The sequence below is a fragment of the Etheostoma cragini genome, chromosome 7, assembly GCF_013103735.1.
Source record: "Etheostoma cragini isolate CJK2018 chromosome 7, CSU_Ecrag_1.0, whole genome shotgun sequence".
In the NCBI taxonomy this organism is placed as follows: Eukaryota; Metazoa; Chordata; class Actinopteri; order Perciformes; family Percidae; genus Etheostoma; species Etheostoma cragini.
In genome coordinates, this window is record NC_048413.1 from 10,669,180 (window position 1) to 10,808,823 (window position 139,644).

Genomic DNA, 139,644 nt, shown 5'->3' on the forward strand with positions numbered 1-139,644 from the left:
AACAAATTAGTTGTTCTACAATGGAACTTAATGGAACAGCAACATCATTGCCAAAATTAATTCCACCTGTGTTTTTCCTCCTATAGTCAAAATGTCTGCTTTGGAAGTGCAATGCTTGGGTTTCCCTAGTTCCAAAAATTAACAAAAATTACGTGCTCCAGTAACTCTGAGGAGGGCCCCTGTTAAAGATCTTAGGTCTAAATACACAATTTCTCAGAATGAATTCCTCTTATCCAGGCATCCTGTCGTGCTTGCTGTCTATCTCATACCCCGGCGTTTACTTGTTTTTCAAATGACAAATTGGGCAGCGGCCCCTATTGGGCGATCATTCACCACATCCAGTTGCGCACGACTTGGTGACATCAGTGGGGTCGAGGGCTCCCAAAAAATGACTCCAGCGTTGGTGTGACGACAGTAACCGGTAAGTATAAAGGCTGAGACGGAAAGTTATCTGCTTATACCTCCAGACTGGCCTTTACGGCTAACCAACCGCTGAGGCTGAAACAACTCATCACTGTGCGCTCAACTGACGCTGGGAAAGAGGAGACTTTGGATCCTACCCAGGTAAGTCAGTCGCACCTCAAAAGAAACCCTTTACCAAAATATAATGTCTAATGGGTTGATTGCTCTGCTTCTGGGTGGGTCACATTTATTGTGTGTTATTCGAATTTTCGATTGTTATTTTAGACAGCGTGAGATTCAGTTTACATCTATTTGTTCTGTAAGTTTAAAATGCTTTGGTAATTACAGTATTCCATTTGTTTCCATGCAGGCTGACTTGTTTGAGGATTTTATATAAAGTTGTCACTGGTCAGAATAAAGGAAAGCAGTCAGTTGAAAAAAAACTCTTAACAAGCTGAAAAAAAATGAAATTTTGCACTGGACCAACTTTCTCCTCCGAATCTTTTACACGTCTTGTCAGAAGAAAAAAACAAACTCCGGGTCTCGATACTTTAACTATTTTAAGCCATGTTTAGATAGTTCTCTTATATAGTATGTCCCATCTCTTTCTCTCAACAGACTACCCACTAAATTACCATGAAATCGACATGTCTGCTCATCTTGGCTTCCCTCGTGGTCTGCAACTTGACAGTGTGTGGAGGACAGGGCGTCCCCGCTGAGGACGAGACGGACGGAAGGACCCTAGACGACATCATACTAGAGAGAGCAGAAAGTATCCTGTTACGGTCCATTCTCAAAAAGATCCAGGATGAAAACGGCAGAAACGGTGCGTAAATGTTTGATCAATTCTACAAGCAACGACTGATTTAATGCAAAATAGTACCAAACAATATTTGCCATCAAAGTAAATTTCCCATTCGAGTTCAATTTGTCATTGACATCTGGGCTATTTGTCTCATTTTAAAAACTAAGTCTTTAACTAAAGTTCTAAACAACGTTCCAAGTCGTGCTGAGCTTTACGCTCTAGATAATTACAATATTCAAAAAAATAATGAAACATGAAAATGGGCAAATAATCTTTTTACAATTTGTTATGATTCAAGGAAGATGGACCACCAACATTCGTTTGTGCGCAATTTACGCACGGCATAGATAAGCTGGGGAAACGCTTTTTTGGCAGTAAATGAATATTAAACTAGTCTTTGGGCTACTTGAAGTAGGCTAAATCATCTTTTCCTTTCTCCAGAGGGATCTTCCTCTCTGGCAGAATGGGTAACGAAACGACAGCATCCTGGTAAGAGATACAGCGAGGACTTTGAGAAGCGCCAGCATCCGGGGAGGAGAGAAGAAGACGAGGATGAACAGTACTTGGATGTTCAAAGGAGACAGCACCCGGGTAAGCGCGAAGATGAAATGCACTCGTTCATGGAGCTCCAGAAAAGGCAGCACCCGGGAAAGCGCTTCACGACGGGACAGATTTCCGAAAACCCCGTAATGTTCATGAGTGAACTTTCAAAACGTCAGCACCCGGGAAAGCGATACCTGGTGCTGCACAGCAAACGCCAGCACCCAGGTAAGCGTCATCCCGAGGACGAGGACGATGATGGGGAGTGGGATGCGGACGCGGATGGAGACGAAGACCTGGTTGAGTTGGAAAAGCGTCAGCACCCCGGAAAACGCTTTTGGGATAACTCCATTCCGGATTTAGAGACAAGCAGTCCGTGTGATGTATTGGACCCTACGAGCTGCAGAAAGACCAGTTTGCTGCTCGACTTTTTAGACAACATCAACAAGAGTCATGTCGAGGAGAAGAGACAACACCCGGGTAAAAGGATTGCACCCGAGGAGGATTTAGTGGAAGAGTAAATTAAACACAAGGCTGGTGTGCGTTTACTGCAGTATTGTAAACAAATAAATATGTGACCATAATGAATTATTAAAAATGAAAAAATACTTTACATCATTTAAACGTTTGTGCCACCGTTTTTTTTTTTTGGTCAACGGTTACTGTATAACCATTACAACACATTTATCTGCTGTTTGTTTCTTTGGAAAGCTTGTGCGTAATTTTGCTCCAAACTGACTATCGTTGTATCATTTTCATTAGAGTGCGTTCCAAATGTTGAACTTTATTTATAAGTTATTATTATAATTACATATTTATTGCGTTAATTAGGCTACTTATGTTAAAAACCAAGTCAAAGAATGAAAGCATTAGTCTACTGGCGTTTGCGATGTTGCCTCTGTGAGGCAACACAGCTTGTCAGTACAGTACATGCTTTTATCAATGAAAGGGGCTAACGTTTACAGCTTTGCAAAATGAAATCCATTCATTGATTGATTTGTGTTTTATTGTTTTCTACTTAAATATAATGAATATAACGCAGCAAATAAAATGTGCCATTGATTATTTTCCAACATCTTATTGCATGCATTAAGTTTATTTAACTTAATGTTGTGAATTAACAGCTACCTTTGCCTTAAAGTCAATCGCCAGTGTTTTTTGTTGGACAATAAAACGCATTGGTAAAAATGTTTGCTTTAGTTGCAGTAATTCATGTCTTAGATGCACTATTAAAACTCTATTAAACTGTTTATCCAACCCAACAGGTCTAATTAGTGTGTAGTGCAACAAAACAGTCCCTCTGTTTTAGTCTAATCTAGACTGATTAATGCAATTCAACAGCAGACACGATGTCAGTTGTATCCTCTTCTCACTTTAATTGGGCTTATCCCAACAAAGCAGCTGCAAAGGCGTGATCAATGTGTAAATTATTCGTCAAGCACATGAGTTAGAACTGGAGATTTCATAGAGAACCTCCACTGAAGCGCACACACAACTTTCAACTCCAGCGACAGTAATCCAGTGGATAAACAAACCATTACATGCAGGGGAAAATGCAAATGATCCAATATACATGATGAACTATTGCAGATGCACAAATTAGTTTAGACGACATGAAATGGCTTAAGGACAAAGATAAGCAATGACAAATTCATAATTTACATGTAATTTAGTGAGATTCTTTAGGAGTTTCTTCTATGTTTAGGCCATATTTAATGTCTTTAAAAGGTACATAAGACTATATGTGGATGTGAAAGTGATATGTACACACCCCAGCACACACACTTCAATTATTCTGTGGATAGTGTAGTTGAGTGGTTTCAAACATGTTAGGTTTGTGACCCCTCAAAAAAAAGTGTACTTGGGTCTGCTCATCACCAATTACGTCTTTTTGTGGATGTTGTTGGATTTTTCTGGATTTTTTAATGTCTTGAAAATGGTAAAACTATCCAGGATGTTACAATACAAAAGCAAAAATGGTATACAATGATTTACTTTAAACATTTTACGTATTTGTTTTTCATTCCTCTACATTCAATCATCTTTAGATTTATGTACCTGACCCCCAAGACTGAGAAAGGCTGAGATAGTCCAACCAATCAATTAGCTGACTAACTAAGTGGCTCAGGGCATAAATGAGCTTTGGGTCCCCATGGACTTTATGACTCATGCAGATGCCATGCTACACATGGCATCTTAACTGTGTAAAATGTACATACTGTCCATAACACTATAAACGGAAATATTCAATAAGTCTTGAAACAAGATTTTCACGGGGATACTCTCCACTCTCCCACTGCCTTAGGGGTTGGATAATAATGCAAGAATCTACTTTAGTCTCTAATCATTTCAGGTCCTTTTGTAGAGCATACTGAACAAATTTGCAATTAATTCAATTGTCCCAAACCATTGACACACATTGAACCAGAGGCCCTCTGTGGCTGTTTCCTGCTTTGCATACCAACCGTAGCCCACAGCAAGCACACTAAATTTTTTGTTCAGCATGAGCCGCTCGTGTTCATGTCTCAGTGACTGAAAGCCTGGGCCATTTAGTTCACTCCTAATCAGCCGACAGAAAACAAAAAGCAGAATCAAACAAATAAGAAGCACAGAAACTCAACGACACGATGCCAAATGATATATATGCTACTCAAGCATTGGGGTCCAGAGCTGGGATGGCAGTGTCCACAGCAGGTGAGGGGACGGCTTCCGGAATGGACCGAAGATTCCGTTTGGGATGATACGGAAGTTAGAAGTGAATGAAAGGATGGCGGGAAGTGATTAGTCGAGGCGAAATCATAAAGAAAAGTTCTGGTCCAAATCAGAAAATTATTACTTGCAGGCAGGGGCGTAACACAAAATTCTGAAACCCCCTAGAAAGGCAATTTCTATGAGACCCTCCCCGCATCCACAGCTATTCATTCTAGCATCTTTATGGTTCATCGTCACATGAGGGCCCTGGGTACTCAGAATGTACTCAGCAAGTTGTGGGTGAAATAGAAGCTCCGGGTCAAATCAGAATGTCAAGTAATATTCTGGAAAGACCTATTCCCTAAATTAACTTCAAGGTAGGGGCTCATTGAAGCACTCTTAGATGAAAGAGAGTTGGTATGTCTGATATTTGATCATTTAGTTGCATACAAGAGAGCCCAAGCAGTGGTGGGAAGAACAACAAAAGAGTTGGACAGTGAAACTGGGAGAACTGCCTCAAAAGCAAAAGTGTGGAATATGATTCAGAGGATACGCAGGAACAGAAGGGAATATGAGTAGGATACCCAGTTTTAGATTATGAAGCAAAAGCAGAAGTAAAAATATAAGCTACAGACAGGGAGGAATCTGAAATGATGGTGAAACTATTTTTTCAGATATCCTACATAGTTCAGTGGATTTGACTGAGTAAGGAAGTAGAGGGGAAATAGAAATATCCAGGAGCATTGCAAAGAAGCAGCCCTGGGTTTTTAAGCAATCAATTTGCCAGTTAGTTTAGTGCAAATGAAAATAGCTATTTAAATCAGATAATAGTCTATGTATCCAGATAAAGTTGAAATCTGTCCTGTAGTGTTGAGAGATCTTGATGGGGCTTTTACAGAAACGTTTTGTTCTCTGTAACATGTTGATTGGAGGAATGAAGGTTGCCAAAAGCATGGAATGAGGCTATAATAACTGGGGTCACCTCTATGTTCCCAGAGTCCTCACTGTGAGAGATTTGAAAGGGCTATCGTCGCATTTCAAATTGCAAAAGAACAAACGGAGCAGCATTAATGCCGTTTGAATAGTTAAAAGTCCAGTCAGACACTGTTGAAATATCACAGTAGCCTATAATGTCAACAAAATGTTGCTGTCAAATTTGAGGGTATATGTTTTAAGGAGTATAACAGTAGGTTAGATAAGTAAACTATACTCATAGATGGTTAATATAAACATAACTGACCCATGGAAATATACATTGAACATTTGACCTAGGAAAAAAAACAATAAAGAACACATACACTCTTAGAAAGGTATCCTTTATGTGTCATAGTACAGGTCCTGTATTGTAAAAAAAAAAAACTGAGATTCCCATGTCTTTCTACTATAAAGCAGATACAGGTGCTATATGAATACTCTGTTGTTACCAAAATACAAGCATGAACCTGAAATGGAACATAGAATCCATGTAGATATCCTCCCTAATATTTCCTATAGGATTAATAGGTAGGATTTAATATCTGGACCACCACATTCTGAAGCAGAATATGGCCCAATCATTGTTTTGTGATTGGACTAATACACTGAGGCCCACATTTCGCGTGAGTTTCGTGTCTTTTGTCCCTCTTCTCTTTCCTTACCAACTGAATGCTAATCACACGACCAGGCAGGGCTGCTGCTGCTGCTGCAGCTGGTGTTGTCGAGCTGTCAACCACACAGTTATTATTGGATTGATTTGTAAGTATAACGGATTCATCGTGTTGATTAATCCGTTTGTTTGCCGTGTTATCGCCGAGTTTTGAACAACGTGATTAACTAGAGAAACGATGGCTACAGAAAGCGAGCGCTGCTGTTAGCATATTGCAGCTAACGTTACATTCTCTGCTCAGTCTAACGGCGGCCAACGTTGCATTGAACAATATAGCTTTAGCCGTCGGATAGTTCAATTAGCAAATATCACATAGCGAGTAAAATAGTACTCAATGGCATTTAGAAAAACAACAACAATAACTTATCGTCTAGTTGGGTGTGTTTTTTCGCTGACTGCGTGGACACAGGCTGGAGAGTAAACTGTCAACATTAGCTAGCTGAGGTTGATAAAGGTCCGGTGAAAATGTAGCAGTAAGGTTACGTTCAGTTTTGACGTGCATGAGATGCAGGACACGTATGCAACGTTAAGTTGCTGTAATTGTTGTAAGAAGTTTGATTTTGAAGATTTGTGCAACTTCTCAAACTGTCTGCTGTAACGTTGGGCGGCTGTCAATTTGAACCGTTGTCACAACGTGATATTTAACCTGAGTCTGTACATGTGTAATAACCACACTCGTATTCGGTTATACCAGACATGACAGTATGGATACTTCTCAACTTTACTACCTTCTCCAATAAAGTGTGTATGTCAGATATTGCTGTGGTGCTACCCAGCCCTTTCTACCTCACATGTTTAAATCACATCAAAGTCACAAACATTTAAATCCACGAAAACATCAGGAATTTCCTTTTATGGATTTTGCTTAAAAAAAAAAAAAAAAAGTGTAGCCTCAATGTGCTTTGCCCACTGTTCAGGGTCCCGGGACATTCTCTGGCATGATGGAGCAATTATGGGGTGGGTTGCACACCCCATAACATGTGGACCGAAGCAAAGTCTCCCACCTTGCACCTCTTCTTCCGAAACATAGCCCGCAGCTGTCATGGCCTCCAGTTATCCACCCCCCTTTGAGGGCACAGGTGAAGTGAAGGAGGGCTTTCTTTGCCCGCTGTGCCTGAAGGACCTTCAGTCATTCTACCAACTCCAAGACCACTATGAGGAGGAGCACTCTGGGGATGACCGCCATGTTCGGGGACAACTCAAAAGTGAGTCCAGTTGATTGTACTTGCGGACTCTGCTCACAGCTACAATGCCATTTAAGTCGTACCATGTTATGCAAAACAGAGTCTAAAGGACCAATGACTTTGTATTGACTGTTGTCTTCTTAAAAAGCAGATTAACGAGCACAGTTAGAATTTGATATATAGTGAGTGCACTGCAGTGTTTGACTAGGGGAAATTGTTGCCAGGATGAATTGGCAAAGTATTCTACTGCAGGGAGGGACAGTAGATGAAACAGGAAAAAGATCAAATGTAGAGAGAACGAATCTTGGTTGGAAACAGAGGCATGAAAGAGGGTTAGCTCTCTGATTTGTATGCAGTTGTTCAGATTAATAATGAAACTGGAACGTTGGATGTGGATGTTCTTGTGGACTTGGATGTAGCTGTGCTAATATCTTTTTGTGTGCACAGGTTTGGTCCAAAAGGCAAAGAAAGCAAAAGACAAGCTGTTGAAAAGGGATGGAGATGACAGACCGGATACAGGCAGTTACGAGTCCTTCTACTACGGTGGAGTGGACCCCTACATGTGGGAGCCTCAAGAACTGGGTCAGACTGGAAACTTAGTGGAAATAAATCTTCACTCCACCTTTTTTTTTTTGGCTTGTCATATGACTTTGATCAAATTAATTTAGTATTGATATGGACTAAAAGCGCCTTTAAGCAGCAACCACGTGCAGAACTTTTACAGTTTCCTTTCTCTGCTTTTGTAGGAGCAACCAGAAGTCACCTGGACTTCTTTAAAAAACACCGCGCAGCCAGGATAGATCACTATGTCATTGAGGTCAACAAGCTCATCATTAGGCTGGAAAAAGTATGTTCCTAATACAGTAGCACAAATCACACTTTATTCACACCATAAATCTCTTCCCGCTGTAGTAAAAATGACCCTTAAGATGGCTTAAACTGTGCCAACTTATTTACTATGCAAACTGTTGTTTCAGTTGACATCGTTTGACAGGATCAACTCGGATGCCGCCAAAATCAGAGGTTTGTCCACATTTTCCTTACAACTCTGACTTCTCACAGTGTATGCCAATAGGATCTATTTAATATTGTAAATCAATGCGTGTTTATCCTCCTATATAGCCATTGAGAAGTCAGTGGTGTCATGGGTGAATGACTCGGATGTCCCGCTCTGTCCTGACTGTGGAAACAAGTTCAACATCCGGAACAGGCGACACCACTGTCGTCTCTGTGGGTCCATCATGTGTAGGAAGTGTATGGAGTTTATCCCTTTACCTTTGGCCCGTACGTATGAACAAAACCTGTGCAAACTAAAGGAAATCATCAGATTTCTAGTTGAACTCAAGTTTTGCCATGTGTCTCATAGCTGCAAAATGTTTGCCTTTTATCTGTTCACAGAAAAGCTGATTAACGGGACACGAGAGGCCCTGTGTGTACCTGGAAGCCCCATTCAGTCCCAGTCTCCCCCAGCAGGAGGGGGCAGCAGTGGGATGGGCTCCAGGAGAGGCAGCATCAGCAGCCTGAGCAGCGTTACCTCCATGCTGGAGGAAAAGGACGACGAGAAGATTCGCTGCTGTCACCACTGCATGGACACACTGCTGAAGATACAGCAGAAGTTGGAAGAGAAGGACCGCATGCCGGATGTGGTGAAACTTTACGAGGTTGGCGCATTAGTACATACAGTTAGTATGAAAATGATCTCTAAATGTCTTTTTCTGTTCTCACTAGCCTTGCAGTGGAGGTGGTGTTTTCATTTAAAGCTCTTGAGTTTACACTGTTGTATCGGTCCTGTCATTCAGTGTTTGTCTTTTGGGGTTTCCTGTTGTTCACTTGTTCCACACTTGTCTTCCTGTCAGAGGCTGAGGATGTGCATGGAGAAGGTGGATGAAAAGGCTCCAGAATACATCAGAATGGCAGAGTCGCTCAAGTAAGCCCCATTAAAAAGCAGTTATTTAATAAGACATTTTGGATTTGAGAGTGCGTGCTAACAGTCGCGGCTGGACGCTTTCACAGTGCCGGGGAAACCACGTACAATCTTGACACTGCTGGTGGGCTGAGACTGGAAGTGCAGAAATACTACGAACTAATTGATGCCCTGAGGTAGATGTCAGTCATAAATTACTTCTTCTCTCATTTTTGTGAAATATGGAGTTAAAAAAAAAAAAAAAAAAAGATAAAATGGAGTTCTGTGTTTTTTTTTCTCAGTAAGAAAATTTTAACACTAGGCGCAAAAGATGATCCACCACCGCCTCCAAAGGCCCTCCAGCTGCAGAGGATGATCCGTTATACAGCAACACTATTTGTCCAGGTGAAGTTCAGACAAATCTCAGCATGAAAAAACACATACAGCAAGCCCCATTCAGACAGAATAGTATTACACGCTCAAGAAATACATTTATTACAATGGAGCTCAGTAACATTCTCTCTCCAGTCATCACTCCATTACATTTATACAACTGATACATACTGTATGTCTTTCTCCTTTTGATCCTGAATTCACCCATTCTTCATGCCCCCCTTGTTTTAGGAGAAACTGTTAGGTCTCATGTCTTTGCCCACTAAGGATAAATATGAAGAGCTTAAAGAAAAGAGGAAACAGGAACAAGAGAAGAGACTGCAACAAGAGAGACTGGTGAGATTGTGTACCAATACTTTTCTGTTGATATTTTGTACACAAAACAAGTTACTAAATGTTTTTACTTCATGTATTTTTCTGCTCAACAGGCAACCCAGGAGACACTGAAGAGAAGGCAGGAGTCTGAGAAAAACCGTCAACCTCCCAGTACTAATGGAGAGCTGCCACGGGCCCCTAGAGCTCCACGTGTGACCAAAGCTGGCGGCTGGTTGCCCTCCGCAGACTCCGTCCATGCGTGCAGCGAGCTGGAGGACCCCCTGCTGCAGCAGATTGAGAACATACAGTCATTCCTCCGTCAGGCACGGGAGGCCCAGAAGACAGACGAGGTGGCCATGTTGGAGGAGAACCTACGTCAGCTGCAGGATGAATACGACCAGCAGCAGACCAGCTTGGCCATTGTGCTCTCCCAGAAGCTGGCTGAGGAGGAGAGCTTGCAGCAGGGGGAGCTAAATCGCCTGCAAGCCTGGGAAAGGGAGGAGAGGGAGCATTGGGGCCCCACTGTGCCCACCTCCCAGCTTTCCTTCACCTGGGAGAGGTCTCTAGATATCAGTCCGGCAAGGGGAAGAGAAGAGGAAGACCCTGAAGCAGAGGACCTGACACCAAAAGCTGAGAGGAGTCCGTCCTCTGTGAGAGCATTCCCTGCTCTTACAAGCCAGGAGGAGTCACCTCCTAGGCTGAGGAGCTTAGGGGGGCATATAACCCCCCCTGGTGGTGAAGGACAGACCACTGCCTCCCTTAACCCTTTCGATGAGGAGGACTCTACTCCCATTGAGGAGGATCCATCCAATCCATTCTTTGAGGACATAAAGAGGGAACACAAAGAGGGAAGCAACGGGAAGAAAGAATACAACCCATTTGAGGAAGAGGTCCAGGTGGACCAGGCGGAGACCGTGCCTAGCAACCCTTTTGAGGAGGGTGACGATAGCGACACAGGTAACCCTTTCCAGGAAGCCTCTGGGAATCCTCCAGGAGTCTCGACCAACCCCTTTGACGGGGATGATGATGACGATGAAGTTTTGCCCGATGTGGATATGATAGAGGAGGAACTGCTGCTGCAGCAGATTGACAACATTAGGGCCTACATCTTTGATGCCAAGCTCAGTGGGCGCCTCGACGAGGTGGAGCTCTTGTCAGAGAACCTCAGAGAGCTACAGCACACCCTACAAGAACAGAAGAAAAAGAAGCACTGATACCTCTTCCCCCAAATCCCTGATTACCTGCTACTTCCCAAGTCCTGCAAGGCTAGCTCACGGTACATGACTAATGAGCCCACTGATTTTAGTTTGGGTGAGGTCTGCTGCATCACAAAAAGATTAGGTTAGTCCCAGAATTAAAAATGCACTTGAGCTAAATAGCCTGGAGTGACTCCTTTACTTTCCAAACTTCGTTCTTAACCACTTGTCCTGTACAGGGTCGCAGAGGGCTGGAGCCTTTCCCAGCATGCACAGTCTGAAAGCACTAGTAAACGTCCATTTGTACAGCACGTTGCTGTTGTTAACTCTGTTGTATCAGGGAAAACACGAACAATTGAGGACAGAATAATGCCATTTAAACAATGTTTTTTTTTTAATGGGATAGTCAGATGGTTGTTTGATCCAGTGTGGCTGTAGACGTCAGGATGTATGATCTGGAGCTCTGGCCGAAGCTATAAACAAAGATAAGATTGAATTTTGGCCAAGGGTGAACAAAGGGAAACCAAGCTACTGATGCATGTTTCCAAATGTATCCTTTTAACAAAAATTGCCCTTTTTTTAATTCCATTGATATTAGTGCCCTCTTGTTGTACCAACGACTTTAGTTTGTGGTAATTGAACTTCCTGCTGTTTATTGAACCAATACCAAAGAACCCTCCCATGCATTACTGTTCTACCTGGACCACAAACAACATTCAGACTAAATAACTATCTGATCTTTTCATTAGAAACAAAAGGAATGAGACTTATACGACCATGTTTGGACAGCCTCTCCTTTGAAGGAAACTGATCATAAAACAAGTTATATATTAAAATCTAATCACTAAAATTAGTAATTTTGCTTGTTGTCGCAGAGGCTGTGACCACTTTGTGGCCTAGATTTGTACGCACACGGCACAGAATCATTGTTGTTGCCCGTTAAGTGTCACTCATACTGACTATGACATCTCAGAAAAGCTTTTAATCCTTGATCATACTATAAACCACATGTACATCTGCAAATACAATATGTATGACAAGAGCTGAATAAGTATTTGTTCTAACAGTTGTTTTTTTTTACAGTGAAAGTTGCTTTTTCTGTAACACTGAATGTTGACCTCTCTCTGTTAGGTGACATTTCTGTCAGTATTGTCTTACTGAAGCAGATTCAGATCAGTACTCTTATTCTGTGTATCTTGTCTGTCACGTTGGCCTTGGCATGGTTGCATTTTAGATCTTTTATTTTGTCTTTTAAAAGCATATTCAATGATATGTTGAACCAAGTGAACAAAGTATTTTCCACGTCCTACTGTGCGGCCCCTAAAGGTTGTGATCTTGATAACAGCGGCACTACCGATCCACCTGAGCACTTGGGCTGCATGAGTCGTGTGTCTGCGTTTCTTTAAATTGCTGTTGGCCAAGCTCGTCTTCCAGCTTTTATACATTTGGACATACAAATCAAATCTCATAACTCACCAAGCTCCTGTTCCTGTCAGCCAAGATCTGTATGTAAAGCATGTTACCTGTTCAGTAGTTTCATCTAACAAGGTCATTCAAAGTTTATCCAACCAGCTCTCAACAACATACTAAACACAATCAGCCCCGGCACATCATTAGCAACTCCATGTCAACAAATAAGACACCAATCTGAAAGTCTCACTAAGTTTATCCGTTAAGATCAACTAAACTCTTTAGAGGTCAATGCAACATTTTAGCCAGGATTTTGTTTGTCAGTTAAATTAACACTACATGAATGCCACAAGTATTATCAATTAGTGCTGCTAAGCCTTTATGTGATTAGTCATAGTGCTTTCCTGCCAGTCATAAAGTCTGTATTTCTCTTCATAAACAAAAACAGAGTTTGTATTGTCTGTTGATCTCACACTGCTGATTTTTGATGTCCACAGAAGCTTAACATGCAACAGTAAATGTTTTGTGACAGTGTAAATAACTCGAGGAGCTTCTTCATGTGTATTAGCAGTTGATTTTAGCTAATTTGGTAAAATAATTTAGACACATTTTGTTAACTTTACAAAACTCCATCTCCGCACCAATAAAAAAAAACTCAAATGTTTGTCATGCTTGTCATAAATCGTGTTCAGTCTCAACTTGATACTGCCTCTTGCGTGAAAATACTTAGGATTTCAATTTTCTTAATGACAACTACCGCCACACAGGCAAATAGTTTTTATTTGTTCAGATTGCAGTGTGGATTTGTCAACAACATCACATAAAAACAACCAAGTGTGACATCAAGTTATCCAAACCTACACAGTCATGTCTGCTGCTCACGTGGGCTGGAGGGTCTCAGTCCAGCCAGTGGCGTTCTCACAATGCACAGCATAGTGGGGCCCATTTAGTAACACTAATTTACAACAAAATATGCAATGTGGTAGTCCTTATATAAAATCACCAGTGCCGTATTGTCCGGTTCTCAGCTCCTCACTCATGTGATGCTGCCATCTGGGCACGATATTTGCCCGTCATCTCCTTGGGCAGCGGCGTGTTGCCAGGACACGGCACCTGGCCCTCCACCTCACAGATACACTCCCTCAGACAGTACTTTTTGGGCCCAAAGTTGGCAGGGTTGGATGCCTGCATCTTGGCTCGGGCCTCAGCTTGCAACACCTCTCTGTAAACAGTGAAGGAGTAAAATCGATATATTTATATTCTCTCTAGTCACTGCAGGGAGGGGCCTCTTTCACAGAACACAGTTGGCATGTCATTGTAGGAAAAGCACAGTGGTAAATATAAAACTAATGACGGCTAAATTGCATTTAGCTGCAGCTGTATTGTGCATGCTGGCTCACCATCACACTGTCATGGCTTACTGGAACACTTCAATATGCAGTGCCATCATTTATGTTATTCGTAACTGGGCCTGTCGCAAATAGTCAAATCAATTAATCGCACGAATAAAAAAAATAGCTCGATAATGTTCCGGGCCGTGATAATTTCCATTTGCATGCTTTTTTTTTGTTTTTTTTCCCCTCTTTACCAAAGACACTGGATGACCACTCTCGGTTCCTTGGCATAACGAGGAGTGAAACCTCTTGTCAGTTGCATATGTCTTTGTGTGGTAGAAAGTATCAGCGATGTCCCCCGTGTTCCTCGGCGTCCTGTTTTCTCCCTTTCATTCCAAACCACACAGTTGACAGCCTGCCGGTGGACACAGGCTCGCACATAAACGCCACAGGCTGCTGTGGACTGCTGTAACATTGACTGGTCCAAGCCTTCAGCTGTCCGCTGTCAGTGTGTCAGGGGCTCCCGGACAGTGAGCCGAGACCCCGTTACCTGCTGGATTTCATTGCGCTTTCTTCTGGAAGGCTGGTTAATCACCACTTAATTAGCCTGAGATAAACGCTAGCTATCAGGAAACAGAAGTGATGTGGGGAGCATGCGTGTGCGTGTGCATGTCAGCGCGCACCCGCGAAGCTCCGACCTGCAGAGGAGCAGAAGAAAGCAGCTGCACCTTCGCTAAAATTAAGGCTGAAAACAGAACTATTATGGTCCAGAAATCCTCGCCATGTGGCAGATAGCCACATCTTTAAAATGTCTCTTTCAGTTCCAGTGTTAAATATTCTCTAGAAATAAAAAGGTACTTATCTTTGAAAAACTGCACCTTCATTATTATGTCATTATCATTATTTTAGATGAGAATAGTTTCAGAAAGACAATATTATTGTTAATCGCAATAATTTCTGGGATAAATTATCGTCCAGCAAAATTTGGGACAGGCCTGTTCATGTTATTCCTAACATGAAAGATGATCAGTGCTTTTCCAACTCTGACAAATCTAAATGTCCGCTTGCCCAAATACATTCAGGGTGTGAGTTCAATGATAACACACACACACACACACACACACACACACACACACACACACACACACACACACACACACACACACACACACAACTCTGAATATCTTACTCTGATTTGCCCAAAATCTTCTTGACATGTTGTGAAATTTGTTTGTGGTCCTTCCCTTCCACATCTACTAGAACTTGCTCCCCATCGTCTGCAAAAGAGACCGAGGATATAAACCCAAGCTTGATACAATACATAATAATAATAATATTAATAATAATAATAATAATAATAATAATAATAAACAAGAGTGGAAGGATACACACCCAGGTAGAACTTCAAGAACGGTGATGGTGTCATATTTTTGAACATCATTATTTGAAGCCACTGGTTTTTGTACTGAATCTGAGGAATATTGAAGAACACAAACTTTCTGCGAAACAGAGAAAGTACACGATTTAAAAACAGCTTCACATGAGAGGCAGTCGGACTCTCTTAAAATACATTTTAATACAGGCAAAAACTGCAACACAAGTGGGACATCATTTGGATTTTAACGATTCTGATTCCACATTATGACACATTACTCATGACCTTTGAACAATGTCACATGATTTATCGGCTGTAATAGTGATTATAGTAGTGTGCATGTACACCAAAGCTACCTGTGTTAGGTGTGACTGATGAGAAAAAAGGGGCTGGTAACTTACATTTAACTAACTAAATAACTTACACTTACATTTTATGCATGGAATTTAAAGTGACAGACGCTGTCACTTTAAATTTCAAATTGCATGCATAAAATGCAGCTCCAATAGTTATGTACATATATTGTATAACATAACGTTATTATAATGCTGAATTGAGATTGACAGAATTACGCATGCGCACTGAGCAGACACCGTTTTTTTAGAGTTGTGGTACTCAATCATGTTTGAGTAAGCTAGCTGAGTTAGCTGTTGTTAGCTCTGACCTTGCTCCGTCGCTGAGTTCTCCATGTGTGTTGTAATTGACCGTCATGATCTTCACTCTGTTTTTGAAGATGATGTCGCCTTTCTGGAGATATTCCAGAGTCCTCCGGATCGGAAACCTTCCTTTCATAGGCATTTTAAAGTCTTTTTTGATTTACAAATACCATTTGAAAGCAGCCTGCACCTGGATGTGAGCTAATCGCAGAAGTAGACCGAGGCGCTTGCTGATGACGTCAAACGTCGTTGTCACCCGAAGCCATGGCTTTCTTTAACTGTCTATGCCCGAGCTACCTATAATTTAATTCTTTAATTCGTGCAATCCCAAACAGTTTAATTCTATTTATAAAATAAATAAATACTTAACCTATGATGCACACCATATATCACAGCATCATCGGATGGAATTGAACTAACACACATACATAAAGTGTAACAATAATTTAGAATTTCTCAGGAAGAGAAGTGCCAAGGGGCAAGTTTGATATGGAGATGAAAAATTGAGAACCTAAATTGGAGAAGGATTTGGATCCTTCGTATAAGTATTGTGTTTCTAACAAAGCTAAGGAAGTACACCTCAACATTTGACATAACACATACCCTACTAACCATTTGCCAATTCCTGCATTTTGTGAACAGAATATTGAAAAAATATCTCACCTATTTTTATATGAGTGAGTCTATTTTCAACCCACCAACTTTGTATACTCCTTTAACCTTCAAGATATCATATGTTAATTAATGAATCTATATAATTTAGTTGTTCTGTATGCAAAATTCTATATTCACAAGCAGAAGTTTCTAACTCATCTCCTAATTGTATACCTTTTCTCATAGAATTTAAATCTCTACTGAAGTCACCTAAAACGTTGCATAACCAGAAGAGTATTGTGGATACTGGAGATTTTTTTTTTCCCAAAACCTCCGACTAACCGTACATTTTTGTCTTCTTATATTTTGTTTTTAATGTAACGTTATTTCTCATTTAGTGAGAACTAACATTAGTAGTTTGAGTGAATGAGCCGTATGTTGTGGGGTGATGTTGACTATGTTGTTACCAAAGCTTAAAAAGCCTTTAAATATCTTGGATCATTGTTTCACTTTAGCTGTATCATGCAGATATTGGACATCGTAGACGGACAGATTTTCAGCATGAACAGACTCAGTCATGTTATATTTCATAATTGTTTATTTCTTTCATAATGTGTGGCTTCAGAGAAGCCAGCCTCAGAGACTGGAATGCTGATACAGGAGCTTAGTCTTTAATACATTAGTGTTATATTTTCATCGTGTGAGGTAGAAATGTGGGGCTGTGACAAACTTGAGAAAAACATGAATGTTGTTTCTCAATCTCAATGTTTGAAGAAATACATTTTACATGAGCAGAAAAACCAAGTACATTTACATTGTATAAACTTGTAATCATAGAATACTCAATCCACAAAAAAAAGTGCTAATCCAATATCCTCTTAGTGGGAGTTGCTCATTTTAAATATTTTAAAGCCACAACATTTAAATAAACATTTTCAAATAGCATTTAATAAAATGCACTTAAGCAACTTTTCCATGCACTGCAATGCACTATAAATTTCATAACAATGCTCGTTTTTAGGGCAAACAGCGACAAGATTATAAAACCCGGCTTAAAAACAACATGCACTCATTTTAATGAAACTACATGTACAAAAATCGTTTCACAACAGCGCCTTTATAAAGAGTCTGTATGGGTTTCAAACCCGAAATATTACAATTGACTTTTATTTAACAAGACATAATCATTGTTGACTTCTTTCTGTTATCATTCATGTTGCTGTTGATGCCTATGCTGAACCATTATACAAGAGCCGACGCAAGTCTCAATAAGGTCTTTAAGACGCACTCGAGTCCTAGAAGAACAGGGTTGTTGTTGTTTTTTAAATTAGGGAAACCTGCCCAAAAGTACTTTAAGTACACTTAGTATGCAACAAATTAAAGTTTTTTAGAAAACATAGAAAACCCAAAGTATTAGTCAGCATGAACACGGAGGCTGATTGATGTGCACTTAGAGTACAAATGCAAACACGAGTACAAAAACAGTAGCATAGCTACACATAAGTAACATTTCTGAAACCAAAATCTTAAAATAAAAAATAAAAACTGCCATTGATAAATACACAAAATGCAGAGTGAGAAGCATTGTTATGACACTCATGGGACAGATGGAAATAACAAATTGATTGTCGTAAAGGGAAAAGTGATGAGGTGATTGCACAACTTATATTAGCAACATATTCATGATAATCTAGAAATAAGCGTACCTAAACATAAGCACTCCCAAAGCTAAAATCTCTGAGATGTCATTCAGTATAAAAATCTCAATATGGTCACCTCAACGGGCTAATTCTTGCTTTGTGAATGTGAATTAAAAGTGAAACTGAATGAAATTAGGTCCTGTTGTAATGCACTGTGTGGTAGATAAATGCTATGAAAGATAGTCCATATGAATAAAGATTAAGGATTAGTTCATTGAGGAGTTAGTGTTTGTACCTGATTCTAACTATTATTTAAATGTATTTAATGGTGTCAATTTGAAATTTGAAAAGAGAGACAATCATTGCAGCATGGTACTATTACTCCTATTGTGGTATGACGTTCAGAGAAGTTATACTTAGTCTTTGTAAATGCCTGAATTCTCAATTTAGCAGCACATTCATTCAAATACAAGTTTATGCTGCTCCAATGTTCCAAAATACCAAGATAAACAAATACTTAACAGCTTCAAAGTACACTTTTAAAGTAAGTACTCAGATTTACTTTAGTCTTTAGACTTTTAAATAGGTGAAATTTCACTTTTACATGGAAGATTTCTGTTTGAGCTTGTCGATGCAGCTCATCTGTTATCTGCAAACTAATGCGATATGATGTATGAGATAAATATGAGAGCATGGTAAGGCTTAGATAAGACTACAACAATCTGAAAGGCTCAGGTCAAAAGGTAAAGTACATATGTGATTGGGTTGAAGTGCCATAAAGACATTAAAGGAGATTAGAACAGTTGCAGCTGTGGAGGATTCCTTTTCCATTCAGTACAAAGGTACTGAGTTTAGAGCCAGAAATGTAAGAATGCCACACTGTGTCAGCTCCAGAAAACATTCTAAGTGTCATCCTGGTTTTCTAATCCCCAATTATCTTAATCTACCAAGGATTCCTGAACAACTTTGCACTATGCATCGATACAAAACAAGGGGCGGCTGCAGGACCTTAAACTGGGGTTCAACGGTAATCCCCACGAGACACAAACAACACTACCTGATGTGGAGACTCCCTCATCTTTTATTGAGTTCTGGGTGCTGGAATGATGGGGTGTCATTCTGTAGGGTCAGAGTCCTGGCTGTTATACTCAGCCGTCTCCATCTTGAGGATGTAGGGAATGATGCTGTCAATAGAGACATTACCTATCAGGCCAGTGAAAAAGAGCTCCTCTGTGATGCCCGAGTTCATGAGGCGCAGGGCTGGGAGACGAGTCAGGATACGGGTCAACCTGGGGAAACAGGCACACAACAATTGCCGCAAAGTCATCTTGAGATCTTCAGATGATTCTTATTGTGCATTTACAGCGCCAAAATCTATGTCAGTCAGCTAGACAGACAACTAAATCCTCTGTACCAGTGATTCCCAGCCTTTTTTGTCGGGTGTAGTCCCACAGCAGCATCAGATGAGCTCAAGTACCCCTCAACACCACCCGTCATGTCCCAAATGTATTAGTTTTAATGTATTTTAAACACATAGTGGGTTAGGGTCAGTCTACGTCCTAGATTTGTCTTGGTTCCTTTATTTCTGTATTGGCCAGGCCTGCAATATTACTACTACAACCAATTGGCGTGGATGTGTCAACCAATAACCCACTACTTTTAGCTTTCTATAAGTTGAGCTACTACACAATCCCTCTGGTGCACACAAACTCAAGGTTGGGAATCACTGCCCCGTACCTTAAGCTCTCAAGGAATAGAGAATACTTTTCAGGTTGCTAAGTAGGTGGCACTTAAGGATTGTGAAGATTGAACTACATATCAGGTTAAACCTCTTTTAAACTTACTTTCACAACGATCACCTGTAATTCACTATGGTTTACTGCTACCACTATGGTGGGGAGGATGAGCTGACTGGTTAGACTGGAGGTATGCATGCACCTGTAGGTGTCATCTGGGTAGGTCTTCTGCACGTAGTCCTGCAGCTCCATCAAGGCTTTCTCCTGGAACTTCTCGATCTGCCCGCTGCTGTCCACACCTGGGTGATCTGAGGAAGTCAAACACACAACAGTCGTCCAAACTGCAAATACACGTAATTTATTCAAATCAATTTCACTCTTCCATGGAATTCTTTTTATTTGAATGATAAAAGCTTGAATGTCTATTATTAACTTGACTAAGAAAAGCAAAAACTCTTTGAGGCAGACTCACCAGGGCTGAACAACACTATTGCTTTCAGGTAGGCATATTCGTAGCTGTCAGTCTCCAACCTCGTCATACTGTTACAGAACTCCTGGAACTTCCAAATGTGCTCCATCACCTGCTTCACCCTCTCACCCGAAAGCTTGTCTGGGAGAGAAGAAAACGTTTCGCATATTGAGATTCAAAACTTACTTTAAGCTTTATCTAACTAGGAAAGAAACTTAAACTTAAATAAAAAAAAAAAAAAACATATGAACATCGAAGGTTGTCCCCATTACTGTAAGGTAATGACAGATTTTGTCATCATTTTGTTCTGTGGTATCTGAGCCATTATGTATGAAACAAACACTGATGTAGCACCACATGGGGCTTGTAACTGTAATAAACAAATGTGTAACAATAGAATGGTAAAACACATTATTTTTCAACAATCTAATCAACAAAAACTAAAATGCCACAAGTGTTTGACAAATGGGAGAAACATGGATATAGTCCTCCCTAGACGTTCTTCTACGCTTCTTCTAGTCTGTTAGGATAACACAAAATAAAATCACATTTCTTGACGCCTGGTGTATATGTGTGTGTGTCCTACTGAGAATGGATGACGAGGTCTGTGGTCCATACCATCCTGGATGCTGCTCTGAAGGTGGTTGATGATGGCAGCAAGGATGGTCGACAGGTTCATCTCATGGGCGCACTGAGCAAGACCCAAAGTGAACAGCTCATTCCAGCAGGCTCGCACCAAACTGGTGTTTGCCTCCTGACTGAGAAAAAAAAAGAAATAAATGAGCGTGAGCATGTATATAAAAATGAACTGCATTCCTGGAAGGGGTGAAACTGTATATTGTATTGCATTCTCACCCAAGAGCTGAAAAGGCAGGGATAGAGCGTGCCCAGTGCATGGAGAGAAAGAGAAGTCTAGATGCTGACTCACAGATGTAGTGTACATTCAGATACTCGGGCATGGGGCTGGGCATGGTCAGCTAGATCAAGAAGAAAACATAGAGAAGAACGACATAGGGGAGAGAATTGTATATAAAATATTTGATAAATGATTACCTACAGACGAATGCCAAGGTAAAAAAACAAAAACAAACAAGTGTCTCAATTCCAATTGAAAACAAGCTTCCTGAACAGTGTATGTATGTCTCGACAGAATACAGCTTCACTCAATACACAATTCAAGATTGTATGGTAAACATGCATGTACATGTTTTCATTTTAAGAATTAGCCATATGAATAAAGGCTTTTAAAATATTTTTGTAATTTTATGACCCAGTGGCCTGTTCCCTCGCTTGTTGACAACTAAGTCAATTCGTATCCCGAAATCATAAATAATAAGTATCAAATGTGTGTGTTCTGTGGGCCATTAGCTGTGTAGGTTGACTTCACCCACCTTAAAGCCAACATGGCTGTCTGTGAGCAGTGGTCCTTCCACCTCAATGATGGGGGTCTCCTGGTCTCGACCAATCAGCTGGATGGTTGTTCCACCGACACACGGAGGCTTCTCTGCCAGACTCAGTCCAACCCCTACTTCAGGTGGGTTGAAAACTTTGGCCAGGGTGTCAAAGGCACTGTGCACAACACACAGACACACACCTTACTTTAAATGATCTAATTTGACAGAAAACTCAACAAATTTGTTTAGTTTGTTTGTTTTTTTACTTTTTTGCCTCTGTAGAGATAAACTTTTTTCAATTCAATTTTGAATAATCTGAGCAAGACAATATGAGAATTCACGAGGGGCCTGTTGAAGTGATACCTCTCACAACAAACTCCCCTTCTCTCTGTGCACTGCTGACTGACCGTGTTATCTCGCTGGCAGATTGCTCCTCATGTTGGCTGTCTGAGGTATCACCATTGTTTAGAGTCTCTCTTAGTGAGTCACTCAGGTTTGCCAGTGATGTTACCACATTGGCTAGTGTCCCCAAGTCTCCCTGGCCAGGATCCATCTGAAGACAAATGACACAATACAGATTAAATGTCAGCCTAACTGGGATCCACTATAGACACAAAATAGTGTGTCCTAAACTGGAGCAAAGTACAAAAAATAGTTGAGAATAAGAATGACAGATGCTTCTTTAAGAATAAATCTACGAACAATTTGTTGTTCTAAACCCAGCCCTCTGCAGCTCTATATATTTTTTTTGGTTCATAGTGCCTTTGTATCTTATTGTCAATATCGAGGACACAGTTATCTTGTTTGAATAAACTTTATTGGAACTGTCATTGGACAAACCGACTGGGGTCTCAGTCCTTACGTAGAGTGTGAACATAAAAGTTGCATGTTCTGGCAAAAAGGCAAAATAAAACATGTACTGTGAGTTAACATTCAGTCCAAGATGAATAAAAACAGGTTTGTTTTATTTTTCACTCAAAATACTACACCAACTATAACCGCCTTACAATGCAAGACCAACAAAACCGTCCAATATCTCAGGAGACAGACAGCAACAGAACAGGCAGGCAGCTATATTTACAGGAACTGCAGTAGCAGCTATACCTTTGAGTCAGTGGCCAGCAGCAACGTTCCATCACTTTGGATGACAGGCTGCTGGATATTAACCAGCATGCCCTGGTCCAGCAGGCTGGATCTGCACATGTCACAGAGCATCATCATCATCATAAAAATCCAGTTCACATATCAACAGTGTCAACAGCTGAGCGATAGAACAACAGAGCCTGGGGTTTGTCTGTAGGTCTGTTTCCCACTGACCTGGAGCCATCTGTCTCTGTATCGGAGATGAAGGTTGGCGTGGCGATGAGCGGACTGTTTAGGTCTTTGCGAATGTAGATCTTCTGGGTGGAGGCAGCACAGTTGGCATGCTTCTCTCTGGGCACTACGTCAATGGGCTTTCTCTCACTCTGGACAGCTGAGGACAAACAAAAAAGAAAATATTAGAACTACTTTTTATGTCTATTGCAGGCAAAAAACTAAATTCCAGACTTGGTAAATTATATTTAAGATTACCTTATTTAGCTTTTTGAGGGAATTTCAAGACCAGCAGAGACCCTGATAATACCTGATGTGTTCCTGAGTGTTTTTGTGAACATGTTTTCGTATGGTATCTTGGTTTTGGATGCAAACTCACAGTCAGTTTTCATCCCCATGTTAAGGCATTTCCTCAACCGACAGAACTGGCAGCGATTGCGGTGGTGTTTGTTGATGATGCAGTCCTGTTTACTGCGGCAGCTGTAGGTCAGGTTCTTCCTCACGCTCCGCTTGAAGAAGCCTTTACATCCCTCACAACTGACTGCTCCGTAGTGACGCCCTGAAAACAGAGAAATCCAGTCACAGTGGGGGAGCCACTGTGTGCACGTTTGATTGCTGACAATGTGCAGCATTGACTCAGGTACATGCTACACACCAAGGTAACGGACATGTGTATTGGTGTGTGTGACTGACTTGAACTAAAATGCCTATGGATTCTATTATAGAGCTTGACAGCTTGACAATGATTTTTTCCAATGATGCTAATATTTTCTGTTCTGGGGAATATTTGCAGCACATTTGAAACAACAGCATGCTCTGACAAAGCTTAAAAGGGTGTTGTGGGATGCTTTTGTGGAATAGTCTGAATGAATCGATAAACACATAATGTACACATAATGTACACATGTTGCAATTTAAAAAAGGTACAAAACATTTATTTTTGAAAAGTACCAAAATGAGTAAACTGCTGTTTTTTTCTAGCTAAAGTAAGACATAAATTGGAGTATTATTTTGTATTAATAATTTGTGGTTTGTCTGTTAGATTTATCTTGTTTGACTGTGATTTAGCCAATTTATTTAATTTAGATGTGGTAAAGATTACCACATCTAAATTAAATAAATTGGGTTAGAACCTAAGAAGCCTCAAGCTTTTACTCATCCTTTTTCAAATTAATCAAGTGTTATGTTGAAAATTTGTTGGATGGATATATATATATATATATAAATGTTTTGTTATATGTATATATAACAATTTTTTTTTAAATGTTTTTTATGTTTATATATCTTTTAATAGTTCAAAATAAAGATTTCATTCATTGTTTTCATTAAAAACATTCAGTTACATTTGGCATCAGGATACACGAGTCCAAACACACACAGATCCTTCCATCACGAGGTAATGCAGTTCTAAGCTTTAGTACCTGAAGCCTTGTCCCCACACACCACACAGTACTCCACTGGCTGTGGTCGGCTCAAGTCCCCTGACTGCCCTAACAACCGTTCCATTGACACTGGATCTGTGACAATCTGAAAAGCAATGTCAAACATAGGCCATTAATCTTGTGTTTCGCCTTAAAAACGTCACAATTATGGTAATGACATTGACTGCCAACAATGATCAAGAATAAGACTAAGAAGACGATGCCAATAGTATAAACACTAAGAAGCAGAGGGTGATATTCTGGGGGAACTGTACCTGTATCCTTCCTGGCATCAGGCTGTCTGCAGCAGTGAAGATGAGTTGCTTAGTGTCATGGCTGTCTGGTGAGGCCAGGATGACCTTGCCGGCCCCTGAGCTGTCGGCCGTAGTCAGAATGAACTGCTGTTTGGGAGCACAGGACGGCTTCATTGCTGTCACAATCTGGATCTTCTGACCTGTCTGCTGGTCTGTTACAATCTGAGGGTGTTGGAGATAGAAGAGGGAGACAGGAAGAGAGGGAGGTGAAAATAAATATGCACCATTGGGGTTGAAGTTAAAAAAAGAAAGAAGGCAGAGTGACATTGAAGGTGGGGGAGATAAGTCACATGTTTTAACTTGTTTGTTGCAAATGATAATGCGCAGAAAGAGGACAACATCAACAGGTAGCAGCAGTGTCACCAATAAAGACAAAATACTGTTGAGAGTACAGCAGTTACCTGTATTCTTTGTGGTGTTGTGGCGGGATCAGTGGAGATGACCTGAAAGCGCTGTGGAGACTCACTCATCACTGAGTCTGAAGGAGAGGATGACACCTACATTTTGAAACACATTTCAACCAGCTTAAGACATACTAATTACAATCAATAAGTCTATACACATATATTTTACCTGAATTTTATTATACTATTACACTTTTATGTGAATACAGGTCTGAACTGTCAAGAAAACATCTGTCTATAGAAAGTATGTATCTACGGCAACAAATAAAAGAAGCAGCATTACAGTATTTTAACTTAAATAACGTTTGTATGGGTTATATGGAACAACTCAGACTGCATCGGGAACTTCTCCCTCTTCACGCTCACCTCTGCCTCGCGCTCTGAGTCCGCTTTCTGCTGAGAGAGCAGATTCAGGTTGGTCGTCATGATGATGTCAGGGTCATTAGTGAGGTCTGTTTGGAAAGATGCCACAGACAATCAACCACAAGGGTGCAAACTGTCACAGAAGAGCAGGCCAACGCTACGACAACTTTACTGTATGAACACATGTCAGTGCAGGTGGATCATAGATGACATTGATTGAAATACAAAATTGAATCCGTGATAAAAGTTAATTTCTTCTTGATGATTCATGGGGCAAGATTTGTCTGATTTTATTTCACTTGGACGATGTAGCAGCACAGCACTGTTAAACAACATAATTCTCTAAAAAGAACTGACTACTGTCACAAATAACGTCACTCAAAAAAAAAAAAAAAAAAGGGAAGTGAAAAGCTTTTTAGGCCGTGCAAGAGAAAACTAATATCGGACAGATAATCTACCCTGCAGAGATGTTAAGAGCAGGAATAGGAGTTTAATATTTCAACACAAAGAAGCGGAAAGAAACGGAAATCTGCAAAAAGACTTGCATCCACTTGTGTTTCCAATTGCATTCCAATATGACACTGTAACAAAGGCCAACTGATGTCCCTCCATAGAAATGTGCCACCTTTTATATGAACATCCCTACTTAACATAACGGCAAATTTTCCTGCCCTCTTCGCTTCCAATTTAAGGCAACGACCCTGGTGTGTCACTTTACATGCGACTTTATTCTGATTTTGCAGTCAAAAGCTTTGTACCTCTGCATATTCCCACACAGAGAACAAGCTGACACCACAGAAAAAAGATTTTACGTAATTAGAAAAAAAGATTGCATTAATGTTATAGTTGAACTCTGAGTGTTTGCACTTTTGTTAAATGTATTTCTTTCTATGTAATAGTCTAAAGAGCAAAAGGGGCAACGTGAAAAGAAACAAATCATCAAATGCTAAGTGACCACACATTTTGTAATACAGCTGGCCGAAGTGCATCACATCAGTAAAGAAACACTGTAATAAAGTATTATCCACTGAGGAGATGGGCATCTCCACTACTCAGTCTGTTGGTTCTTGAAAACCAGAAAGAACTGAATATAAATTGTGAGTGACCACAATGCATTTGGGCATCTCCTTTAGCAGAATTAAGTAATAGAATCTACTCCAACCATCAAGTAGCTCCTTGCACTTGAGAGTTTTGACTATATCTTTGCGGATTTGGGATTTTATCAAAACATAATATGACAGCATAAATTGATTAATGTGCCTGCAGTAGCTCCAATGCTACTCCTTTGCTCACTGCCAAAGGGAGGAGCATGCTGCTTCATATTGTTCACCGATTGGTCTAACAGAGTGCCCATCAGTACCTCCCTTTACAAACGCATCACAATACAGAGAACAAAATGGACAATCTGGCAGTCATCCAATAACACTGGAGATGAATCCTTGTGATATATATTCTAGCAATTTTCTTTCCAGACAGTAGAGCAGTCGACTGTTGATGTGCTGGTAGTAAATTTAGGAATGCATCTTTGTTGAATAATGTAATAGTCATGTCAACGCACTTATGTACCCGAGGTGGCAAAGGTAATAGGGTCGAGTTCAACTGCGGCTTTCCTGTTAGCTGTTTAAGCTAGCCTAATACAATCAAACGCAACGACGGCTGCAGCAAGAGCTGGCTGCACCCGTCTCTCCCCCTGGATATGTCATTCTAGCATACAGGGATTGGTTCAGGTTCCAGTTTACAGTAGTGTCACATATTAATAGTTAGTGTAACTGTCTGTTAAGCATATCCGCGTAGCCAGACTCCGCCCAGCGTTTTACGGTCCTTGCCCGTATCCCGAGCTGCCACAGTCGGGCAGGAAGCGAGCTCCGCATCGGCTAGCTAACAAGTTAGCTGGAAGATTAGCTGCGCTCTTTTATCATTCAGTATCTCAGGGAGCTTTCTACGGTTTTCAATCAGGGACTGAGACTTACCTCCAAGAAACGCTGGTCACAGATTTCGGGCTCTCTGCTATTTTATAAAATATTTGTTTTGGTTTTCTTCTGTTAAAGGTCATAGTTCGTGACCCCGCACCGCCAGCGCATTGATGATGGTTGAGTTTTTTTTTTCTCTTTCCTCTCTCTCGTGTCCCCGCGCGCCTCCAACGCCCCCACCCACCCTTGGCGCGAGCCAGACAGAACTGACGTCATCATGTCTGACTGTCTATGGACTTTGTTGTCAAAAATGTACTAACAGACGTATTGGAGACATACTACATAAGCATGGTTTTCATATCTGCTCACTTCGATCAAATATAATAACAAAGCCTGGGAGACTGAGAGAAATTGTGACGACTGCATTACAAGCAAAATCAAGGATGTGTTATAAACAATATAACTTATCTGGTAAAAAAAATGGTTTGAAATGTTATATATTTCTATAATAAATAAATAAAAATCAAGATATGTAACACATCCTTTAGAGAAAAAAGGAGGTAATGGAGGTTTGCAGTTTTGCAACTGTCCTCATCAAGTAAACTACCCTAAATAATATATTTAGAATAGACATCACCCACTAACTGTAACTGAACTTAAATTTACAATTATATTCTTTGCAACTGTGTCATAGTGCAATATAAATCTTTTGTACAATGTATAGTATTCCCCATTTTGCACACACAATGGACAATCTGCACACTATGCATGCACCTTTAAAGGACATATTTTTTGTTGACTTTTTACTCTGTTACTTAATATCTACTTTACTTTTATCTTCTTAAAGATCTTATCTTTATCTTGAATAAGCAAATACATAATCTTTTAACACTCATATCTTTCCAGTTGTGCACTCGGGTAGATCCATTTTCCATGAGAATGACTTCATATTGGCCTTAACCATTTGCTTGCATTTGTATGACCATCTTTTCCATTTTATGGAAACAACCTCAGAAAAAAGGAAGTACCTCCGAATGACCACGAGGTGTCGCCCCTGCACCACCAGGTGTGATAGGACTGGTCCTGAAGCAGAACAACACAGCGCACGACATGCATTTACACATATTCAAATGATTAGTAGCCTACCTAGCTTCCACATTATAGTACGCTCAACAGTCAGGGCGGAAATTGCTTTCATTTGTTTGCGCAGCTGCATATCTCACTTTTGTGAAACGGACTGGGCTGAAGCAGCACACTAGCAGCCAGCTCCTTTTACCGCATCCTCACCGAAACCACTCTCCTCCGGCTGCTTCTGCGCGTTACTGCACCTTTTAGCAAAGGAGACCAAGAACTGAGAAAACGCAAAGCTAGAAGAAGGATTTTAATCAGGGAGACAAGGGAAGGAGGACCGGTGAGAAACAGGCGAGGTGTGGCAGCTACAACGGTCTTAGCTGCGCAGTGGTGGTGGAGGTAGATGATGCTCGGACGGGGAGTATGGGTATGTAAGCCCCGGTTTGGAAAGCGGGGGAGCAGGTTTGGTGTTTTGCCATATCTGTGCGCGGCAATAGCGAGTGCAGCCCTGTTGGCTCTGCTCTTCGTGGACTTCATCGAGTCATGGGTCACCTCCATGAGCATGAACACGGTGGTGGTGGAGCCGCACGCAGGCATCATCCCCCCGCAGAGCGTCCCTCCCACCAGACCAGAGGAGTTCATGCTCATGCCCAGCCCGCTCGTGTGCCAGCGTGCCAAGCCTTATCTCATCACCATGGTTACCTCGGCTCCTGCCAACCAGAGGGCACGCCAAGCCATCAGGAACACATGGGGAGGGGAGGTAGAGGTGAGGGGCCTGCGGGTCATGACCCTATTCATGGTGGGCGTGGCGTCTAACCCTGGACTGGGTAAGCTTCTAATAGAGGAGGCCAGAGAGAGAGGAGACCTGATCCAGGGGCGTTTTCTGGACACCTACTCGAATCTCACCCTAAAAACCCTGTCCTTGCTGGGCTGGGCCCGTCGGTTCTGTCCTCAGGCCCACTTCATGGCAAAAGTGGATGATGACGTCCTGTTTAATCCCAGCGCCCTCCTGCACTACCTAAACAAAAGCCGTAACCCCTACCAACAAGGAGACTTGTACCTTGGCAGGGTGCATCTTCATGTGGCCCCGGACCGTGATCCGGAGAGCAAGCACTACCTCCCTTCAGGGGCCTACCCTCCTTCTGTCTTTCCGGACTACTGCAGTGGTACGGCCTATGTTCTGTCCCGTTCTGCATTGCTCAAGATTTCCCTGGCAGCCTCTGCATCCCCTTTATCCACACCTCTGCCTCCTGAGGATGTGTTTGTTGGTCTGTGTGCCCGGACAGCTGGAGTTCTGCCCTCACACTGCCCACTCTTCTCTGGTGGCCCAGGTGTGCCATACGGACGCTGCTGCTATCAGGCCATGGTGTCCATCCACCACATCCCACCAAGGGAGATGCTGCACTACTGGGCTGATGTCCATACATCCCACCCCTGCTCGTGGCTGAGTCTGCGTGCTTCTCTGGGGCTCTGCAAAGTCAGGGCAATGCTCGGGACAGCTCTGGGGCTGGAACAGGGGTTATGATAAGAAAACTGTATTTATTGGGGCTGGGCCTCGCTTCAGTACTGTGAACAGCACAAGTGCTCTTCTGGCTGTAAAATGTCACTTTATTTTTATAGCTTTATTTTTTCAAACAATATTGTGTATTTAACTGGCTTTTTCTTTGCAGGAAAAAGAATGATCAGCTAGTTGTATGAAGCAGTGTCACAGCTGCCATAAGCTGTCCTTAGACTGTTAACCATCCTTCATTATCACCGACACATACTATAGATGTAGAATAAACAATGCCAAGCTGGCACCGAGGACATACAGCTTCTTAAGTGATTAATGCACAAGTATGTCTAGCACACAAGTCTGGAATCTATAGGATGCTACCCTCACATTAATAACAACTGTTAAGTCTATCACCAGGTACTTCAAGTGTAGATGTTAGTCTATTAAGATGCCTAAATGCATGATGCTTAAATTAATAGTACAATAGATATCAAACCACAGGCTTAGGGAGAAAGTAATACAAAAAGAAATGTATTCGCACTGATTTGTTTGTATTTAAAATGGAAGGGGGGGAGGGGGGGGGGCATCAGGCTTTGTCCTAGCAAAGTTATCCATTGAGGCAGACGATCACCAGAGGAACATTTTTAATATATAATTTTCAATGTGTCGGGATAAAGGTTCAGGCTTCTTGATACACCCACAATGTAAACGAAAAAAAAAGTCTGTGTGTTTACACTCAGGAAATATGTTTGAATCAAATATGGTCAGCAATAAAGTACTCTGTATCTTATGGGAGTGTCACAAAGTTTGTTCCACTTGTTATACCAGTAATAAAGTTTGTTACTGGAAACCTTTTAGTTTCTGGTGTGACTTGTTAGTAATAGCTCAAGCACTTCCTCATATCATCATAGCTGTTTCCCATTCCTTTTACCTCCCTGTTTCTAACGTACAGTCGAGAGAACAAGTATTTTACACACTGCTGAGTTTTCAGGTTTTCCTGCTTACAAAGCTTGTAGAGGTCTGTAATGTTTTTTTTTTAATCATAGGTACACTTTAACTGTGAGACCGAATCTAAAACAAAAATCCAGAAAATCCTCTTTTTAATTATTAATAATTAATTTGCATTTTACTGCATAAGTATTTGATCACCTACCAACCACTAAATATAACTTTGTCCATGCCATAATTATTTTACACAGCCCCACACCCATTGCTTGTGACCATAGGTCAGACAACTCCTACATACACCTGCTGATGAATTAGGTAGGCAGTCTGTGTTATCAGTTCCTGAACTTTGAGTGAACTAAAGTGTTATCAGTGCGTGGGCAAACATTTGGCATGTTTACTACGGTCGGGAATCACCAGAGGCCTCACTGTACGATATTACTGCGATTTTAAACACATTGCAATAATCCGCAATATATTGCAATTTAATAACTTTTAACCAACTTCAATGTCTCTGTTTGTTTACCACACTATGCTCTATCAATCATGTTTACAGTAGAACCCGAACAATAAAGGACTTAAAAGGCTGATGCCAATAGGAATATTTGTTGTTTTTTTTAAACGCAATATGCCAATAAATATTTTTTTTTAAATCCAGAAACGCCTAACAAAACAAACAGATTTCCCTAACATTAGGTATTTGTAGTTGTTTGAGTTCTCAATAAAATTGTTTTATTGTCACAACAGAACAGAGGAACAAGAAAATATCTTAAAGTTCTGATAAATAAAATGTATAAAAATACAAACTGAATATAAGAAACTTAAAGTCCTTTGAACAAAAACACAATAACACACAAAAAAAAAAGTGTTGCCTACAGGGACGTTGTAGAGTGCTGTCTAATTAAAACTGGCCGATATATCGGTCGGGCTCTAGTTTAAAGTCAGCTGTGATCTTGAATAACACTCTGAATTCTGAGGCTTGGCATTATGTTGTTTATTTTAGAACATATTTATAGAAAACATTTGACGCTCACTCAGTTCAGCCACTAAAGCACTCAAAAGTTGGTTTATAAGTAGAGAAAAAAATCAACACTCAACACACACAGATTCTGGACACTTATGCCAGCCATGGCATCCCACATTATCCACCCATGTAGACAGGAATGCTTCAGGCTACAGACATTAAATTGATCTGTTCTTTCACTTCACTCAACATTGATTACAGACCAATGCCACACATGAGAATGACTCTTTATTAGCCGGCTACTTCCAGAATTGTTGCTGTCTGTTTTTTTCCCAGTGGAGTAATGTGTTAAAAAAATGTGTCCTTTATATGAAGTTCAGAGGTCACTCCCACAGAATGTCATTGGGTTTTGGGCTGCACAAAAGGGACTCCTTTACTGTTTTTTAAATCTGTCCAGAGCAGATCTCTGGCTAGATAAAACCGCCTCCTTTTTCTCCCTCTTCTGTCTCTCTTTTTCAATCTTCATTTTGTCCTCTGCAGTTTTCCTGATTACATCCTGGGGGGTAAACAAGTGAAGAGATGAGCCAAACACTGTAGATATAGCAGAAAGATCACAATGGCATTGCAGCATTGCTCTTAATCTTATATTCTGGATTATTTACCCTCTGGTCCTCATGAGCCACTTTTCTCTTGCGCCTTTCAACACTGCCAGTTGAACTACGACCCTTTTTCTTGAACTTGGGAATGAATTTTTCTTTAGCGAGTGGGTCGAAGCCCTGGGAAGACAAAAAATGCTTTTAGAAGGGTTTAAATGGTAATACACATATTATGATCAAGAGTCCGTATTTCAAAATGTACAAGTTTGTATCTGTAAATATAATTTGATGTGTGCCAATAAGATGCTTCCTGACACTGACCAGAGCTTGAACCCGATCTTGGTGCCTTTGCTCAAACGTAGCGCGGTCAACCTGTCCCAGCTCAGTGGGGTCGAGGCTGATGAGCTCTGGCTGGATCTTCTCCAGCAGGGCTTTAACCTCCCACTCCTGCCTCTGTTTTGCACTCCTGTATGGATTTGCATCCAGACCGTCAAAGTTTGGCTCTCCCGCACCTGTAAATGCAAATGAAGGAAGACGGACGTAAAGATGAAAGTTTTGTGTTCATTTTGTGTCTTATTAAGAGCAACATTGATCAGTCCACTTCTACAGGGTAATTTTGGTACTTATCAACCCTATGTTCCCACGCCTCTTTGTCTAAGTGAGTAATGCGGGAAAAGACTGGTTGGCGTTGGACCAGTATTAAGCAAGGACGCTGTAAACGGCAGCCGCACAAACGGCAGATTTGTAATCATGTATAATCAAATGCGCACAGTCAATTTGCATCCACTAAAAGTGTTGTTGTTGCCACTGCAGGGATTCTTTCTTTATAATGTCAGACTCTAAGACTGATAATCTGACCATGTCAGTGGCAAAAGAAGCACTTTTAGTGGACGTAAATTAAAGGTGCGCAATTGGCAGTTAATGTTACATTGCAGCTTGTTTCGCTGCTGCCGACTGCAGAGGTCTCGCTTAATACTTGAACAACTTCAACCAATCAATCAATCGATCGACCAACATTTATTCACTTAGCACTTTACAGCAACCAGCAGGTATCCAACCTTTTTTTTTACATGAAGTAGCAGCTGCAACACATAATTTAACAGTTGGGAGGTCTAACAGCACTAATTCAGCAGGCTTCCTGGCATTTTACAGACAAAGCAAAATAATTGTGGACTCTGAACAGTGCTGACTCAGTGCTGTGACACAATCTTAATTGAACTGGAGTTCTGTTGTAAAAAGGGCGTGTGATTGTATAAAAATTTTTTTTACAAGACCTTAGAAAGAAAAGGCAAATTAGGAACAAGTCTAAAATTAGACAATACTGTGTGGTGAATATGAGGCTTCTGGAAGAGAGGTCTGACCACAGCATGTTTAAAAGGCAGCCGTGACCGAGCCTAAAGTAAGAAAAGAATCAATAAAAGTGAGAGAGTATTAAAGACCTCCTTCACCATCTTGGCAGGAAAAATGTGTAAGGGACCGTTGGTAAGTTTAATGTTTAATTTGCTGCACCACCTCAGTGAGCAACGACAGAGAAATTGGCTCAAACTCTTCAAACACTGTAGAATGCACAAGAGCAGCAGGTTAAAAAACACTCAACTTAATACTGGTGTTTTGTCTGACAGATGCCACTTTATCAGTAAAATAACAAAGAAACTTCATACAGGTAGAGGTTGAAACATTTGTTGCTGGCACATTAGACACAAACATATGGGGAAATAGGGTCCAGGTTGAAAAATACCAAAGTTACCCTTTAAAAATTGTATAATATAAAATGGAGTCAGACCTGGTATGAGCATGCTGGTGAAACCCTCTCCGTGACCCACCCCAAGGACATCCTCAAAGGGACAGAAGTTCATCCCCCAAATTGTTCTTTGAACTCTGTGGGTCATGTAGGGTTTACTCACTGGAGTGTTCCACACGTCTCTATACACCTGCAGGGAGACAACGGTTTCGCAGACACAGATTAGGGGACGTGAGAGTAAAAGTTAAGAGCAGCAGAACTGGCAGCAGCATTGACGTCAATGTCAACGCTTTAATTTGATCAGACGAGCTACTTCGTCGGATCAAGCCTTTCATTCACCATAAAAGAACTTATCTTAACCCAGTAAGCTTCAGTTTGTTGCACGCCGCTGAACAAAATAGAGTGGTGTGCGGCCTTTGGACTTTTTCACAATCTCAATTTGCCTCCAAATGATCAGCAGAATAATCTGGAAGAACGATTATTTCACAAAGAACGTCTCGAACTTTTAAGTGAACCCTTAATTTGTCCTGTTTTTGGAATGGAAAAAAGGGAAAATTAAGGGAAATTTCACAGTTCTAGGTCTTTTCACTGTAGCTTTGTTTTCCCTGTTTCACAGTTCAATAATTTCCAAAAGACAAAAAAGTAGTTGTGTTAAATAATCATAATTTCAATACTGACCAAAATAATCGTGGTTGTGATTTTCTTTTTCCATAATTGAGCCGCCCTGGCTGCCACTATTATATATATTATATAATATTATATATATACTATGAATAATAAAATAGTTGCAGTGCATCACTCCCATTACCTCATTAACTGTAAATGTCCTTCTGTTTGCAAGAAGAGAGGGTGATAATCAATAAATGGAAGAAATACTCAACAAATGTAATAATAATAATACTCACACTCAATAGTGTCATGCAATAACCAACTAGAGGCCCAGAGAACGTATGCAATGCATCCCTTCCTGTGTGCAAGATCATTTTTCAATGACAAATCAGGTTGTGTGTAATGTGGTGGAGGTGATTATGACCTGAACAATGTCTCCTGTGGCAGCAGACAGCAGACCCCTCTGACTCAGGGACAAACAGGAAGCGCCAGCAGGGAGGAAGTAGGACTTGAGGGGCTTGAAGGCTCGAATGTCATACACCTTCAGCTTTTTATCCATACCAGATGTCACCATATATCTGCCAAGAGGAGACAATAACACATTGCTCTCTGGTGGACATTGAAGAAACTGCAGTTTACGGCTCCAACACAAGCTGTAATAGTTATGTCGATAGGGATGCACGATTTGAAGAAAAAGTTACATTGCAATGGTAAAATAATTCACAATACAGCAATGGCGATATGTTGGTATCATGAGTCTAGTTCCAAATGTGCAAAACTACCAAATTAAATAACAAAAAATAAATATTTTAAAACTAGAAATATTTGCCTAACATAACAAATTAAATAAATAAAACAATAAGAAAAATGCAAAGTCTCATTTAAACAATGCATTTTGTATGCCTTTATAACCAATAATATTTAAGATGGGTCTACTATAACAAATAGTGATTAAATTACAAAATATCCTTTGTACAACCCCCTATTAGAGGAAAGGTAGATATAAAATAAAACTTCTGATAGTTACTCACATGACCTAAACATTGAGTGATTGGTCATTTATTTTGTGGAAGTGACATGGGTAGCGTAAGTGAGAATGAGAATGGAAGGTCCCTTGAGTGAGTCAACAAAGGAGAGTGAGCGGTTTCTTAGTGTACAAGTGAAGCTGTGTGAAGCGAGAGGAAAAAGAGATAGCAAAGATGATCTCAAGCGAGTTAACAGTGAACAATTAAAAAACAAGCTTCTCAAAACACGGTGGCTTCATCTGTTGTTAAAACTGTCAGTAAAGTGAAAGCTGGGATCCCCGAAAGAGCATCTGCCTTGGACGGAATGTCTCAGCTGTGCTTCCCAATCCAATCCAATCCACTTTATTTGTATAGCACATTTTACAAACACAAAGTTACCAAAGTGCTGCACAGAAAACTCAAACATACAAAACAATTAATGTAAAACATTGTAAAAACAAAATAAGACCATCTGGTTTAAAAAGATAAAAAAATAGATAAAAATAATAAATACTAAAATACAATAAAACAGTAAGAGCCATCAGAGGACCACACAACTCACATGGAGTTAAAAGCCAAAGAATAAAAATGTGTCTTAAGACGCAAGTCCCAACCACGCTCCGGGAGCCCGAAAAAGATGCAGTCAAGCCAGCTGTCGTTTGTATCTCCGTGGTCAAATCAGCCAACGCTTCAATTATAGTGCACACGTATACTGGTACTTAAATTTATGAAACGCATTCAAGCGGCATACGAGCGACCACTGGTTTGACCGCAGTTAAACAGAAAAGGTGTCATGATGTGGTGACTGCAGTGCACACTGCGACTAGCGTGTCATGCACACAGCACAACTTTAGGTTTAATTAAATCGCACAATGTAATGTAATCGCGATTGGATTAATGGTGCAGCCCTATTTTACAATATGATGTTTTTATTTATTCAGGAATTTTTTTTTTTTTTTACAAACTGTTAACTTTTAACAACCCGGTGTTCGACCTGGGGGACACTAGCACTACAATTCACAGATTATTACAATGGAAAGCTGCATTAATGAAGAACATGCGGTACACTTTATCGATAGATTTGACTCATCTTTGGGTGTTTTGCCAAAAGAATGTCCTGTTATAAAAATATTAATCAAAGTGCCACGCAAGGCCACGTATACAACTAAATCCTTACAAATATGTTGTGGTGGGTGGAAGAAAGGATTTTGTCAATGGTTCAAATTACTTATATCACACCCTCAAAGGCTGGAGTGAAATATTAATTCATTACCTTTATAGTGGAGCTACTGTGAAAACCACCTCTACCTAATGTACACAATTAACCACAGCTTCATACCTCTAAAAGAAATCCAATATCTATGTCCTCTTACATAGGAAGTGTTAAGTTTCAAGGTGACTCACGTGCCCGTCTTGTCTACAGTGAGAGAGCGCACGGCGCCCTGGTGACAGAGCATCTTGACAAGGGCTTCTTTCTGGTTGGGAGCCCAGAGGGTGACCGTGCCGTTGGAGTGGCCGAGGTGGATGATGGCATTATGAGGGTTCTGGCACATCACATCAAGCCGGCCAGTCTTGGTGCAAATGGCTGCCACCTCCTTTCCCACTGACACGTCCAGGTACTGCAAGAAACTTGTAGCACTCTAAAGACAAGAGCAAAAACAGGATCCAATGATAGTTGTCATACTTATAACAATTTGTAAAAATGTAACTAAATATAGTTTTAACCAAAAGGAAAACCTTTATCAATTTAGCGTGTGTAAGATAACATCAGGGTTTGTGGCAAATTCAAAATCCATCAGAAGACAACTTTTTGTTATTGTAGTAATTGATTCAAAATAATCTTGCAATATATAGTGTCCAAAACCTGTAAATACAGTTTGACCCACCGCTGTTGCTAGCAAAAAGTGGTAGGGGAGGAACTGCATACGAAGGACGTCGTTGAATTTGCGGATGCAGTGTAGCTCTATTCCATTGGAGTCATAGATATGGAGCCACTTCTTCTGAGCCACTGCATACATGGCCTCACTATGGAGCCACCTAAACACCCAGACATTGATTTTGGATTATTTACAGAAATTATGTAAACAGTTGCTGGTAGCTGTAGTGTACAAAGTGTTGAGGATGACTTACTTTACATCATTGATAGACTCCATCACGTTTATCTCACACATTAGCTGTTTGGACTGCCAGTCTATACAAGCAACATGCCCTCTCCTCCCACCAAGCAGCAACTGACTGAAGAGAAGAAAACACACATAAACAAAATGTTCACAATTCAAACATTTAAATCAATATAAAAGGTAAAATGACTCATATGTAGCAATAAAGCCACAGAGAGTAAAAATCTGCAAATTACTCAGCATTAAGGAGCTTTTTAGCAACATTTAAATCAAGTCTATTTATATAGCCCAATATCACAAATGATACATGTGTCACATGGGACTTCAGAATCTGCATATGACTCCCTCTGCCCTTAGATCCTCGATTTAGATATGGAAAACTCCCCCAAGTAAGCCCTTTCACAGGGTAGAAAAAAAGAGGACACATTAGGATGAGCCATTGAGGAGAGATCATTCCACCTGAATGGACAGACATGCAATAGATGTCATCGTTTAGCATTTTATATATATTTTTTATTACCGCCCAACTTGTCTGTTGGGCTGAGCCTCAATGCTCTCTTTAACACCGTTTTCAGATGCAGCAGGCAGTTGTTATCAGTGAAAAAGCTCTGAGAAACCCACTGTCTCTTTGTATAAGTATAGAGATTGAGATACTGACCGTCCAGTCTTGCTGTAATCTACTCGATATGGTCCAAACTGAGACAGTTTCAGATCAAAATACTGAAGAGGAAGTGGGACAGAGGAAAAGAATGAATTAATAAAAGGCAAACAACACGGGGAACAAATATTTAAAGCAAAATATTTATAAAGGTGCTTGTGAAATACTTAAAATAAACAAGCTTGCCCCTACTGAACATGCCCCATTTTGTTTGCTTTCCACGATATTGCTTTATTTACTTTTTTATTCAAACATTTAAAACACACTGGATTTATCAAGTTAAGCCCATACAAATGATCTCGTAATAAGTTGATAAATTAGGTTGGAAACCAAAGCTGTGTAGTGCATGGTGCTCCCAGCCATACTAGTAAAACATAGTCATACTTTATTAGGGCAATTGGTGTAAATCAGCATTTAAAGTAGCCCTTACATGCCAGAAGGGAAATCTTCCAACATCTACATTAGCATCCAATCAGTATCCCACCTTTGTCGCAGATGTTATATCCACAACCTCTGCAATATCTTCCTGAGAGATTGTACACGTGTCCTCATCTTCATCTCCTTCTAGAAACCTTAGATTAGAGGAAAACATGTTACAAACAGGATTTTATGCAATGGCTCAAAGGGACATTCTTCATCATTTAATATTTGTCACATCATACACTGTGACACAAGGCAGCCTGCCAGCTTTTAGAACTAATTACCCTGCATCCTCTGGGAGTAAGAGGTCAAAACGAGCAGCTTGTTTCTGGGCCATTTCTGAAGCTTCTTCAGAGCGAGCAATCATGTCTTTGAGCTTGTAATGCTGGCGCCGAGGCTGGGACAACAAGATTAAAAGGAATGAGATGTTAGCTGGTGGCGACAGATAACTTCACCTATTTACTAAAAATTGTCATGGCGACATGTGGGTGCTTACCTTTTTAGTTTTATCCCTCCTCTTAAACTTCTGCAATCTGTCTTCTGGAATAGGAGCAGGCCCAGGGAAAGGGTCAGATTTCTGAGGGAGCATGAACAATAGTCAGAAGACATACACTGGATTTACTTTGTAAAACAAGCATATATGGGTACATTAATGTAAAGCTGGTAGATATATCAATATAATAGTAATACTAGAGTGTGAAAATAGATATTGCTTGGACTCTGGGATAATGCAAGTTTGTGGTACAGCTTGAATAGTATATTCTTACTTTGTAAATACTGGGGTGATGTATTCAAAACTCTCCCAAAAGGTGGTTGGGATCTTTATTAATGAATCTCTGCTGACAGCAATATTTGGAGTAGTTGCTGAAGAAGCTTACATTGCAAAATACAACTTAAATTAGATTGTCTCTACGTCTCTGATCGCTAGACAACTAATTCTTCTGCAGAAGGACGAGGCACACGCACCCACATGATTACGGATGTAATGCAGTTTTTGATAGATCCCCTCTGTAACCTCCTAAAAAACTTTATAAGGCATGTCAGCCATTCATCTCTTCACGTCTAGAACTGCAAACTGAATATGGACATTTTGAGGATGATTGTGTCTCAACTTAATTGCTGCTAAAATGTGCAGCAAATTTAATAAAAATCTATCTGTCCCAAGTAGCTATGCTATAAGGTGTGTTTTTTGATGACAGTTTACATTTTATTTCCTTTTTTCAGTTGCTTCCATTTACAGTCATAGTAACATCAATCTTATTTATTCTGTTTTTCAAAATGTCCTCCTATGCATATGCATATATATATATATATATATATATATATATATATATATATATATATATATATATATATATATATATATATAGTTCCGGTTTATAAACTCACTTGTTCTCTTTTGTGCTGGGATGGGGGTGTTAGATCTGTTGTTTATATTCATACCTTAATCAACTTCAATGCACTGTAACATTACAAGGTTCTTGACTCAACACAAGTTTGGTGTGAAAATTCCATTGTTTCATTCCACAGTAATCCAATATACTAGGCCTGCACGATTAATTGTTATAAAATCACGATCTCGATTCACGATTTAATTTTTAAATAACTTTTTTGATTCTCACTTAATTTTACGAGCCAACTACATCACAAACACTACTACTGTCTTGTGTGAGTTTTAAACACAGACTGTATACACATACTTAGAGCGCTCCCGAGCACTGCAATGCTCTCCCTTCTCTTAATTAAAGCCTCTGTGTTTACAGGCTTGTGATGATGCGCATTGTGCTATAGGAGCCAAAAAATCTATGTTTGGTACTGCCAATTTGTTTTGTTTGTCATAGTTCATATGTTGAATATGATTTGATGAATATAACAATTCATCAAATTGTAAATTTAATGAATTGTTAGCCCGTGAAATTCCTGGCTTTGTATATATATTTTGGATTTGCACCTTATTGTTTTTTTACACCAAAGCCTTTCCTACGTTGTACTGCAACTGCTGCATACCAATTTATCTTGGTTAAATAAAGTTCAGTGTATCTTAATCAGAACCAAAAACAAATACTGAGATATTATATAGATATATTTCCCACTTCCCTGAATGAAAGTGGCACAACAATCACTTCCAGTCTCTTACCCCTGATATAAACTTATTTCCATCTCCTTGATCTTCTTCTTGCTTCCTTTTCTTTGCTTTTTGCTTCTGTCGCGTCTTCTTTTCCAAAGACTGTTCAGTCTGCTCTCCGTCTTTACCCACTTTCTTTTCATTTTCCCCATCCTTCTGCGGCTCCTCCCAGTAACGAGATGTGGGCTATTAAAGAGGAGCAAGCGGCAGCAAGTTAGCAGAGCAACTTTTAGAAACAATACAAACCTTAATGTATTTATTTGTGCCCAGAAACGGGAGTCAGCGCGGCTCGTCCAGGACCCGTACACTAATGTTACACACGCGCCACTTACGTTAGCTGCTCAGTGCTAGCAAAGCTAATGTCACGTACGTTGTGTGTATTTACAAAGCACCGTCCTAATCTTTATTAACTGATAATATTAGAAGTTAGACTCTCTTACTAATGACTTATTCTTAGTTACCTTCTTCTTTTTTCCCACGTGTATATTACCCACCGCTGCCTCGCCGGAAGACGCCATTTTTGTTGTATACGTTTTTCAATTCCTGTGACGATCCCTTCTGTATACGTCACCTCCGGTTAAGCATTGAGTTTTTTTAATTTGGTCAAAATCCCAAACACATTACTGAAAAACACCATTATCAATGACTGATATTCTTCTACCTAATAGTAAGTTTGTTGATCCTACAAATGGTTGACCATAGACATGCTTTTAAAGTCTATAATTTTGGCAAAACAATCTCAATTTTCAAGACACTAACAAGTGACCCTTGGGAAAGGGGTTACATGAAGAGAATGGATACCTCCTTAGAAACCCAACATCTAAGCTAACCAAGAAACAACTACCAGCTCAGTGTTCCAATATCCGCAATCGCAGACTGATCAGAATCAGAATCGGCTTTATTTGCCAGGTATGAGGACAAATATGAGGAATTTTGTTTTGGATTATGCATTGCTCACAATGCGCTTACTCATACAAAAAAACAAAAAACTAAACAAACAAAGAAGGCAAAGTGTGGAGGAGTAAATTATTTTTATGATAAATTATTATTATTTTAATTATGGAGCATAGTGCAAAGGATGCTGGAATAAGTAAGTATTATGTTATTATATAAGTGTTATATTACAACATGAACAGTACGAACAGCTCTGAAATAGAGAATGACAGGAATTGAACCTGACACCGTGAATCAGAAGTCAGCTGTTCATCAGAGAGATGGCTTGTGGAAAGAAACTGTCTCTGAGTCTGTTGGTTTTGGCGTACAGTGCTCTGTAGCGCCTGCCAGAGGGGAGAAGCTGGAACAGGTTGTGTCTGTTTCTGCAGTGATGTTTCCTGCCTGTCTGAAGTGTGAGTTGGTGAGTTGTGGTGTTGGGGAGAGGTGTGACTGTGGCCTTCTCAAACCTACAGTAAAATCCATCCAGCCAGTTCTGAGCACAAGATCAGTAGAGGTTTGGGTCTACCATACCAGACAGGACCCCAGGAGCAGGTTGTAAAGAGGCCCTTTGGACAGTCCAGCCAGACAGAGACTCCAGAAACATCTGAGATCTCTGTCCAGAAGAGCGCACTCCTAGGAAAAGTTAAGATACTGCACAGAACTGGCAGTCTCCCAGGATGGGACGAGTGGGAAATTGTACATAAGGTATATTGAGAAACATGATAGCCCATTGGTTCCCAAACTAGGGTGTGTGTACTCGCAGGGTTAGCCTACATGAAGTAACATAGGGGTCACACAAAAAAGAAATTCATATAAATAATACTATTTTAGAGAATCTTTGGGCTTATAAAGCAGTAGAGTAGCACACGAAGCTGGAGGTTGAAAGCGTGAAGGGGTACATGACTGTAAAAAATTTGGGAAACACTGATATGGCCATAGACTAATTTTTTTTTCTTACACAAACATGTAACGTGAACAAACATTTGTACGAACTGTGAATAATATTTAATGCTATCAAAGAAGCAGAGTTTTTACTTTTGACAAATAACCTTGTTAGTACTCTTTGGTGGACAAACTATGTCATGGGGTAATCACCTCAAACGTGTCTTTAGCATTTCTGGAGGCTACTGCAGTTTCTTGTTAGCCTACTTGTCGGCCGGCACACACTATATAGGCTATTTTTACCAATACTGACTTAAAATGTTGTCCATGTTGCCACTTGTATGTTTTTTTGTTTTGATTAAAGAATAAAACCATTTTTTATAAATTGTTAATCACAAAAAAGAAGGCCCACCAACTTTTTGTACATTTCACTATTTCTATGGATAACACAATAGAGGGTGAAGAGTGCATTCAAGTAAAAATTGTAAAATGCAATAAATTTAAATCTGAAGTACATAAATAAGTCAATAATGTAATGGGGTGTCTTTTGGGTTTTAATTTGTTTTTAAGTAAATACGCTTGCCTTTTGTGCAAGGCAAGGCAAGGCAAGGCAGCTTTATTTGTATAGCACATTTCAGCAACAGGGCAATTCAAAGTGCTTTACACAAAATCAGTTAAACAGATAAAACACGGGTACAAAGTTAAAAATCATAAGCATTATAAACCAATAAAACACATGAATAGACAGTTTAAAACAAAATAGAAACATTAAGACAATGTGTAAAATACAAGAATAAAAGTTACACTGCAGCATAAGAAATTTAAAGAAATGAGCAGTCATTTAAAGACAGACAGCATCAAAAAGAAAGGTCTTCAACCTTGATTTAAAAGAACCGAGAGTAGCAGCGGACCGGCAGCTTTCTGGGAGTTTGTTCCAGATACGAGGAGCATAGAAACTGAAAGCTGCTTCACCCTGTTTAGTTCTGACTCTGGGGACAGAAAGTAGACCTGTCCCAGATGACCTGAGAGGTCTGGGTGGTTCCTAGTGTAGTAGCAGATCAGAAATGTACTCTGGCCCTAAACCATTTAGTGATTTATAAACTAGCAAAAGTACTTTGAAATCAATTCTTTGAGGTACAGGAAGCAAGTGTAAAGACTTCAGAACTGGACTGATGTGATCCAGTTTCTTGGTCTTAGTGAGGACCCGAGCAGCAGCGTTTTGAATCAGCTGCAGCTGTCTAATAGATTTTTTAGGGAGACCTGTAAGGACACCGTTACAGTAGTCAAGTCTACTGAAGATGAAAGCATGGACAAGTTTTTCCAAATCCTGTTGACACATAAGTCCTTTAAGCCTTGATATGTTCTTAGGGTGATAAAAGGCTGACTTTGTAATTGTCTTAATGTGGCTGTTAAAATTCAGGTCTGAGTCCATGACTACACCAAGATTTCTGGCTTTGTCTGTTGTTTTTAATATTGTTGTTTGAAGCTGAGCACAGACTTTTAATCGTTCCTCTTTTGCTCCAAAAACAACCACCTCAGTTTTTCCTTCATTTAATTTCAGAAAGTTCTGGCACATCCAGTCGTTAATTTGTTCAATGCACTTAGTCAGTTTTTGTATTGGACTATAGTCCCCTGGCGATAAGGTTATGTAAATTTGTGTGTTGTCCGCATAACTATGGTAACTCCATATAAAGCACAATATTCCTGGCAAGTTTCAGACACACAGCTAGTCTCCATCTGAAAGTCAATAGTTACAGTAATTTATCCTTGCGTGACATGTTTTAGAAGACTGTTCCTTCCCCTTACACACAAACTCAACTTCCTTTCTCTTATTCTTTAGCCTATGCCAAACATCCAATTTGACTTCTCTAAATCTGGTGTGGGGTTGCTACATATCCGGGGCTGTACAAGGTTGCGAAATATCCATAGCTGGACATTGCCCTTGGTTAAGGCACCTCCCTTATTTGTTTCAACCTCGTGGCCATTTCTCTTCATTGGCAGTATTTTTGAAAATGGGCCAAGACTCTTTATCTACAGTACGCATATCCAGGAGAGGCTGGTTCTATCTAGGACATGCTGTGTCTTTGGACAGAACAGAGCTGTAGATTTAAAAAAGAACACTGCAAAAACATAGTTATTCTTTCCATTTGTTATTAACTCAAAGGCACTGTGAAGTCAAGCGAATGCAACATGTTTTGAGTTGAGACCATGCACACTTTGTTGCTGACATTGCTTAAATGTGCATCCGGTATGTTCTTTGTATCTTTCCTGTTTAAATTCCTGATGCCCCATGTGTTTTACATACCCCAAGAAGTTGAATCTTGACAAATAAATAGGCTATATGATTATATACTACATGTCTCTGTCCATTTAAGAGCCTCAACATCTGGAAAGGGGAGGGACTGGAGAACCATATCACATCTGAGTCTCCTATTACAATGGGGAAAGTGGTATGCAACAAGGAGAGAGGAAGGAAAACTAATTCTTCCGAATTAGAAAATTCCGAGCAGAAGAAAGAGAAAAGTGTCTGAAATACAGCAGAGAAACCAGCAGCATTCAGAATGCCATTGGAGATGGACAAGGTATGTCTTTTCTTATTCAATCTAAAGACTAAACATTTCGTTCAAAACATCTACTTGTGCTTCACTCTCAAGGGGTTCATTTCTTGGTTAACATGTAATGCTCCGGAAAAGAGAATGGACTTGTGGACTGACGTATTTTAAAACGCAACTTATTACTAAATCTTTGAATACACCATGTCCTTTTGTTTAGCTATTTGTTGTTCCTCTCATTTCAAGATGACAAGAGACAAGTAGAAGTTCATTTTTTAACATTCTGTCTTCTGTGTCTGCAAATGACAGTGAACAATCTTTGCATTCTTTTCCACACAGTAATATTGCTGCAGAACCATCACTCACACGCAATGACCACACGCTTTGTATGTTTTTCTTTTCTGTCTTTCTTTTTTTATTAAGCTCTCTCGACCAGAAATATTTGATTTCCATGGAGTCTGCATGACTCACTTTTTCACAGACAACTGGGAGAACGTTCAAAACTTTCAGGCCAGGCCAGATGATATCCTTATTGCAACCTACCCCAAAGCAGGTCAGTCCATATACATTAACAGAAAATATAAATGCTTTATGAGCTCATAAAACATGTGTTTATTGCAGTGAGGTGTTGCGATAGTCTCTCTCTCTCTCTCTCTCTCTCTCTCTCTCTCGCTCTCTCTCTTTCTCTTTCTCTCTCTCTCTTTCAGGAACAACATGGGTCTCTAACATCCTTGACCTGCTGAATTTTGGTCAGACAGAGCATCAGACATCCATCCCAATCTTTGAAAGAGTGCCTTTTTTGGAGCTCATCATCCCAGCTTACGGTTCAGGTTGATCAAACATACTTGTACAGTACATGCATCACAAACTTACACCTTAAGTGTACCGTGCAGGGACTTTTTCTCCTTTTGCTTAAACTTCTTTGAGTATAACTGCTGTATCTGAAAAGTTTCTACGCCTTTTATTAGTTTATTATTAAACTATTAAAACATTTTCCAGAATCAGGGCTTTTGTAAGTGAGGAAATGGGAGTTTGATTTTCTTTCTAATTGGGTGGAGAGCGACACTCCAAACAGCCAAGCAGAAAATTGAAACCCCATATGTAAAATCACGCAACATAAGAACAGCAAACAAATGTACCCATTACTTCTGCCCTGTGAAACTTTGCTTACTGCATCTTTACCTCTTCATTCAGGGAAAGACATGGCAGACAACCTCCTGACTTCTCCTCGAATCATTAAAACTCACTTTCCAATCCAGTTTGTGCCAAAGTCCTTTTGGGAGCAAAACTGCAGGGTCAGTAGTTTGTGTGTTCTTTGCATTGTATCAACTACAAGTAAACCCCCTTCGGTCGCTATTTTCCCCTGGCCCTACCTTGACCCCTGAGACTTTTGCCCCTGCACCCCCGCCCTCTTCACTGCTTTCACCTAAAACCTCCCCTGATCCTCCTTGACCACCCTTGCCCCATCCCTTGAAAGTATCCTGTGCAATGGGCAGAGCTCCAAGCTGTGTTAATTGTACATTTGGAAGGGATGTAAAAAAAGGTGCATGATTCATATCTGAAAAAGCATGCACAACTAGAATAGAATATATAAATAGAATGCCTTTATGGCCATTGCACATTACACAACTACATTTGGTGTGGATTTCCTGATAAAGCACAGTATCATCCCAAACATGCTTGCACGCTTACACACCACATACAGTACGCGCACCTGCCCAGCTGAAAAACTAATAATAAAAAAAGATCAAATTTGAGGCAAGTCAACCACCAGTTACAACAAACACTTGGTGTGTAAAAGTGTACTATGTTTCATTTATTGTTGGTCTTCAGATCATTGAAGTGTTTTCTTCTTCTGCAGATGGTCTACGTGGCACGCAATGCCAAAGACAACATGGTTTCTTATTTTCACTTTGATCGCATGAACCAGATTCAGCCAGAGCCTGGAGAATGGAGCAGCTTCTTCCACAGATTCATGGAAGGAAAGAGTATGTACTGTATGATTATGTCTTTTATTGATACAGAGATGCTTGGATTTTTTTCTGAATATGACAGTGATTTAATGTGTTGTTCTGTTGCTATACAGTGGTGTTTGGATCCTGGTATGACCATGTGAACGGCTGGTGGGAGAAGAAACAGACATACTCAAAACTCCATTACATGTTCTACGAAGATTTGATTGAGGTAATTGAGTTGTTCTGTGTCTCTTCCTACTCAGGCTACCTTTCCTTTCTAGCTGGTAACAGTGCATTGATTGAGACAACTGTGTTTCCAGGATACTGGACGGGAAATAGACAAACTCTGCTCCTTTCTCGGTTTGTCTCGTTCAGTTGAGGAGAAGAACAGAGTTACTAGTGGAGTGCAGTTTGACAGCATGAAAAAGGACAACATGGTGAACTACTCTACGAACTTTGTTATGGACTTCAAAATTTCTCCTTTTATGAGAAAAGGTAAGCTTTGGTGCACAACCTTTTGACATTAATGAACATCCGTTACATTCAAACCATTACCAAATGAATTGAAACAAAAATAAAGACTTTCAGCTCCTTAGAACTTTCTTTGTATTTCTCAGTATGGCTATGTTCAGAATATTGTGTCACTCATGCGCAGAAACTCAAGTTAAAAAAATAAGCCCTCTTCTGAAGAGTCCAGTTTTTTTTTAACAACTGTGTGGAGGAGGGGTGGGTGTTAAGTGCTATCACGGAAGGCTTGTATCATGTGGTTACACCAACAGAATTGTCGTCATTACCCAGAACTCCCCATGGGGCCAACAGAAACTATGCACTCGTTTCAATGAAGAAATAGTTTAAAGGTGCCATGCCACACAGAACTGTTTTTATTTGCATTTTTTGAAGTACGTTAGGTCCATATGTGTTTGTGTTATGTTGTGAATGTGAAAATGAACTGCTACCTCTTCTGTCAGCTCTAGCCAATGAAAAGAAATAAGTGGAGAAATCAGGCCAATTACAAAAGCTGGTTAGTCTGACATCATGTTGCATGAGCAATGAGCATTACTATTCATGAGCTTGGCCTGTTGCACTGGGTAAAGGATGCTGATAACCAGGCTCTCATTGGCTAGCTGCTAGCCAATCAGAGTCTAGCAGCTTAGCTCGTTGAATATTAATGAGAACTGGCACAAATCGAGCTGAGTCTTCCTGCAGGCTTTCTATACCACGCTAGAATGGCTTGAAACAAGGTAACCAAGGCATTTTTGCAACAAAAAAATTGTAAGTCCATGGTAGGACTTGGTAGGCATTACCGCAAAGTATTGAAATATGTGTGGGGGGCACCTTTAAATGTTCGTGAAAAGAAAATCAAATCTTTTAGCTAAAAAAACGAAACAAACAGTGATTCTCTCTGTGGTGCTGCAGGGAAGGTTGGTGACTGGAAGAACCATTTCACTGTGGCCCAGAATGAACAGTTTGATGAAGACTACAAGAAAAAGATGAAGAATTCCACACTTCAGCTCCGCACTGAATTTTAAACAGGACTGGACAGGATGTTTAAAGAGGACATGTGGTCTATTTGTGAAAGACATCTAGTTATTGTTGCCTCTAATGCAGTGATTCTCAAAGTGGGGTTTGTAGCACTCTGCCATGGGGTCCAGGGTTTTCAGATTCATTCATATAAATCATAATGTAGGTGTTTTTTTCCTTTCAAAAGGCTTTACAGCTCCACAAATAACATTTCATATTTCAGGTATTTCATATATAGATTCATTTCATATATTTAAGATTTCTTCAATAACACTAAAATGTAGCAAAAATGCAAATGTAGAAAAAATTAACCAATGTTGTAATTGATTAAAAATCCTTAAATAAAAATGTACTCCTGTTCACCACATTGCCCACATGTCCAGTTTAACTCTTCAGAAGAAGGAAATGTTAATGTGTAATTAAAGATCAGCTATGACTAAACTATTTACAGTAATATTCTCAAATGAGAGCAAGAGATTAGTATCATCAATAAAACAAATACAATTTTTTTTTTTTTTTATCTATAATTTTTATATTTGCAATAAATCAAGAACTCATTTATGTTGTTCATTTTGTTTGTTTTTCTGTGTAAGAGACATCAAATAACAATATGATCAGATAATAGGTAAAAAGAACATAAAAATAACACTTCCCTAACGTTTAGTTACTTGTTTGACCAGTCTAAGCTAACAGAGTAACACAGGGCAGCAGCATGTCAGCGAGTTCTTTTATTACAAAACAAACTGACTTCTTGACACAACCACTGATTTGGGAAATATCTTCTCAGCAGAGTGAGTGGGCTGCTTTGAACTGTAGGTTTTAAAATGTGCTGCATATTAAAGTTATTTGGTAAACTTATATTTGATATAGCAAGTATTTTACCAAGCCATTTTAACATTTTCCAGGATTACTTTTAGCTAAGGTAAATAAAATATTTTAAAATATAGGAGTCAACCAGTGCTTTACTTAAGAACAATTTTGAAGTACTTACTTCACTTGAGTATTACCACTTCCTGCCTCTTTATACTTTTACTCCACTAGGCAACATGGGAAAGATACTAACTACATATATGTGATAAATTTGGTTCAAACTATACAGAATCAGATTGCTCATACACAATATAAATCAACTAATGACTGTGTTATGACCCTTAAGTTCATGCCTAGGGGAAGCTAGGAAGTAACATAAATCAACATACACTACCGATCAAAAGTTTGGGGTCACTTACAAATTTCCATTAAACTCCATTATAGACAGGATACCAGCTGATCTGAGTGGGTGGTTGATCTTTATTGCAATATCTACATTTCCCATTATCAGCAACCATTCATCCAATGTTCCAAATGCTCATTTTGTTTACTAATCTGATATTATTTTAAAAAACTAACTAAGAAAACATTAAACAACCCTTTTGCAATTGTGTAAGCACATAATGTAATCTGGAAACTGCTGCCCTGGTTAAAAAAAACAAGGCAACTGATCTCAGCTGGGATTCTGTCTAGAATGGAGTCCAATGGAAATTTGTGAGTGACCCCAAACTTTTGACCGGTAGTGTACATAAATTATCCTAATTTCACTATCTAATTATATATATACATAAATAAATCCAATCCAATCCACTTCATTTATATGGCACGATTTTAACAAACACAAGGTTTCCAAAGTGCTGCACAAAAAGATAATACAGAATAAATAGATAACACAATAAAAGCACAATAATATATATATATATATATACAGTATATATATATATATATATATATATATATATATATATATATATGTGTATATGTGTGTTTGTGTATGTATATACATACATGCACACACAAATGTAAGATACAATAAAATGGAAAAAATAAAATGCACTGCCGGCATATGGTAAAGGTATACACCAAAGATCATCCCTCTACCTGGTGTTAAAAGCCAAAGAAAAGAGGTGGTTTTAAGAAGAGTTTTAAAATGAGACAGAGAGGAGGCCTGTCTAATGTGCAGGGGCAGCCCATTCCAAAGTTTTGTCCAAATGTTTACATGTTGGCAGGACGTTGTGAAATATTTTGTTCCGTCTTTTGCTGTACGCTTTGTTGGTGAGATGTTTGAGTCACACACATCTCGTCTACATATCAGAAAGACACTCACTCCCGCTTGGTCAGTGGCTGGACGTGGGACAGCTGGGATTTTCTCAAGTAATGAAAATGCGAAAGGGGCCCTGCTGTCAATCATTGTCTTCCAGTGCAAGAGGTGTGTGTCAGGCAGGGAGCTGGGATCATGACCACAAAGCTGAAAGAGTCTGATCAGTGCAGAAAGAAGCAAAGGAAACTGTAAACAAAGTTGTACCTTTTACTATTGATATAGGCAGAAATCTAATTCCATAGTTCAGGGGCGGTTAAATCACATCTGCCAGGGGAGGTGATTAATGTAACAGTAAAGTAAGATTTACTATTAACACAAGTGAAGAAACACACTGGGAGAAGAGGAAAATACAACCAGGAAAGAGCAGTCAGAAACCAAAAGTAACATGGAAAAGGTATGGCTACAGATCATTTTTATTTTTGATAACGTTTGTTTTTTCTCCAAATTATGATTCCTTTCCAGTGGTGTTCAGTTAGACAAGTAGTCAGGAAGAGGTATTCAGATCAAGTATTTAAGTAAAGGTAGCATTACCAGACTGAGAAAATACTCCACTACAAGTTAAAGTCCTGCATTCAAACCTTACTTAAGTAAAAGTAGGTATGTATAACAGCAACTGTAGTTTAATTTAGCGATGCATCAGTATATTTGTAGCGTTGTTGCTTTCCTGTAAGAAACACCTCTTATATAGGAAAAACAAAGTTTTTATGCGTTCAGAAAAACAGCCCTGATTTTGTGACCAATCCACTCTCTGTTCATTTCCGAAGATGTTTTCTTCCTTTTTCGATTCTTAACTTATTGTTGTTTCTCTTCTTTTTTATTTTTATAAGACAATCTGACTTGAGTTTGATTACACAATGATATGTTTGCAGTGCACGTTTTGATTCTGTGCTCTCTTTTTTCCAAAGCTGGCTGTAACGTCTCGACCAGAACTGTTTGATTTTCACGGAGTCTGCATGACTCACTTTTACACAGACAACTGGGAGAACATTCAAAACTTTCACGCCAGGCCAGATGATATACTACTTGCAACATACCCCAAAGCAGGTCAGTTGACACACACATTAACAGGATGTGCTTCGCTTCATACTGTAGTTTGGATTAGATATGTGTATAGAAGTCTACAATGATCTGAATTTATTAACCCAAATTCCCCCTCTGGGAATCATCTTATCTTATTTTTATTTATTGTTTATAGTACTATATTATCTCAGATTTAATAAATTATTGTTTCTTTTAGGAACCACCTGGGTAACCTGCATCCTTGAACTGCTGAATTTTGGTCAGACAGAGGCTCAGACAACCATCCCTATTTATCACAGGGTGCCTACATTGGAGGCCACTGCTTTCTGCAGCCAGGTTGAATTAAATATTGTATACTCAAAATATTACTTAAGTCACAAACATGCAAACCCTTTTATGCCTTTGTGGCAATTCTCAGTCCTGCTTAAATCAGTAAACTAAATTGTTCAAATTGATATACATGTCATTCTGTTGCATTGTATATAGCATATAATATTATTAAATCATTATCATAAGGTTCCCTCAACACAGCTCTCTCAGATTGTTTCCCAATACTTGAAATACAAACGTTATTTTTTATTTTTTGCACTAACACGCACATGTGGCCTGAACGGCATTATCACAGAGAACTTCAGATTAAAACACACAAAGAGAGTGTGACTTTATTCTCTGCTCAGGACGACATTACTCCACCATCTCTTTTCATGGAAAATATTTGTTTACTGCTATATTAATGCTCTAAATGTGCACAGCCCTTTAATAATAATTCATTGGTGAATTTATTGTCATCATGGAATCTGAATGTTTAATGTGTATCTGTATTCTCTTGTAATCACCACAATGTACTATTCACTGATTCACTGTAAACTGTTTTGATAACGTGCAGGATTGGGGCCTTCTCCACCCATGTACAGAGGAACAGACCGTCTGGACAACCTCACTATCTCTCCTCGAATCATTAGACTCACGTTCCAGTCCAGTTTCTGCCAAAATCTTTTTGGGAGCAAAAGTCTAAGGTCACAAAAACTTTTAAATGCTTTTAAAGATTCTTACACATTGTTAAGGAGATTATTCAAACTGCCCACACAACAGTGGTTTGGTTTTTACATAGAGGAATAATCAGACTTAAAACAGATCTTTACTAGGTTTGTGTCTGTCTTACATTCTTGTTATTGTGTTGTAAAAATAGGAACAGCGTTTAACAGCAAATCAATTTAAACACCATGTAGGGTTTTCATTTCATGTGAAGGCTCAATGATGACAAAAGGAAACAGTGATATCAGATGAAGATGCACTACTGATAATGTAAGTGTTTTTCTGTTGTGTGTGTGTGTGTGTGTGTAGATAGTGTACGTGGCCCGCAATGCAAAGGACAGTGTGGTGTCTTATTTCCATATGGAACGCATGACTATATTGCACCCAGAGCCTGGAGACTGGAGCAGCTACCTCCAGAGATTCATGGAGGGAAAAAGTATGAATGAAATACCGTGATTCAGATGCTCGCATTGGAAATGCACAGATTTTCTTCGTATTTCTCAAATGCTTTCATTTATTGTTCTGTTACTTCAGTGGTGTTTGGATCCTGGTTTGACCACGTGAACGGCTGGTGGGAGAAGAAACAGACATACTCAAACATCCATTACATGTTCTATGAAGATCTGATTGAGGTACGTTTTTGCGGGTTGTCTTTTGTGTGTGTGTGTGTGTGTGTGTGTAATTTAGAGTTCTACTAATCAAGTTAGTTTTTCATAACGCTGCTGTAGGTGGTGATAGAGCATATACTAATGCAATATTTTACATTGGACCTCGTTTCCAGGATACAGGACGGGAAATAGACAAACTCTGCTGCTTTCTTGGTTTGTCTCCTTCTGCTGAGGAGAAGGAAATAATCATAGGCAAAGTGTCATTTGATGTCATGAAAAACGACAACACGGTCAACCATTCAAAAGTGAAAGTGTTCGATTTCACAAAGTCTTCCTTCATGAGGAAAGGTACAATACATGTGAGATGACATAAAATCAGATCTCCACCTTCAGCTAAAATATATATATGTACACATACATTTTTTTGGTTCTGCAGGGAAAGTTGGCGACTGGAAGAACCACTTCACTGTGGCGCAGAATGAAAAGTTTGATGAGAACTACAAGCAGAAAATGAAGAATTCTACACTGCAGTTTTGCACTGAAGTTTAGAGGCTGTGCACTGCTGTGCATGTCCTGAACTGTGGTTCATTTGATAAAGATGTTGATTACTGAGTCAGATGATACATTTGATTGATACAGACATTGTCTAATTAGTGTGGTAATTCTTGACTTTCTTGTTTAACCCTTGTTAAATCTCATTTTACTGTGTTCAAAAATCAGTGTTATGCTAGTCATTTTTCTGAACTTATTTAGATTGAGACTGGATTTAAATTGATGCTGAACATAACTAAGTCCAATCAACAACAGTCTCAGGGAAACAATATCAGAGTATATTTAACCATTGTAAAAGATTTAAAAAAAGTTTAAATCTAAATCCCACAATTCTAAGTAGAAGGTAGTAAGCAAATGAGCATTTTTTCAGTGCTTTGGAGGCCTAAATGAATTTAGGATGCAATGAGTGACATAACTCAATATTTTCTAAATCCGCTACGGACAGGCATGTTTTAAAAAGGCACTGCACTAGCTGTAAAATAGCCTACATACAAATAAATAGACTAATAATAAACAGCAATAATAATAATAGGTTTTCTTATTTTTATTTGAATCCACACATGAAATGCAGCAAGGAATACAAGAACAAAAGTTCAATAAGCAAAGTAAACTAATGAATCTAACACTGTACTTCTGCATTGTGACTACAGACTGGATGCAGCACAGTGATTTATTTTCTATGGCACGTACTGCATTTATGGAGGGAACAACACTATGGGTACTGGAAGAACCACCCTGGTTATGAAGTAAAAGAGGTAACAGCAAGTACTGTCAAGTGAAATCATACGGGTTCATAGGAATGTCGACAACAACACAAGGCCATTGTACTGTAAATGCTAACCAAGTAAAGCATCTCACATCACTGGGAGGTACTGCAAGTCACCCTGAAGTAACCGAAAAACAAGTCATGGTATAGCTCTCATCAGGAACAACAATAACACTCAGTTTTTAAAAACAGAATACTTGATATATCACGTTGGAACAAAACTTTTCAAATGTAATTAAGGAAGAGGAGGAAACCACTGACAGATTCAAGTCAATAAATAGACTAAAATATGGTTACATGTGAAGTGTTTTGTGTTTCTTTCCGATACCTTTGTCTTCATTTAATGACAGAATAAAAAAAAAAAGAACAAATCAAAATCCTGCAGATCGTAGTCCGTTTGTTATTTATTAGGCAATCTCTGCGTCATTACTAATCCTGAGCACATCTTGTAACAACCTCTGCAGTGAAGTATTAACTGTCACATCATGTCTTATACTGGACACAGTGTGATGTAGAAAAAACTGTCTGCACAGCTCACACACATAAGCAGTAACACTTCAGATTGTCTTTCACAGTAACCACTACAACTATGTTTCAAATACACCTTTATTCATGAACATCAAAAATAACATTATTTACATTGTTGCTTATACATCATATATTTGAAAGATTTGTTCCTCTTGAGTAGTAAAATACTTCAGTCTAGTGCTCAGGCTTACAGTTAAGTGCTCTGTTGATTTAGGTCTGTTATAAGAGATCTGAGGGTCATGCCAAGCAAGTTTCATGTGGTGCCGCCCTGCAAAGCTGTGTAGCATTTAACATTACATATAAAACTGTCTGAATTGATTCAATGCGACTGAATGGATTGTGGTAATGTCTAATTTTCTTCATCAAATCCTGTAAAAAAGCAGTCGGAGGCTTTAAACGTACACAATTATTGATTGCAAAAGCTTTGTCCTACAACAAAATAACAAGATGAAATGCATTAACCTCACAAGTGAATGCTTAAATCTCATTGTGAAGTTGAGTTACAGCTAACAACCTCAGCAATAGTTTCAGAAGTACAACCATGCATCTGCATGTCTCTGGCCGTTGTTAACTGCCCGTCTCTTTATGCAACCAGGTTCACATTAACATACAAGGCAGACTGGACAACAACAACAGCCGTAGCAGCACATTAAGAGCTTAAAAGTAGTAATCCGAAGCTGAGTCACTATGATACTGTTAAGACGCTATAGAGAGTTAACCCAAATAATGGATTTATATAACCATACGAATATCACGGAACCAAACAAGGTAATGTATGGCACATCTTTACATCACAGAGCCTAATGAATTATGGAACACAGCAAATAAACTCTATGAAAGCAATGACATTCACGATTGAGGATATGCAGACATTTCTTTTCACAGAAACAACAGAAAAGGGACTTTTAAATGTTTGGAGCCACATTTGTCTTTTCAAAAGTATTGAAACTCTCGGTGGTGCTGTTCCCAGACATGCCATTATAAGGACTTGTTGAAATGTACTGTATGTATGGTCACCGTGTATCTGAAGTGACACCAGTGTTATGCAGGTCTGAGTGTTTGAGAGGGCAATAATGCGTGAGTGAGTAAGAGTTGGAAAGAGTTATGAGTGTTGTTCATGTTCATCTGTGCTATATCTCCCAGTTTTACTCCCAGAGTAAAAGGCATATCATATATGTTCCGAAAAACACAGTTGTTAAACCCTTTACCTTTTTAAGATAAAAAGCAACTAGGTGACATCCTTTAAGGTCATCACCAAGAGACACCTTCAAATAGTTTCTCTTCCCTAAAATTAATAATAATAATAATAATAATAATAATAATAATAATTCGTTTTTAGGCAGCTCAATTATCAAATTTTCCCATATTTTTGAACAATATTTGATAACAGGGTGTGTTTGATGTATGTTAATTGGTCCTCATGTCCAAGGTTTGGTTCATAGATCGATAATTTCACTGCTGACACTGGCAGAGTCGTCATGTCGGCTGACCTCCAGGTAACTCCGCGACCCCACCGGCTTCCCAGCCCTGCCCCGCACGCTCTCTGAGTCTGGGGTGATGAACGGCCGCGTGTCGTCCACTCCATCCTCCCCCAGATTCCCCGTTGATGTTCTGGATGGACGAAATGACACAGGACAGGACAATGATGAGGGGACGCTACCTGCCACGTCCCCGGCCCACCTGTGACCCTGGTGAGAGGGCGTGGGGGGAGCAGTCACCTGCCTGCTGGGCACACTGCTGAGAACACTGCCCCCCAGTGGCATGGAAGACTCTGTCGGGGCATCGCTGCTCTCAGAAAGCAGCTGAGGATCACTGTTTCTGCGAAGCCAGGGACCCTGGCTGCCCCCTGATCCCGGGGACGGGTACTGTGAGGTTTGGTTAAAAGGATGAAACAAGCTTCCTCCTCCAAGCAGGTGTTCCCTGTGCAGGGCGTCGTCAATGCTGCGGGTGAGGTCAATGGGAGAGGGGGGGCGCAGATCAAATTCATAAAGAGACAGTGAAGTGTCCCTCTCCTGATCCAGACTGCCACTTACTGAGCGCTGTGGAGGCCGACCCAGCGCTTGCAGTCTCAACAGGGAGCCTGTGGAGCCGTCAGATACGCCTCGTTCTGCAGAGTGGCCTCTATGGTTGCGCCCCCGATTACTGTCTTTGACGCAACGAGGCTGGGCAGTAGGCTGCTCTTGGTTCTGGTTCCTGATCAGACTCTTGCTGATGTCAGCTCCAGGACGCTCCTGGCCAGCCCAGTTGTTAGGCAACTCCCCTGGTCCTCCTCCTCCTCCCATTCCATTACTGTCAGACTTTTTACAGGGTTTCCCCCTCAGGCTCTGGACTATCTTGGACCAGCAAGTGTGTCTTTGAGTGGAGCTTGTAGATTGGCCAGGCGACGGCAGGTCTCCTGCTGCTCTGCCATCTGGTCCATCCTCCTCCCTTCCACTGCAACCTTGAGGCCTCCAGAACACCCAGGAACCCAGAAGTAAGAGGAAGAACCCCCAGGCCAGCTCCAAGAGCCGGGCCCAGAAGTGCACCAGCCACCATCCCCAGTTGAAGCGTGTCCAGTTCCCTAACAGTCCATAGAGCCATAAGGTGGCATGAACATGAAGCCCACAGCACAGTGCCCCCAGAACTGCACAGACCGCCAACACTCTACCCAGGATCACCCCTGTCCTCCTGCTCCCGGTCCAAGCCTTCCTCCCGGCCTCTTCAGGGACTCCGGGATGGGGAATGGAGGGGCAGCGTATACGTGGAAACACATAGCAGAGGAAGCCCAGACAGAGAGCCAGGCCCCAGCATAAAGACAGGACTTGAAGGGTGACGGGCACCACAGGGGACAGGGCTGGGGAAAGCAGATCAGCCGCCAGCAGCAGGGTACACTGCAGCACAGCCAATACAGCCACCAGAGGAGGACGCTCCAAAGTGGAAGGTAACACACTTACTCCTGCCACCCTCATTGCCAGCAGTGCTAGGGCAGCCTGTGTCCACACCAGCAGGTGTAGAGGCAAGTTGTAGAGGACCATGACTGCAGGGCGAGGAAGGAATTTCCTTGTGCCGTAAGGGTCTATTAGAAAGAGAGCTGCCCTAAGGCCTCCAGCCAGAAACAATAGAGCATTGGCGAGTGCTAGAGCCCCCCGGTGAGGACAGTTTGCTCCAGGGGACAGGGTGAGGCCAAGAGCAGCTCCAGCAAACATTACGAGGAAGAGGCTTGCTGAGCCGTATACATGCAGCTCCCAGGCGAAAGCCAGCGTCCGGCTCAGGTCACCCCAGTAGAGAAGTGTGCCATTAGACAAGGGGTCGTCGCTGGGAGAGCGGGCTGGATTAGAAGTAGAGTGTGGAGCTTGGTGAGGATGTCCTAAGAGAATGGAGCGGTTCCTCTGACCATGATGTGTGGGGCTTAACCTTGTTTGGGCAACAGGTACGATACCCGTGGCAAGGAAGGAAGAGGTCCCTACAAAAAGAGAAACAGATCTTGGTTTCAGGAAAAGCACAGCAATAGTCTAAAAGTACATGTAATACTGGTCAGAGCCACTAGAGGGGTGTAGCTCACCATCAAAGTCATGAGCTGGAACCATCTCTCAGTTCTTTATTGTAACTTCATCGGTTCTGCACAGACACATTGTCCTAGGTCTACATTACAAATATGAAGACAAGGTCTAATAAAATTACCCAATTTCTACAATCTCAAAAACTTCTATTTTTAAAATCTTATTAAATATGCATCTCTTTTCTCCTCTCTGCAAGTATCCGGTTAGTGTGTTGCTAACCATCAGCTGTCACATTGTATCCCAAAACATGGCTTAGTAACACACAGGAAATAACACACCTTAAACCCAGACAGTGCCTGTTTTTGTGAACACAACTGTACAGAGTATAAGTAACGAATGTACTCAATAAGGCACACACAACTGCAAATGTAATCCAAAAACAAGGCACAACGTATAAGCTAATAATAGCAACATGCAGGGTGACAACAATTTGAGAAAATTATGTAGGAAAGGTTATTTAATAGCAATCATAACATGCTATTAATCTTGATTTAAATACTATGCCACTGCATCACCCACATTATATTTGTAGACATTTATGCTGACCAAAACATCTCGGGATAACCAAACAGTAATTCGGCTTAATTGGATTGCATTATATAACAACAACATGTACATAACGTAACACCACAGTGACACGAAAACTCTCCGTTGCAATTTGCAGTGTTATATAATACATACTACCTCATGGGACAAGACAACACCTTGACAATGTGTCATCTCATTATGTCTAGCTCTCTTGTATTTAATGCATGCACACACATACTGTTCTTCTGTTTGTTCAAGGCCTCCTGCAAAATGCAGGAAACACCCATCAGCATTATACTCATGGGGCCATTCAACATTTTGAGAACCACTCAGAGTAAATATAACACATAGTGTAAAAGACGTACTGAGCACCATGAAGATGTGAATAATAACACTACAAAATGTAATTGTGTCTAGTTGTTTGTAGGAAGACACATGAAATATAACGACTGTGACTGATGGTGAATTACAGTAAGGAACAGTTGTAGCTGATGGTTATCTATCTGGAATCATGTTTAATGCAACATTGAATTTTTAAACTTGATGTATGGTGAAACAACATGACCCTGTGTAAAAGACTCCAACAATCAGCCACTTGGAGAACGTTAGGCCTGGTCTCACAATATAGAAGCCACATATAAGGCTGACACACTGACTTATGACTCAGTCCAACATGTGTTTCACTTCCTGGCTCCCTCCCTCGCTCCATCCCTCCTATCACACACACACTTTTGACTTTCAGACTCACATAGGCGAGCGCTGCATAGATATCCCAGACACACTCCTTTATTTATATAAAGGTGTGTTTTACTTCCTTCCCTCAACTCCTTTCTTTTTGTCTTACAGGAGCAAGATCCAGACACATTCCAGATGTGCTGATCACATTTCACAGCTGGATACACTTACCCCTACCCTTGAGTTTTCTCTTTAACACACACACACACACACACACACACACACATGCGCACACGCACACACACACACACTAAGCTTTATACGTCCACATGTTGTAATGATCTATCTATGTATCCTGTTTACACAATAATATGTTTATGACCCCGATACAAATGTAGACAGATATTTACATACAGTACAAACTCGTATTGCCATGGATGAAACGTTATTAATTTTTAATGACCTGCCGAAGAATTAACTTGAAGACTTTAAATGTGCTCATGGGAGCCTAAGTGTTTGACAGTCATGAATATGTTATTCTGGTTGTATTTAGGAGACTGGTTCATGCACCCCATGTGTCATGCTTTTTCCTTTTCCATTTACGTTTTTCCTCAAGTTCCCTCCCTACATCCCATTTCTGTGCATCTGGTTAACATTACCATCCCCACTCCCATGCCTGTACCTTTCTTTCATCACGCTTACACCCACCCCATATACTCCCTCGTCTGTATTCCCAACTGTCTCTTTTTCAGACCCTACTTTCCTCTTGTCTATCTCTTTGCATAGCTGCGAATCTACCCGCCTCCTCCTCAACCCTCCCTCTCACCTCCTGCTCATACTTTCTTCCCTCGCTGCGTCTACCCCACACAACTACCACCCCACTTTCCATGGAATAGTGCCTCTGCTTTTTCCCCTCCTTTGAAGTCTTTTCTGGATTCTTCCAGTAAAAAGTTCCAGCTGCAAAAATAATTCCACTTTAAATTTTCAAAGGATAAAGGACACTAGTCAACAACAGAGTAGTGTTGCATTGCCAGACCTATCTCCACAGTGCTGGGACAGTGCTGGAGCATGGTCTAGTCACACCACTAATCTATTCTGAGATACGGAAAAAGAACACTCTGGCTTGTTTACATTTCTTTAAAACAATTACAACCCTTGCCCTTGCAACATACATGGTGGAGGTAGGGGAAGGGGAGAGACATCCAGCCTGTGAGAGACCCAATGGATGTCAGGCTTTATCCTAGCAATGTCCCTCCGTTGAGCCGGACTAACTACAGAGCAAAAGACCCATATTTCTTACCTTGTCTTGATGACTGTACGGTTGTGCTAGCTGCATTTCTTCCTACTTGTGCTGTTCCGTTGGGTTGATTTGTTGTTTTGGAGGAGGTTCTAACAGCATCCTGTGTAGTATTAAGCACACTTGTTGAAGATGTGGTTGTCACTTGCTTTGTCTTGGTGTTTAATGGTTCTTCCGCAGTCTGTGACTGTTTATAGTTAGAGCCAGTGGTGGTAGTCGTGGGTTGGGGTAATGTCACAGCAGAGTCTTGCTTTGGAGTGTCTCTGACAGTGGAAGGAGTTTTCTCTGTCAGTTCACCTAAAGAATGGTGAAATGGAAACATTTGAGACATAACATAGTGTATGTATATTGACATCAACAGCCACCTATTATATAATTGATGTCTCACCTGTTAATACAACAGTCCGAGGTGTCGCCTGTGTTACCACCGGGGACGGTGTGGCTCTTGTCTCAGTTTGTGGAGTCATAGACATTCTACCAGCTGGTGTAAGCATAAACAGGTGAGGCTTTGCAGTCAGACTGTCCGGTGGTGGTGTTTTCACCAATAGTGTATTTTCAGAAACTTTAGATATCGCCGTCTGTGCCTGTGGCTGATACTGCGCCATTTCATCACCAACTGTTGACTGAGGAACAGGTGATTCCTCCTTCACGGGCATCACTGTTGGAATACTACCTGATCCCAATCCATGCAAATCATCATCCTCTGTCTCTTTCTCCTCTGGAATCCCTCCTCTCACTGGTTTATTACCCGCAGAGTCAGCAACAGAACCAGAGGGCAAAGTGGGCAGAGGTGGAGATTTTGTAGTAGCCTCTCCCTTTACAGTCCTGCTGGATGCTAAACTAGCAGTGTCAGTCCTTGGCCTGGAGGCTGTTGGTTGAGTTAAAATTGGCCCACTACTGAGGTTCTGCGTTGAAAGGGCAGGTATAATAGGAGTGGACTGTGCAGTAGGACGGGACATTTCTCGCCCCTGTTGCACTGCATTCGTAGTTGTCAGTTTATCCCGGACTGTAGCTCTGATTGGCACATCACTACGTCCTCTGGGAGGCAGAGAAGGCCAGAATCTAGTAGTGTGTTTTGTTGGTTGAGGTGGTGAGAGAAAGTCCAGAGGAGAGAATGAGGAAGAGGTGCCAATAAGGGTCAGGGAACCTGAAGGATGGAGTAAGGAGAGGATGAAGCCCAGGAAAAGAAGAGGCATGGGAGCCATGGTCTGCCTCTGACTGGTGAGCACTGGTTCCTCTGGCCCTCTGTCGATGCGTCACACCATCCTTAAACTGTGTTGCTGTTGACAGAGAAAGACAGGTCACTTTTACATTTCATGAAATAAAACAAGCAAAAAAAACATGATACAACAAGATACCCAATTCCCCTTATGCAGAATTATTTTCTATACAGTAGCTAGAGATGGTCCGATACCATTTTTTGCTTCCCAATACCACAGACTGTATATATATATATATATATATATATATATATATATATATATATATATATATATATTTATTAACGGTCTATGTCTGCTACCTGCTGAACTTGTGTGTCGGCCGATACCGAGCACTGATCTGATACCAGTGTGTCATATATTTGAATATGTTTTAACAACTGTATACTACTATCCCTGTATGGATGTGATATGACTTCTATCTTTGTTGTTGGTCTGGTTCACGTTAAACTCTTTATGAAACATAAACAAACACAAACAATGAACGCCACAGAACTTTCTTCTATTATCCAGTTTGACAGTTAGTTATAACCGAAAAAGGACATAAATAAACTACTTTAACGTAGATTTTCTTTAGGGCTTTATTATGTGGTATCGGATCGGTCCATAACCTCCAGTACTTCCCCATACCAATACTGGCAGTATAGACAGTATCGGAGGTGATACCGAGACTGGTGACAGTATTGGAATATCTCTAATACTAGCAATGGTCCATAGCTATTTTCATTCATGAAACAGTGTAAATCAGTACGAATTTGTGATAATGGCTAATTTGAGGAGTGCATGTTGTTGTCTTGCTGTGCTGATTCAGAGGGCAGGTCAATGAAACTCCCACAAGGTTTTGGCAGCAAGACACCGACGGACACACAGGGTGTGGTAAGGTAAATGGTTTGAGAATACATAGCACTTTTGCTGATGCACACAGACACAGACATAGGCAAGAGTTAACCTCTAAGTTATATAACAAGTTGCACTATCAAAATTATTAAGCCAAAAAAAGGAGAGTCACAGATGGTTTTATTTAGTGGCGGATGGACACATTAACTTATTTTCCTGCCATAACACGTTCTTTAGATAAACATCAGTTTCTTTGTCCTCCAAAGCTTTCAGTTGTGTTGGTCCAAACAGCAGGACTCTGCCCCCCTTTTTCTGCTAGTTCTGTTTGAGTCATGGATGCCAGGAGCTGACAGCTGTAGTACCTAGTGGTGCCGCTCAGGGAGCCCAGTGACACAGAGAGACCCCCGGGCCCCTGAGGATTACACAATCCTGCGACTTATCTAGCTAAACAGCTGCAAGCCGCATCCCCTCAACTCCACATGCACTTCTTAGACAAAAAAAACACAACCCTGTTTCTTTTACTATTTCAGCCCCTGACTTACATAAACCTCTCATGTTCAAACTAGTCTGCCTATGACTCACAGTCGTAGATAACCTGGGGGAGTAGTAAGGATCATACTGCAACTTCAGCTGAAACATTAGGAGGAAAAGCACAGAAAATAGAAATCAGTGCCTATAGGAGAATTCATTCTACTGCTTATGACTCACCTAGGGTCACAGCAGTGTGTGGTTCTGTGTGGTTGAGTAAATACTGCAGCTGCACACAACGGTTGGCATGTGCAGTTTGTACTCATGTAAAATGGGAGCAATCTGGGTGAGTATATGGAAACAGTATGTGTGTGTGCATCAAGCAGGAAGTCACGGAGCATATTGTAGGTATGAGAGAAAATGTAGACTTGTGCAATCTCAGTTCGCTTATGAGCTGGTCAATCAGTGTTTTGTCTCTGTTACAAAAAAGCAGCTGAAGAGGAAAACTGGCAATGAGTACAGTAATATAAGTGGTAGTATATCTCAATCTCCACCCACTCGCAGTAGTCGGTGTGTATTTTCCTTCCTGTCTCAGCCACCTCTGCTCTGTCTAGATGGCTGTTGGCCAATCCCACTTCTGATTGTTTTTCACCTTTCTTTATTTTCCTTTAATCCCCCATTTAACTGGAGTCGTTTCAACACAGTCCTACAACAGGAACGGTTTGAAAGAGGGCCCTGCAGATAGGGAGATAAGGTGGAGGATAGAATGCGGATAAGAAAAATGAGTGTGATCACAGAAAGGATAGGCAGGAGGGAAAAAAACAAGGATGATAGGGGCGGAGAAGATGGAGGAGGCACGGTGATGTAGCTGACAGAGGAGGGTACTGCGAAGGGAGGGGGCAAGGATTGATGGGATCTGTGAAAAAATAGAGACGGAGAGAAGTGGTAAGGGCTTTAAATTTAGTAATAGCTGGTTGATAAACTGACTGAACTGAAACTAAGAAGCAGAATATGTGAAGCAAAGAGGAAGAGTCACAAGGAAACTATGTTTTGAGATTAACAGGTTTGTTATGGTCAAAGCGCAAATATGGCAGTCTGTCAAGGAAGGCATGCGGAGAAACTGAGCCTGCTTCACCTTTCCTCTGAGGTTAACTGGCAGGTGCGCAGCCAGAGATAAACAACCTAACAATTGAGAAATCCCTTTTAGTAAACATACTACTATCTTGATCTAACATGCGTCATCCTATGGGTGTGTATGTGTTTTAAGTTAGGTGGAAGAGATAAATAATAAATCTCAAAAGACATTTGGCCAAATAAGCTTTAGCTGGAGGAAAAAAACTATCTGCTGCTTTATTTGAAACACTGTCGACATTAATCTCATCTCCACACATGGGCCATAAACCCCCACACACACACACACACACACACACAGCGGTTGTTCCCCAACATATTTTTCTTGACTGGATTTACACAATTTGACTACAAGTTTCCATTGAAGTAATACAAAATTAGGAAATTTAGGCTGATTGACAGCTCCTCTAAGCAGACTGAATTACAGGCCAGGAACAGACAACCATGTGTGTTGTTGTATTTCATCTGTAACGTAACACTACAAAGACCAGATCAGTGTAATCATCTGGTTTGGTGCTTGGCTTGACTATAACCCTGCATGCTTTCAGTCCAACCTAGCACACCCCTTTCACTCAGGGAGCAACACACACACACACACACACACACACACACACAAATAAAACTACTCCCTCTGTGACAATGTGACAGTCCATAGGCCTTTTTTAGACCCTAGGGGCAGAAAGACGTATTGCATTGCATGTTATTTTCACTGGGGAGTGCATGTTGTGTAGATGTCGTCATTTTCTCCTGCACAATACGTTCTTTATCCAGAGCAGGAAATGCCCATGCATATTATCCAATAGTAGCCAGCAACAATCCGAAGATTACTATAAACTCCTTGCCCACAGTATAGACCTGCTGGTTATACAATGACATAAGTCAGTACAACAGCAGCTGTTACTAATCAGATAATCGTTGCAGTACTGATGTCATGTCTACACTAATGTATTAATATGACCAGCTAATGTCTGTACTTTACATAAGGAACCGGGCAGAGGGAATGAAGTTTTGGAGAATTTCCCTCTTTCTTGCAAGTGTTCTCTCTCTCTCTCTCTCTCTCTCTCTCTCTTCTCTGCCAGATTCCAGACAGCCTGGCAGTGCAACATTTCCATTCATTTGAGTGAATATTTCCGGGGACAAACATAAGTCTGTTTGTGGACCGAAGGAACTGAAGTATTGAAAGATAACAGTGAATGTCTGGGCAGATTTGTAATCTTGTTAACTTATTATCTAATTAGATAGTTCCTGATTGACATTGCAATTTCACTAATTTTAGACTGTAATTCATTTAGGCAGATCTTGTACTGCTGCATGTGTTTAGACACCAACATTCGAGAACTGTGGTTTAAGGGTTTTGTAATAAAACATGTTCATATTCCTCAAAGAAAGGTATCCAAATAAGTACTGTCTTGGTCTTGCTACTCAGGTAATAACATTAACACATATTAAAACAGGACTACAGTCTTGACAGCAGCTCTGCGAGATTGTATTTAAACACAGCCAGCGGTGCTTTAAGCCAAATGCTAACATTGGCATGCTAACATGCCCACAAGGACTATGCATACATTCTGATATTTAGCAGGTTTAGTTTAGTTTAGTTTAGCATGTTAGGAACAGCTGAGGCTAATGGGAATATTATTAGTTTTGCAAGTATTGAACAAAACCCATTTGTACCTGCTGATGGCATTTCATTCAAAGTCAGAGATCAGCAAAGCTGTTACAATTCATCCTGAGAGGGACATAAAATCTTATAAAAAAAGTAGTTGATAGGAAATTTTGCTCGCCTAGATAAAAAGCCAGGCAATCACCCTGGTCTGTAATATTCATCATTTGAGGACTATACATGTCTGTAACAAAAAAAAAAAAAAAGCAATCCATCCAGTAATTGTTTAGGTTTATCATGATGGACCAAAGTGGTGGACCGAGTGACCGACACTGCCATCGTTGTTAGCAGCTATAGTCTCAACCAGTATACCGGTACGTGTGGACACATGCTTGTGCTGTGTTTCAGGGCATGAGTTCACACGGCAATGTCTTTGACTGAGTGTCCAATACCTGAGTTGACTCATAGTATCCAATGTCAAGGTGGCTCTTAAATGATCCGGATTTCACGGTCAAAGTCACCCATTGCCAGAGAAGCCCTCAGCTGGGAAGAAGATCTTGTTAATGGCTGATAGGGAAGAACATGAGTGGGGCAGGAGAGAATAGGAAAAGATGCAAATATTTCTAAAAAAAAAGGAAATGATTGGAAGAATCCATTATAAGGGGGGGGAGAGGTACTGTAGCAGGGCTTTTGCCGTGACAGCAACAGTAAAGATGGACCGAAATAAAAAGAGACTGGAAGAACCCAGCTAAGAGCTGCGTGTCACTGTGGACCTCTACACTGCAACCGCTCCTCAGTCCAACTATTACTTGCCATACAGATGTGTAACTTGTTTGTACTGTGCTATGTAGAGGGAGCAAGGTGAGGCTGTGAAGCAGTGTATGTATGTGAATTTGTGTGTATGGGAGCACGAGAGAGAAAAAGAGTGAGGGGGGGAAATGGGAGAGGGAGTATGTGCGGTTATGTTGGTATGCGGGTAGTGGGGGTGGTAGCTGATTTGACCGTTAAAAATTCCACACCTTGAAATAACATATGGATTGCAAACAGCTTCCACAATTTTCTCTTGTTTATTTCAATTATAACTACCACAGTAGTATAAAGATATCATATTCATCATATGAAGTTGATTTATATATGAGGAGATATACAAGCTCTACATGCATTATATATTCTCCAGGACAATTTCCAGGCAGTTACCCAATTTCTAGACCTCTGCCTTAGACTAAGGCTGTCTATTTAGCTCCTAACACAAACCAACCCCTGTTAAAGATGCCTCTCGTGGTGCTCGACTGCCTCAGGGGGTGTCAAAGCTGCACTGGAGCCACCGACCACACAGTGGGGTCATGCTAAAGGAAGAGAGGAGGCTCCAGAACCAATTGCGGATGCTTTTGATCCCTAGTTGAAGTGGATGTCCAACTTAAAAGTGATCTTTGACTGATGTTCCACATGAGCCACAGATCAAAGGCTGAAGTTGAGCCTTAAAGGGTGACTCCACACCCTTTGAGCTCTGTGACTCCGCACACACACACACACACACACACAGCCCTCTAATAATTTGAGAAATAAAACACAGGCTACAAATATATTTTGGCACATGATAGGTGACCATGGAAAGAGAGTTTACCTTCATAAACGTATGTTGTCTACACAGATTTAGGAAATAACTGTGAATTGAGTATATTCAGAACTTCAAATGAGCAGTCACCCATTCCCAGAAACATAACCTGAGAGATAGCAAGTCCGGTGACTGAATGAAACAGCTGCTAAACCGCGCCAAGCCACAAAACACTTTCAGGAAAAGAGATTACAGGCATAAACAGCTTGCCTGCGGGGAGTTTACCACAGCTCCACTTAAACCAGAGACTTTCACTATTTTACAGCTGGATGCTATAAAATGACTGCTGTGTTAAGTGGTGTGTTGTGGGACAAATTAGTCACTGAATTTGCAAAAAGACTTAAATAAGAGGTCTTTGGTGCATATTTACAATTTTTTTAAATGTAATGATGCATTGGCTACTTTGTATACCAACAGCCAAAAAGTGCTATAAAGCATCAGGAACAGATCATGTGTAGTGTAGGTCTGTCCTTTATTTATTCTTGTCTTGATTTATGATTTATGCTTTCTGTTCAGGGTTTTATGCTCTGTGAAGTGTCCCATGTCTGGTGCTCACTGAAAGGAATAACTGCATTGCCAGTTTAAAAGCATCTGGCTAAAAAGTAAGGATGATTAATAACTTTTAAGCTATTAAAGTAAGCCATTAATAGGCTACTCAATACTGACGCGTGGATCATCATCTGTCCTGTTACACTCTTTCAAACCCCCTCATCTCTGTAAACAGACTCAATCCAAGCAGCTAGGTAAACTCGCTTGAGCTGTTTAACAATTGGATATGGCCCTTTTTTCCTCTTGTCAGTGGATCAGGGTGTGCTGTTTAAAAAAAACTGGATTCGTCTGGTAGGGCTCTGCATTACATCCAGTAGCACTATGAAGCAGCTGTGCCTGTGCGCTCTCAGTGAGAGGTGCATTGGCGCGGTTGCCTTCTTCTGCCTCCCCCTTCACTGGATCCTTTCAAACCCTGATGAGGAACAAGTGAATCCAGATCCTTACTGTAGGTGCCACAGCCCTGCTTACATGCTGATTGAGGTTGGACAACCCTCGCACACACACACGCACACACACACAATTTTCGCACCTGGAGCAGTGGCAAAATAGTACCCCACCTGTTGCCGTTTCCCCCATGGATGCATTATAAGACCGGTTTCACAATACCCCGGGGTGTTCGGGCATGTAGCTAGTTAGCGAGGTTTGACCGGTTTGACATGCAAATTAATGAAACAGGAGAAGCTGGAAGTTAGAAGCTAACTAGTGATGGGTTGAAATAACTGCATCAAATTACCTACTTTTTACTTAAACGACTACATTAATCAATTGAGTAGTGGCCGTTTAAGAAGGCGACGTTCCGGTCCTACCGGGAGGCAGCAGCCACCGTGATGGCTTCAAACTGACCAAATCCACCCAAACTCTCGCTTTGTCCTGCACTCCTCGCAGTGGGGACTTAATCTCTCAAAAATGCACACAAAGTAAGTCCAACGATACAAGTAGCTAAAATGTGAACGTGAGACTTATGTTAAAGTAAACCCTAACAGACCACTACTACCGCGGCAAGAGTCAGCATCACGCGTGGATCACTGCGCCAAGTATCGCCGCATAGCAGCCACTCCACAGCTGTTATCTTATTACAGGTCCATTCGTTAGACATACCTGCAGGTTCTGTGCGGCTCCTCTCCGATGGCGTCCTCTGCGGCAGAATATGAGGACTAGGGCATACCGAGTTAGCCAAAGGAAACGTGTAGCGTTAGTCCAGGTCCTCCGCTAATTAGCCGCTGTGTACAACTAAAGACAGTACAACAGTCCTCTATATCGACACACAGAGAGGCTCGGCAGTCTTGTACCACTGCCAGCTCTCTACCCATGAGCTAGTGAGTAGCTAGATGAACGCCCCCTCAGAACGCTCCCTCCCTTTCATTTTTTTCCCTCACAAGCGGATAAACACGATTGCCTACCAACCTACCGACTGGCACGTCCGTTACACAACGGCAGTCCGGCACGCAGTTTCAGACTGAGCACCCTTTATTTAGAAAGCAGCATGCTCAGCCAGTTCCCAGTGGAAATATGACGACACTGGCATTGACATCATCAGCATGCAGTAGATCCATCCAGGTTCTTTTTTATTTTTTATTTTTATTTTTACAAGATCTTAAATGGGTTGTTAAAGTGTTAAAGGGTGGTGTGAAAGGAGTGTCATGTGGACAAGACAGGTGAGGAGGCACCTGACATTTCTGGAAGGGTGGTGCAGCCGCAGGGAGGACAATGAGCTGGGAACAGAGCTGTGCATGTAACTCTACCTCCCTCGCCTCGCCTGCCCTCCAACCAGAGTGTTTAGAGAGGGAGCATGGCTGCCAGAGCCAAGAGGAGACTGTTTTCTGATGCGGCACGTCACCTTGGCTCGGTGCCCCCTCTCCTTCACCCCCCATCTGATTGTCTCTCTGTCTTACACAAACACAACACTCTAGTTTAGACATGCTGTTGAGACTGCAGATTCTGGACCGATTGAGCACAAATGCAGTAACTAGGCCTGTAACTCACATATCATCAGCAACCATCTCACTCTGTATCATTATTTCTCATTTGTCACTCACATTAGATTGTCTTCACTGCACAATCCTAAAATAACTTGGGCAGCTCAGAGGATTGTCCTAATGCCATTACATTACTACTGAGCAAGCAGGAGAGTCAGCGAAGGGTTGCGACAGGAGGAGCAGGGACACTTCACCTTATGGTAATCACATTATTGCACATGGATTATGACTAATAATCTATAGGTATGGGATAAATGATCAAACCCTACATATTTATAGACTTGCCAAATAGTGCAGAATAGGGAATGGCTGTAAGTTTTTACAACAGATGTCATGTAATTTAGATCATTAGCACGCCATTGAATGTGTGTGTGATGGTTTATGATTTATTGTGCCGGATGGGTTTATAAAAAACTTTAAAAACTTTATAAAAAAAAAACAGATGAGTCTTTTTTTGTGCACAGGTGCCTTCTACTCATTGTTTGAATTAAGGGGGAGCTCAGCGGTGTCCGAACACCGCACAAGAGATAGTGAAATATTTGCTCACTGTGGTGATCCCATGTTGTTTCATTAAATAAAATTAGCCCTTTCTGCCCAAGTTTTCACCAGTTTTCTAATAAAGTATTTAGGCGAGTTCTCAAACAGACAGTTTTGTTGAGCATTATATGGTGTGTGACTGCACATTATGACACAGAGAAGCTTCACCAGGTGTGGTCGTCCTCAAGTGTAAACCTCAATCTTTCATTTAATTATTCAATAACTATAAATTTGATCATATGTTTTCTCAATTTCAAAGAAATCATTAAAATGTTTTATTTTTAATGTTTGGAAGGTGCGATATAAATAACGTTTTACTGATTAATGTCCTACGTATCTTAAATCAAAGCAGGTCAACGGTATATTTCCGTTGACTGACAGCTCTTGATACATGGGGGATTTTTAGCCGGCTTTAAATAAAGCATGAAGACAGCAGTATTTACATTTTGCTAAATTAACAAATTCTTTAAAAGGAGCGAGTTAGCTGCACGGACATACACCAAAACCACACATGGGAATCATGCTCGCCCTCACCCATATATAATGTGGATAGTGTTTCTATACCATCTTTGTCCAGGAATGTAGTGAATACATTCCATCTAGTCATTTGAATTGATCCTAGTAGGGGCTTTGAAATTTAACTCCGGAGCAGACGGAACTGTTTCTTCCTCCCAATCTATAAGACAGTTAACGTTAATCATAGCCAGCAAAGTGGGGGTCCGATCAGATGGTAAAAATGATTAATTGTCTTCACAAAATAAGCCTCTTTCATTAAGAGCAGCCAAGACCTTCATCTGCTAACGTCCACCTGCACACATATGAGAAAGAAAAGCTTAAGATCCAAAATACCTCTGCCAGCTCTGTGCTCTCAGACTTTCTCTCTGTGGCTTTCCCTTCACCCTATGGTTGTCTAGACACCAAAGAATAATCTTCCCAACTCTGGGCCTCAAAGACAGACTTCAATGAGGGGACTGCCTTCCCCCATCCCTCACGCTCCCCTGAAGGCTGCCTGCAGCAGCATTGGGTTTCACCACATCTAAGGTAAATCAACACAAATGCTCTTTACATTTTATCCATCTTAGGTATTGTATCAGATACTGTTATATAATACATCTGTTACTATTCAGGAATAATAACATCCCTCGTTTTGAAGTTGATGTGCCAAGGGACCATTTTTTTGGGTCACATCACAGAGCCGGGATATTAAAAACAAGATCAAATTCTCATTTAATAAATTGATAATACCAATCATAAAATAAAGTCCATAACATTTTTCAGAGATGTATCCCTTTGAAAGATATGGTTAGCTTTAACATAAATGGCAATGTTAGTTACCGTAAAAAATATGTTGTTTTATTATTTTATTAATAATTATTAGTATCCAATTCAACATACTGTATATTCCTATATTTTACATACTTTTAAACCTCACAATCTTATGCAATTCAATACAACTGTTCTGCCACAGTGTCTACTTTATTTTTTTTATAACAGTTGCATCAATGTTAGGTTCCAGTATTGAGGTTTGTGGGGGTGTTCTTCTAATAATGCTGTTACAATATCATAATATATATATATATATATATATATCCCCACTTTCAATGTATATGTGTGTTTAGTACATAGTGTATAGACATTTTATTTATCATCCACTCCAAGACCCCTTGAATTTGACACACACTCCAAAAGTGGTGCCCCCTAGTGCTAGCAGGAAGTAGTGAAGCCCTCTTGGATCACGTAGACGCAACAAGAGATGTCCTTTCAACTGAATAATTTCATGACACAAGCTGAGGCCCATCTCTTACATAATGTGCAGGCCACTGTTGTGTTGTTTGAGTCTTTGCGTGTCAACTTGCGTGCACAAATGGCTTTTACTTTTAGATTCATGTCCCCACCTCAAGCACACTTTCACCTCTCCCTGCCTTTTTAAAATATATATATTTCTTTATCTCAACTCAATTTTTCCTTTTCTTCTTCACTGTGACTGTGCCCTGAAGCTGGGCCCTGGCTTCTGTCCGGCTCAATTGAGAGTGGGGATGAAAGCTGACGTATTAACACGCATGGCTGCACACACTTCTACAAATAAACGTCGTCTATGGATGTAAGACATGCATAGTCGGCCACACACAGATGCAACTACATGCATGACGCACCTGCTAACTTAAGCCAACATGCCAAAAAAATATGCCTTTTAAACTAAGGGTAAGAAAGGATGTGGCTGTACATAGATGCCACATTTTAGAATAATTTCTCTACATATATTTATAAACAAACTAACATTTTGCTCGGTCATTGCACAGGGATAGTAATAGGTCAAACACCCCTAGAGACATGTTCATGTTGTCACAAGAGACCGTCACACAAGCCCCAAGCACTGACAACAGATAACTGCAATCCCTGCTATAAAAAGACCAGCTGACATCTAATGCTTATAGATTGACACCCAACCAAACAGTTTTTTTATGATCCGACAGACAAACTATTTTGATGCAGGGAATGCACAGAAGAAACACAACACACCATTTTGGTGTCATATGACCTTTTCAGACATGCATACAGATGCCATGATGTGTTGGTGCGCATGGGCTAACAGGAACCAGGGGGCTTGGCAGAAAGTATTCACCCAGGGAAAGAGTGAAATTTGTTGTTGTCATATATATATATATATATATATATATATATATATATATATATATATATATATACTGTATGAAAAGACCCTAAAGCAAATGGCCCACTATGAGATATTGTCTTGCAGAGCATTCTCTTTCAATGCATACTGCCACCTAGGGGTCTCTTCTGGCAACATTTATCTGGGACGAGAACATCTGTTAAGATCCATACCGTACACAAAACAGCACATCATATATTTTGTAATTATTGTAAAAACCGAAACAAATGCCATATTTGTGCTGTATTTGTACTGGCATAGTGGACTCATAGGAAAGTAAACATAGACGAGGTCACAGTAAACAACACAAAAGCATGTAAATGAAAACCTTAAGAACCTTCTTACAATAAAGAGTTTTATACCATGACAAAAATACTGTTTATATACAGTATTTCACTCCAATAGGTTTTTTAAAAGGAAGCTAGCCAAAGTGAGTGAAAAAATGTGGTATTGTGATCTGATGTGAGTCCTGATGTAAGAAGCTTGTTTACCTTGTATACCTCTCTCATTCAGAAGTCTTTGCTTTCTTGTGATGTGCCGACTTGGTTTTCATGTTCTTCACAGTTCCATTTTCTTCTTTCTTAATTTTGGTTTTCTTGCATGCCGCCCTCAGTTCTTCTTCATCATTTTCCTCTTTCTTTGGCCGTTTCAGATGTTGCATTTCTTTCAGCTTTTGGAACTTCTTGAGATCAGCACAGAACAACACCTAAAACAGATAAAGACCACACAGTGGTTACAGCAGACAGACTGGAAGAGACATGACAGAAACTCCCAGAGTGACACTGACTGATAACACTCACCGACTGTGCCCAACCAGCGTAAGGACCCCACAGTTTTCTGAAAAAATCCCCTGTGAAACAATATTACATTGAACATTGGATTGTGTTTACGCTTAAATAGAACCACTATTCAGCATTTACAATCAGAATTAACATACAACTGACAGGTGGGTGAATACTAACCAATATCTCTGTGAAGTTTAGCTGTGATGCTCTTTTGTCCGTTGCCAGAAGCATAGTTGTAGTCACGTTTAGCAATCTGCCACACATGTGTGTCTATGGGTACGGCCTCTGCCTTATCCAGGGACATCAGGCATACACAGTCTGCCACCTACAGCAAGACACATCGCCTTGATTACATGTTACTGTAACAAGTTCATGAAAAATATAAGAAGCTAACCAGTTGTTTTCCTACTCTACCTTGGTGCCTACACCTGGGAGAGTACGCAGAGCATCACGGGCCATTGGATATGGGACACTGCGCAGACCTTCAAGCCACTGAAGCCCATGGGTGTCCAAAATCTGCTTTGCGCTCTGCTGAAGGAACCGAGCCCTGTATCCAAAACCGAGATCCCTGAGACACGCCTCTACACTGTTGTCTGTCAAGAGGAATGCAGAAAGACAACACAATTATGATGACAATGGCTAGTGAACATGACTCTCAGCATGGGAAATGTAGGCACTTGAAGGAAGAAATAAACACAACACAAAAGACACAGAATAAAAACATATTTGTCATAGAACCTGCAGTGAGATTTTTTTACCACTCAGCTATCAACAAAAGCACTGATCTTATCTTACTTTTATATTTCTGAGGCTGGATGGTAGTCAAGCCCATGTTTAATGTGGATTTGCAATGATAGGGAGTGGTTGTGAGGACATTTATTTCTATTCTGTAACATGACTTGAGACCTGATGCATTTGTAAACCCCGTTTTATGACACAAGTGTTTTCTTTTCCTGGTTTTAAAAGCTGCATCACAGTAAATTGATTGACTGTTCTACCTGTTCTATTGTTTGCCTTTACCCACTTAGCTCCCCTCAATATATCCAGATTACTGATAAGCATTTATAAACAATCATAAAAGCACCAATTAGTCAACTCTAGGATATCGCCGCAATATCGACATTGATGTATTTGGCCAGAGTAAAGTTATGTCATTTTCTGGAACTTACTAGACTGTTGTAACTGTTCTAACTTGCCCACTTAGTCATTATATCCACATTACTAATGATTATTTATCAAAAATCTCATTGTGTAAATATTTTGTGAAAGCACCAATAGTAAAGATAGAGTTATTTGGTCAAAAATATTGTGATATTGGATTTTCTCCATATCGCCCAGCCCTACTCACAAATAAGTATAGAATGCTTAGCAGGATAGGGAAAAGGACGCGTTTCAGCCCTGGGCTTTGCTTCGCAGTTATATATTTATTTGTGAGGTCTGAAGACTTAATTTGCCAGAGAAAGAATATAGTACCTGCAAGCGCAGACAGGGAAGGAAAGTTGTAGTAGGAGGTTTCATCCAATTGGCACAGTGGGGTGCCCAGAGCCTGACACAGTCTCTCCACCATGCCCTGGATCCGAGAGATGTGGTTGTTGGAGGTGCAAATGAAGGAAAACAGGCATTCAGTGGGGTCCTGGCGCAGCATGCGCACTCCTGGGCAGAGACCAAACAATATATTTAAGAGGCAGGGCACTACTTCCAGTAATGTCATTATAAGTGGTAGCATGCATGCACACACTGACCTGTGAAGATGTCTGCAATGCGCTTAAAGTGAGGGTCTGCTACTCCCCATTCATTGTACAGATCCAGCAGCTTCACATTCAGCTGGAAGTAGTCTCTCAGCATCTCTTCTTCCTCCTCAGTGTCCTGCACTGAGGAGACCGCCTGCTCCTCCTCTTCCTTCTTCAAAGCTCCTTTGAACCTATTCTCTGACTTGTTTTCCATTTGTAGAGACACACCAGCCCTCCTCTTCCTGTCACTTCCACCCCCCTGCCTGCTTTTTTCATAGTTTTTGTAAACGTGGTACCATAGAATGTCACCTGTTTGAGTCAAAGTCCAAACTCGTCCTCCCATCACTCCGGTCCAGTGGCCTTCTGCGGTTTCTCTCCATCTGCGGGTTGACATGCATTAAGACACATCCGCGATAAAAACTTGTATTGGTTATGTACATCAACCTCCTGTTGATCATGAGACTAACATTACATCTGAGTTAGACCAACCTACCTGAAAGATTGTCCACATGCAAGAGTGAGATCAAGACTCAGCTCCGATTTTGCACAGGCCAGAGATCTCCACATTTTTGACCCCGATGTCAATACCGCATGTTTGGCCATAACGTACCTGTTTTGATGCTAACAGTTACTCTGCTGACTGTTCAGAGGTTAAAACATGCGTATCGTTACACTGAACAACAACAGTGTCCCGACCTTATAAAACTCATCTTAGTGTGATTAGAATAGATGAAGCTTAAAACAAACCCTACACTTAAATGTAAACGGGAAGCTACAAAGTCTAAGTACAGATCTTGCTATGAGTTCATGTTTACAGCCAGTGTAAAAAAAACTTTCACGGAGTTGTTTTAGCTAGCGTTGCCATAATAATGATGGACAACAAAGACCTTACACTGTAATGCAAAGCTGTCATATTTGAAAAGAAAAAGTACAATTTAATATATTTGTAATTCGAAATGTTATTTTGTACAAATAATACGTGGTTACAGTCCTAGCTTCATGTTAATATGTATTCCAAATCACTGTACTGTCAAACTGATGCAACATTTCTCAAGTTCCGGTAGCCCCTCCCGAATAATGTCAACACAACTGATGATTGGCTCGCTCGCTCTTAGTGGGCGCTAACTTCAATAAAGCTCATTCGCGATTGGTCAATCCTATCCGTGCCCGCGCTTCTCTATTGGCTAACATTTTTGTACTCTTTTTTTTTCTTTGAGATGCACAGGAAGTTGTACCTTCCTCGCTCTCTCTCCGAGAAGGAAACTTGCGTGTGTCGGTGGCGAGTCTGAGTGGTTCCGATCGGTGGAAAAATGGCAGATACGGTGGCACTTTTCACTTCCATTGGACTCAGTGAGCTGAAAGCGAAAGAAACGCTGAAAAATGAAGCGCTGAGTTGCGCCTTGAAGGACGCAATTGTTCAGGTACGAGCATGACTGTTTTTAACGAACGGTTAAGTAAGTATATGGTCAGATGTAACTTTACCTTCCTTTTGGATACGTTTCATAACTTTTGAGTAGAGACAGGCTCGGCCACTATACTTTGATTTTCACATTCCAAAGGCTGTTTGCAGACAATCGGCCCACGGTTAAGATAATGACAATAGTAACACTTCCCTGTCTGACTGTAACACAGATCATCAGCTATTCACATACACACATTTTAAAGGACAAAACGATTCATTTTGATCTTTTCTTATTGCTTTCAAAAGGCCCAGCGAGTCCGTGGGGCATCAGGAGTAGACAAAGCCATGGGCACGTTGCTGTACAGTATGGCATCTCGCCTTAAAGACACCAACCGCCTAGCCTTCCTTTCAGACTGCATAGTTCAGGGCAAACTCACCACAGAGCTACAGCTGGCAGGTAAGTTCTGACATCTTTGACATCTTGCAAGCTGCCTGATCAAGTTCATTTCATGACAGGTATTGACATTTTCACAGGTACAGGACAGTACAGATACACTGGAATAATTGTGCACATCTCTTAGAATCAACTTTATAATTAAAAACCCACCACTGCCCACACACAAAATAAAATCTTGAATACCCAAATTCATCCAAGACACAAGGTTTAAATCATTATTTTAACATGATATGCAATTCAGTTTGGCAGTGTGCCAACAAAGTCTGGGCTACAATACATTTGATGAATATAAAATGTGCCGTAAAAAAATATCAGGACCCCACAGCCTCTGAAGGAGGCTAGGAAAGCATAAAGAGCATAGAAAAATCAGAATGGATGAGTGCTAGACTTGACATAATGGACTGTCTCAATGAATGAGATGGGTTTCTAGACATGAATGACTGGACAAAATAGGCCTCGTTCTAGAAGAGCCAGCTCTGCCCAGAATTGTTCACCGGCGATCGCCGCCCAATGCATGCTGGTTAGATTTGTGTCCAACTTGATCTCAACATGCTCTGACGTCATGCAAACGTGGGCAACGATAATCTCACGAGGTCAAGATGTCATCACCCTGATTACATTTTATATAAACATTTTGTTGTTTTTAAATTGGAGGGATTTTAATTTCTATTTGCTTGATCTAAAGGTTCCTTCTGTACAGAACACATGTAAAGTTGGTGTGGCTGATAGAGAGGTTCAGAGTGAGAGAAATTAAATCCTTTCAGATTATGGGTCATCTACAGCCTGTTTTTATTAACATAAGCAGCCGATTGTGGCTGGGTTGGTTCAGTGGTAGAGCAGGCGCACGTCTACTTCGATGTTTATGCCTCCACGCAGAGGTCCAGGGTTCAAATCCAACCTGTGACCATTTCCTGCTTGTCTTCCCCATCTCTCTACCCTTTAAAGGCGGAAAAGCCCCAAAATGATTTAAAAAACAAACAAAAAGAAAAACAAATTGCATGTAGAGCATTTTAACAGCTACTCTGACATAATAAAAACAACAGACGCTTGTGTACAAGCTGATAAATTGGTCTGATAACATTTTAATGAATCGGAACCTAACTGGGTGCCGGTGTTTCTGTGACTTCCTGTTCAGCCTGAAGGCTGCTGGACACGGCTGTAAACTGTCCAACTTGACCGCGTCTTTTTGTCCCCGCCCCTGGCTGCTACGCTTGCTCTCATCCACTTTACAGGCGAGACGCATTTCATCTCGAACAAGACTTCTGTGCCATCCTGGTCCATCAATGTCTCTTCCCTCTGTTTTTTTGCAGCTGCACTTGACTTTGTGAAGAGTCATCCTCAGGACCCCATCAACCAGAGGGAGTTTGAAGAAGCATGCGGAGTGGGCGTGGTCATAACACCGGAGCAAATTGAGGATGGAGTAAGTGCATGAGCTTACATTGGCCAGAAGTATGTCTTTCTTACCATCTTTACTGGTGCGTTCAGTGACCGTGGAATGTTGTGCAGGTTGAATCGGTGATCAAGAAGCACAAGGAACAGCTGTTAAAGGAGAGGTACCACTTCAACATGGGACTGCTGATGGGTATGATGTGTTGTAAAATATGTTTTAAACAATTACAGCTCAACGGACAGACAGAATGTCTCACTGAGCTGTTGTGTCCGTTTCAGGAGAGGCACGCTCTGCCCTTAAATGGGCTGATGGAAAGGTCGTCAAAAATGAGGTGGACATGCAGGTGGGTTTTGAAATAGAGAATATCATTAGAAGTAGTGTGTGTGTCATTTTTATTGTATTTTTGCATTTGAGGTTGTTCGGTTCTGCTCCCTGTGTACTATAAATAACTCTGACTTTGGTTTTAAAGGTCCTACACCTCTTAGGACCCAAGACCGAGGCTGACCTGGAAAAGAAACCTAAGGTAACGCACGGCACATTATTTAAAGGAATTAGTTTGACGTTTTGGAAAATATGCTTAATCGTTTTCTTCCTGTGCCAAGCCAAGAAATGGTCCGACACGTAACCTTCCCTGTTTGGCAAGAGCGAGGCTGTTTCCCCTTGCTTCCCTAGTCTTTATGCTAAGCTAAGCTAAGCTGACTGAGCTGCTGGTTTCTGGCTTCACATTTATTATGCAAATTTTCATTTCTCATTTAACTCTCTGCAAGAAAGCAAATAACCTTGTTTTATTTTCCAAAGTGTCTAGCTATTCCTTTAATCACTGCACTTACTCTTTTGGTTTCATCTGTGGTTAATGTCCAGTTGTTTTGCAGCCCCAGAAAGCTAAAGTCGCAGAAAGTGAGGTAAAAGCAAAGAAAGAGGAGTTGGGAGTGAATGGTAAGTGGCAGACTTAGTAGACGGCAGGTTAAAGTGACAGGTAGGTTGTTTGTTTGGTTCTAACTGTGGCTGTTGGTTGTTTAGGTGAGCAGATGACTGGGGAGGGAAAGTCACTTATGGAGCAGCTCAGAGGAGAAGCACTGAAGTTCCATAAACCAGGTAAGAAGGAACCACCTGAGCAATTGGATGCAGTTGCATTTCTGCTTGACGACTTTTTTTTTCTTCACCCTCCATTTAGAGCTATTTTCAAGGATTTACTTACTAAGCATGTTGCTCCTTCCATCATACAGGAGAGAACTATAAAACTGAGGGCTATGTGGTCACACCAAAAACAATGGACTTGCTGAAAAAGCACATGGAGATCATTGGTGGACAGGTACTAACTTTATATGTGTTACTGTTGGATAACTTTAAAATGATTATGTGTATTGATTTTTGTCCTTTTCATTTCAAAATTCCTTTTAGATACGTACTCGTTTTCCTCCTGAGCCCAACGGTATCCTTCACATTGGACACGCCAAAGCTATCAACTTTAATTTTGGTTATGCAAAGGTACGTGTCTTTCTCTCCTCAGTCACATAGGCTGTTTAATCCTCTCTGATGCAGCAGTATTCTTTAAGCATTGTCTCTTCTTGTAGGCAAACAATGGAATTTGTTTTTTGAGGTATGATGACACAAATCCAGAGAAAGAGGAGGAGAAATACTTCACTGGGATCAAGGACATGGTGGAGTGGCTTGGTGAGCTTGACTCTGTTGATTGAAGCCTTTTGTGGTCTGATGAAAGCTTCAGGTACACTCTACAAGCATTTACGTTTCTTATCAATATTCCGGTATTCCCCAGGCTACGAACCTCATGCTGTCACGCATGCATCCGACAACTTTCAGCAACTCTACGACCTCGCTGTGGATTTAATTTGCAGGTGGGTGTCCGGACCATGTGCACATGTTGATCAATGTGCACAAGCCAGTAGATGATGTTGGATTTGTTTCTTTGTCTGCCTTCAGGGGTCACGCGTACGTGTGTCACCAGAAAGGGGAGGAACTGAAGGGCCATAACGTTCCTCCATCCCCCTGGAGAGACCGACCCATTGAGGAGTCGCTGGTGTTGTTTGAGAGGATGAAGAAGGGGCTGTTTGCTGAGGGAGAGGCTACGCTCAGGATGAAGATGGTCATGGAGGACGGGAAGATGGACCCTGTGGCATACCGAATCAAATACACGCCACACCATCGGACAGGAGATGAATGGTACGAGAACACAAACTGCTGTACTTTTCAGACCAGGTATTTTCATTTAAATACATTTGTTCACTCAAGACAAGCTGCGTTTTGATTTTACACATGTGTCTTCTCTTTCTCTGCAGGTGCATCTACCCCACTTACGACTACACCCACTGTCTGTGTGACTCCATTGAAAACATCACACACTCCCTCTGTACCAAAGAGTTTCAGGCCAGGTACTCATAAATTCTTTGGTGATCTGTCATAGCTGGAAACACATATGCAATGTTATGTTCACCGTCCTTTTTGGTTTGTGACAGGCGTTCATCATATTACTGGCTGTGTAACGCTCTGGATGTGTACTGCCCAGTTCAGTGGGAATATGGGCGCTTGAACCTCACCTACACTGTTGTGTCAAAGAGGAAAATCATCAGACTGGTAGAGACTGGTGTTGTCAGGTAAAATAGCCATTTGTTTCCAATCTTTTAAAGATTTATATTTACTTTTTATATGACATTGTTAGAAGGATGAGTATTTGCCCTACTACTATTCTGTACTTCGCTATACTGATAGTTATTAAGCAAAATACGTATCAGCCACAAGTGACCGTCCAACATTTGTCAATGTTATTATAAAACTTGTGCCTGGAACCCTGGTCTTATGTTACCCTATGTATAAATGATTTGTACAATTTTACAAATGTACAATTTTACATTTTCACTAAAGCCCCTTTTAGATATGCCGCTCTTTAATTTAAATGTCAGGGCTTCTAGGATAATGGAAATAAATGAATCCATACAATATTGTGAGTAGACATTGCCCTTAAATCATTCAATTTTACAGCAGTTTATGTACACAGTTTCTATATATATATACCAACTACTGAAAATAGGATATACAAAAAGGCCTACTAATTATATTATAACTAGAGATTATTTCAATTATATTGCACAAGCACATGGCTCTTCCTGTCTATGTCAAAAGACCAATTTAATAGCAATGTTATGAACTCCATGTCTAAACAGGCCTTAAGTTTATTAAAAGATATAACCACTAATTGTAATAACAACACAGATGTCTTGCAACAGATAGATAAGTCAAACATCATGAGTGATTTCAAACAATATATGCTTCTCACTGTGATTTGGTGTGCAATAATTTAATCCCACCAGCTGTCTTCCTGCTACATAGAATCTGTCTGGTAACTTTAGAAGGTATCTTTTTTTAATTCCAGAGACTGGGACGATCCCCGACTCTTCACTCTGACCGCTCTGAGGAGAAGAGGTTTCCCAGCAGAGGCAATTAACAACTTCTGTGCTCGGGTATGCAGAATAAACGGAAGGATGAATGGTTTGTTGGAGGAAGTAGTAATTAAACACATGATGACGGTGCTGTAATGATATGTTGCATCTGTCGGCAGGTCGGAGTCACAGTTTCTCAGACGACAACAGAGCCCCACCTTCTGGAATCGTGTGTGAGGGAAGTGCTGAACGACACGGCACCCAGAGCCATGGCTGTGTTGGAACCACTTAAAGTCACCATAACTAACCTCCCTGAGAACTCAAAGGTTTGTGCATGACTTACATAAACCGATATAACATACGTGAGTGCTCCCTGAGGACTTGTAATACCCTCTATATTCTGTCTTTTGCATGATATTTAAAGCCACCGGTTCTGAATATTCCTGCTTTTGTGCTTTTCTGTCTCAGTCAGAAGTACGAGTGCCAGACTTTCCTGCAAACGAGGCCAAGGGCAGCCACACCGTCCCATTTACACGTACAATCTTCATTGAACAGAGCGACTTCAGAGAGGTCAAAGAGAAAAACAAAATACCCTCACAGTATAAGTAGCATACTTTGTACAATGTTTGCAATGCGGACAGAGGATAATGATGGACTCCTCTCCTTCTGCAGGTATTGGAAAAGGGTTACAAGCGTTTGACCCCGGAACAGCCTGTAGGTCTGAGGCACGCTGGGTATGTCATCTCTGTCCAGAAGGTCATCAAGGTAAGACTCCAGATATTTGCACGTGTGTGTGTGTGTGCGCGATTTTGAATCGCTTTGGGTAAAAGCACTATTCAACTAACAGCTTGTTTTTCTGCAGTCCAACTAATGTTGCAACTAAACGTGCAATCTTGGTATCATACACTCTTAGCAGTGTTTGCTTCCCTCGGTGGATGTCTTGACTTCCTGGTCCACGTCCTGCTGAAATCTCCTTTGTTTCTCAGGACACTCAGGGTAAAGTGGTTGAACTGGAGGTGAGCTGTTGCAATTCTGAGACCGCAGAGAAACCAAAGGCCTTTATCCACTGGGTCAGCCAGCCATTGGTGTGTGAAGTGCGTCTTTATGAAAGACTGTAAGTCAGAAAAAAACCACTCTGTCATTCACAATCGATATTCCATGTAGAAAACTCACTTACCCAAAACGTCTCACTGTCTTCGTAGATTCCTGCACAAACATCCAGAGGATCCGTCTGAAGTGCCCAATGGCTTCCTGAGTGACATCAATCCTGTGAGTACCTCTGCACTCCTGTGGCAGAAGGCCTGATTAAATCAACTGAGATTTTTCAACAGGCGTAGTGATTTGTTAATGTGTTTCCTTTTTTGTCATTTAGAATTCCCTGCATGTGATCAGCAGTGCCTTAGTGGATACCTCAGTAAAGGGAGCAAAAGTTTTTGACAAATTCCAGTTTGAGAGAGTCGGCTACTTCTCCCTGGACCCCAACAGCACTGCAGACAAGGTACATCAACCTTGACCAACATTTGAAACGGTTTATTTACTGGTTATATTACAAATGCTTTAACAATATTTTAGTTTATTGGAGAAATTATTATTATATCTACTGTGGTTTAACATTTTTGTAATGAAGTGTGACTGTAATCTTTCTTTTACTGCAGCTCGTCTTCAACAGAACAGTCACCCTCAAAGAAGACCCTGGGAAGATCTAATTGACAGAGATCCAGCTGCTTCCCATGACCCCACAGATACATGTCCAAGTTGTTTGCATCAATTAATGTATAAGACCAGCAAGGGCACAAACTGCTCAAGTTGAGATCGACTCAGAAAAGATACCGTAATAATTACATGTCCATATTATATTACAAACTGCATTTCTCTTTCATGGATCTTTCTTGCTAAACTTGAAAAATATAACTGCATTTTTTAATTGTCTGCTGCGAAAACAAAATTACTGCAGTATCACTTTGCGCAATCTCAACCTTGGCCACTCAGTGTCAGAGTCCTCTTGACTCTTTTTTTCTATATCTGCTGCAATAATATTCAGCTACAGTGTTTCTTCTTTGTGGAGTGGATGCAACTCTGATCATTGCTCAACAAGGACGACATGCATGTTATTGTAATATTTGCTGAAACTGGTGTTACACAGGAGATGCTCTCAAATGGCATGCGGGACTTTCTTACAAAGGCGGTAGATCCTTGCCAAACTATAATGTGTTTTTAGACTCAGAGGGGTGAACATGGGTAATTTTGACACGTGACAAGAATACAAAATATAAAATAAAAAAAAATGCAATGTCTCTTTGTTAATATTCTGAATTTTCTGAAGCTGATATTAATATTCTCCAACCAGTGATATTTTACTATTAGAATCAAATGAATGAATTTGTTTATGATGATATTTTGGGTATGATTTTTGTTTACACAATATTCAATCTAGGGGTGGGTGACCGTAATAGTGATTACCTGAAGGTAAGTCTAATAAGTTAAGTAATCAGGACAATGTTGCTTAACTGTAACCAAGAATACAAGATATGCAAGCTTATTATGCTATAACAAAACACACGCAGTCCCAGGCTAATCATGATAATAAAATATTTTGCAACCTCAGATTCTGCAGCTGATTTGGCGGTTGTGTTAAATAACTGCTTTTTCAATTACAGCAGCTAAACAATGGAATGCTATCCCTACAAGTAGAGACGGATGATGTTGTCATGAGGTCTGATAATGCCTCTAAATGTTTGCAAACTGGTCTGTCCTACAGGAGTATTTAATAATGTTATACATGCATTATATACACCCCCAGGGACAGGGACTGCAGATGGAAATTAGCATTGTGCTATATCTGGTGTAATGCATTTATTATTTAACTATTTTAATAGGCCTACTATAATTGCCTGTTTAAAATGAACCAGACTTGTAAAGATAAAACATGTTAAAGGTTGCTTTATGGATATTAATCCGTAAAAGAGAAAGATGTAGCCTGTTTTCTGATTTTCCAATAAGCAATAGAAAGTTAAAATAAATACGCAAGCAGATATTTGGTCCAAACAAGAGCAGTGTGGGAAATGCAAAACCCGCTGAAATGTTGTGCGTGGGAATTAACCCTCAACTGCGCATATCTTCTTGAGCACCACCCAAATATTTAGCGCATCTGTTTGACACTACCTTAAAAGATTCAGAAGCTAGTGAACCACTAGGAGCGTCTGTCTGGCAAAACTGTGTTTTAAGGTGGACCGACATCTACCTAATCTTGACGGCTACTTTGCCTGTGTGTGTCGCCTTTAACGGACCATCCTGCAAGCCCCAGTTACCGCGATGAGAAAATTTGGAAATACCGCGATAGCACGACATCATTACAACTCGCTTGCCTATTGGTCGGAGCCGAGAACTGTTGTAAGATGGCGCCCAGCGAAATATGAGTATTTGTGAAAAAGAAAAACTACATCCGACCATCCAACGAAAATAAAGAATAAAGCAGTCATAGAGAAACGCCATTAGCACTTCGCAACCCTGCTCGTCGGAAAAGGAGCGCAGTTTTGAGGGCAGAGAAGCGCTTGTGGGCGGCTCGAACCTCGGCCCGTTTAAGGAAGAGAGGTAGCTAGCTAACGCGCCTGCTAACGTTAGCTTGCTAGCTTTGGCATATCAGAAAAATATAGCTAGTATGTGTAACGTTACGGATAAGAGAGTCGACAGTTTCCGGTGCTTTCTGTTCATGCACAACCTGCTACGTAGCTAGCTATTGTGTTGTTTGTGTACACGGTCGCATTATTACACTTTGCCAAAAACAGCTGTAGCTAGCTAGATATTATTTGCAAACAACGCGGCTAGTTAATGTTAGCTGTACACCTGGCTAACCTAGCCTGTTGTGTAATCAGCTGTTATATTAGCAGTTATAGAGCAATTCCAGTATGCACATTGTTTCCGGATTGTTGTGCAAAACTAGCACGTTCTCATTTTGTAGCAGTTTCCATCTCTGCTTTGAAAACTGCATCGGATTTGGAAAGTGGCCGCGCTTTTGTCCCTGCTCGTACACAGTCAGATAGATTTAACCCTTTCGTATTACCATCTGTCTGGTGCCACTGAACACCGCTCTGTTCAGTTTGTAAACACTATAAAGTCTCAACTGATGTCAGCACAGCGTTTCTGTCCGTTTGTTGTTCCATCAATAACCATGTTGTCTCCTTACTTGTCAAATGCGTTTTAGTCTTACACGTTTTGACAGAGCTATTGTGATTTTATTCATGGTCAGTCTTTGGTGATACAGATATAGAATGTAGAGACTAATTAACTAATTTAAAACACTCCAAATGATGCCTTTCCTCAGATCCCTACTATAGAAGAAGACTCTGTCAGCGGCAATGAATAACTCCCTGGATGGGACAGGCTCCTATGAGGAGCTTGTGAGACAGAAAGCTCGGAGCATCCCTCAGCATCGCATGAAGGAGTTCCTAGAGTCTTTGGCCAGCAAAGGCCCAGATGCCCTGCAGGAGTTCAGCCAGCAGGGCGGAGATACTACGCCCACCACCACCACTATGGTCTACCAACAAGAAGCTAACTGCATCTACACAGACAGCACAGAGGTGGCAGGGTCATTGTTGGAGCTGGCTTGTCCGGTAATTTAGCACACTAAATAGTCACAAAGCAGTCTGTTAAAGAGCTCTGTTCTTGAAATGAAGCTCTCTGACAGAAACTTTTTCTAATGCAGGTTCAGGTGCAGGTCCAGACGCAGCAGCAACAGATACAGGAGTCTCAGCAACAGTCTGTACAACAGAATACAGAGCAGCAGATAGTGCAGGTTTGAACTTTTTATTATACCTTTTTTTTTTTGTGTTTATCACACATGCCCTTTTCAATTTAATCCTTGGTCCACTAAATTTGGCCTATTAATTCTATTTTAGGTGCAGATCCAGGGTCAGCAGCAAGGTCAGATGCTGGGTCAGGTCCTCCAAGTACCCTCTGGCTCCCATCAACAGCTCCAAGGTGTGACTACTGCACAGCTGATTCAGCCAGGGGAACTCACCGAGGAGCAGCACCAACAGGTGCACATAAGCACACACACACACACCCACATACAATCCACATTATGGCAGAATTGCAAATTTTGTCATTAGTCAGTCAGAATGTTTTTCTTACCATTTATCATCTTCCTCTCATGTGTTTTAGCTGCAAGCCCAATTGGTGGCAGCTGTTGCAGGAGGACAACATATTCAAATCCAGACAGTCGGGGCCCTTTCTCCCACCCAGCAGCAGGACAATATTGAGAGGAGGGTACTGGGAACCACTGTTGCCACATCCCAGGGAGCAGGTGTCCTCCAGCCAGCCAAGAAGCGTAAGGTTGACATGCCCATCACTGTATCCTATGCCCTGCCTGGCCAGCAAGTAGCAACAGTCCTTGCTATCCCTCAGGGACAGGGACAGCAGCAAAGTTACGTGTCCTTGCGGCCAGACCTCCTAACTGTGGACAGCTCCCACCTTTACAGTGCTACAGGCACTATCACCAGTCCCACAGGGGAGACCTGGACAATCCCTGTTTATTCTGCTCCTGCTGGTTCCGGAGGCCGTGAGCAGGTCACGCACATTGCAATTCCCCAGGAGGCCTATGGAACAGTGCAGGTTACAGGGCCAAACACTACAACAATGACTACAATGCCAACACAAGTTACTGTTGAAAATGACAAGCTGAAAAGTCAAAGTCAGACAGTGCAGGCCGTTTCCAGCATAACAAGCTCCGGGGGAATGGGAGGCCAGGAAGAAGTGGTGCACACACTAGCTGCAAACACACTGTTCCCTGCCCAGCTGATGAATGGAAACATCCACATCCCAGTGGCAGTACAGGGCTATTCCAATGCTACACAGTCTCTTATCTGGGATCCACAGCAGCAGGTGCTGCACACACAGGGGCTGTCAGGGCAGGATGCACAGCAGCTGCAGGTGCTCACACAGGTGTTGCTATGTTTTGCATGCTTTTCTTTGTGGCAAGATACAAATATTGTCATATATTTCTTGTTCGCACGAGGTAACATTGTTGGTGTGTTTGTGCAGGGTCAGACAGTGGTAGCAGAGGTAGATGGACAAGGTCAGCAACAAGTGCATGTGCAGGAGCTGCTGCTGCCCGCCACTCTGAAGCCAGAGGAGGGGCTGGAGGTGTGGCAGCTGTGGGCTCAGCGGAAAAACGCGGAGTTGGAAAAATCGGATAACAACAAACTTGCCCCAATTGGCCGTAAGTGCATATACACAACGTTTGTTATAGTGTACAAGATTTTGTTGTTGATGATGCACATTTGTACTCCCATTATCTCTACTCTGTCAAACCAATGACTGAATTATGTGTGTGTTTTAGGACGCCAGGCGCTGCGTTTCCAGGAGGACTTGGTGTCATGTGCTGTAGCCGAGCTCTGCATGGGTCTCTCCTTGATGACAACAGAGGCTCGTGGGTTGGAAGGGGAGTCTTATGAGGCTGATGTTCTCTACTATGTATTTCTGTGTATACAAAAAGTAAGTTCATTACACACACACACACACACACACACTTCCTTCTATCTCTGTGGGTACTTAGTTTTGATATGGAAACACTGTTTGACCACAGTCATCTTTCTCCAATTTTCCCTGCAGTATCTGTTTGATAATGGTCGTGTGGATGACGTTTTCTCAGATCAGTACTACACCCGCTTCGCTCACAGTCTGCACCAGATCCTGGAGCCTTGGAGACAATCTATTCATCCGCTAGGTGTGGACAAAAGTCGTTTTCCAAAGATTTAGTGTGGACTTGCAATGCTTGTTACTCTGCAATCACATTAATGTTTTATCGACTAATATGATCTCAGATACAGTTGGGGTTGGGTACAAAGACCCGGTCCTAATACGTCCCCGGTGCCTCAATGACGGGTATTTACCAGACCAAATAGCAACAAGGATTTTGGTGCCTCATTTTGGTGCAGCTTTGATGCCTGTCCTGCTTTCTGATGCTCCGAAACGGACAAGGCAACTGGAGCATCCCTGCATGTCATGCTAGTTATTCGGTTCAGGCGCCGTTTTCAAAAAGTATAATTTTAGCACTGATATTGGAAAAAATCCAAATGATACTCAACCTTAGAGTAGAGTTTAGATTTTCTGCAGGGTTGGGCCAATATTTTACTTTGATTATGTTGCTGACTTGATCTCTTGTCCATTATTCGGCTGAGGGATGGGGCTAGGGTTGAGGTTTTTTTTTTTTACGTTTCTTAATTTGGATCCATTTGCGATCCATTCTGCATAAACAAACAACGCAGTTTACGTGCTTTGTCCTTGTTGCATTATTCATCAAGATAATTCCAAACAGATTTCTTTAGTTCTAACAACTCAAAATTGTCGTTGAGAACGTCGGTTATAACAGCCCACGTATTGAAAAATTGTAAATCAGGCTCGGGCTCATAATTACAGTTAATGTGAGAGGACAGCTCGGACACAATGTGCTCGGGTTGGGTCGGGCTTGATCTTTTTTATTGGGCCTGATCTAAGCTCTATCCTAGATACACTGCAAAATAGTAAATACACAAGCCTGCTGTGTTAGGGGTGTCACCAATCAATTTTTCTCCCCCATCCTATCTGTTTGTATTTTCCTAAATAATAAAGCTGAACACAAGTGTAGGACAGCACGGGCTAACATTAAAGTATTAAGACAATATTGTCTTTAATGGTTTTTGTTTGTAAAGTATCCCATGAGTGTCAGTCTTTGAAGTTTTTTTTAGTAGAAAGGTCTTCATAATCTGCTCTTGGATTCCCCTGCCAGGTTATATTATCCCCAGTCATGTAACAGAGGAGATGCTGTGGGAATGTAAACAGCTGGGAGCTCACTCTCCCTCTACGCTGCTCACAACTCTGATGTTCTTCAACACCAAGTGAGTTCAACTGCGTATGCAGTCATCACAATCCGTCTCATTGACATGCAGTCATATTGTGTGATACATACAGTACCTCACAAATAATTTCCAACCCACATTTCAGCAAAACAAGACACGAGCTGTGGTTCTTTCTCCCCTCTGACCCAATATGGCTACAAATCAACACTAACTGACCAAATCAGTTAATTTATATACTGTATATCTTTAACAGGTATTTTCACCTGAAGACAGTGGATCAGCATCTAAAAGTGGCATTTTCTAAGGTCCTGAGACACACCAGAAAGAGTCCCAACAACCCCAAAGACAAGAGCACCAGCATCCGATACCTAAAGTCAACAGAGAGGTTTATAGGACAGAAAGGTAAGAGCGCACATGATTTGGATTTGTGCTGTCATCTCTGAGAGGGGACCTCTTTTTAAGAATAAATAATCTGTCTGTACATTTTTCTTTGTTTAGTCACAGATGATATGTACTCAGAGCAGCTGGAGGACCCAGAGAACCCACTGCGATGTCCCATCAAGCTCTATGATTTCTACCTCTTCAAATGGTAAATATAGGGGTTTATCAGGAAACTTAACTTTAGGTGTAAACATGTTTTTATGAAATGGAATAAGGATCCAATATGTCAGCAAAATGAAACTATGGGTAACTGGTAAAAATGCTTCTTTGTATGACCATTTAGTTTTTTTTTTTCTCTGACCAATGTTAGGGTTATGGTTATCTATTCATGATGAGAGCCAGATTTTCTCTTTTGAGTTGCTGCCGCGGCCTAAATAAAGCTCTTGCTTGTTATTGGCATGTGTTGACACATTTCACTCAAATGTTCAAGTGGTTAAACTTGTGAAAACACTTGCTAGGCAACTGACAAAACCTGAACGCTTTATAATTATAATATCCTCAAAATGGTTAATGATTTTGATGTTTTCTGCCTCTTAACAATTGCCTGAGCAACTGACTTCTTTGGTTTAAGCTGTCTTTAAAAATGTCAGCATCCTGCACAACGATTGATGATGACTGATTGACAGAAAGTGAATCAACTATTTTGATAATCGATTCATTGTCGCAGTTAACCTTTCAAACCAAAATGCCAGCCATTCACTAGTTCTTGCTCATCCTGTGATGTTTTGCTGCTTTTCTATGTTTTACATCATTGTAAATTGTAGATTTTTTTGTGGGTTTGGGCTGTTGGTCATACAAAATAATCAATTTAAGAAGTCATCTTAGGCAGTTAGAAATTGTAATCAGCAGTTCTTCACAATCGTTTTTTCATAGTGTACATTGGCACAACACAAACCATCAATGGAGTATATAATTGCCAAATCCATAATGGACATAATTGTTCGTTGCAGCCCTAATCTCAATAGGGCAAATGGAATGATGGCCACCGCAGGAAATGCCATACTAATTGGATATGACAGCCCACTTTTACACTGATTATCTTACTCTGTGTCAGACAAAGACTACTTAAGGTCCTACAACCATTTTTAATTTTCCTGAAAAAAATGATGTTCATATCTTGACTGTAGACAACGAGGTTGATGTTTTACAAGCTTTTATATAAAATAAATCCAGACGGAAAATGAACTGTAAAAATGGCCTCAGGGCCCAGAAGGTTAATATAATTTTATTATAGGCGGTGACGGGCAAATCTGGTAAATAAGCGCATCTTGAAAATGTGCTAACAATGTGTTCTCTGTGTCTGTCAGTCCGCAGAGTGCTAAAGGTCGCAACGACACCTTCTACCTGACTCCTGAGCCCGTGGTGGCGCCGAACAGCCCCATCTGGTACTCTACTCAACCAATCCCAAAAGAACAGCTGGAGCAGATGCTTGCCCGCATCCTCGTCATCCGTGAAATCCAGGAAGCCACCAACATGGCGGAGAGCGTGCACTAGTTGGACCGGAGGAGACCAATAAATGGACTAGGCCCTTCTCTCTACACCCAGCCTTTGATTGCTCATAATCAGTAGTTTTCTATTCTCTCACACCCTCTTTTGGTCTTTAACGGTGGCATGTATATGTTTATATTCATTATGTGTCAGCATATCTATTCATAGACTGTACATACAACCAATACAGATAATTTGTCCTGTTGATGGCAATCTCTTAACCTAAACACCTAGTTTTGTTTTCTTATTTTTATTTGGCCAAAGGATGTAGTGTCTAATCTTTTTATTGGACCTGAACTCTAATTTATATGTTTTAACTGTTGGTTCTCCTTACCAATTGTATGGAATTTTCCTTTCCCGTTTTGTTTTAATCTGTAATATATTTCATATATATTTTCACTGGGGTTAGCCTGCGCAATGCTGCTTTTTATAGACATCCCTTTTTGTTGCTCTTCTTCCCTTCATCTGCCTTGGTCTCTTATAAGTGTCACAGTAAAAACCACCTTGGTACTAATATTAAGACTGCATTTAGTACCCAAACAGGAAAAAAAAAGCTCATTTTCAGTTTTTTTTAAATTTCACACGTGGATACACCGCACTCTGGAGATGGCTTGTTAGTTATTGCTACATGCTTGCTGTTGGACTGTCTCAGCAGCATTCAATTCCATCAGGACACAGACTTTATTGCAATACAGTGACGCCACTCAACCTGCAGCTACTAGCACTTGCCAGATGGTGGAGATGTGGCAGAGGGGAGCGGAGGATGCTGACTGCTGCTGGATCCGCCTTTCTCCTGTCCATCACAGACCCTAAAACTCTCCCCGAAGTGGGATCTATTGTATCATACATGTTTATTACATGACAGATGAAAGACTATAAAGTGGGCTTAGCCCTTTATGTTCTTTTATGTATAAAACTCATAGCTCCTTCATGTACTGTAATGGGTTTCAGTCATTTAAGGAGAATGGCAGTGCCTGTGTGTTTTTGAAACATGACCCTTTTTGTACAGCCACTATACCATGTGTCGGCCTTTCTAGCAAGTATGCTATCAGTTCTGCACACGCGTCCTTAGAAGTGTGTGCTATTAAAGGATGCACAATGATTTTTCACACAAAGAAAAACTAAATAAAAGTCATCTAGTAACAGAACTTCATCAATAGTTGAGGCAAAACAAAGTTCAAAAATAAACATTTTGTACATTTGGTAGCTGGACAAAATGTACAATGTACAATCATATTTACATGTATATGTATGCAAAAGGAGAAGCTGCTTGTTCTCATGAATCTCATAGTAGAGGAACAGGTTTGACCTAACTGGCAGGTTACTCCCTTTATTTTTCCTTCTGGTTCACAACTGCTCTGTCTCAGGTTTCTTCACCAGCATGTATGTGCATGTCCAGCCAGTTCTTCACCTGCTATTACTTCACCTGCTATTATTGTCATACAGCGCGCACAGCCTTATTTCTGCAGTGTCCTTCCTTTTTAGGTGCCTGTATGAAGGCATGCATAATAATTTTAGTCTTGAATGTTTTTGTATTATCAGCTTTACAGTTTGTAAATTCAGGGAGCGTGTGAGCCTGGATTAAACAGTGATGAGGAAGGCAGTAACCTCCTCAGTAGCATCCCAGGGTTCAAAATCTGCTGGAATGTGTTCTGTGGTTGGTGTGATGGAACTGTGTGCCGATGATGGCGATGTCTCCTCCCTGAACGGCCCAGGAAGCTATGGGGTTGATCTTGACTTTGCTGGTTAGTTTTTGAACTGGCTCCCTGAACTTGTGGCCTGCTGGGGAAACAGAAGCTGCCTAATTACAAAATGTCATCTTACTTTACAATGTCCAAACTGAATTTAGTGTGCGTGGTGATTACTGGGAGCTCATTTATGTATTCTCACCATGGTGATGTTCCTCCACTGAGCCAGTGTAGCAGACAATGATGAACAAATATGTACTGCTCCTGAGTAAACACAAAGGAATGAGCAGGTAATGAGGATCTCATGTTTGGGATGAAACAGGAGAGCACAGTGTTCATGAGGATCTGTCAGTGGCATCATAAGAAAACAATGGAATACATATTTCACTAAATATTTAGCAATTATGAAACCAAGCAGTGGTGGAAAATAATTAGAGTATAATTTGGAGGTACTGTTTTTGTACTTCTCGAGTATATACATTTTCTGCTGCTATGTAACAATTATACATAGTTTCCTTAATTAAGAGAATAAGCTCATGATCAGCATATGTAAGAAATAGTTTATTTGATGATTGATATCAGTCATAATTCATAATTCCAGCCGCTTAGCTGAGCATGCTTAGCATAAAGACAGGAAACAAGGAGAGCTGTTTCTGGTCTTTATGCTAAGCTAAGCTACAGGCCGCTGGCTGTAGCTTTATACTTACCTTTGTGGTATGAGGGTAACAATCTTGTCATCCAACTCTTCACAAGAAAGAAGTCTACCACTCAGAGTATGAAATTATTCCTTAAAACTACCAAACACAGACCGGAGACAATTTGCTGATATATCACTTACTTTATTTTCAATGCAAAGACTTTCTTTGCAATAAAGTAGGCCTACGTTTTCATCGTGGTATAAATACTTTGCAACGTTCTTTTACAACTGAGTGAACTTGCTAGAAACTAGAAAAATGCTTAGTGAACATCACATTTTACACATGTCTGATGACCATGTCCAGGTGAGCAGCTGTAGTAAGTACGTTTACCAACTACAACTTTGAGATACTTATACTTTACTTGAGTACTTTTTATAATTATATACTTATACTCCACTAGAGAAAAATATTGTACTAATTCCACCAGATTTACCTAACTGCTGTAGTTTGTTACTTTTTGAAATTATTAGAAAACATTTTAACTTATAAAATATAAAGCGTTATTAAACTGTAGATTAAACAGCCCAGAGATGTATAAAATATAAAATTAGCTTTACCTATCTGCATGAGTACTTTGAGTTGTGATACTTTAAGTGCAGTTTACTGCTAATACTTTTGTACTTTTACTTACCACTCTTCATTTTAACCCCAACCGGTTCGTCAGACACCTCCTACCAAGAGCCTGGGTCTGTCCGTGGTTTGTTGCTTGCTCTGGAGGAAACTACTAGAACTGTTGGGTCCTTGTAAATTATGGAGTATGGCCTAGACCTACTCTATCTGTAAAGTGTTTCGAGATAAAGTTTGTTATGATTTGATACTATATGTTGAATTGAATTGAACTTAAGTTAAACTTTAAGCGCAAGACATTTGCTGGTAAGCGAGTACTTTTTTAAACTTTGTTTTAGCTTTTTCGCTGCATGTGAGTGTCATAACTGGACTGACCAGTGTTTGGACCATCCACATTCGATGTAGCCGTAGATCCTCCACAGCACCCCGGATATCAGGCCGGATGCCCCTCGCACACAGCTGCATCAGCCACAACAACGTCACAAACGTCCCTGAGCGCCCAACACCTGCACTGAAACACACAAAAAGCGTATTGACGGGAAACACTGTCTCGTCTTGTGGTACATCTGAACGATAAACCTCTGGAAGCTCTACAGGATAAATACACATAAATGCACATTTTTTTAACATGGAGAAAAGAGTTTTCCTGAAGGAGAGGGTTAGGGTTAGGGCTGGAGGTCAGAGGTCACACCTGCAGTGCACCACAGCCGGCCCCAAGAGTGGAATAGCTTTCAATTCCTGCCGCACATGCTCAGTGAAGGCACACAGTGAGGATATATCTTTCGGGATGCCCCGGTCCGGCCAGGCAGGGTAGTAGTACTGTGTGATTGTCCTGACTGTTGGACAAGCTCTCTGAAACACAAACACTTCCCTTCATTCCAAACACAAGGACATCTTCTTGGATTGATTACTGGTGCTGTCGGTGCACAAAGAAGTCAACAGCAGCAGTTTAAAGGTAACAAAGAGGATGATTGATGTTTATTTTGCTCACCTGTCTGAGGTGAATGGTGGTGATAAAATAATCTGGACCTTGTTTGCGGGTCACTGTCGTCACTTGGATCAGTCCATGTTCAACAGTGCATCGTTCTAGAGGCCAATACCTATCACACAGCACCTGAACAGATAGATAATCTGTATAATAATAAAATAATGATAAAATGACACACACACACACACACGCTGAGTATGTCTTTCTCACTATGTCCTTGTGTCTCAGAGCTGTCACCATGACGATTATCCTGACGTTTTGCTCCCACACCATCCTCCAGAAGTCAGCCGTGGTGTTGTGCAAAGGACCCTGGGTGCAGATGAAGTCTCTTTCTGAGCCTCCACCCTGAATACAGACACACAGTCATTAACAGAAGTAAACAGACAGGTGTTTAAGCAGACAGAGTAATGATAATGACAAAATAAAGTTGGCTGAGTTCTTACAGGCACAAAATTTGCGTTGATGTAGTCAGTGTGTGGTTGGGAGTTTTGGACTGACAGCCTGACGCGACAGTGGTCATCTATAAGCAGATGGAAAGTAGCAGACAAAGAAAAGTATCATACATTTCCACAAATAGGCTACTTGCTGTAACCTGTTGTAGTATAGTCTTGCACCTACATGGCAGTATGTAGGGGTATCTGTTCTTTTCTCTGTTGGCCTTTGAGTCCCCTGCTCGGGTGGGGAGGTTTTTGCCAACGTCATCTAGCTCCTTCACAGAGCCAAAAACATTAGCACACATGACAGACACTTTTAGCTTCACAAAGTCTACTTCAAGTTAAAAAAAACACATACTATTTACCTCAAACTCCTGTTTAAAGCCCCTGTTGTCATTGGCTGCCAGTGCCTGGCATTGCAAATTTAACTCCGCCAGAATTTGCGCCCTTGGGAACGTTTGCGCCCTGTGAGACATGGTTGTGTTACATTAAACCTTTTTTAGATCATTTATGCACACAGAAAATATGGATAAGTTTGGTTTTATTCTATACTTTTCCAATTGTCAATTACTTCCTTCTAATACAGTACGTATTCACTGTGTGGCCAAATCTTGATAGCCTATATCTTATTTATTTAGGTTATCAAAAACGCACTAATAAGCCACATCTTTGTACTGGCTGATGTGTTACTACATTAAAATAAACATGAGTGCTGTGTATATTTAAGGTGATCCCACATTCACCATCCCGCTGTCATAAATACTCACCAGTGCACCAAATTTGCAGCTGGAAATAGTCTCCAGTAAATGTATTTGAACACTTTCTAAAATCCACAATGCACAGCTGTGTTTGGAAATGATTTAGCCTTTTCATTAAATGGAAGTAAACACTCAGTTGCCAGTTTATTATGTAGCTTGCTAAAACTAATGTGACCATTTAAAATAAAAAGATAATCATCTTCAGTAATGAGCTCAAGGCTGAGTGCCAAAGACAGGGTAATTATAGAAGATATAAAAGGGGTGAAATGATAGGATTTGTTGAAAATAGCAAAAATATAGAAAACTATCAGCTGTATCCTTTAAGCATATTACAAGCATGCTGCACGGAATTTTGTCCTTACCTCATGTCGTCTTGCCTCGTACCCCGTACTTTAAATAGAAATTTAGCTGGAACTTGGGATGTTAAATGATGCCTAGATCATTTTAGTGTTGAAGCTGCAAAAAAGATTCCAAACCATATCATAAATTCACTTTCATCAATTTAAATCAATGTATCAATGATAGATGGATGAAGCAAACTGAATCTGAACAGCTTATGGAAGTGTACAGCTCTTGTTTTCCCCTCCCCCTTGCTGGTTAAATGTTTTCCTCCTGAACAGAGGTATGTGACACCAGAGAAAAACACTTACAACACACAATGTTGATGTGTGAGAGCGGCTGTATCATACATGTTATGAAGTTAGGTGCTTTTACAAATGCACTGCATTTAGTTATGCCCTGAGGTAGCTGAGTCCAGCTTTTTATTACTGTATCAAATCAATAATATTATACATTCCTATCTAACAATACTTCTCCAAACTATAGTAGAAAGGCACACCTAACGAACGCAGCCCTACATTCACACGGCACAATAGTTAAACTGACTCGACGAGGTAGAAAACCTGCTCCAACAAGTTCTTAACCCCAAACACTGACAGCAGAAGTGCAAAACAGAAAGTCCCAACAGCTTCAGTATGTTTTTTTTTTACAGGATTACCTTTCCAACTGAGCCTCTGCTAAATGTTGAAGAAAAAAAGAGCAGGACTACTTTATTCCAAGTCATCTTAAGGTTGTCTGGTTTTAATGATTCTCTCTGACCCTGTGTGTGTGTGTGTGTGTGTGTGTCTGTGTCTCTCTCAGGGGAGGAGGAAGTGTGATGGGTACAGACAGTGGGTGGAGAGAGGAATACTAAACCTCTGGGAAGGATGTCAGTATGTGATGGCCTCAGCTATTCTTTGTACATTTAGCTATTGAGCCATTCAAAGCGCTTTGAAAACAAAATATCCCTGTAACTGAAGCCATGTGAGACTGGAGCTCATGATTGTTTATATTCTAACTTAAGATTTGACTTTACCAAATTGTTGTCTTGTTTAACACATGTCTACGGTCTTTGAAAGGCTCCCAGCTAACATGTTGCACCAGTCTGTAGATATATACAAAATATTGTTTTAATGGCACAAAGCTATGAATTGCAGCATGTTTAATCACTTCAAAACAGATGATAATTTGGGCCAGAATTCCTGCTTTATCAATTTCATTATGACTTTATGCTTTATGTTATTTTACTTTATGTTAAATCCTTGCAGTGTTGTTTTAATCTTGTAAATCACATGTCATTTTTGTCATTATTATTATTTACATTTCATGCTTCTTTATACTTCTACTTTACTACATCTTGAAAGCCAATATTGTAGTTTTTACTCCAGTACATTTATATGACAGCTTTAATTTCTTTGCAGATTTATACTATGAATAGAAATTATAGATCAAATAATAACTTATGATATGTAAAGTAATTCAAATTTGCTCCACTTTTGCAAGCTGCAACATGAAAGTGAACACATGAATGTATCAATAATTTGAATCCTAAAATATTATATTTATTATTATTATGAAATGAGACATCCTACATAATGACTAATACTTCTGTACTTTTACTTGAGTAACATTTTGAATGCGGAACATTTACTTGTAACAGAGTATTAGGCACGTACTACTTGTGGTGAAAGATCTCCCACCACTGGCTACAATACATCAATGGATACACTCGTATCCATGCGGTCACGCGCAGCCTGAGTGTTAAAAGGTATGAACTAACACTTACAACAAGACTGTCAGCAAATTCAAAGTGAGATGCGCGTGCGTGTTCTCCGCTTTCGTTTTTGATAAGCTTTTATGACCACAGACTGAACCTGATTGGGTGGCTGTAGAAATAGGAAGTAAAAAACATGTTGCGTTATTTTTCAGCAGATACCACAGAAAACGCAGGTCGTTTGTCGACCTAGTGAGATATTCCTCGTAAACCTTTTACACTTGTCAGCACGATGAGATAGGCGAAGAAACCGCGAGGAATACAGAAATGTAGGCTACATGTTTCACTTTCCAGATGTAACGAAGAGATTTGGTCACGCGCGCTTCCTGGTTTGTTGGAGTTTCTAGAGAGAAAAACAGTCAGTCACACAGATCAAAGAAGGCCGCACACAGACAGAAATGGATCATGTTCGACCTCAGGAAACAGAGCAAAACAAGGTAAGGAAAAAAAATTGTTTCCTGGGAGTGAAGAGCTTCCCGTTGTCTCAAGTTCGTCATGTGCTCTAATGAACCCCCCCCCCCTTTTCACCAAAATATATCTAGGAAAGTGTGTTTTGTGTACATTTCAGCGAACTTTATTTTCTTAAGTGGTAGGTCTACTGTTGTGTCATGACAGACTCACTCAGTATAACAAAGATCCAAAGAGAGCTGTGGTGTTTCCGTTACACTTTACTCTCAATGATTCTTCTGATAAGGGCACCACACACACACACACACGCACACACACACACACACACACACACACACACACACACACACACTGGTTTGTGGGGACCTGCAATTGACATAATGCCCTTTAAAGTTATGGGTTCCAGTTGTTGTTAAAGTTGTTGACCCCGCAAGGCTTACGGGACCCCACAAGTATACTGGACTCAAGTTTTCTGGACCCCAAGAATATAAATAAACCAAAACACACACACACACACACACACACACACACACACACAGTAGAAATATACAATGGTGTTTATTTTCAAGAAACTGAGTAATAATAATAATAGCCTACTATATTATGTTACAACAATTTGAACTCACAATATCCTTCATAATGACAGAAAGTGTGAGTTGTCTATTTCGGGAAATAGGTATCACTCTCCTCTGTGTTGTTAACTTGGATTTGTATGTTACCGTGTGTAAATTAGATTTCACTCCCAAAGGGTTTTTGTGATACTACATCTATTATTAGTTTAGCCTATAAAATGTCAGAAAATAGTGGAACATGTCCATCACAGTCTCCCAGAATCCAATGTGACCTCTTGTCTTGTTGTTTTGTCTGACTAGCAGTTTACTGTCACACAAGACAAAGAAAACTAACAAACTGTCAAATTGGTGAAGCTGGAACACATGGATGTGTGAACACTATTAATTATCATCAAAATTGCCAATTATTTTTCTAATTACCTAATTGCGTCCGCTCTTAACAGTGACCATACACCACCTGTACTGCAGAACCATATTAACTGTAATTTACATGGTGCTATTTCCTCAGGGCTCCATGTTGAAGCACAGGGAAAACAGCGATGAGTCTGTCGACAAGAGGCCCACTGATAGCTCTGCGTCTCCCCCTCAGGTACATCCTGTTCTCAGATGTCCAGCTCAAAATGACCCATTTAGACTGTATGATTGCTCTGCTCTCTTTTATGAAGCGCCACAGTGTGACACATTGGTTCACCCATGTGGATACAGGATAAGAAGAGGCTGATCAGAAGAGTGCGAAGTCCATCGAGACCAAGGGCATGGCTGTCCAATTCTAACAAACCAAAGTTTGGAGGGCCATTCTACAAACCTCGGTAAGACAGACTGGTGGAGAACAGGGAGGGAGCACTTTGTGTTTCGTTTTTCTTTCAACAATTGATTTTTTTGCTGAGTTACCTGAAAAATATTGATGAACGACAATAGGGGCGCTTCTGGCTTTCCTAAAAGCTTTTTTTCCCGTCTCAAATGATGTAGTTTTACAAAGGATGACCACCCATTCTACAAACCTGGTTTTAGCAACCAGAGGTACCACCACTTGAGCCCACGGGATTACGTCCACCGGAGAGACCATTACCAGCCTAAACCTCACCCCATTGCACTGAGGGAGAGGGAATGGGAGAGGGAGAAGGAGAAGGAGAAGGAGCGGTACGAGCAGAGAGGAAGCGCTGAGAGAACTTCACCTCCAAATCTAAACCGTAAGTTGGTAGTCTGTTGCAAAAGTCTGTGATAACTAGGATAATACTTCATCTTGTTGGAACCTTTTAATGAGACTTGAGACATAATGTTTGATATTTTTATGGTTTGGACTATGCTCCTTAGTTTCAATTGGAGAGAATCTTAATGCTACAAGATGAAATAATATGTAAGATAACATTTTGAGGAAGGCTTTTACCTGTTAACATCACATCTCCCCCTCAGTGCACAAAGTGAGGTCTGTAAAGAAACGGTTTTCCAATGGGGATGTGGAAGAACTTTGGCCTGCAGAGAGCCCACCTCCAGTCCCATTAAACGTCTTTCTCAATGGATATGATGGTCTCAGCTATTGTTTGTAATCGCTCTTTCCACACAACCTTACTAATGTTGCCATCGGCTTGTCACAGCGAGGACCTATTTCAAGATTTTTTATAGGCTTTATTAAACTTGAGTCACGTACATAATCAATGCAAAGAAACATACTTGTGAGCGCACACAGTGTGAGAACTGGGATTTTACAGGCCGGGTTTTTGAACAGCATCCTTTCTAAAGTACAAGGGCATGAAATTAAATACATTTGTAAGAACCGCTGCTGTAAAAAATAAGCTTTTTGGTGTTTGTTTTAAAGATGGTGCTTCCCTGTGGTGTTGCGTAATGTGTGAGGCTACATGACTTCAGGACTAGATATGAGTTTAGGACTTTATAGACAATGAAGGTTTCAACAAGGCTATCACAGACTTTTAATGTAGTCATTTCAAACAAAAACAAAACAAAAGTGTGGCAGGACAGACAATGGCATTTAAACTATTGCAATATTGCAAGAATATTACAGGATAGTGATTTCTCCAAAGAACTGTAGGAACACATACTGTAGATAGACAGGTTTCACAGCAGATAAATAATGGAATGAATGATGGCTGAATTCCATCTTTATTGTTATTAGTCACACTTGTGCTTTTCCTACTGTGACATGTTAAAATGTCCGCTGTGAAAAAGACCTATTGCTAAACAACGGAATGATAAACACACACTCTCTCTCTCACACACACACACACACACACACACACACACACACACACACACACACACACACACACACAAAGTAAAAGGAATTATGATAGATTTAAGAAGAGATGCTTTGTTCCAACTGCTTGTTAAGCAACCAAGTAAGTGCCACAATTGCAGTAACTTCACTGGTTTTACTATTTTTTCCACTAATGCTTTTATGGCTAAATGGTAGCAAATTCCCACAGAAAGGCTCACAAATGTTATGGAGCGCCTTCCCAGAAGTGTGCAGGTTCCAGGAAACAGGTGAATCCAGGAAGTGACTAAACTGGCACAAGAAATAGTATGGCACATAAACTCTTGTTTACTTGTTGTTTTTACTCTTTTAAAACAAACAAGCTACAGCTAGTTAATTAGTGAGATTTAAAAGGCTAGCTGTTTCCGCTGTTTTGAGTCTCCATGCTAAGCTAAGCTAACCTTCATGTTCACAGTACAGACAAGAGAGTCAATCTTGTGATCTAACTCTCAGCAAGACAGTGACACATTTCCCATAATGTAGAACTATTCCTTTAGTGCCCTTGTTTTTGGAATGATAGGTTGATATTTAGGTGGACACATACTTTTGGTCACATGGTGTTCGGGCACATTTTGAGTTGCATGAAGTATATTTTTATACAGTGCAAATACTAATACCTAAACTGAAGAACACACACACACACACACACAGACACAAACACACACGCACACGTACACAGTGGTTAGAAACAATAACAGAAGTACATACACCCTTTAATATAGTTTAATACAACAGAATCCACAGCCTGAAACATTGTCATAGGGTTATATAAACACATAACACTGACACACTCTCAACAACAACATTATAAACTGCAAAATCTTCATGTGATTGTTGCCACCTCCTGTACATGCATATACAGTATATTTAAATAATGTACTTTAGAAGCTGTACAGTATCATTGTGCACTTTATAAATTGACCATTGGGTGGCAGTATAAGCAAGCAGACACACATGCACATTTTTATCAACGCTTTGTATTGCAAATATTTGGAGGGTATTTTGCTCATCGTGTTATCTGGTGGTTGGTAGGTAGCACGCTCTGGTAGCAACAAGCCAGTGTTAAATAATGCTGACCACTAAAAAGCTTTTCCTAGACTCAGTAGATGGATTATGTAGTGATGTGATGTAGTAGTCCATGTATTAATCATTATATGTCTCAGTATGTAAATTGTGTCATTTAGTGACAGGTAGATTTATAAGATACTTGCAAATTACCTCATCATTTTTCATTGGGAGTCCGGAAGTAAACATGAGGGTTTAAAATGTGTTACAATCATGTTTAAACACAAACTGTGAATGGTTCTGTTGATCTTTTCCTAGTATAATGTGGTACGTTGTGTTGTTTTTATTGAGGGAGCTGTTGGTACTGTATGTTTTTATCTTCTCTTGCACCCAGGCACTGTGTCTGTGCGCACACTGCAGCACTGTGGAGGTGTGTGTTTGTGTGAGTGTGGAACAGGTTTTTTGTGTGCCTGAGTGATAGTGCGATGATGGTGACTCATCGGTGATTTGTGTGAATAATACTAGCCAGCAGTATATAATGAGCCATAACAAAACTATTGCTTTACACAGGATAACTGCAGTCCAGTATTACAGTAGCAAATTCGGCTTAAAGATATATTGATTTTTTAGATGCTGATACTTGCAAAAGACACACATTGTTATAACGGGAGGGTGAAGTGAGAGAGAATTCTTAGAGGGCTTTAACCGTCACTGGTGGTCTAAAGATACACCGGTAGATGCTCAAGGTACTTATAGGCATGGCAAATAGAAAACAAGGCCATCTCTCTACTCTCTTGTTATGTTATTGGGTTGACCGTGTGATTTATTTGTTTTCCAGCTACCAGACCTTTCTTACCCAGATCCGCTTCCAGCAGAGACAAGGACAAGCCGTTCATCGTAAGTTCACTAGCAAAAAGACCTTCTCTGCCTTCCCCCTTCCTGTTTTCCATTTTGTTAAGAGATACTGGTCCACTTATTTCTCAGTAATGGACAAATATGCAATTCCTTCTAAAATGTGGATGTGATGTAGGGCAGCACAGTCTGAATGTTGGAATTGTGATACGATTTTCAAGAGCTTTCTACCCTCATTAGCAAATAACAATTTGAAGAGAAAAGGGATTGAGATGGAATGCTATTGTCTGTCCTGTGCAATAAACAATATATTAAAACATGGCCAAAATAAGATCTAACGATTATTTTCACTATCTGCCGATTTAGTCCAGGCTAGTCTCACAAGTTTAGTCTAATTGGTTGAAAGATTATCAAAATAGTTGCATATTTTTTCTGTTTATGGATTTATCAGTTCATCCCCTTATGTTTGAGTAATATTATGTTATATAACCATGTAGATGGTGTTTGTGTTTGTTCATAGCAGAAAATGACTTGGCTATAATGCAAACAGCCCAGGTGCTGTATTTCTTGGCTGACCCAATACCAGCGAGGAGCGGAGCCGCACACGATGAATCACTGCTGGTCACTGCTGCAGTGAAGTTAAAGTGAAGAGAGGAAGAGGAATCCAAGAATGACTTGTTTTTAGATTTTAAATTTTCTAATCAGTGTTAACAAATGTGAGCTGTTGACAACATCAGCTTACCTTAAGGTACAATTAGTGTTATTAAAAGGTCTTTAAATACAAGGCGTACCACTAGACAACTACATCTTCTAAGCATGTTAGTGATTAATGTTCCCCGATGCTCTTCACATTACATGTACACATTTGATCCATTGTAAATTTTAAAGTAAAAATGATAACAGCTTTAAAAAAGAGTCGTGAGTAAAACATTTAACGGCTATATACATTTGGATATTCTGAAGGGGGCAAGCCACAAACAACCTGAGCTCTAAATCAGTGACAAATGATTTGTAATGAATGTATAAATATAGCCAATTGCTGCAATTAATTATACTTTTCTTCATTTATTTTACTTTTGTTACTTAACACCCCTTTTGAAATGTACATGCTTTGCCATTGGATACATATGCAGAACAAAATCGTATTAATATTTCACTTTCTGCAGTGTTACAAGTTGACGTGTGGAACTTAAGTCATCTTCTGGCAATTAGCAGCTCAGCCATCAACTGTCTCTGATTACCTCTGTTGCAGGATTGTCAGAACGACAGGAACCATAGCAGGGAGAGAGATCACAGGGGGACTAAAAGCAAAGAAAGAGACCAAAGCAGAGACCGGGAGCTCCCTTCAAATGCAAGCCAGATGGCGACACGAGACAGAGCCATCCAAAAGAAGAGGAGAGAGATAGATGAGGTAGAGGAGTGTCATTCCATAAACACACACCTTGGGAGTAGTGTTGGAAACTGATAATGGAAGAGAACAGATATCAGAAGCTCAGATTAATGAATGAGTGACAGAGGAAAAGATTGCCGGGAGAGTTGAGACAAGAAAAAAAGATTTGTTTTCTATCATCAATTAACTTTGAAATGCTGAGCCGGAGGCGACTTCAGCGTCATTATTGTCTTCGCTTTGCTGAGCTCGACAAGGAAGGTCCTCTTCATCGTTTGACATGATTGTTGGGGTTTTAGTATTCTAATTGGGCAAAAATGCCAAATGAAGCCATTTACCTCAGATCACCTGTATCACCAGAGGCTCCGGCACGTGTTTTAATGCTGTCTCCAATGTGACAGACATCACATGATGCTCTGCTCATTGGCGGTGTGTTTGTGTGAGAGTGTGTGGCCTCTTGCTTTTCATATCTCCATGGTTGCAGGATTATAGATGCATTGCGAGAAAAGGCACTCTGGCAACAGGTAGCTGGTGCAACATTTTTTTCACAAAACTCAGCATACAGGCACATATACAATACTAATGAACTGTTTGCATTCGAGCGTTGCCATGGATTGGTAATCCATTCCGTTGTATTTCGAGATGCGTGACTACTCCCTAGCTCATTTGTTGTCATCTACTGTGCTTTTCTCTTCTGTTTTGCTATTCTCTCGCCTCTTAATCCCATTTGCCCTAAAACTACAAATGTGTGTGTTTTGCAGGTGTACCATCAGGAATGTGAAATGTTTGGCCTTGTGGCAAAGATGCTGATAGCAAAGGATCCGACCCTGGAGCGTCCCATCCAGTCGGCACTGCAGGAGAACCTAAGGGACATTGGCAAGCGCTGTGTGGAGGGCATGGAGAAATTTATAGAGGACTATGACTCCAGGGCGCTGTCTCACTAATCAGGGAAACAGACTACTAGCATTTATCCTACTGCTGTGTTGATATTTGTATTTCATGTGATTGAATGCTGCTTTTCTTCTTTGTTTGCCAGTAGAAGTAAAACATTTGTACATTCTTGTATATGTAAAATGACTGTGATTTGGACATTTGATACAGCTTCTAATTTTGAGAATTTAATGATTATAATAAAAAAAATAATACGCTAGATGCAGTGGTTGAAATGTCCATATCAAAAAGTCAAAAATATTGATTTTAATTATAAATGACGTGCCTTTTTTTGTGGAACTTGTGTTTTATTTCATTTTGTGTACAGCAAATTAAACTTGGTCAAAATAATTTCAGTAATTTATTAATTTATTAAAAACTAAATCAAGGCATAGCATGACATTTTTATTTATATATATATATATATATATATATGTTTATAGTGTCAAACCATAACTGAAGTTATCTCAGGACACTTTACAAATAGAGTAGGCATAAACTACTCTATGCAGATACAATTAACAGCAGCAAGGTAAAAATTCCATCAACGGGCAGAAACCTCGGACAGAAACTGGCTTTTGGTGGGCGGCCATCTTACGCTACCGGTTGGGAGAGAACGAGAGAGAGACACATATGACTCACTGAATGTAAAGGAATGACACAGACAGTGCCAATTATAGTAACCCTGAAGATAAAGATAATAGAACTATGGTTTATAATAATTATAGTAGTAGCAGTGCAGGGTGTCGAGCAGGATCACGGCAGGAGCTGAGATCCTGCCACCCCAATCCAAGGAAATCTGCAAGGTGAGAAAGCACAAGGACTCCGGGGGAAGAAGCTAAGTTACGGTGGGTACGGAAAGTATTCAGACCCCTTTAAATGTTTTACTCTTTGTTAAATTGCAGCCATTTTCCAAAAATCAAAAAAGTTCATTTTATTTCTCATTATTGTACACTCAGCACCTCATCTTGACAGAAAAAACAAATGTAGAAATATTTGCGAATTTGTTAAAAAAAGAGAAACACTGAAATATCACATGGTCATAAGTATTCAGACCCTTTGCTGTGAGACTCATATTTACCTCACATGCTGTACATTTCTTCTGATCCTCTTTGAGATGGTTCTCCTTCATTAGAGTCCTGCTGTGTGTAATTAAACTGATTGGACTTGATTAGGAAAGGCACACACCTGTCTATATAAGACCTTACAGCTCACGTCAAAGCAAATGAGGATAATGAGGTCGAAGGAACTGCCCAAGGAGCTCAGAGACAGAATTGTGACACGGCACAGATCTGGCCAAGGTTACAAAACAAAATCTGTAGCACTCAAGGTTCCTAGGATCACAGTGGCCTCCATAATCCTTAAATGGAAGAAGTTTGGGACAACCAGAACTCTTCCCAGACCTGGCCGTCTAGCCAAACAGCAATTGTGGGAGAAAAACCTTGGTGAGAGAGGTAAAGAAGAACCCAAAGATCACTGTGGCTGAGCTCCAGAGATGCAGTAGGGAGAGGGGAGCAAAGTCAACTTTCATTGCAGCCCTCCACCAATCGGTGCTTTATGGCAGAGTGGCCCGACGGATGCCTCTCCTCATTTCTAGACAAATAAAAGCCTGCATAGAGTTTGGCAAAAAAAAACATGAAGGACTCCCAGACTGTGATAAATAAGATTCTCTGGTCTGTTGAAACCAAGACTGAACTTTTTGGTGTCAATTCTAAGTGGTATATGTGGAGAAAACCAGGCACCCTAATCATCACCTGCCCAATAAATCCCAACAGTGAAACATGGTGGTGGCTGCATCATGGCATGGGGGTGTTTTTCAGATGCAGGCACAGGATGACTGGTTGCAACTGCAGGAAAGATGAATGCAGCAAGTACTGATATATCCTAGAAGAAAACCTCATCCAGAGTGCTCAGGACCTCAGACTGGGCCGAAGTTTCACCTTCCAACAAGACAATGACCCTAAGCACACTAGCTAAAATAAAAAAAGGACCGGCTTCATAACAACTCTGTGACCATTCTGGACTGGACCAGCCAGAGCCCTGACCTAAACCCAATTGAGCATCTCTGGAGAGACTTGAAAATGGCTGTCCACCAATGTTCACCATCCAACCTGATGGAGAGGATCTACAAGGAAGAATGGCAGAGGATCCCCAAATCCAGGTGTGAAAAACTTGTTGCATCATTCTCAAGAAGACTCATGGCTGTACTAGCTCAAAATGGTGCTTCTACTCAATACTGAGCAATGGGGCTGAATACTTAGGACCAAGTGATCTTTCATTTTTTCTTTTTTAATACATTTGCAAAAATTTCTAGATTTGTAATTTTTCCGTCAAGATAGGGTGCTGAGTGTTTATTAATGAGATATAAAATGAACTTTTTAGATTTTTGGGGAAAATGGCTGCAATGAAACAGAGTGAAAAATTTAAAGGGTTCTGAATACTTTCCGTAACCACTGTAGTTGCATGCGTCAATGGGACATGAATGCACACAGATGAAGTGTCCCCCGGCAGTATAACTACAAGCTTTATCAAAGAAGGGCGATTTAAGCTCTTATTTGCCACTGAGCGCTGATCCATTCAAGTCAATGCTTGATGTTTAACGGTACGTTTCAGAAGCGTGCGTTAGGCAGCTCTCTGCTCGTCTAAAGATACGCACTAGGTCTATTTTCACACGAGACGCGGAGCAGATAGAATGCTGGGTAAGAAGTGTAATAGTGAGAGTATCCAGTCATTTTACCAAAACACACCCCATATTGTATGTCTTCTCTACAACACCACGGACCGCGGGAGATTAATCTTTTAGGTGAAAAAACATAATAGACTTCACAAATCCTTGTTATCAGGATGCCAGAAAAGAGAAGTAATGGAGTTTAATTACAGGAGTGCTTGGAGTAAAAGGTAGATACCATCTTAATAAACGTGATTGTTCTATAAAGTGCTTGAATTGACATTACATTTTTTGCAAGTCAGGAAATGAAAGACGATCTGCTTCTGAGACGTTCCAGGTGTGGTATGGCGTGTGGCGGAGGACAAACATTTTTGAAAAATGTGGGTCCTTCCTTAATATGGGCACGGTGTCTGCTTCCTTTATCCAAAACTAGGAGCTGGTGAAGTTTGTGTTATGTGGGTGTTAAGGGATAAATCCTGAGCAAAGATAACTCCGAGATTTCTTACAATGTGGCTGAAGGCCAGGGCAACGTCTTCCAGAGTAGCTATATCTTGAGACAATGAGTTTCAGAGGTGTTTGGAGCCAGAACTTCAGTTTAGTCTTACATCAGGAAATTGTAGGTCATCCAGGTTTTTGTGTCCTTAATGCATGCTTGAAGTTTAGCTAATTGATTGGTTTCATCAGGCTTGATATATGTTATTATTAGGGTATCATCTGCATAAAAGTGAAAGTTAATTTTAGATGTTCAACCTAAAGCCAGACAGATAGATCAGCATGACCTCATCATAAAAACCGTTATCTGCGTAAATGTCAGCCGATGAAAAATTGCATTACAGAAATACCAAAGCTATTTTTGAGGTTATTCGGGAACAAAGCAGATGGACAACTTTATTTTTTAACGTACAATCTTCTGCTCTGTACAAATCTTCTGCTCTGTACAAGTCTTGGTCACAATTCTTAAAGTGGCACTTGAAGGTCAGTTTGCCAGGCATTGAGGCTTTAATGAAAGATGTTATGCAATTGCATTAGGGGGAATTGTAGGACAGTGTGTTTTACTATTGGATGGATTGCCATGAAATTTGGTAAAGATGTCGATAGTAACTAGGCCAGTTGTTCAAAACATTTAATCTGGATCAAAACAATCTGGATTTGGAAATCCCATTTTTTGCTTTTCAGGATTAGGTAATACGTTTTACCTTCGTGCCGGATATTTTCAAAACTTCTCAAAAAAGGGTAAAAGTCCAATCTTTAACAAAATAAAGAATGTTCAGGGTTCTTCTTCATCTGAGGCGGAGAGACCAGAAATGATTTTTGACAGGCTCATCTCTGATGATTTTCTTTGAAATCAATATACAGTGATGAATGACAGAAAAATGGAATATGTTGTTTTTGTTTGTTATTGAAATCTGTTTGGGGGATTGTTTCATGGGGACATTTTTTTTTTTTTACCTTGCTATACTAATAGCTTAATTGGTATCCTATGTCTACTTTATCTAATTTATCACTCTTTCAAGGGTTACACAAATGCAAAATACAAATAAAAGTATATACACTAAATTATACATGTATTATTTGACCAATTTTAAAGTTTTACTACTTTTTCTTCCTGGAATCCACATTGAAATCCTACACCGTTGGATCAGGATATTCCTGTTTTTTTGGATCAAAGTTATCCAAATCCTACTGAAAAGTTTTGAACAACACAAACTGTAGGTTTGATCCAGATTAAAACTAGGATTGGATTCAGTGATCTAATCCGATTTCAGATTCCTTCCTTCCCTTTTGAACAACCCATTTTCAAGATTTGATCCAATCCGACAACCAAAATCTCACCAGTTTACCTTTGAACAATTTGGTAATTTTCAAACTTTAGTTTGTCCAATATTTGGTTTATGACCAAATACCTGCAAAAGTAATGACATTCCCATCAGCCTCAGCTGTACTTAGGGGTTATTGCTTTTTTTTGCACCTGTAAGCAGCTCCTCCATTTCCCTTAAGCATTGAATTGTGGGACAATAGACCTTTTTCACAGCAGACATTTTGGCATGGAAAGAAAAGCAGCAGGTGTAATTGATCAAATCAAAAGCAAGTGCATTCCATTTAGATGAGCGAGTTCCAGGCTCCTGGCATTGTGCATGCTAGCTCACCGGGACACCTGATGGAAGTGAGCCATTGTGTCTAGGAAATTTGTTTCACCTGTGCTTTTCCTGCTATAAAAAGTAAAAATGTCTGCCGTGAATAAAGTCTACCCTATAAAGACTTTTTATTTCATTTTTCCAACGTGAGCATTTACAAAACCTGCTTCGAAATAGTATGCAGTATGGATCTGTGGTACAGCTAATGTGTCCCTCGAGCTGACCAATCAGAACGACTTATAGATACAACTTGCTGGTTCTTCATTGAAGTACACTTTATTTTCAGTATGAGATAACAACAACACATACACATGCAATGTCTCCCTATCTCTACATCATGTTATACAAATAATGATTCTTTAGTTACAAAATATATAAATATTTAAGACCATATGTACAGAACATTTACATTACTACATCCATTAGTTTATTAAGTTTATTACTATATATACATGTAACAGGTATTATTCTTTAATATTCTCATAATTATTATTTGCATTATTATTGTTACTATTATTGTAAGCACTATTTTTTATAATTCTTAATCATCTAAGGGTAACTCAAAAAACAAGCATGTTGCAGAAGAGAAAACGGGACCATACCTGACGTTACTGTGCCTGAATGGTCAAGGAGCAGAGGCTGTCCAGCGCTCTGTCCTTGGTAAAGCATGGAGAGCTGGCTATGTAGAGCACAAAGTTCAACAGACTATTTGTACAAAGTGATAACAGGGCTAGCGAGCCAACACTATATTCCAGCAGCATTTGAATTCCACTGAGGTAAACAATGACACAGCTTGGAATCTAGTACGTAACTTTTACTATCCCAACACAATTTCAGGCTTGTCCACACAGAATAAGTTTTAGCGCCCAGGGATTGATCACTGAACAGTCAGATTGCTGCAGTTTCACCAGTTTTACCTTCCTTTTTGAAACTGTAAAGGAACGGTTCAATCTCTTTGTAACATGGATTTACACACAGACACACACATACATCATGGTATTTACCTTGATATATTTAGTTGTTGAATTCATCATCATGCTTCCCGGTACTATCAGATGAGTTGATCTCTGATCATTGTAAACATTTCAGTTGTGTAAGCCAGCTGAGCTTCCTCTTATGATTAGATCATTTTGTGTAGGTGTACACAAACACTACCCGGTGTAGAGTTGTGTAAGCTTACAACCACAAAGAATAGGCCTTTTCTTTCTTCAAACCCAACACACACACACACACACACACACACACACACACACACATACACAGACACACAAACACACACACAAACACACAGTCAACTGTCTCACTCTCACCTTCCCACTCCCTCTGTTCCACCTCTCTGTTGCTTTAACCATCTCCTTACCTCTCTCCCTTTCATCTCTTTCACTCTCCTGTTCATCTCTCATCTCTTTTCTCCATATCTATGAAAGTATACAGTTTTTGCTCTTCCTCCTTTGGCGGGTGTGCAGCTGGCCATGAATCGGTCCGTGCAGAGGTCCGTGATGGGCAGCTATCCCAGAGGGGCTGTAACGATGGCGCAGCTCCTCGTTGTTGATGTAGCAAAGCTGCACGGGCCGAGGGATTGGTTCCCCCAGGAAATAAGCCTCCTCCCCCTCAGACTCGGAAGAAGAGGAGCAGCTGGAGCACCAGGGGTCAGCGGCCTCCATGTACCCATCGCCCCAGCATGGCCCACCTAGCCCCACAGGTTGCCAGCCAGCATTCTGCAGGGTGAGATCAGAAGTAGTGCGGGGGCAGGGCCGTTGGGGCTGGTTTCTGTACCCACCTGGGTCAAGACCAAACAACTCCCGAGCAGCATTACCGGAGGGGAAGCGATCGTAATCCTCCTGGACGCGACGGTAGGGCGGCTCTACCAGTTGAGCGGGCCGGTCCGCCACCAGGTGCAGGGCATTGTCAGAGCGGGAGCGGCGAGAGCGTTTGTGGTGACGGCCACTGCGATGTTGGCTGTTACCCTGGTTTCCACGGTGGTGTTTGCGGCGCCTTGGTTGTGGCTGCTGTTGCTGCGACACCGGTTCCTGTCCGTTGATGCGTCGGCGGGGCATTCTGTCGCTCATTGGAGCCATCCGCAGGTTTCCACTGCTGCCCATCACCCCGACACGACCTTTCCCGTCAAAGCCCAACGGCTGCGGACCATCCCAGTACTGCAGCGGGTAGCCGACTCTCAGTGGAGTGTACATGTTGTTGTTGTAGGGGCGAGAGGAGGACAGCGACTCTGTGCTGTGGAACTGAACTGATGAGCTGAGGGTGCCCATGTTGCTCTTTTCAGACACATTCACACCCGAGTCTTTACTCAGGTCGGGCATGGAGAACCTAGACAAATGCTCCTGACGCTTACTGACCCCATCCAAAGAGTTACCTGTTTAAAACAATAAATCACATGTCACATTTTCATGTAATTTGGCATTATATATTGTTATATCTCATTATACCATACTGTATCATTTACATCACTGTACCTGTAGCATTGGACATAGTGAGGGAATCCATAGATCCACGAGGAGTCTGTTCTAGAGGAGTGAGGGGCTCATTGAAGCTCATTGCATTGATGGGATTCCTCCTGGTCAGCGGGGGTCTGCCATCTCTCTGGAATCCATGCAGGCTAATGCTCCTCTTGTCAGAGAAGCCTTGGTTCTGGCTAGACATCTCATTGAAACTCATCTGGGTGCGTAGCTTGTTGGGCCTGAACTCATCCTGGTTTTGGTGGGTCCAGTTTTCATTAAAGGAGTGGCCCCTCAGAGCAGCCATAGGGGTCCTCTTGGCGTTGCCTTGTTCCTTCCCCCAGGAGTCAGGTCTCTTCCCTGGGTTGGCAGCAGTCTGAGCTGGAGGATGAGCATTTGCGTTGGGATTGTAGCCTTGCCTTGGGTTACACTGACCCAGCAGATGTATAGGTGCTGGTGTTGGGGAGGGTTCTCCCTGGGGGCCCTCATAGACAGCAGGGACATAGGGATCATCCCGGCTCATCCACACTTGGTTAAGGCTCGGGGCACGGCTCGGAGTGCGGCTCGGGGTGCGGTTTGGTGTTCTGCTTGGGGTCTGGCTAGATGAGAGGCTTAACCGGTCCATCTGAACAGAGAGAGGATCAATTTCAGCAGACAGACGGTCAGGCATGGGTGGAGGAGCTGTCTGCCGGGTCTCGGCACTCCGCCTCTCCTGCTCAGCATTCCTACGCTCCTTTTTGCCAATCTTGGTGCTGTGACGGGATTCACGGGAACGGGCGCTTTGGAATGCCGAGTCCGAGGAGTCAGACTCATCTGGATCCTGATGGTTCAAATAAAACCGATTAGTACAATTATTAAACTTCTCATATGTAGACAAACTGTTTTAATTAAAACCACAAAAATGTAAATTACCATTACAGGTAATTTTGGTGACTCACCTGTCCAGCGCTGCAGGACCGTGAGCAGAAGATCTGCCCCTGCTTTGGCAAGAAGGGGCGGCCCAGCAGAGAGCGCTTGCAACGGGCACAGCAAAAACACTCCTCGGTTGCGTGCCAATGCTGCCCATCATACGTCATCTGGCCTTGGTCAATGCCTTTGGTAAAATGGGAAAAAACAAGCATCATCTCATAACATGACATACCAGAAGCAAGTTCATTAGTAAATACACAAGAAGTCTACTTTTAACTGCATAATAAGTATAACGTTGTGATGGCAGCTATGTCATGAACTGCTTATACTTATTCTACAAAGTCTGTGTGGTCAATAAACACAACACACATTCTGTTTTAGCCATTAGCCAGTAGGTTATGTCACTCAGTCCTGAAATGATGAAAAAAGTATGAACAAGGCTTTCTTTCCCAGCTAGGGAATCATCTTCCACAGCTCCCATCTGGATTCAAAATGGGAGCACCCTCTGAAACACACTCTTTCAATGTTACTGGAGCTTTGGAGGATAATAACAATCCCCATCTAACTGTACTGACTCCGCCTCCACACAGCTGTGGCACACAAGGCTCACTGAGCTGACACCCACACTTACAATAAATGCCTGGGAGAGGTTTGCTATGATTAAAGACATGTCCATGTGTTTTGGTAACAGTTCATATATGTTAAAACATGTGCTGTACCTATGTGTTCTCCACATGCGTCACAGTACTCTGCATAAAGGGACTCAAAGCAGTTGCAGCAGTGTGGCCGTCCATCTTTCATGATGTACCGCTGGCCGCCGAGGGTGGTCTCACACTCGTAGCAACAGAAGTGCTTCATGTGCCAGTGCCTGCCCTCTGCTTCAGTGCACTCATCAGCAAAAATGATCTGCATGATCAAGACATAACATTCATCAGCGAGGATTCAATGATTTTAACTGGCTTTAAGCAAGTTTCTATTAACCCCATTTCAATGATGACTATTATTGCTAATGAAGAAGCACATTCATCTTGGGTGGTGATGATGTTCAGGGCTCCATATTTGGCTCTTTACTATTTTCATAATATTTGGATGTTACCCCTGCAACATAAAAGAGGCTCTTACCTTTTAAGATCAACTCCTGTTCTCACTAATAATGAATCCAATAACAACGATGATCTACACATTACTTCTAAATGTATTTTGTTCTCAAAATGGAAGTTGCACATTTTCATATTTCAAGTAAATCTAAAACTATTGTTAAAAAAGTGAGCAAATAAAATCAAAAAATTTGTGTCAAAGAAAAATGAAAAAAAACAACTGACCAGTCTTTAACTAGTGCAAAGCACTATGGCCAGAGTTATTATTATTATTATTATTATTATTATTATTATTATTATTATTATTATTATTATTATTATTATTATTATTATCTCAGGCCAGCTTTCCACACAGTCCAGTTAGAAAACAAGCAGACCTTCTGAGACATGGCAAGAATACTGAAACATCTTTTTTCTCCAGACCAGTTTTTTAACCACATCCAAGTCTCTGAGCTATTAACCGTTCAGCCATTTCACACCCTGAAGGGCTCTAGGCCCAGACAGGCGCACCTCATCACAGGCACAGCAGCGGGGTTTCAGCCTCTCGGCATGATGCCGGCCACAGAAGATCTTGCCATCATGGTAGAAGTAGATGAGATCCACCAACAGTTCCTCACACATGCTGCAGACGAAGCAGTTTGGGTGCCAGCACTTTCCATGACCTGCCCTCGCAGCAAAAACCACAATGTCCCCTCCATTTATTTGACCACCACACTGTAGGAGAGAAGGAGACAAGAGGAGAGGAGGAGAAAGGAAAGGAAAGTAGATGAGAGGGGAAAAAGACAAAGGGAGAGAGGAGAGAAAAGAAAAGGAATGGGAAGGAGAGATGAGAGAGGAAGAAACAATAGGAGAGGAGAAGAGAGAAAAGGAGAGAACACAACAGGAAAGGAAAGGAGGGACAAGAGGAGAGGTGAAAATAGGAACAGGGTTAAAGTAGGTGTGGGACGAGAGGCAGCACTGGGTACGAACTGTAAGATGTGGAGAGGGAGGGTGAGAAGATGGTATTTGAAATAACTTATGATCTTTTAAAGATTTAAATGTTTCCTATTTCATATCTCTTTCATCCATATGCTGAAACATAAAAAAGAAGCCCAGGTGAGCACAACCGAGAGTATAATTTGAAAAATGGGCTGAATCATACACACATGTTAGATAATGCAATTTCCTTAGACAGAAAGAAGCCTTAATAAGTTTTCGGGTTGTCCGTTGATATCTTCAATAAGTAAAATGGAGAGAAGAAGAGATTTTACCTTTTCACAGATCGCCCCATTGATTGTGAGGGGGAAAGGACGGACGTTGCCTCTGCCCAAGCTGTCCTTCTTCCGTTGGTTGCTAAAGAGCTTAAGCTCTCGCTTCTCCTCCTCGTCCAACGAGTTACAATAACGCATCTGAACAACATGATTCATCATCAGGCGTCATCATAAAAAGTATAATGCAAACTACTCAAAGTCATGACAAAGTATATGTGTAAAAATTTAGAAATATGCAGATAAAACTGTTTTACCTCATTGTCATGTGGTGGCAACTGGTGAAGCAGTTGTTTGATACGACATTTCTCTCCAGGGCTGTTTATATAGGGGACCTTCTCTTCTGGTAAGGAGTTATAATACTGATGCACCTGAAACAACATTGAACACATGGTGATATTCAAATTCATCATTTATTGAAGTTTTGGCCACTGTAAAAAACAGTGACGTACCGTCGCTTTATGAAGTTGAGATGAGGAACTTCTTAGCAACATTAGCATTCTTTTCAAGTTGTGTTTCTGGCCATGTGATGAAGGTTAGTTAAACAATTCACTCTCCTTTTAGCAGTTTTGTTGTCCATTTATCCAAAAGTAAACATTTGTCTCTTTAGCTGCTAAAGGCTCCACTATGCTAGTCGCTAAGTTTGTCTGCATGCCGTTTTAAAGCTTTTTCCACTGAAAAAAGCTGATAAAGCAGGAAGAGAGAACCAAAACAGTTAATTTGTGGCTGGAAAATAAAAGGAATAATCTGAAATTTGCACACAAAGACACAATTTAAATACAATTAGCAATATGTGACATATTATTAATATAAAATATATTGATTACAGCCGCTTTACGTAAGACATGGTGCTGACTTACAAAGCGGTACTGGAGTCCATTATACTGTGTTAAAGGTAGCCTAGTCTACATAATCTACTTTATTTTATTAATTCATGGTGACAAACCCACCTAAATGAATCTGAAATTACTTTGAGATGAATTTATCATGGTCTTCATGCCAATAGAATTTGTTTTTGCTTTGCCCTCCATCATCGCTGCCCTTGGAAATTAGTGTCTGGGATTCAAAGTGTGGCCACAATGAGCTCTGTGCTGCTGCTGCAGACACAACCTTGAACCGCATCAGGTGCTCCTCATTTTTAACAGCTACCTTTCTGTATTGCAGTTAGAATTAGCGATGCAGGAGGACTTGTTATCGGCTGCCTGAACCTCCTTTTATTTTTGCAAGTTAGAGAGTGAAAGAGAGAAAACCTGATTGGTGGTTAAGAAGTAAACACTCAAACAAAGGAAAGCAATCTTGTCACTTGTCTCTGATTTTCAGGAAAACAGCCTGTAACATTGAGTGGTCTCGTGTTCAGTGCGGTGTAAAGATCTATTTTGCTGAGGTTTTTGTAATCCAATTTACATAATCAGTGGGGTGGAGGGCGAGAGCGAGAGGAACGTCTGATTGCTGCCCCCAAGCCTCTCTATACTTGTTCTGTTCAATGCTGTGGCTGTTTGGTTGACACCGAGCCGTAGGCCAGGTTTGCAAGTCAGGGTTGTTTGAAGTGCCTGTTCACATGAGGAGAGCTTGTTATCATAGGACAGGTAAGGTAATCAAACAGGTAAGTTTTAAAGTTTAAGTCCAATTATATCCCTGATATTCAGTCATTTTTTGTATTTTATCTGGCTGCAAACAGCTCTTTTGTGTTTTGAGCTTATGGAAATCTTGTGGCTGCAAGTAATGATTATTTTCATTATCGATTAATCACTGAATTGTTTCTGTTGTGGTGAATAATGTGCGTTGCAATCTCCCAGAGCCCAATGTGACATTTTCATATTGTTTATTTTGTCCAACTTACAGTCCAGAATCTAAAGGTATTCAAATGACTATCACAGAATAAAGAGAAAAAGCAGGCCTTCACATTTGAGAGGTTGTCAGTTTTGGGTATTTTTGCTTAGAAAATTACTTTAACGATAATTATTAAAATTTTGGACGTTTAATTTAATGGTGATCAACTACTCGATTAGCTGATAAAGTTTCAGCTCTGTTTCAAATTATGGGAAGCTCAATCACACCAAATCCTGTATTCTCAAGCCCTCGAAATAACTTCAATAGCAAATTCTTTAAATTGAACAATACAACTGTGATTTAAATAATATAAAGTATTATTTAGATAGTACTATACTGATACAGTTTGTATCTGAACCCCAACTTTGAGTTCGGACTTCTCGATAAACTGCAGCGCATTAAATGCTCATTTTCTTTTAAAATTTGAGTCACATTAATGACATTGTACAGAGAGAAGACCCAAAGTGACAGGCTTAAAAAGCATTACATCCAAATGCATTAAAAAAGCAACAGGAGGCTACAATTGCTTGGATGAGAGAGAGAATGCAGCCTCTTTGAGCATCCTGTCAAGATGGCTGACTGGAGAAAATTACTATTATCAGACCAGTCTGTCATCTGTTAACAGAGCCCCAGGAGTGCTGCCCTTACTAACTATAGACAGAAGTGTTTATACCCCATATAGTTGAACAGAACTGGGCTCATCTTATGTCAGAACGTACAAAAGCAAGGGAAATAAATAAAGAAATGATGAGGAAATATCTTCCCCTGGATGTGCACAATTGATTACATAGGCTTGGCCATGCATGCAATTACAAAGCATTTAAACTGCAAATGAGTCCAGACAGGGAATTGTGAAACCTGGATGCACAAACACATTGCCACTTATTTCCAATTAGATTCATCCAAACATTCACCGACTCAAATTACTTCCATTCCTTTGGGTTTAAACTTGCCAGAATACGCTAAAATACAGAACACATTGAGGCTTAGCATACCAAATTCATTAAATGGAAAAAATAACATTATTTGAACAGTTCTAAAGTGACATATTACTCTTGTTTTTGGAGATATGTCATAATCATCTACTTCAGGGATCTTTTATTATCATAGGGTTACCGGCCTATAGGTCAGGAATATTCTCTGAGGCCATCCACAGATACAGTTCATCCTGATGAGTCACGGTGTATGTTTAACATTAAAAAGCATTTATAAAATTATGCCAACAATTATTAGGCTATTTCAATAGTATTCTGTGCAAAAAAGACATGTGTAAAGGTTTCAATCCGCCCTTCACATTATTGTAGGATTACTATGTTTTACTACATTACTATATGTTAATTTACAACTTTATTTTATACATTTGTAGAATGGGGTCGATGATCCAACTCTCTTAAGGTTACTGGGTCCTTGGCGTAAAAAACATTAAAGACCTCCAATCTACTTGACGTTAATCAGGGACATTGCTCATTGCTTTATGTTGATTATAAGCTTGACACCCAGAGTGATTGAGACGTTTGCTTAATTCATCTGTTCTTCAGACAATGCAATCATCTGATGAGTCTGTGGTTCCTTTTCATGATGTCGGTCATGGTTGTCATTCTTCTTGTGACTGTTAACTTGGTTCCTACACAGTGTCAGCTTCAACACTGGCTGAAAAATGTCCTTACAGATATTCTTCCATGAAACGCCTGACAGCTAAGTGATTTGCATGTCACCCCATGCCCTTCCCTCTACTTTCCCCATTCAACTCAAACAGACTAACACACCATGAAGGAGATTTACAAGCAATAATGCTACATGGTCTTGTTTTCAGATCAGAGAATTTTCAATCTCAGGATTATTATGAAATATGCCACAGATACTTTAAAGTGATTAAATTCTTCTGACCGATTCGGTTCAATTTGACACGGTCTGGCTATGCGGGACAAAAATAAGGGTTAGCTAATGAAGCACTTATGAGCGATGGGAAAGAGGTGTCTGCTCTGCCAGTTGAATATCTTTGACTCGAAACAGAATATTGTGGAGCTTGTGTACCTGCTCAGGACTGAGGCCGGGGGGAACCCAGGCGTATTCCTCCAGTGCACATCCAGAGTCATCATCGGAGGTGGAATTCCTCTGAAAGTCGTACATCAGCTTGGTGATGGTCTTTTCCATCTCCAGAGACATGGCTGTCACAACATGCTCCTCTACACAAACCGCTTCAGTGGACACAGGTATTCCTGTTGAACAAATAGACAAGAAAGTGAGAAGGAGGCAGAAAAGAAGGTTTAAATAAAAAAGAGAGTAAGACAGTGAGCAAAGAGAGAAAACAATAGGAGGTAACCAAGTCTTTCTATTAGTATTCCAGGCTATATTTTGGAACTTGCAGATTCAGATCCACTAGTTGTAAACATGTAGCTGTAGAAAAAAGGAATGTTATGAACCATACTTGTCTGTCTCACATATGGTCAGGAAAATAACATCAGTGGTCCAGCTCTTTAAAATGCAAAGTGTCTACAGCCAAGCTAGAGACTCTGTACTTGGGCACAGTGGGGTTTAGCTTACGTCAGCTTGCTGACATGCATCTTAGTTTTCCGTACTAGCATGCTGATACACATTGGATGCAAAGTACAGCTGAGGCTGATGGGAATGTCATTAATTTTGGAGCAATCTGGTCATAGTATTTGAAGCATTTCAATTTTGGCCTGATGTTGGTGCTGGATGAATCTGAGCAGGGGGTGCCAGAGGAAAAGTCAGAAGATCGTCAAAGTCTTCATCCTCTGGAAACCAAACGTCCATTCTATTTTGTGTTCTGTTTCACTGAGTAAACTTTTTTTCTGGATGAGTGAAAAATCTGACCTGCTGGTGGCGCCACAGGTGAAGTCAAGGGATCGCTTAGGTTACTGGGATTCATGCTTTGGGAACCATGAATGTACAACGTTTCATGACAGTCCATCCAATAGTAGTCAAACAAATTCAGTCTGGACCAAAGTGGTGGACTGACAGACAGACCACCAGCGCCATCACAAAAATGTTAGTGGTTCAGATCTGTAATATCACACTACTTCATATTAAAAAATGATGTGTTCTAACAATGCCGTCCCATTGCATTGTTATCAGGAAATGCTGCTGTATCTGCATTCACTGCTTTACTTGAATTAACAGATTAGAGATCAATTCAATCTCATGCTCTTCTTCTTTTCTGTCTGGGAACAGCTGCACACATTACTGACACATGAATAATTAACAAGAGCAGGTATCGTCTCCTCCAGCAAAATATGAAAATGAAATGCAACTCATTTTACAGGCAACAAGAATATTTAGTGAGCCGGCAAGGAGAGCAACAATGACTTCTGTTCACATCTCATGGCTTGTTATTTTGAAAGCTGATGAATGGAGAGATATTAGAGTCGATTAGTGTAAAGTGGAGGGAAACCATCAAAGAATTTGAAAAATTCATGTGAATATTGAACTTACTGACATTGTTGTAAAGTAATCACAGAAGACAAATGGATGAATGTGGACATGCCAGCACAGAAAACTGAGGTTTCTTTTTGTGTCTATAGGTCATGTATGGTGTGGTATGGCATTCTGGTCAGGGAGAAAGTGTTAACAAGCCCTGATATTTCGATTCAAAATGTTTTCCCCAGACAGGTCTTTTTGGGAAGTTTCAGACAGCAACACTATTTCCCACAAATTAGAAATCACAGAAAAAAACTGAGCTTAAGCAGTGGCCAAGGAACAGCAGGTGTTTCTATAGACGGAGCCAGTGAGTCAGCCTTCTTCCAAGCAGAGCTTTAGTACTGTTTATCTCTCTAAGATGGGTGCTGCTGATATCTTTGTGTGAAGAGATCACAGGTATGTAACCTTGTGCCTCTAGCCTGGCCCAAGGCTGTTGTTCATTAGTGTATTGAGGCTGAGTGAGAGTGGGCTGAGAAGACTGCAGCCTGTTGCGCCAGTCAGACGTCAGTTCAAACGTGACTTATGTTGGTACTATAAAATCAGTGAGCTGCTCAAGAAACTGAAATTTTAACCACATTCTGGCATTAATATAAATTTCCCTTTCTCACCATCTGGGTGATAGGCCAAGCAAGCATTTGTTTTAATGTTATAGCTTTCGTAATGCTGAAATTCACCTGATGTTTTTATTGTCAGAATTAAAGAAATACTCTAAATATTTTGGGAACTACATTTGTCTGTTTTCTTTCTAAGAGCAACAGGGGAAGAATTATACCACTCAGAACTCACGTTAAATATGAAGCAACAGCCAGTTATCGTAGCTTAGCATAAAGACTTGAAACGGGTTGGCCTGGTTGTGTCCAAAGGGAACAAAATCCACCTACCAGCACCTCTAAATCTCACAAAGGTCATGGCTTCTCTGTTAAACCCTTACAAAAATAGAAGTGTAAGAATTAGGACTTGTGGTTTGAAGGGGTCATGTACATTGTGAACAGTGACTTCCTGGAGTCTCCACTAGTTTCCGGGCAACCGCACGGTAATTACAGGACTGGGGAAGTAATGCGCCCGGCCAACAATTTTTCCCCAAAATGTCAAACTATTCCTTTAAATAAGATTTTGATTTACCCTTGAATTCAGATTAAGGATTTGTTCACACTGAACACCTCTAATTTATTAATCTCTGAGTTGAAGAAAGTTGGTTTAGCCTAGCCTAGCATCAAGTCTGAAAGCAGCAAGCCTTAATCAACAAGAATGCCCTCCACCAGCTCAGAAATTGCCCTATTTAGGCTACATTTTGTATAATGTATGTTAACAGGCTAGCCACAATTGAGTTCTGGTCAGATATGGAAATGTGTGCCAAGCCGGCATGTTTACTATGTCATAACTTTCAAGAAGCTGTTTATGTTTACTGTTGTTCGTTAAGAAATGGCTCCACTCTGTATATGCAAACTGCTCATTACGCAACAATGTTTTGTTTGCTATGTTTACAAGTGTTAAATACACAAGATGCAGTGTTTATCTACGACGGCTTTGGAAAGCCCTTTTGGTGGAGTTAGGCAAGTGGTTTCCCTCCGGCTTCCATTGCTTGTGCTAAGCTAGGCTAAACATGCTAAACACAGAGCTGCTTCTGACCACAGAGATGATCTCATCCTCTACCTGCAGGTAAGAAAGAGTGCATTTCTCACAACGACCGACTATTCCTTAAAACAAGTCAAGATTGCCTAATGAAGGTCTTTAAACAAATGGTTTTTAATAACCCTTTTTCACAAAGGACATTTTGACATGTCATAGCAGGAAAACCGCAGGTGTAATAATGATGGCTGGGGCCATTGTATTGTGCATGCTGACTCTGTGACATGGCTTAAATGAAAAGGAGCCATGATTATTATCATGAGTTTTATTTGCTATGACAAAATGTCTACAGTAAAAAAAAGTCTATACGTTTTTGAAAGGAGTCCGCTACTTTCATTTTTAGTAAGTTTAAAAATGTATTGTAAATAAACTACACATTTATACTAAGAATAAAGTAGCCATTTTGTTGTAAAATAAGCCAAACCTCTGTGTCTCTATTAGTAAAACCATTGTGAAGAAATGTATTTGGCACACACACTTAGATGGAGGGAATGACAGCCTCACTGTGTGCACCAGTGCTTCAATTATTGGTCCCTTCACACCCCATTTATTAAGATGTACTTTACGTCCCTACTGTGCATTGTTAAACAAAGACACGACGTTCTTGTCAAACAGTTTCAATGTAATGAGTCGTCTTTACACCCTAACTTTTGACTGTATGCACACTCAGCTGGTACAGAAGGCTGCTGATGAGTGTGTGACTTTTTGACGTAATACACACTCGCCAGGCCGACTGGTTAGTCATAACACACTCCTCTGTTCTTGCCCGGCAACACAAGAAGAGAGGAGAGACAAGTTGTGAACTTCTGTTTCCTGGAGGAGGAATACTTTTGGGTAATTCATGCTTCAGAAAGAAGAAGTGGTAATATATTTGGGGAGAAAATAACTATTTCAGTGTTCAATATTTTGTAATTTTCCATCTTAACAAAGCCATACTCTGACGACTGATTTTGCTGGCTGCATGGTCTATTTTATAGTTAAGTATAGTAAATCATGCAGCACTATCGTTTTTTGGAACAGTAATCTTTAATGTGATTTTGTTTATGTCTGTAGAAGACAGTGCTCCTGTGATAATAATCATTCAGTGTTTAATTTTTTCTTCTTTTTACATTCATTTTCATTATTTCATCAACTGAGAAAGTAGGATAAGTAACGGAGACACACTTTAAAGACTATTATTAAGTTATTTTGTTTAAGTTATTTCACTCAATTCAATATATTTCTTTGGTAAAATGAAAAAACAAGTATTAAAACATTAATTGAAAAGCTCACAAAAGATAAATTCAGTGATAGATTTAATGAAAGACCAGTGTCTTGTAATTAAAAAATGTGTAAAGGTCTACAGCAGAAATGGGCAGTCATGTGCCTTGCAGGACCAAGAGATAGCGCGTTCTATTTTCCAACCGATCAATACACTTTCATCTAGATGGAGGAGCGGGTCAGAGAAATCACAGGAGTGTATGGCCGGAATAAAAAGCTGCAGACTCTCTGCTGAACACAGTTTACAATGATTACAAACATGTTGTAATTTGTCCTGACCTTGGTCCCTGATTTTTATTCAAGTCTTGATCTTTAAACCACAATGACATCCTAATTATCACTGATACCAGAGCCACTTTCCGGGTGCCACGATGTGCCTTGGACGTTACTAAATAGCTAAAAGACATTTCTGAAAATTGTCTTGTATTTAAATCATGTTTTATTGCTATGGTAATGTGAAGAGGAATGATAACCTCTCTCTGTGGGGTCGCACTGTAGAGATAATTGCTTTCATTTTTACAATGGAATACAAATATTGTGTGAACCGACAAAAACGTCACATTTATACAATGATCTAACAAGTCTTCACTGTACATGTAAAATAAGCATCATCATACATATTTTCATGTTTTATTGCCTCACAAAGTAGAGTTGATGTAAGTCTTTAACCCAACTTAATGCATAGTCAAAGTAAGAGTGTTTCTCTCTCCCATAAAGGGATTGGCAAGCCAACTGGGTTTGTTATTGTATGAACAGGCGCTCCAATCTGAGCCTTTGAAGCTTGTCCTTCGGAGTCTCTTGGTGTCCTTCGCCACTACTCCATTTTGCATGTTCCCTAGGTTTTTAGAGGACACCCTGCTTTAGGCAGATTTACATTTGTGCCACACTCTTTTCACTTTTTAATGAATGAATGAAGGAATTAATTAATTAATAGTGCAGGGTGATATGGCCAATATCTTCTATGCTTTTAGGTCATTTCATAACTTGAGCCTTTTATTTCATGATATAGCGTGTTTTTTGGTAATTCAATACATTTATAGTCTTAATGAAATAACCACATGATAAAGTATCATTTGACATGTGTATACTCCTGTGTGAAATAATACTTATAGACTCATTTTGTTGATGACTTTAGTGCAAAATAAACATAACATGCAAGGATCAGTTTGACCGCTGATAGCGATAGAAATCATACAGAAAAACATAAATTTTTATATCATTTAGTATAAGCCATACTTTGACTTTGAAATTGTCTTGTATCAGTTCCTTCAGTTGCTTGACTTTTTGTTACTGAAGTTACTGATTCACCAAAAATTGGATATTCCAGATGCAGGTGTATCAGTTTTAACATCTTGACTACACACAGTTGATCTCCATTAAAGTAATTATGTGCCTTCTAAATAAAATTGGCTCCACCAGTGATGATATAGGTGTGTCCTTTCAAAGATAGGGACACATTTTGTATTTTATATTAATAAAAATCACTTTGTAGAGATCTGTTTCACTTTGAAACCCAATTAAAAAATGTTCAACCTAGACCATATATTCCTATGCATTTAAAATTTGTAAGTGACTAATGTGAACAACAGTCATTGAAACGTGAGCTGCAAACTGGGCTCCAATGTAATAGGTCAAATGTCCACTGTTAATTTCTAACCACCAAAAGGGCTGTTTTCACTGACTGACTCATATTGATATAGGTATCGTAATATATTGTAGAAAGATAGTGAAGTCTTGTTCTGAGATCTCACAAGGTGATTTTCGGGAAGACAGAGGTGTGGTACATGAGTGGAGAGAGAGGAGATCTGGGGAGTTTGTTGTTTTGGTGTACACAAAGCATAGCTTTTTCTTATTCTAATTTTTAGATTGAATTTTTTCTTATATTTCAATTGAAAATTGTGCATTTCTGAATTATGGCAACGAAATCTTGAGCTACACTTTGCGCAGCTTTCATAGGCGTTACCTTTGTGACACGAACAACATGAAGGCTGAATCCCATTTCTCCACCTTAACCCTTCCCTTTGAATGCTAGCTGTCCTAAAGCTAAAAATAGATCCTAAAACTCTGGTCCGTACACTCTGCCTTGCTGACCATCGGGTCTGCAGTGACCATCTTGACCGGAATTACTACTGCAAGCCAAAGAGGAGAAATATTTACCAAAGCCCATTATCCTAAAGAAAATTGCAGTTCCAAGACTGGAGAGTTGCAGACAGAGCAGAGGTAAGCTAATGCTATCAGCTAAAGTAACTGTTGACCTGGCATCAGTAAGTTATACACCAAAGCATGATGACGGCAACTTATCCATCCTTCTAGAATGTAGTAGGGGTGTTGAAATGAATCATTGCATCGATGCATCGCAGACATGGACGAGTCTGCATCGAAGCAGGGACAGACCACAATCGATTATTACCTATTGTTGTTACTTGTTTGATTTTCCAGTTGTTGCTTTTTGAACTGTGAGACCAGTGAAGATCCACACCCCATAATGTAGTCAGACAATAATAATAGTCTGAGCCTGTCAGTGGCAGCTCGTTTCAGCGATCTCACTCAATAATGGACCACTTACAAAGAGTTTTGTTCACAAAAGTCACATTTGTTCACACAAATGCATGGGAAACAGGACCCAGGTAGACAAATATAATCGTTCACCCTTTTTGAAGGCAACCTGCTGCTTTCAGAGTACCTCCCTTTAGGTCAGTGTGATTCATTAATTATTGTCTAATTGACACTTCCCAATCCCAATCAAGTGATGAGTTTAGTTTGAGATACTAGAGTTTTATTATGATTGATGTCGTAAAATTGTAGGAATCATTTGAAAGTGATGATGACTATTTTTAACCAGGTGCAGGCACTGGTATGTAGAAGAGAACTCATCCAAACTGCACCTCAGTGAGGCAGCAGTCAGCCAACTGTAGGTTGGAAAAACGCTGCAAGTTGCCGTGGCAACCGATTGGTGTGCAAATTCTTAAACAACAGCAATTCACTGTCTGATGAAATGTAGGATTTTATTGATTTAACAATAAAAATATAAACAGAGAGAGACCTGCAGTATGTTTTTCTGTAGTTGTTCGAGAGTATGAATCTTTTAGTGGGCTTTTTCTTTTTTCTGTTTTACACACCGGGGTTACATAATGCATAATGTATGTGCTGTAGTCATATCAGGCTTTACAGATCATAAGGCATCACTGAATTTAGATTTTCTCCAGAATTATCCTTTCTTTCAGTTAGATCCAATTAGCAGCGTCTTAATTCATACATAAATTAACTAAGATTATTCAACATCTCTGATCCAGAGGAGAGACGATCTTGGATAATTGGGTAATTTCGAGAACAAAGAAAAGAGACTCGGCATATAAACTCACAATAGCTCTAATTTCAGCAAGATAAAAAAGTATTGAACACATATGGTATTTGAAAAACAGATGAGAGAGAGAGAAAATTCAGAGAAACAATAGAGGGCTGTAGATGCAGTGTTAAGAGCATTACTTTTCCTTTTTCACGTGTCATGCTTCACCCACCTCCCTCCTTCCTCCTCCCATCCTCATGTGCCTCTGACAGGCTCTGTGTGGGTGCACGAGAGAAAGAAAAGGAGAGGGAGTGATGGAGAGAAAAAGCTCTTATTTATGTAAAAGCTGACATGAGAGGAGGTGCTTGGCTGAAGCACAGAGCCTGACCAAGGCTTTTATTAACTCTACACCATGAGCGCAACACCAATCAAAATCAACTAAAGACTCTCCACGACAGCAAAAACAACGCAATGCTGACTTTTAATCTCTTTTACATTAGGCTAACACTTTACAGTAAATCACCAGTCATTACAGTTTCATTTAGTTGACAAATTCACGTTTTTTGAATTTTTAGTTTTACAATTCCCCCCTTTAAAACAATGCAAAAATAGAGCTATGGGCTTATAATGCGTTTCATGGATATGTCTAATCGACATTGATCATTAAATGAAACTGACCATCAAAGTCTTTGATCTGAAAAACTGGTGAAGAGTTTGAATGTGTTCACTCCTGTTTCCCCTTCAACACACAAAAGGTGAACAGACAGGTTCTTGGTTGTCAGCTAAGCTCAGTGCTGTATGTAGGCAGTGAATTCACTTTAACCAAACATAACAAATTATCATTCCCACACACACACACACGCACACACACACACACACACACACACACACAAGGCGCACATTAATCAGCTTGTTGTGGACTTTGCTGCAGTACACAACAGTTCAGGATTTGTCAATGCTGTTGTGCATTAAACAACTACAAATCCCTACTACTCACTACTCTCTAGTCGTAACGGCAGCGCTTTACTACTTTCAACAGCCTCACATTTTCAAAGACTCTGCACATCGGATGAAATATTAGAGTCAGGTTACAGTGGGAGGTTTGAACATTTTCACTGGATACATTTTCTGCTTACTCTTACTCTGTGTGTGTGTGTGTGTGTGTGTGTGTGTGTGGTGGTTAAACACATACTCCTAATGTTAAAGAAGTGGTAGTGGTTTAGTTAATACTCTGCAAAAATTGTAAAACATCAAACACTTCAACAATATGCCTCTGGGAGAATTGTGGCAGGCAAATACATAATGCAACAAAGTAAACAAAGGTCAGTCATTTAAAAATTTGTGGAGTAAGCAAGCTTCAGTGTACTGTAGCCCAGTAGCATATAAAAGACTGTGGACGTTTTTGATGTCCTCTAATGGACTGTCCCACATGTACCCTCTTTTTAGTCAGACCCCATTTATATATTCATTAAGACACGACCAATACAGACTAGAAAATAAGCTACACACTGCAACATGTTTATTTGTTGTCCGAGGCTGAAAGGGATCAATCAGATCAGATCAAATTTAGTTTAGGTGTGCCTCTCTGTGCTCTTTCAACATAAAACATTCAAAGACTAATGATCCCAGAGCACTTGAATAGTAATTATCTGCCTAAGTGCCTTTACAGAAAACCATTGAGATGTTTAGAACTAGAACAAAAGCATTTAGATATGTATCATATTATAGTTTTTCTTTTACAAGCAAAAAGGTTGATTAAACAGAAATGCTTTGATAGGCTTTGATAATATTGGTTTCATCAACTGATTGTGGGATCCTTCTTGCTGGCTTCCAGGTCTACACTACAAAACTAAATTGTTGGCTCATCTCATTTCTCTCTTTCATAATCAACTGATAAAATACATTTCACAAGACAGGAGATGGACGAAATCTGGTATCATTTTCTTCATCTCAACCAGTATCCTGATGCAAATGGATTTCAAATGGCTCAGCGGGGACAGTTTGGATCAATGTTCTGAGCTGAGTGTGTTCAATAACCCTCCCAGGCGCTCATACACACACACACACACACACACACACACACACACACACACACACACACACACACACACACACACACACACACACACACACACAAACACACAAATGTAGTGTTAAAAAATATATTCCTGTTGAAATCAGCCACAATGTGATGTCCCTTCACAAACATTCAAATGTGTTTTAACACAACAAAGCCCTGTGGGCAGGACTGAAACAGTAACCTACTGCTCCACTAACACTGGTGTGTGAGCCTCCCTACTGGCCGTACAGCAGCCCAAATGTCAACCCTTGGCCTTTTCCCTCTCCCCTGCTGAACTAAGTTATCCCCAATTCACAATAAGGGTAATAAAAAAAACATACACAAAACCAACACCTCCCTATCCTCAGAAATCCAGCCTTTCTATCCATACCTCCAATAACAGGAGAACTAGCTTCCACAGTAGGGAACAAGTGTGGTAGTGCACAATAACCTTCTATACAGTAAAATGCCATATCAGCCGGTCGTCATGGAGTCAGGCTGGTTGAGTAAATACAGTAACTCTTGCCCAACTCTCAGATATACACCATGTAATAAAAAGGGAAAATAACACTGTGGCAACCAAGAAAGAGACTCGACAGGAAATATGTTATTAGTTTATCTAAAGGTAGGAATACAGATGCAGGAGATGACAAAGATGTGTCGTGTGTTTGGATGGAAGATAAAATAGACGACTGAAGATATATGACATTTCTTTGTCAGATTACTTCTTGCTGAGAAGAAGGAGAGGAAACATTTTTGTAAAATGCAATCATACCAAGCAAGTTCTGTGTCCTTCCTTTCTCCATCTTGTTTCTTAATCAGCACAGAGGGGGAGGTGGAGGTGTGTGTGTTTGTGTGTCTGTGTGTGTGTGTCCTGATAGGAGCCAGAAATCGTTCTCTTTTCTGGGAAAACAAGATTCTGATTTTAACAACGCAACTGTCCAACCACTCAGTTCTGATTGGCTGTCAATAGACCATCAAAAACAGAATTATGTAACCCTTAATTTCAAACAAGCAGCTCTCTTGCAGCGCCAATCAGCACGTAATCCAGTTATGAGGATTAAATTCTTACTGCAGCTTATTTGGATCAGGACTAACAAGAAATTAATTGAAAGGCGGTTGACCCTATAGGAATAAAGCGCTGCAGTTCAGCTGGCAGAACAGACTGAGAAAAGCTCAGAGTGGGTGACAATACTGGTGATATAATTGGGAACATAACACACACTCGAACTGGCCGTCTGCATTACTCACGCGGCATTGTCATCAATAGCTGGAAGGACTCATAATTTTCATGCTAAAGCTGTGGAGACCAAAAGTATGGGGAAATAAACCCAAATGCTTAAATCAAGGTAATTAAAGCATGCAGACACGCATACACACACACACACGCACACAGACACACACACAAACACACACATGCAGGCAGGCACACAAGCACGCACTGCTGTTCATATCACTGATGTGCTAATTGCTGGAGGTGTGTTCCTGAAATCCAAAGTAGGAATCTCTTACCTACAGATGTACAAAATTTCACAAGGACCTGAAAAGCTGTAATTAAAGGGTGACACATTTCTGCTCCTCTCCCACTATGTGTGTGGGATGGCCTGAAATAGAATTGCTGGGTTGCAACAGGCAAATCTGCACTCTGCACTGCTGCCCAGGCACAATCCTGTGTCCATAAGCCTTCCCATCTTTGTGGGAATTTCACCCAATGATCTGACAGACAGGCATGATCAGGTTTGATGACAGGCAAGCGGTGGGCTGCTACGGGAGAGTGACTGAAACACACACATGCACACACAGCGGATGAGTTTCCAGACCGAAGCTATGACCTCTGTGAGGAGTGCAGCTGGACGAAGAGCAGCGCATGCTCACCCTCCACTGCTGCTGGTGATTCACTAACTGAGGCTAATTGCTATTGTGTGCTGCGTTTTGCATCATTTTCCTGAGGGTGTAATCTTAAATATGGGGCCATTATTATCCCACAGAGCTTTGTATTAGGAGGGTACATGTGTTCTATATCTGTGCAGGCGTGTGTTTATTTATCTGTGCATGTGCGTGTTAGTGTGAGCTTGTGTGTGTCAAAGAGAAAAAGAGAGAGAGAGCAGTGGAAAAAGAGTCTGTTGCTATGCATTTTTACACGTCCTCCCACTGGTCTCTTCACATAAAACATCATGGCAGAGAGGAGTTGAACACACATAGCTGAGCCCTTTTCTTGTGATGCTACACTTAAGCTGTAAAAGCCCTGAAAGCCTCAGCCTAATGTTAGAGGTCAGGCACATCCCTGAGCCATCTTGATGCTGCGAGGAAAAAGGGCTTGAACCCCCTTAAATTGCTTGATGGTTTGCGAGATTGCTCCATTACTTTGATGGATTGCAGGGGAAGTCACTGCAGTGTTTTATGGTTCAATGAAAGCATTATTTTAACTGGCAGTTTAACCTGTAGTAAATAGTTATGCTATTTGGGTCATATGTAACATTTGAGTTCAATAATGGCTCAAAATTCACATCCATAAAGTATGTCCAACTGCTGTTATTAAGGTAACGTGTGGGGTTTCCACAAAGAACCAACCAAATAATGTAATTTCTCTGGCTTTCATGCTTAGATATCCCTTGGCAACACGTTTCTCTTAGTCCATGCACTCCAGAGGGACCCCTATTGACTGGAGACATTATTTTACAGTGCCTTGCTAAACCGTAACAAAAAATAATCAGTTTCATGATATGGTGACAACGCTATGGTAAGGTTAAGTCACAGGCAAAAAACAACTTTATGATCAGGATTTGGGTTAAAAAGGAAAAGTACTTTTTAAGGTAGGCAAAGACTATTATCACCATGGTTAATAATAATAATAATAATAATAAACATGTGGTTAAGTTGAGAGAATGACTGACTGGTTTAAAGAAACCAACGCTGAATGATCAGAACCAAAAAAACAAACAGCAGTGTCCCATGTTAAAGTCCAACCTTTTGTTGGCCCATCCATGCACCCCGACAGCCTGCCTATGCAGACATTGTGGCTACATAACACAGTCACGTGACTTCCTCCTTTGTTCCTGTGCCGCTGGAGGGCTTTGTCACTGAAAAGTTAACGTATGTTGTATGAGAAAATTACAATATGTTATATCTTTGTTGACAAGTATGATTAAATTAGTGTCATTATGCAACCTCCAGCTAGTGGGTTAAGTCCAGCACACAACATGACATTGGCACACAGATGATCCAGACATTTCTAATGGGACAAATTACAAAAGAGGTAATTTCTTTAGGGCTCAGTAGAGAAAGCCTTTTTTGTTTTCTGACATCTATGAATGATAACAACTAGGCTTCGATGTGACAGCCAAATGTCCCCACTCCTTCCTGAAACACTGTTGTAAATCTCAATATATTCCTTAATCTTTCTTTTAATGGCAGTGAACTAGCTGCAAAAGAAACATTTACTGCTCTCCATGCACGTGTAAAGTACCGTGCATACAAAAGAGACGTCTTTTGGTGTTCAGTCGGGAGATAAATTGTCTGATTATGTATGAGCTGTACACCGGAGAATGGCTTTACCAGAAAAACAGAAAGTTGATCCTTGTAAACATTGCTGAAGCACTACAAGTTCATACATGCAAATGGAAACTCCACCACCAACATCTGTTTGGTGTTAAAAAAAAGGGAATCCACTACTGACTGTTGGGCACTAAACCAAATTCAAATGAGTGGAGAGTAGCCACTGAAGACATGATTTATTTGACACCCTCTGTCGTTGTTTCAGCCCTTTTAAAAATAAAAAAATTAAAAAAACAGCGCTTTTGTGCAGCGGCGCAATCAACAATGGACATGTAATGACTCACTCAAGACTCATTCCAAAGTGAACAAAGCAAAATAATTGACTGTGACAGTACCAAAAGGAAAAGACAATGAGATGAGACAAATCGATCAGATCTCGATAGATCAAGTCAAAGCCAGACAAAGATTTTAAGAGGAACGGATCTTTGTTCCTTGGTGTTAAGCTGCTGCAGGTGTTACCACTGAATCCGTGAATCACTTACACCTCCTTACCTGGAAAACTGGAATTAGAGCCTGAGAGGAAAATTATATTGGAGCACCTTTCCTGTAACAGTATGATTACATATAGACCAGTGGGAGCAACCATTATCTCTGATATAGTCTTTTTTCATCTGACCTCAGTCATAATGCGAAAGGATGCTGTAGAAAGGTTCACTGACACAAACACCGCCTTGTCTCTGTAGCTGAATGAAGAATGGCATAATACATGGCCATGACAATGCAACAAGAACAAAAAAGTCCACAAATCCATTTGGCTAACAGCTCAAAGCTGCAGACTTTATCATAAAACACAATTATCTAATGAGAAAATCCTGGTGGCCATTAGCTTGAGTCTGTTCAGCCGAAGAGCAACGACTACATGTTGCATAGAAATATATTTCAGCACAGCAACAGGGCTGACGATTGTGTGTGTAAGGGAGTGTGTGTGTGTGTGTGTGTGTGTGTGTGTGTGTGTTTGTGTGTGGGTGTGGGTGTGGGTGTGTGTGTGTGTGTGCGAGACAAGGTGGGATTAGAGGAACAATTATGATACGCACTCATTTTGTGATAAGAGCTGCTCCCAAGCTGGAAAGATAAATAAATATATTAAATAGCTTAATAGAGGCCATATACCTGAATAGGATTTGGTGGAAGAAAAGACAGAAAGTGAGATTAAGATCATGTGGAGCAACATAAAAAGGATAAAGAGGATCATAATGGGAGTAAGGAGACAATAGGTCAGAGGGGGAAGGTGTCTGTGACAAAAAAAATGGAGACCAATCCGCCTTTATGTTGCCAATTTTTAAGTGTAAGATGTCAGTCTATTTAGGGGTAGAATTTATAAAAGGAAAGATCAGTATAATCCACTGACTGACCTGGTCATAGATAGAGAACTTCAAACTTCAGCTCAAAGTTCTTATCAGGAAACACTGATGTTGATGTCAGTACATTACTTAAATACCTTAACTTTACAAGTACAAGTATATTTTTCAGGTTAGTTGCTTTGCAGATTCAAAGCAATAACACAAATTATCTATGCATTAATATGGATTAAGATAAGACTTTAATAAACCCTGAAGGAAATCCATAAGCTAATAAGTAGCATTATTACCTTTACCAACACATGTGAACACACATACAGTAAAAGGGGTTATTCTAATACATTCCTATGTGAAGTTGTAATATAGTATCATGAGCTCATTGACATTCATTAGCCCCTAATTGGCTTTTAACAATCAAGCTCTTGTCCAAATGCAATGAATCTAGTTTAACATCTGTTCAGCACAGCCTATACGGCTACACACAAAATGGAAAGCTCTGTATATGTTGTTGGATTAACAAGTGCTACCAAATAACGCCTATCAAAAGAGTAAGAGGTACTAAGCTTCTTCAAAGCCATTATAGGATGATTAAGGGCTTGCCTGAGCGATGCTCTTCGCAGGCCATGCATGACACTGTGAGCCCAGGAGAAGGGGGAAATGTCTTTCAGTTATAAAAATCATTAGCTAAAACCACAAATTCAATTACCTCCTTGTTACTGGATCTCCCCTGATGGTCCTCTGGAGGGCTCTGCAGCTAAATAATTCCCATAACTACCCCAATTTTGTGAGGTCAGGCATCAGGAGCCGCCATTGACGGAACAACACAATGAGAAATACACAGAGAAACACTTAGGGCGCTAGCCGGGAGCAGCAAGAGTAAAGACATGCAAATCCACCCCAAAATGAACAAATGTCTCCACTTCAAATCAAACCCAGACCAACCAGTGAAGAAGACATACTCTGATCCTCTTCTCAAGTAAAATGACCAATACAACAACACAAAAATATTCTTCTAAAATGTAGAACTCTCTCTTTTATGGAACCTAAACAACTCATAGACATCTGAAAAGTGACAAGACACAGTTTTTTTTGTAAAGGGTCACAAGCCAAAAAGGTTGGAAATCTGTGGTTTTCTATCTATCTATCTATCTATCTATCTATCTATCTATCTATCTATCTATCTATCTATCTATCTATCTATCTATCTATTTATCCTATCTATCTATCTATTTCTAATATGGTGGACTAAAAAGGAACATATTTGCCTCTAACATGTAGTAAAGTAAAAAATTGAATCTCCAAAAAGAAAAAAATAGCAGTGCTTGAGTAAGTGTACTTAATTGCTTTCCACGACTGGACATCTCCTTTATGTGCCTGACTTTCTGAAGTACTCTAACCTTATCCTTTACAGAATAAAAAACAGAATACAACACACGTTAAGAGCAAATATGCATATGTGCATAAAATAAGGGGGGGCATAAAGGAAGTGTGTAGGCTGTGAGCACCTTTCTATACTCTTGGCTTCCAGGAAGCCCTGAAGGAACAGCTGAGCCCTGCAGTGGGAGGGCTGTTGGTATGCCATGGGCTGGTATGAGTGGAACAGTGATGTAATTCTACTTGATGAGGGGGTTAATGAGAGGCAGGTGGTTAGATGTAGTCAAGTGAGTGTGTGTGTGTGTGTGTGTGCGTGTGGTTTTCACAGTAGATGTAATAGTTAACAGCTTCACATCCTTATCTCGTCAAGGCATTTTAGGCAATATTTCCCTTTTTGTTTCTGTGTAATAAACTAATCCTATACACATTCAAATATAAGAAAAATACACTCAACATTGCTTTCTTGTTTAAGAAGGATGCTGGTAAAGTCATGAGTGATTTGAGAATACAGACGAAAAAGAGAAATTGGAGATTTGAAAAAGAATCCATCAATTTACCTTTTGTTTCCTTAATTAAAAAAATTGTTGTCTTTGTACGATAGTTAAAACTGAAGAGCAACATGATTTATGAGAGAGTTTCGGGGAGACGATGCACATGGCATTGGCCCCTTCCTGGATTTGGATCCAGGACGTTGGGGTTATGTGGGGTTCTTTCCAGCCGCTTATTCATGCATCCTTGTCCTTTTGCTTCTCCATGACCTGGAAATCGATTGATGTCTCCCATCTCAAACAAAGTTCCAATTGGAAAAATGCCTTTTGGAGCTGACACAGAGCAAGAAGCCTTCCAGAAAAACTTGGAGTGAGAAGTAAAATGCATTGTACCGAGTCGACCGTTCTCTTGGATATGTTTTCACCCTGATCAAGTACGACCAGCCAACCCCTAAGTAGCTTATAACGCTAGTCGTCTGGGAACGCAAATCAAAAAGTAATTGCTATTTCTATTCCACTAACAAGGCTAACTAAACTAAAGTCAATGCTTTTAAATACTTTTCAAGACGTGCAGATACCCTTTTTAAAGGGAAACATTTTTTCTATAATGATCATGTCCATTAAAGTGGTTTTAGCAATACAGAATCCAATTTAGAAAAACCTTAAAATGCTGGCAAATGGACAATTCATTTTATTTAGCGGTTGGATTGTACATTTGAGTGTAAAAGGATGATAAAGTCAACAAAATGTGATTTTCAGACCCTGTGTTTTGATAGCAGCCATTTGTTGTGTATGTGTTGAACTATAGGTACTATGTATTATTCCATATCTTATTTTCAAATCTGCCTGTGAAACATGTCACAATGTGACGTCACTTCAAAATGGCGTTCGTAGGATGTCCTTTTTGGCAGCTACATGTTGTGCTTTTTTCTCAATCCTTTTATATCATCCCTGTCATTTGAGTTATGGTAAGGTAATGAAGATAGATGAAGGTAGATGTAGAAGTGCTTCAGTCCGGATCTTGGGGAAAAAGTATTTTGTACATTTCACTCATTTCAC

The 139,644-nt window shown here is 40.5% G+C and overlaps 14 protein-coding genes, 1 long non-coding RNA gene and 1 pseudogene across 27 annotated transcripts in view; 9 read left to right on the forward strand and 7 right to left on the reverse strand.

Annotated features, from left to right (window-relative positions):
- Positions 1-369: 369 nt before the first annotated feature.
- trh (thyrotropin-releasing hormone) lies at positions 370-2,822 on the forward strand. Of its 2 annotated transcripts, none has more exons than XM_034875986.1 (3): positions 370-564; positions 1,021-1,228; positions 1,649-2,822. In XM_034875986.1, exons 2-3 carry the CDS (start codon positions 1,039-1,041, stop codon positions 2,266-2,268), a joined length of 810 nt encoding a protein of 269 aa, XP_034731877.1. In that variant the 5' UTR covers positions 370-564; positions 1,021-1,038; the 3' UTR covers positions 2,269-2,822. The 2 variants fall into 2 exon arrangements, with proteins under 2 accessions (XP_034731877.1, XP_034731878.1); XM_034875987.1 differs by having other exon boundaries at positions 442-609.
- A 3,220-nt stretch (positions 2,823-6,042) lies between these two features.
- LOC117947268 (rabenosyn-5) lies at positions 6,043-12,111 on the forward strand. The gene is made up of 12 exons (XM_034875983.1): positions 6,043-6,172; positions 7,001-7,288; positions 7,715-7,849; positions 8,014-8,114; positions 8,245-8,290; positions 8,390-8,551; positions 8,666-8,928; positions 9,124-9,194; positions 9,281-9,367; positions 9,473-9,575; positions 9,795-9,899; positions 9,992-12,111. The coding sequence occupies exons 2-12, from the start codon at positions 7,126-7,128 to the stop codon at positions 11,090-11,092; spliced, it is 2,337 nt and encodes a 778-aa protein (XP_034731874.1). The 5' UTR covers positions 6,043-6,172; positions 7,001-7,125; the 3' UTR covers positions 11,093-12,111.
- Positions 12,112-13,354: 1,243 nt separating this feature from the next.
- Positions 13,355-16,098, reverse strand: mrps25 (mitochondrial ribosomal protein S25). Its single transcript, XM_034875988.1, has 4 exons — positions 15,858-16,098; positions 15,211-15,317; positions 15,008-15,095; positions 13,355-13,706 (listed from the first exon to the last, which is right to left on the reverse strand). Exons 1-4 carry the CDS (start codon positions 15,989-15,991, stop codon positions 13,517-13,519), a joined length of 519 nt encoding a protein of 172 aa, XP_034731879.1. The 5' UTR covers positions 15,992-16,098; the 3' UTR covers positions 13,355-13,516.
- A 2,315-nt stretch (positions 16,099-18,413) lies between these two features.
- Positions 18,414-27,640, reverse strand: nr2c2 (nuclear receptor subfamily 2, group C, member 2). Of its 3 annotated transcripts, none has more exons than XM_034875985.1 (15): positions 27,469-27,640; positions 25,502-25,587; positions 25,133-25,228; positions 24,693-24,893; positions 24,418-24,523; positions 23,376-23,555; positions 23,000-23,156; positions 22,787-22,877; positions 22,090-22,235; positions 21,680-21,857; positions 21,144-21,265; positions 20,907-21,046; positions 20,292-20,429; positions 20,022-20,127; positions 18,414-19,372 (listed from the first exon to the last, which is right to left on the reverse strand). In XM_034875985.1, exons 2-15 carry the CDS (start codon positions 25,559-25,561, stop codon positions 19,198-19,200), a joined length of 1,896 nt encoding a protein of 631 aa, XP_034731876.1. In that variant the 5' UTR covers positions 25,562-25,587; positions 27,469-27,640; the 3' UTR covers positions 18,414-19,197. The 3 variants fall into 3 exon arrangements, 2 of the variants coding, with proteins under 2 accessions (XP_034731876.1, XP_034731875.1); XM_034875984.1 differs by having other exon boundaries at positions 19,928-20,127; XR_004657205.1 differs by lacking the exon at positions 18,414-19,372 and having other exon boundaries at positions 20,006-20,127; positions 20,875-21,046.
- An 847-nt stretch (positions 27,641-28,487) lies between these two features.
- Positions 28,488-30,507, forward strand: b3galt4 (UDP-Gal:betaGlcNAc beta 1,3-galactosyltransferase, polypeptide 4). Its single transcript, XM_034877723.1, has one exon. It carries the CDS (start codon positions 28,883-28,885, stop codon positions 30,002-30,004), a length of 1,122 nt encoding a protein of 373 aa, XP_034733614.1. The 5' UTR covers positions 28,488-28,882; the 3' UTR covers positions 30,005-30,507.
- Positions 30,508-31,892: 1,385 nt separating this feature from the next.
- Positions 31,893-41,709, reverse strand: wdr46 (WD repeat domain 46). 2 transcript variants are annotated; one of them, XM_034877523.1, is made up of 14 exons: positions 41,651-41,709; positions 41,169-41,342; positions 39,528-39,608; positions 39,316-39,428; positions 39,096-39,183; positions 38,612-38,673; positions 37,964-38,068; positions 37,720-37,870; positions 37,238-37,473; positions 35,254-35,407; positions 34,263-34,410; positions 32,801-32,991; positions 32,546-32,659; positions 31,893-32,439 (listed from the first exon to the last, which is right to left on the reverse strand). In XM_034877523.1, exons 1-14 carry the CDS (start codon positions 41,672-41,674, stop codon positions 32,317-32,319), a joined length of 1,764 nt encoding a protein of 587 aa, XP_034733414.1. In that variant the 5' UTR covers positions 41,675-41,709; the 3' UTR covers positions 31,893-32,316. The 2 variants fall into 2 exon arrangements, with proteins under 2 accessions (XP_034733414.1, XP_034733413.1); XM_034877522.1 differs by having other exon boundaries at positions 41,618-41,709.
- Positions 41,710-45,295: 3,586 nt separating this feature from the next.
- On the forward strand, positions 45,296-49,561 carry LOC117948095 (cytosolic sulfotransferase 1-like). Its single transcript, XM_034877567.1, has 8 exons — positions 45,296-45,553; positions 45,947-46,076; positions 46,231-46,353; positions 46,718-46,818; positions 47,385-47,511; positions 47,610-47,707; positions 47,799-47,973; positions 48,895-49,561. The coding sequence occupies exons 1-8, from the start codon at positions 45,533-45,535 to the stop codon at positions 49,005-49,007; spliced, it is 888 nt and encodes a 295-aa protein (XP_034733458.1). The 5' UTR covers positions 45,296-45,532; the 3' UTR covers positions 49,008-49,561.
- A 1,702-nt stretch (positions 49,562-51,263) lies between these two features.
- LOC117948096 lies at positions 51,264-54,635 on the forward strand (annotated as a pseudogene).
- A 242-nt stretch (positions 54,636-54,877) lies between these two features.
- LOC117947416 (proline-rich transmembrane protein 3) lies at positions 54,878-70,647 on the reverse strand. The gene is made up of 4 exons (XM_034876307.1): positions 70,200-70,647; positions 62,067-62,958; positions 61,682-61,975; positions 54,878-59,081 (listed from the first exon to the last, which is right to left on the reverse strand). The coding sequence occupies exons 2-4, from the start codon at positions 62,881-62,883 to the stop codon at positions 57,076-57,078; spliced, it is 3,117 nt and encodes a 1,038-aa protein (XP_034732198.1). The 5' UTR covers positions 62,884-62,958; positions 70,200-70,647; the 3' UTR covers positions 54,878-57,075.
- On the forward strand, positions 69,886-73,019 carry LOC117947417. The gene is made up of 3 exons (XR_004657235.1): positions 69,886-70,018; positions 71,143-71,277; positions 72,529-73,019. It is a non-coding gene; the product is annotated as an uncharacterized LOC117947417 (long non-coding RNA).
- Positions 73,020-74,474: 1,455 nt separating this feature from the next.
- Positions 74,475-77,850, reverse strand: ogg1 (8-oxoguanine DNA glycosylase). The gene is made up of 7 exons (XM_034876308.1): positions 77,294-77,850; positions 76,813-77,180; positions 76,544-76,723; positions 75,485-75,663; positions 75,248-75,395; positions 75,086-75,135; positions 74,475-74,991 (listed from the first exon to the last, which is right to left on the reverse strand). Exons 1-7 carry the CDS (start codon positions 77,401-77,403, stop codon positions 74,791-74,793), a joined length of 1,236 nt encoding a protein of 411 aa, XP_034732199.1. The 5' UTR covers positions 77,404-77,850; the 3' UTR covers positions 74,475-74,790.
- A 152-nt stretch (positions 77,851-78,002) lies between these two features.
- On the forward strand, positions 78,003-85,738 carry qars1 (glutaminyl-tRNA synthetase 1). The gene is made up of 23 exons (XM_034876486.1): positions 78,003-78,221; positions 78,509-78,659; positions 79,970-80,079; positions 80,166-80,241; positions 80,328-80,392; positions 80,519-80,572; positions 80,922-80,985; positions 81,070-81,144; positions 81,276-81,361; positions 81,451-81,537; positions 81,624-81,723; positions 81,827-81,905; positions 81,991-82,230; positions 82,347-82,439; positions 82,524-82,661; positions 83,438-83,525; positions 83,624-83,770; positions 83,913-84,014; positions 84,117-84,209; positions 84,431-84,558; positions 84,647-84,713; positions 84,817-84,942; positions 85,100-85,738. Exons 1-23 carry the CDS (start codon positions 78,111-78,113, stop codon positions 85,148-85,150), a joined length of 2,331 nt encoding a protein of 776 aa, XP_034732377.1. The 5' UTR covers positions 78,003-78,110; the 3' UTR covers positions 85,151-85,738.
- Positions 85,739-86,788: 1,050 nt separating this feature from the next.
- Positions 86,789-94,220, forward strand: LOC117947510 (glutamine-rich protein 1-like). 2 transcript variants are annotated; one of them, XM_034876487.1, is made up of 12 exons: positions 86,789-87,035; positions 87,766-88,054; positions 88,147-88,236; positions 88,340-88,480; positions 88,605-89,384; positions 89,484-89,661; positions 89,782-89,936; positions 90,054-90,168; positions 91,210-91,318; positions 91,533-91,681; positions 91,778-91,868; positions 93,028-94,220. In XM_034876487.1, exons 2-12 carry the CDS (start codon positions 87,800-87,802, stop codon positions 93,212-93,214), a joined length of 2,250 nt encoding a protein of 749 aa, XP_034732378.1. In that variant the 5' UTR covers positions 86,789-87,035; positions 87,766-87,799; the 3' UTR covers positions 93,215-94,220. The 2 variants fall into 2 exon arrangements, with proteins under 2 accessions (XP_034732378.1, XP_034732379.1); XM_034876488.1 differs by having other exon boundaries at positions 88,605-89,372.
- LOC117947511 (receptor-type tyrosine-protein phosphatase V-like) lies at positions 94,043-99,494 on the reverse strand. 8 transcript variants are annotated; one of them, XM_034876493.1, is made up of 12 exons: positions 99,339-99,472; positions 98,910-98,953; positions 98,704-98,797; positions 97,949-98,048; positions 97,768-97,858; positions 97,593-97,669; positions 97,360-97,494; positions 97,153-97,275; positions 96,853-97,013; positions 96,537-96,672; positions 95,099-95,160; positions 94,043-94,990 (listed from the first exon to the last, which is right to left on the reverse strand). In XM_034876493.1, exons 3-12 carry the CDS (start codon positions 98,706-98,708, stop codon positions 94,768-94,770), a joined length of 1,113 nt encoding a protein of 370 aa, XP_034732384.1. In that variant the 5' UTR covers positions 98,709-98,797; positions 98,910-98,953; positions 99,339-99,472; the 3' UTR covers positions 94,043-94,767. The 8 variants fall into 8 exon arrangements, 6 of the variants coding, with proteins under 6 accessions (XP_034732384.1, XP_034732385.1, XP_034732380.1 ...); XM_034876494.1 differs by lacking the exon at positions 98,910-98,953 and having other exon boundaries at positions 94,043-94,987; positions 99,339-99,493; XM_034876489.1 differs by lacking the exon at positions 98,910-98,953 and having other exon boundaries at positions 99,339-99,493.
- Positions 99,495-100,508: 1,014 nt separating this feature from the next.
- Positions 100,509-108,111, forward strand: LOC117947852 (periphilin-1). The gene is made up of 7 exons (XM_034877176.1): positions 100,509-100,870; positions 101,922-102,002; positions 102,119-102,222; positions 102,383-102,603; positions 105,526-105,584; positions 106,792-106,950; positions 107,688-108,111. The coding sequence occupies exons 1-7, from the start codon at positions 100,832-100,834 to the stop codon at positions 107,868-107,870; spliced, it is 846 nt and encodes a 281-aa protein (XP_034733067.1). The 5' UTR covers positions 100,509-100,831; the 3' UTR covers positions 107,871-108,111.
- A 4,802-nt stretch (positions 108,112-112,913) lies between these two features.
- The window catches only part of LOC117947851 (prickle-like protein 2), a 33,680-nt gene continuing 6,949 nt past the window's right edge, over positions 112,914-139,644 (reverse strand). The window contains exons 2-9 of the mRNA XM_034877175.1: positions 122,230-122,414; positions 118,623-118,736; positions 118,369-118,506; positions 117,629-117,832; positions 116,741-116,927; positions 116,051-116,205; positions 115,131-115,932; positions 112,914-115,030 (exon numbers count right to left, since the gene is read on the reverse strand). Of these exons, the coding sequence (XP_034733066.1) occupies positions 114,078-115,030; positions 115,131-115,932; positions 116,051-116,205; positions 116,741-116,927; positions 117,629-117,832; positions 118,369-118,506; positions 118,623-118,736; positions 122,230-122,361 (2,685 nt within the window). The 5' untranslated portion in view covers positions 122,362-122,414 and the 3' untranslated portion in view covers positions 112,914-114,077. The remainder of the gene's footprint in view (positions 115,031-115,130; positions 115,933-116,050; positions 116,206-116,740; positions 116,928-117,628; positions 117,833-118,368; positions 118,507-118,622; positions 118,737-122,229; positions 122,415-139,644) is intronic.

Excerpts from the sequence above, each read along its gene's own strand:
- trh (XM_034875986.1), top strand. The coding sequence starts at position 1,039 with ATGAAATCGACATGTCTGCTCATCTTGGCTTCCCTCGTGGTCTGCAAC. Across the intron at positions 1,229-1,648 it reads GGATGAAAACGGCAGAAACG|AGGGATCTTCCTCTCTGGCA; the intron begins GTGCGTAAATGT and ends TCCTTTCTCCAG.
- LOC117947268 (XM_034875983.1), top strand. The coding sequence starts at position 7,126 with ATGGCCTCCAGTTATCCACCCCCCTTTGAGGGCACAGGTGAAGTGAAG. Across the intron at positions 7,850-8,013 it reads GTGGGAGCCTCAAGAACTGG|GAGCAACCAGAAGTCACCTG; the intron begins GTCAGACTGGAA and ends CTGCTTTTGTAG. Across the intron at positions 8,115-8,244 it reads TCATCATTAGGCTGGAAAAA|TTGACATCGTTTGACAGGAT; the intron begins GTATGTTCCTAA and ends CTGTTGTTTCAG.
- mrps25 (XM_034875988.1), bottom strand. The coding sequence starts at position 15,991 with ATGCCTATGAAAGGAAGGTTTCCGATCCGGAGGACTCTGGAATATCTC. Across the intron at positions 15,096-15,210 it reads GTTCTTGAAGTTCTACCTGG|ACGATGGGGAGCAAGTTCTA; the intron begins GTGTGTATCCTT and ends TCTCTTTTGCAG. Across the intron at positions 13,707-15,007 it reads AAGATTTTGGGCAAATCAGA|AGAGGTGTTGCAAGCTGAGG; the intron begins GTAAGATATTCA and ends CACTGTTTACAG.
- nr2c2 (XM_034875984.1), bottom strand. The coding sequence starts at position 25,561 with ATGACGACCAACCTGAATCTGCTCTCTCAGCAGAAAGCGGACTCAGAG. Across the intron at positions 23,157-23,375 it reads CATGGGGATGAAAACTGACT|CTGTCCAGAGTGAGAGAAAG; the intron begins GTGAGTTTGCAT and ends GTTTGTCCTCAG. Across the intron at positions 22,878-22,999 it reads ACAGAGACAGATGGCTCCAG|ATCCAGCCTGCTGGACCAGG; the intron begins GTCAGTGGGAAA and ends TGACATGTGCAG.
- b3galt4 (XM_034877723.1), top strand. The coding sequence starts at position 28,883 with ATGATGCTCGGACGGGGAGTATGGGTATGTAAGCCCCGGTTTGGAAAG.
- wdr46 (XM_034877522.1), bottom strand. The coding sequence starts at position 41,674 with ATGGCGTCTTCCGGCGAGGCAGCGGTGGGTAATATACACGTGGGAAAA. Across the intron at positions 41,343-41,617 it reads ACGTGGGAAAAAAGAAGAAG|CCCACATCTCGTTACTGGGA; the intron begins GTAACTAAGAAT and ends CCTCTTTAATAG. Across the intron at positions 32,660-32,800 it reads AAGATCGGGTTCAAGCTCTG|GGCTTCGACCCACTCGCTAA; the intron begins GTCAGTGTCAGG and ends TTGTCTTCCCAG.
- LOC117948095 (XM_034877567.1), top strand. The coding sequence starts at position 45,533 with ATGCCATTGGAGATGGACAAG. Across the intron at positions 47,512-47,609 it reads CAGATTCATGGAAGGAAAGA|TGGTGTTTGGATCCTGGTAT; the intron begins GTATGTACTGTA and ends GTTGCTATACAG. Across the intron at positions 47,974-48,894 it reads TTCTCCTTTTATGAGAAAAG|GGAAGGTTGGTGACTGGAAG; the intron begins GTAAGCTTTGGT and ends GTGGTGCTGCAG.
- LOC117947416 (XM_034876307.1), bottom strand. The coding sequence starts at position 62,883 with ATGGCTCCCATGCCTCTTCTTTTCCTGGGCTTCATCCTCTCCTTACTC. Across the intron at positions 61,976-62,066 it reads TCGGACTGTTGTATTAACAG|GTGAACTGACAGAGAAAACT; the intron begins GTGAGACATCAA and ends ACCATTCTTTAG. Across the intron at positions 59,082-61,681 it reads CGTACAGTCATCAAGACAAG|GGACCTCTTCCTTCCTTGCC; the intron begins GTAAGAAATATG and ends CTCTTTTTGTAG.
- ogg1 (XM_034876308.1), bottom strand. The coding sequence starts at position 77,403 with ATGGCCAAACATGCGGTATTGACATCGGGGTCAAAAATGTGGAGATCT. Across the intron at positions 75,396-75,484 it reads TCCCAGGTGTAGGCACCAAG|GTGGCAGACTGTGTATGCCT; the intron begins GTAGAGTAGGAA and ends GTCTTGCTGTAG. Across the intron at positions 74,992-75,085 it reads ACGCTGGTTGGGCACAGTCG|GTGTTGTTCTGTGCTGATCT; the intron begins GTGAGTGTTATC and ends TATCTGTTTTAG.
- qars1 (XM_034876486.1), top strand. The coding sequence starts at position 78,111 with ATGGCAGATACGGTGGCACTTTTCACTTCCATTGGACTCAGTGAGCTG. Across the intron at positions 80,242-80,327 it reads CAACATGGGACTGCTGATGG|GAGAGGCACGCTCTGCCCTT; the intron begins GTATGATGTGTT and ends TGTCCGTTTCAG. Across the intron at positions 84,559-84,646 it reads GTGCGTCTTTATGAAAGACT|ATTCCTGCACAAACATCCAG; the intron begins GTAAGTCAGAAA and ends CTGTCTTCGTAG.
- LOC117947510 (XM_034876487.1), top strand. The coding sequence starts at position 87,800 with ATGAATAACTCCCTGGATGGGACAGGCTCCTATGAGGAGCTTGTGAGA. Across the intron at positions 89,662-89,781 it reads CAAACTTGCCCCAATTGGCC|GACGCCAGGCGCTGCGTTTC; the intron begins GTAAGTGCATAT and ends TGTGTGTTTTAG. Across the intron at positions 89,937-90,053 it reads TATTTCTGTGTATACAAAAA|TATCTGTTTGATAATGGTCG; the intron begins GTAAGTTCATTA and ends TTTTCCCTGCAG.
- LOC117947511 (XM_034876489.1), bottom strand. Across the intron at positions 97,859-97,948 it reads GCTTTAAACAGGAGTTTGAG|GAGCTAGATGACGTTGGCAA; the intron begins GTAAATAGTATG and ends GGCTCTGTGAAG. Across the intron at positions 94,991-95,098 it reads AGTGGAGGAACATCACCATG|CAGGCCACAAGTTCAGGGAG; the intron begins GTGAGAATACAT and ends CTGTTTCCCCAG.
- LOC117947852 (XM_034877176.1), top strand. The coding sequence starts at position 100,832 with ATGGATCATGTTCGACCTCAGGAAACAGAGCAAAACAAG. Across the intron at positions 102,223-102,382 it reads GGGCCATTCTACAAACCTCG|TTTTACAAAGGATGACCACC; the intron begins GTAAGACAGACT and ends CAAATGATGTAG. Across the intron at positions 105,585-106,791 it reads ACAAGGACAAGCCGTTCATC|GATTGTCAGAACGACAGGAA; the intron begins GTAAGTTCACTA and ends CCTCTGTTGCAG.